At 49.8% G+C, this 143,226-nt stretch overlaps 2 protein-coding genes across 3 annotated transcripts in view; one reads left to right on the top strand and one right to left on the bottom strand.

The window, feature by feature from the left end:
• Positions 1 to 27,940: 27,940 nt before the first annotated feature.
• On the bottom strand, positions 27,941 to 131,442 carry Lmf1 (lipase maturation factor 1). 2 transcript variants are annotated; one of them, XM_004651971.2, is made up of 11 exons: positions 131,271 to 131,442; positions 116,767 to 117,076; positions 111,036 to 111,046; positions 79,526 to 79,674; positions 58,188 to 58,253; positions 40,719 to 40,886; positions 32,580 to 32,763; positions 32,029 to 32,182; positions 31,656 to 31,839; positions 31,123 to 31,235; positions 27,941 to 28,154 (listed from the first exon to the last, which is right to left on the bottom strand). In XM_004651971.2, exons 1-11 carry the CDS (start codon positions 131,440 to 131,442, stop codon positions 27,968 to 27,970), a joined length of 1,698 nt encoding a protein of 565 aa, XP_004652028.2. In that variant the 3' UTR covers positions 27,941 to 27,967. The 2 variants fall into 2 exon arrangements, with proteins under 2 accessions (XP_004652028.2, XP_044985998.1); XM_045130063.1 differs by lacking the exon at positions 131,271 to 131,442 and having other exon boundaries at positions 110,982 to 111,046; positions 116,767 to 116,820.
• A 10,917-nt stretch (positions 131,443 to 142,359) lies between these two features.
• Sox8 (SRY-box transcription factor 8) overlaps positions 142,360 to 143,226 on the top strand; it is a 4,491-nt gene continuing 3,624 nt past the window's right edge. Inside the window, exon 1 of the mRNA XM_004652137.2 lies at positions 142,360 to 142,906. Within this exon, the coding sequence (XP_004652194.1) occupies positions 142,494 to 142,906 (413 nt within the window). The 5' untranslated portion in view covers positions 142,360 to 142,493. The remainder of the gene's footprint in view (positions 142,907 to 143,226) is intronic.

The following is a 143,226-nucleotide window of genomic DNA, read 5'->3' as shown; positions in this document are numbered from 1 at the left end:
TGGGTGGGTTTGAGTCCTGTTGAAAGGCTCACTTATGATAGGAGATGTCAGGAGGTCAGCACTGAAGTGTTCCCAGGAAAAGCATCTTAAGTATGGTGCTTGTCACCAGAGCTCTGGTGGAGCCACCTTCTCTCTGACAAATGCCTGGGAGCCTGAATGTAAGGTGAGAGGGGAGGAGCATCTGTCCCCAGAGCCACTCCAGCATTTGCAATCTGGCTCTCAGCGTGTTCCCTCTGGCCAAGTTGGGACCATAAGGGTGTCCCAGGGGGAGGGATTTCTGAGCAGGGACTGGTGGGTTCTATTCTGCTCCCTCAGCTCCCAGCTTGGCCTCAGTGACATGGCACAGACTCTCACAGCTTCAGGATGGCAGACTCCATGGTGTGTTCACTGTAGTCTCAGGGCTGCGTTGAGGCTTCTGATCATGTGATGTCCAGGCTGTCCAGAGATCTCTAGGCCAGCGTCCCCACCGAGAAGGACAGCAGGGATGAACCAGAGAAAATTAACCTTGAAGTCATTTTGTGTGTGAGATAACACAGAGCATCTATTTGGTTCATCTTAGCAAGAAGTTAAGGACCTCAGCCGGGCGTGGTGGCGCACGCCTTTAATCCCAGAACTCAGGAGGCAGAGGTAGGAGGATCGCCGTGAGTTCAAGGCCACCCTGAGACTGCATAGAGAATTCCAGGTCAGCCTGAACTAAAGTGAGACCCTACCTCGTAAAAAACCAAAAATAAATAAATAAATAAATAAAAGAAAAGAAGTTAAGGACCTGAGTGACTGTTTCCTATGACTACAGACTGCAGAAATTAGCTCCCCACTTGTTGAGTCCAGAGTTGGGGGCGTAGGTAGTACCTGCTCCATGTGACAGATGCTCCAAACAGCTCTGGAGGGTCCCTTCTGCCTTGCCTCATGCGGTAGCCCTGTGTTACTGGTGACTGTGTTACTTGAGTCTCCGCCTGCTGTCACATGGCTTCTTTGTCGGTATCAGTATCTCTCTCCTCTTTCTCTTATATGGATACCTGGCCTTAATGGTTTTTTTTTTTGAGGTAGGTCTCACTCTGGTCTAGGCTAACCTGGAATTCACTATGTAGTCTTGGTGGCCTTGAACTCTCAGCAAGCCTCCTACCTCTGCCTCCTGAGTGCTGCGATTAAAGGCATGCATCACCACGCCCGGCAATTATTTTTTTTTTTTATGTGTGTATATGGATGTGGAGGCCAAAGGACAACCTCAGGTGCTGTTTTCAAGAACACCATCCACCTCTTTTGAGAGTCTTTTACTACTACTACTACTACTACTACTACTACTATTTATTTATTTATTTTGGTGTTTCAAGGTAGGGTTTTATTCTAGCCAGGTTGACCTGGAATTCACTATGTAGTCTCAGGCTGGCCTTGAACTCAGAAGAATCCTCCTACCTCTGCCTCCCAAGTGCTGGGATTAAAGATGTGTGCCATCATGCCCGCCCCTCCCCCACCCGCTTAGGGTCTTGCTGCAGCCCTTGTGGACCTGGAATTCACTATGGAGTCTCAGGGTGCCCTAGAACTCACGAGGATCCTCCTACCTCTGCCTCACAAGTGCTGGGATTAAAGGTGTGCGACACCATGCCCAGTGAATCTTTCATTGGTTTAGAGCTCATCAATTAGGCTAGACTAGCTGGCCAGTGAGCCCCAGGGGTCCTCCTATCTCTGCCTTCCCAGTGCTGGGAATCTAGGCATACTACTATGCCTGGCATTTTTACATGGATACTGGAGGTCGACCTCTGATCCTTGTGCTGCAAGGTGAACACTTTACTCATTCATATGTTATATTCTCAGCCCTTTAATTTTTATTTATTTAGTTTTGTTTCCTCACTGTGTAGCTCAGGCTGGTCTGGAACTCACAAAACCCTTCTGCCCCAGTCCTCTAAGTGCTTGGATTTGGGGTGTGCGGCCCCCGGTGTACAGAAGGGGACCTATCCTTGAACATACAGCCAACACTATCCTAGCGTACTTCCTCTTTACCTGATCAGCTCTGCGAGAACCCCACTTCTACATTCTGACTTTAGGGTGGGTGTGAATTTTGGGGGATGCTGTTCAACCTGCTCACTCACTGGCTGAAGCCCCAGTGACCTTTTGCCCTGGAGTGGGAGGCTCTTGATGTTTGTTACTGTGGACACTGAGCAGGAAGTGCTGGCCACTGTCCCCCTTTCTGCTTAGCTTCTGTGGCCTGGAGCTCTAGGACCCCAGGAGCCTCTGCCCGGCTGTGAGGGGCTGCTGACTCAGCGCCTCTGTGGCTGCACAGGAAGCTCCCAGAGGGAAACCTCCAGCTTTATTTTTATTCAATTCCAGCCATTCTGTGGTTTTTGGAGATGGCCTTTAAGATTTTTTTTTTTTTTTTTTTTGATTTTTATCTCAAAGAGGATGCTGAAAACCTTGGGAAGGGCTCCAGGAAAAGCAAGCATGAAGAAGAGAAGAAATTGAGGTTTATCATGCTGAGCAGCAAGTGGCTGGGCTGGATGGGCCTGGGGTTGCTGTGCTGTCCCAGGAGGAGCCCGAGGCCACCCCAAGGAGCTGGACCTTTGCCTTTTGCCCCCAAAGCCCTGACCCAGCATGGCTCACACCCAGCACAGGCGGTCTTCTTCATTCTGTTGCATGGCGTGATTAGCACAGGAAGGCCCAGCAGGCTGTTCCCCAAATCCCAGTAGAGCCACCTGCCTTGTCCCTTCAGAGCTAAGCCTCAGGCTGACGAGTGATGGAATGAGTCCTAGCTGGAGGTCAGGTCTGACCCACGAGGGGCTTGTACTTCTGGTCATCCCGTGAACGGCCTGAACAAGAGAGGCCCAAGTCACTGCTCCATTCGGCAGGGCACCACCTTGTGAAACTGAGTGTCTGGGAAGGGTGGGATGATTCTCCTTGGTCCAAGCTATAACCTCAGTCTAGACTGCGATCTTGCACATAGCCTTGGTGTCCCTTCCAGTTTATAATTTAAATTTTTTTTTGAGGTAGGGTTTCACTCTCAATAATTTTAAAATTTTTATTTACTTATTTGCGAGCAGAGAGTGAGAGAGATAGAGAGGAGAGACAGAGAGATAATGGGCGCATCAGGGCCTCCAGCCACTGCAAATGAATTCCAGACGCATGTGCCCCTTGTGCATCTGGCTTACGTAGGTCCTGGGGAATTGAACCTGGGTCCTTTGGCTTCATAGGCAAACACCTTAACTGCTAAGCCATCTCTCCAGCCCTCCTTCCCAGTTTAGATTATGATCTTGGTACCCCTCCCAGAGCATGGCCTTGTGGACGGCTTTAGTGCAACACCCACCTACCCCATTTTCTTGTCTTTGAAGGTATCTTCCCCATCAATAGATCAGTGCCACAGTGAAAGAAAACAGTACTGACTATGGTTATTGGCTAGATGCAGACTTTGGAGAGTGAGGCCATGCTAGCTTTCTGCTACTGGCTATGAGACCACTGTCTATGATGGGGTGGGGTGGACATCACTAATTATTTGAGAAAAGGCAAAGTAAGATCAACACAATTATATAAGCAACCTCCCTTCTTTGGCCCTGGGCAGCTGGGTAGTCCTCAGGCTAGGTGCTGTTTGTGATACAGGAATTAGGGCTCCCTGACAGCACACCAATATGATATGGTAATTGTGTGTTTGGGAGTGACAAAACCTTTATCAGCTTTTGGTTAAACTGTAACCAAGGAGTTAGGGTCCAAGGAGTTAGGGTTCTGGACTGTTGCTGACACAAAACTATTGAATCAGTGGCCTCCAGGTTCTTGTCCTATGAATTCAAAGAATTGAAATCCACAGACTAGAGGGTAAAGTTTAGATGTTCTACTTGATTGCAGATAAAACTTATGAGAAGGAAGGAAGACAGGGCTCGTGCCCAAGGGGAGCACAAGTGTGGCTCCCAGAAATGGAGAAGCCCCCCGCCCAAGAGCCCAAGAGCCAGCTTGGAACCTTTTCTATGTTCCGGATGGGGGCTGAATGGGGGGTCTTGATCTTTCAGGAAGGGTAAGGCCTTCTAGAAGCGGACAACTGTCTTTTCTAGAGAGGCACTTCTTTCCAGGGAGGGACTTGGGTTGTGCTCAAGGGCAAACAGATCTAGGGAGGAAGCTCCTTACTCTAAGGACAGGCTCAGGGACATTATATTCCTCATTTTTATTTTTGGGGCCCTATCACCCTAAACTGACTCACTTAGGCTCAAGGCTTCCAAACTGGTGAATGAACCTTGCTCTAGTCACTGGGCTTGGGGGTGGAATATTCATGAAAGGAGGAGGAAGGGGCAAGGCAGGGCTATCTCCCTGGACTGTGTGAACAGTGAGTTCACACAACACATTCTCAGCTCATGCCTCAGTTAACCCCTTTGGGAATTAGGGCAATAACATCACCGAGCTCCTTGGAACAAGATTGTGCATGTAAAACAGACAGACATTGGCTGCTATGAGGTGGGCATGGGAAACTAGAGTGACATGTGTATAGATGGGAATGTATACACATGTGGGCACATGTGTGCAGTGTAGTGTGGATACAGGTATTTATGGTGACATGTGGTGCCTTGTGGCCCCTTGGCATTTGCTCCTGCACCTTACAAAGGGAGGCAGGACCCTGACAGGGCTCTTCAGTGGGCATGTTAGGTGCTTCCTGGCTTGAGACAACCTACTGAGCACTTCTGCCCAGCTATTCTGTTTGTCCTAAGAGGTCCTTCTTAGCCATTTCAGGGTGACTGGACCCTGAAAAGAAAAGTGAAGAATGTAATGTCCTTAAACCTGTCCTTGCAGTTAGGAGTTCTCTTCCTAGATCTCTTTGTCCTTGAACTCATCCTGAGTCCCTCCCAGAAAGAAGTCCAGTCCTAGAAGAGTCAATTGCCCCCCTCTGAGCAGACCACACCCTTCTTGGAAGATTGGGATTCCTGAGTCACCACTTGGCACCCACCCAGAACATAGAAAAGGCTTCAATCTGGGTCTCTAGATGGGCTTTACCCAGCTCCTGCCTTCTCAGAGGTGAGAGTTTTCTGTAATCTCTGCTCTTCCTTTTCTTAAATCCAGGGCATCCCAACCCCTCTTCCCTCCTTGGGCCGGAGCTCTGCATTTCTTCCTTAAGTCCCCTTTCATAAAGCTCTCTCTCCTAAAGCTCTAAGGTCTAATAAAACCTGTAACTTCACTGTTAGGTGATTTTTTTTTTGGGGGGGGGAGCTGAGATGAAATGTGGTGTTATAAAAACTTTATTAATATGCCCAAATTGGAGTGGTGCTGAAGTAGGGTGCTAGGGGGTTCAAGAAAGTCTCTGAACCCAAACCCTAGGTTTGTGCTCTATTTTTAAAAATTTTTATTTATTCATTTGAGAGAGACAGAGAAAGAGAGAAAAAGGCAGAAGAGAGAATGGGCGCTCCAGGAACTCCAACCACTGCAAATGAACCCCAGACGCATGCGCCCCCTTGTGCATCTGCCTTACTTGGGTCTTGGGGAATCGAACCGGGGTCCTTTGCAAACATATTTATGACCTTATGGTGGTGGGCCCTACCTTCCAGCTCCCATGAGCCAGAGGGACAGCAATTGTTATGGGCTAGGGGCTGTCTCAGGAAGAGGCCAGCCATGACACCTAGTTCCGGAGTCCAGGCTTGACCAATTCCAATGTCAGGATTCTAGAAAAAGACCTCCCTCCCGGGGATGGGCTCAGGTATGGAAAAACAGGTCTAGGGAACAAGGCACAAGATAAGAAGTCAGATCGTCCTTCATCCTTTAGCAAGGGCAGACCTTCCTGTGTTTTCACTTTCAGGGGCCACCCTACCTAACAGCCTAAAAAAGCTCCCTGACACCCCCTCAGTGCCACAGCTTTAAGTGAAAGGAGTCGGGGGATGGAGAGATTGCCTGCTGCCAGCCTGCAGGTGCATTAAGCAAGAATGTTGGTTCTGGGGCTGGGGGACTGGCTTCGCAGTTAAGGTGTTTGTTTATAAAGCCAAAGGATGCAGGTTCGATTCCCCAGGACGCACGTAAGCCGGATACACAAGGTAGCACATGCGTCTAGAGTTCATTTGCAGTGGCTAGAGGTTCTGGAGTGCCTATTTTCTCTGTCTCTCTCTCTGTCTCACAAATAAATAAATAAATAAAAACTAAAAAATAATTAAAAAATGTTGGTTCTGGAAAGGGAGGTCTGCAAGCTGAGAAAGAATCATAGAAGAAAAGGAGAGAAAGATAGAGGGAAGGAGGAAATGACACAGAGAGAAAGAGTGTGCATGTTGCCAGGGAACAGGGGTAGAAAAGATGTGGACAGAAAGGCAGACAGAACAGAGAGAACGAAGGTGTTGGCAGAAGGGCTTCTATGCTCTTGTGGGCATGGGAGAGGGCTGGACAGTGAGAGGTGGCTGGTGGCTGGTGGAGGTGTGAACTCAGAGCCAGGCTGTCTGAGTGGGTCCCTGTGGGGCATGGGGGAAGGGACTTCTTCTTCTTTTTTGTTTTGTTTTTTCGAGGTAGAGTCTCACTCTAGCCCAGGCTGACCTGGAATTCATTCTGTAGTCTCAAGTGTGGCCTCGAACTCTCAGCGATCCTTCTATCTCTGCCTCCCGAGTGCTGGGATTAACGGCATGCACCACCACACCTGGCTTTGGGAAGGGACTTCTTGAAGCAATTATTTCAGTTTTGAGTTGGGAGGGGGAAGGAGCTCTGAGATGGACACTTATCCTCTGGTCTGCGAACTTCAGTTCTTTGGATTCAAAAGACAAGAATCTGTGGACACCCAAAATTACTGGTGCAAGGGCATATGCCAGCGCACTGGCAGCGAAGTCCCAAGTTCTGTATCAGTCCCGGGCACTGGTCAAGTGTAGCCCCACCAGGGTGCCATTGGTCACCTCAGTGCCTGCCAACACAGTGGCTGGGAGAGGCCTCTGTGACTGTCTCCTCTCCCTTGGCCAGTGGAGGGTCCCACATAGATGTACTGTGGTGGCCCCTGGTCCTTCTCTCTCCTCTGCTCTGAGTTTCCTCAGTGTGTATCTTCCACATCCTCTGGGCTCACTCTTTAGTGGCCCAATTCTTCCCTTTCCTTTCTGGAGGCCTCCTGCATATCCCGATTAACATTTGAAAGAGCTTGATTTGCATTTAAAAAGCAGAAGTGCTTTCCTGCCTCTTCCGTGAGCTGATGAGATAGAGGATCTGATCTCTGTCCCGCGGGCAAATGAAGATGTCCATCCGGGCCTCCAGCAGTGAGGATGCCCCCAAGGGCTCTCTGGCTCCTTCTGCGTGGCACCCCCGCCCCAAGAACTTAGGCTTCATGTTTTTAGAGTACATGTTACTTTCTTCGGGCAGCCCGAACTGTACCCAGAACTGGAGGCTTAAAACGACAGGCCTGGTGACATAGGCCTGCCATGTCAACTGCTTGGAGGCTGAGGCAGGTCAGCTTCTGCTTCTGCTGTGGAGTGAGATCAAAGCCAACTAGAGCAACTTACTGAGTCTCTGTCTCAAAATGAAAAAGTAAAAAGCGGGCTGGGGAGATTGCTCAGCAGTTAAGGCCACTTACTTTCAAAGCTTGCCTGCTCAGGTTCGATTCCCCCACTATCTGTTATGGAGAACTGGGGTACTGGAACAAACCTTGAACCAAAACCCCTAAATTCTTGTCTGTAATTTAACCAAAGACTTGGATAAACCAGGCTGAGAAGGGTGCTTTTTAAACCACCACATTCTATTCAAAAATATGAGGATAAGAAGGAGAGGGAGGGTAAGGGCAGTGGCTGGGGACACCACATAGTCCAGGAGCTCACCGTGGGAGAACAAACATGAGCCCTGGAAACAAAAGTGTGAAATGGGATTTGTCTAAAAAGGTATGCGTTTCCAAAGACATTAAAAGGCCATAAAAACAGTAACAAAGAAATATCCCTTCCCACCGTGGTAGGCTGGCTGCCAGTTGGGGAGACAGTCTTACCGGAATGGGGGACCTGGACGTGAAGTTGCGAGCAGCCCAAGAGCCCAGGGAGAAGACACCCCCTCCCACGAGCCTGAGTGAGATATTTGGAGTCAGTGCTGTGGAAGAGACAGGCACACCTGCCTCAGCTGTGTTGGCCCTTTGCCTCGGCTCAGAGGAGGGGGTTCACCCATACCTGGGCAGGGTGTACGAGAGAGAGAGAGAGAGAGAGAGAGAGAGAGATTTGATTGGTTGAGACAGCCAGAGCTTGAGTCCTGCAACTGAGGCAGGCAGAGCGAGTTAAGATAGGGGTGGCAGGCTGAGGTAGGCATGTGGAGGGTATGACATAAGGTTTCTCCCTTGAGAGCCTATTCCCTGTCTGCCTGGATGAAAAGCTATCTGCCTACCCTAGCTCCTCTCATACCTGTGTGAAGCCAGATGTACAAAGTGGTGCATGCATCCAGAGTTCATTTGTTGGGGCAAGAGGCCCTGGAGTGCCCATTCTTTTTCTCCTCACAAGTAAATAAGTGAAAATATTAAAAAAGTATTTTATTTATTTATGAGAGAGAGAGAGAGAAAGAGAGAGAGGGAGAATGAGCACTCCATGGCCTCCAGACACTGCAAATGAACTTCAGATGCATGCGCTCCCTTGTGCATCTGGCTTATGTGGGTCTTGGAGAATTGAACCGGGATCTTTTGGCTTTGCAGGCAAATGCCTTAACTGCAAAGCCATCTCTCCAGCCCATAAGTAAAAATATTTTTTAATGTAAAAGGAGGGTGGAGCTCACTGATAGGATGCTTGCTCAGCACACAGGAGGCCCTGGGTTGCAGCCTCAGCACCAAAACAAAATAAAACAAAGCAATAAATAAATAAATAAGTGTCCTTGGTTCTGAAGGCCAGAGTCTGCAATCCGGGCTGCAACTCCCTTGAGCCTTGTAGAGAGGACCCAGAGGGCCTATTCAGCTTCTGGGGTGATACTTGGGGTCCTTGGAGTTGTCATGTGTGTCTGCATCACTCTGTTTTCTGCCTCTGCTCTGTGGTGGCTCCTTCTCTGTGTGTCTTAGGAGGATGGCAGTCATACTTGATGATGGCCACTCTCCCAGAAAGGCTTTACTGTAACTGGTTACACCTGCATTCATAAATAAGGTTGGAAACTGGAATTTTGAGGTTCCTTGCCAATGCGCCAAGATGATATAGGAATTGAAGCTTCTCTGCCAATGTACCGGTATATACCAATGTACCAATATGATACAAGAATTTTGGGGTGTTCCTGGATTTGTCGTAAATTCTAAGAATTAAAATCCACAGATCAGAGGGTAAAGAGAGATTATTAGATTAATAGGAGGAAAGAAGAGAGATTATGAAGAGCAGGAGCCATAAGAAGGGAAGCGGGACAAAGCCCCCTAGAGACTGAAATTGGAATTTATAGGTTCTGCATAGGGGCTGAGATAACTGGTCTTGAAGCCCCACATTTTGGGGCTAAGCTTACCAATACAATGTCAGGTTCAGGTTTAACCCTTCCAGAAATTTTATTTCTAGGAAAATGGAACTCTTCCTCAGGAGGGACTCAGGTTGTTGATGGGAGAACAGATCTAGGGAACTCCTTCAGGTTAGTAATAAGAAGCCAGATCCTTCTCTGACCTCCAGCAAAGAGAAGAATGTAAGGGCAGGCTCAAGGACATTCCCTGCTTTTACTTTTGGGGGCCCAGTTACCCTTAACTGCCTCTATTCCCCCTCTGAAGAAGTAATCCTTGTAAGGAAAGTGTAAGAGAAAAGCAAAAGAGAACACGGGACTTGATCTCTACAGACAGACTGTTTATTGGGAGAAACAGCAAGGGGCAGCAGCCTTCTTGTGGGATGAAGGCTGAAGCACTGAGCCAGGCTGGGGTTCAAACTTACCAGGAGGGTCCTAAGAAAAACAGACTGAGCCAGCTGTAGGTCCAAGGGAAGCAGATAAGGCATCAAAATTATTTGCTCAGAATAGGCTCTTTGGCAGAATTGTCCAGGGAGGACTGGGAGTCTCCATTCTTTATGGCCTTTTAACCTTAAGGTTTGTTATTAACTCTTTAGTTTCCTATAGTTTTCAGGAAAGGCTATTAACCCTTCAACCCTAGCTGCCATTAGGGAATTGGGGTGATGACCAATCTAGCTTCTTTGAGCCCAGTGGGGTCACTGGTTGTGGCAGTTGGGAGCTTCACCAGTGGGTCTATCTGAGGGACCCTGAAAGTACATTGGTAGAGTGTAGGAAGCCGGTGCTGGCAGAAAATGTTGGAGAGAAAGAATAACAGCAAGGCTTGAGAGGGAAGTGGGTATTAAATAAATTGGGGTCCTTTAGGGTTCACATTCTTATAGATTTTCAGGCCTTGGAGGGTGACTGAAGGGACCCAGGTGGATGGAGATAGATTGTTTCAGGACCACCTGAGTGTGAGCTGACTATAAGCAAGAAGAGACTGCGGCAGTTTGAATAGATGGCCCACAATATACTCAGTGTTTTATTGAAGTTCGTAATTTAGATCTGCAGCCACCTGGGTAGAGGAGGTGACAGACACTGGGGCATTTTAGGGTCCAGCCCTAAGATCTAAGGTGTGCTGGTGGATTTAAAATTCCAATGTGAAGACATGACAAGTGCCTAAGTTCCTGAAGTGTGCTGTGTGGTGTGGCTTTTGGCTTATGACTTTTTCTCTCTCTGCTTGGACCTGTGAAGGCAGGCCAGCTTCTTCTGTCATTATGGAACTTCCCCTGGATCTATAAGCTTCCATAAATATTCTTTTCTCCATAACTGTGCCTGGTCTGGAAGTTCATCTCAGAGAACCTGCAACTGTCTACTACAGAGATAAAGTTAACATAGCAGTTGTGTACATACGGTCTGAAAATTATCAGAGTTGCTATTACCAGAACTGATAGGCATCCTTTTCCACCATAAAGATCTAGAAAGCCATTTCTGTTCAATGGATGGCTTCGTGGCGACTAGCTCAAGTACATTCCCTACTTTCTCTTTCTGAGGCCCAGTCACCCTAAACTGCTTCAAGGTCACTTTAGAATGTTCTGAAGTTTTTACAACATAGGACTTCAATCAGTGTTTTTTTTTTTTTTTTTTTTTTTTTTTTTTTTTTGCGGAGGAGGTTGAAGCAGGGTTTACTCTGGCCCAGGTTGACCTGAAACTCACTTTGTAGCCTAGGCTGGCCTCAAATTTACAGAGCTTCTCCTACCTCGGCCTCCTGAGTGCTGTGATTAAAGGCATGCACCACCATGTCTGCTTCAACCAATCTTTTTTTGGAGGTAGGATTTCACTGTAGCCCAGCCTGATCTGGAACTCACTCAGTCCCAGACTGGCCTTGGACTCATAGTGATCCTACCTTTGCCTCTCAAGTGCTGAGATTAAAGGCATGTGCCACCACTGGCTTCTCAACCAGTCTTTTGAAGACCCATGGCAGGGTCACTATCCATTCTGGTAAGTGACTGTCTGTGTGTGCACTTGCTAGGGCCACCCTGCTTCTCTTGAGTGTATATAACATGTGCAACTATGGGATCACTGGTGAAATTGGTGTTTTCTTTTTTTTCTGAGGTAGGGTCTTACTCTTTAGCCCAGGTTGACCTGGAATGCACTATGTAGTCTCAGGCTGGCCTCAAACTCACAACAATCCTCCTACCTGTGCCTCCCAAGTGCTGGGAGTAAAGGATTCAAGTGCTGGGTGTGCCACCATGCCTGGCAACATTGAGAGGCAGACAAAGAGAGAGAGAATGGGCATGCCAGGGCCTCCAGCCACTGCAAATAAACTCCAGACACATGTGCCCCCTTGACATTTGTCTTAAGTGGGCCCTAGGGAATCAAACCGGGATCCTCAGGCTTTGTAGGCAAATGCCTTAACTACTAAGCCATTTCCCCAGCTCAACATTGGTGTTTTATTATAGGATGTCTAGTACTGAAGGGGAACTTGGGCTGTGAGTTGTTGTAATCCACTGGGCTGGCTCCCATGATGTCCTCGGCCTCTGTCCACCCTGTGGCCTCTGTGTCTTTAGCTGGGACACCAGGCCCTGAGTGACCTCCCTGTCCACGCCCACACTATGGTGGAGGCTATTCTTGAGGATATAGGAGCAAAGCTTCCTCTAGCATTGTCCTTGAATCTGCCCCTGGGGGCATAGGCCCAGCTGTTGTGGGCTTGTAAGAAATTAATGGCAGCAAAGATGAAACTTGGCGGCAACTAATCTGCCAAGTGTCAGGTGCAGATGAGGCCACAAGCTGCCTTTTGTGAGGGGCTCTGGGCCCTCAGCTCCGTGTTGGCACCGTTTTTCCAAGTTGGCACTTTCTGTCACCTTCCCAGGAGCAATCTACAGTCTGGTCCTGTCCTAGCAATGGGCTCTGAATGCATATGGCCTGGGCCCCATGCAGACAGCTTGAGAATGGGGCCTGTGTGATTCAGAGATGAGACTAGGCTCAACATCACCCTGACCTTCAGACAGAGTGGTGGCCATGTGGGCTGGACTGTATGCTTGAGGACAGGGCCACTGTGGCCACAGGGAGAACTGGGAGGAGAGCAGGAGCGAAGCTGCGTCACAGCTTTTTCTTTTCTTTTAACATAAGGTCTCACTCTAGCCCAAGCTGACCTGCAATTAGTCTCGGGCTGGCCTCAAACTCGTAACAATCCTCCTATCTTAGTCTCCCAAGTTTCAGAATTAAAGGTGTGTCAGTCACCATGCCTGGCAGAGAGGGAGAGAGAGAGGAGAAAGAGAACGGGAACACCAGGGCCTGTAGCCACTGCAAACAAACTCCAGACACATGCACCACTGTGAATTTGACTTTACATGGGTCCTGGGGAATTCAACTCAGGTCGTTAGGCTTTACCGGCAAGTGTCTTAACTACTGAGCAATCTCTCCAGCCCCTTAAAAAAATTATTAGCCAGGCATGGTGGCACATTCCTTTAATCCCAGCACTTGGGAGGCAGAGGAAGGAGGATCACCATGAGTTCAAGGCCACCGTGAGACTACATAGTGAATTCCAGGTCAGCTTGGGTTAGAGTGAGACCCTACCTCGGGGAAAAAAAAAAATTATTTGAGAGAGTGAGGCAGGAGAGAGAGAGAGAGAGAATGGGTGCACCAGGACCTCCAGCTGCTGCAAATGAATTCCAGACACATGCACCACTTTGTGTATCTGGCTTACATGGGTTCTGGGGAATCAAAACGTGGGTCCTTTGGCTTTGCAGGCAAGTGCCTTAATCACTAAGCTATCTCTCCAGCCCCTTTTTTTTGAGGCAAGCCTGAAGACTGCACCCCCCCTTTTCATGAGAGGGAGGGAGGGAAGGAGGGAGGGAGGGAGAGAGAGAGAACTGGCACATCAGGGCCTCCAGCTTCTGCAAACAACCTCCAGATGCATGTGCTACCATGTGCATCTGGCTTATGTGGGTACTGGAGAGTTGAACCTGGGTCCATTGGTTTTGCAGGCAAGTACCTTAACTGCTAAGTCATCTCTTGAGGCTGGTGCCAGCCATTTTTTAAAAAAAAGGTTTTTATTTGTTTATTTGTAAGTAGAGAGCTGGGGGGGAATGAGCACACCAGGGCTCCAGCCACTGTAAATGGACTCCAGATGTGTGCACCACTTTGTGCATCTGGCTCTATACGGGTACCAAGGAATCAAACTTGGGGTGTTAGGCTTTGCAGGCAAGCACCTTAGCCTGTTGAGCTATCTCTCCAGCCCCTCACTGATTTTCTTATAAACTCCTTTGTCCTTCCAAAATGACTGGGCTGATGTGAGGTGTCTTGGGAGGTAGGGAGGACAAGTCCTTAGGTCCAGGGGCACCCTGTTGTGTACCAGGCCATTTAGGATGCCCAGTCAGGTCCTTAGGGAGGACAAGGCGTTTGGCTATAGTATGCAGTCTGTGTCTCTTCTCATGCTCTGGAGAGTGACAGAGGCAGTGCCATGTCCTGGGTGGCTTCCAGAGTTTCTGGTAACATCTTGGACAACTTGAGAGTCCCGTACTCTGGCTTTCACGTCCTCAGCCTACAGACTGGCCATGTGTGCATGCGTATTTTGCCAACTGTTGCAATGTGGGACATAGGGATGAATTCATTATGATTATGTTGGTGTCTCTGGAAGGCAGGGTTAGACCATCAGGGCCAAGTTAAAGGCCTGCTGCATAGAGCAGAGGACCTGCAATTGGGGCGGCAAGCCTAGGACAGCTAGGAGCCCGAGGTCCTCAGTGCTCTGGGGGCAGGAGGCCTGCATTGAGACAGTCTTCATTTGGCAGACAAAGGATGGGGTGGAGCCTATGAGGGGCAAGGAAGAACTGGGGTGTCACTAAGTTGTGGCCTGTCACCAACACATTTCCTTGTCACTGTCATGATGGAGGTTGCTACTTGGCTTGGCAGTGAGGTCTCCTCCGTGGCATGCAAAAGAGGAGTGTACGTGGATGGTGAGGCCTCACGCTGCTGGACGCATTCTGAGCCCTGCTGGGCCCCGGGCCCAGGGCTGTCCCTTCCTTGCTGGGCAGCTGGGTCTCAAGGGGCTTTGTGAGCTCCCTGGAGTCCAGGCTCACAGCCCAGGTAGACACTGTCTCTTCTGCCACCAGTAGGCAGCAGTGAGACACCAACTGAGATTGTAGGCACAGAGCAGGCACTGTGTTCCAAGTGGCTGGGTGAGTGTCTGGGCGTGCGCTGCAGCACAGCTGTGGTGAGCAGTCCTGACTTGTGCTGCCCGGCTGTCCCACCAGGCTGAGGTATCCCTGTCACCGCACATTCAACCTTTGCCTGGCCAGCACCTGTCCCTCCCCTGTCCCCCTGCCACCATATCTGTGCCCAGAGATGGAACTCCTCCAGGTCCTCCGTCTGGGGTCAGGAAGCAACCCAAGTCCCAGCAAAGCAGACTCTGCAGGAGCAAGGGGTCATAGCACCCTTCTTGGGTGGAGGTAGAGGTGGGTCTGCAAGGCTGACACCCTTGTTCCAGCTCTGTCCTTGTGGCCCTTAGTGAGTGGCCAGGCTGGGCCAGGGCAGAGACAAACCTAGGAAGAATACAGTCCCTCTGAGGCCCTGGTGCTGAGGCTTTGATCAGCTGCTGCCACCTGGAGACCCTCCAAACTTGGCTCGATCCATCTCCCCTAGCACTCACGCAAAATGGACTTGCAAGTAGCTTCCTGCCTGCTAGGAGCCATGACCCACACACCCTGGTATTGCTATGCCCGGCTCACTTAAGATTTGTCAGAGCAACAAATGGGCTGCCTGCCACAGCAGTTGTCTGGGGTCAGTACAGCTGACAGGGCTGTGGGTGCTGGTAGACCTTGTAGGTAGCTTGGGCCCCTGAGCATCTTATGGGTGGTCACAGCACTGCCGAAGGACTCGTTATGGCTGAGATACCCTTACAAGGCACCACATGCTCCTCAAATGACATGTCCCTGCCCCAGGGAGGCAGAGGGTCTCTTTCCAGGTGTCATATGGCTGTGGACACTGATATTTCTGCCTCAGAAGGCCCCTTGCTAAGGCATGGTGGCATCTACCATCCTGGACTCAGCTTTTTCCAGGGACTTGAAGGCAGAAAATGCCACCCATGGGGGTTGTTGCAGTCCGGTTCACATTGCTGGTAGAAATCACCCAACCAAAAGCAGCTTCTGGGAAAAAGAGATTTATTTTGGCTTATAGGCTCGAGGGGAGCTCCATGATGGCAGGGGTAAACGATGGCATGAGCAGAGGGTGGACATCACCCCCTGGCCAACATAAGGTGGACCACAGCAACAGGAGGGTATGCCAAACCCTGGCAAGGGGAAACTGGCTATAAAGCCCATAGGCCCGCCCCCAACAATACACTCCCTCCAGGAGGCGTTAATTCCAAAATCTCCATCAGCTGGGAACCTAGCATTCAGAACACCTAAGTTTATGGGGGACACCTGAATCAAACCACCACAGGGGTGTTAGGTGTAGGTGCTAGCTTGCAGCCACGACGACTGTGTGGCTGCCTCTGTGGGATCACAAATGGTCCCAGGGCAAAGGGTGCAGGGTGAAGAATCTCGCCTGTGTCTAGAATATTTGGCCAGTGATAAAGAGCTGCAACATCTGCGAGAGATAGTGTAAACACACCCATAGGCTTACTTGTGCTGTGTGTGGGCACGAGGGAGCTTAGGTATGAGTCCATAGGCTCTGGCTCCACTGGCAGCATGTGTGTGTGCATGAGAGAGATTATTATGTGGTCTTCCTGATGCTGTGCCTTCTCCCCCTGACCACTGTTCTGGTCCCCTGTGGAAAATCTGCCTGTAACAGGGTGTTTGGGGTCCGGGAAAGTCTCCTTGAACCCCAAACCCTAGGTTCATTTCTTTTTTTCTTTTTTTTAAAATTTTTATTAGCATTTTCCATGACTAAAAAAAATATCCCGGGCTGGAGAGAGGGCTTAGCGGTTAAGCGCTTGCCTGTGAAGCCTAAGGACCCCGGTTCGAGGCTCGGTTCCCCAGGTCCCACGTTAGCCAGATGCACAAAGGGGCGCACGCGTCTGGAGTTCGTTTGCAGAGGCTGGAAGCCCCGGCGCGCCCATTCTCTCTCTCTCCCTCTATCTGTCTTTCTCTCTGTGTCTGTCGCTCTCAAAAAAAAAAAAAAAAAAATCCCATGGTAATTACTTCCCTCCTCATTTCTAATTTTAGTCAAAGAATTGAATAAAAACAGACTGAGGATAATTATTAAATTTATTATTATTATTATTATTATTATTGTTTTTTGAGGTAAGGTTTCACTCTAGTCCAGGCTAACCTGGAATTCACTATGTAGTCTCAGGGTGGCCTTGAACTCATGGTGATCCTCCTACCTCTGCCTCCCAAGTGCTGGGATTAAAGGCATGTGCCACCATGCCTGGTTTAAATTATATTTATTGGGGGAAGTATGGAGCCAAGAAAAGGTGCCCAGGTAGGTGGCTAGAGATCCCATGTGGATGGCCTGGGAAAACCATGGAAAGAGAGAAAAGAAAGTTTAAAGAGCTCCTGCCCTGTGTAGAGCAAGAGGGAATAAACAGCCCTTGTGGAGAGTAAGGGCTAGGGGCCAGCAGAGGGGAAACTCACCAGCAGCTGGACATTCCCAAGTGGTCAGGCAGCTCAGAGAGTATATGTACAACCTTATGGTGGTGGACCCTGCCTTCCATCTCAGGTGAACCAGAGGGACAGCTGGTTGGTTAGGGCCAGGGGCTGTCTCAGGAAGAGGCTAGCCCTGATACCAAGTTCCAGGGGCTGAACTTGATCAACCACAATGTTTTCTAGAAAGCCCTCCCTCCTGGGAGGGGGCCAGGTTGTTTGTGGAAAACAGGTCTAAGGAACTAGTCAAGAGATAAGAAGTCAGATCATCTTTGATTTCTAGCAAGTGTAGACTTTCCTGTCTTTTTTTGCTTTCAGGGGCCCAGTCACCCTGACTGCTTTTTCCCTCTTGTGCCTATCACTTCTCTGGGTATCTGACTGCACTGTGACAGTAAAAGGTGGTGGTCCCATGGCTGCCTGCTCCCCACACTGTCTGGGAAGCTGTCCCTAAGGCCACTCTAGGCTACATCCAGGCTCCCCTTACAGCTGGCTACACCTGGAGCTCCACAGTGGCTTATTCTCCCACAGTGTGAAGGCCTGTGGTCCAGCACCCAGGTGTGGTCATGCTCCATTCAGGGCCTCAGGGGACTTGGCATAGGTCTTCTAGCTTCGGGGACTGTAGCTACACTGAGCTTCCCACTGCCTTCCCTGCAATCTGGGGGTGGAACCTGTGGAAGTTTGAATGTGTGTCCCCCATAGACTCAGATGTTTTATTAAAATTGAGTTTGCAGCTTTAGTCCCTAGCAGGCAGACTCCTGCTATGGGGGGCATGTCTCTGGGGGGTGGCTCTGAATGAATTCCCACCTAAAGGTAAGTGAGAGATTTTGAGCTTTGCCTGTGCCTGTCATGCTAGCTGCTTGGTGGTCTCTCTGCTTGGATTTACGAATGGGAGCTTCTTCACCACTGGATGGAACTTCCCCTCTGTAAGCTTGAAATAATTCCTTCCTCCCCTAAAACTGCTTGGTTTGGATGTTCATCCCAGCAATGTGGAACTGATTACAACAGAATTAGTACCAGAAGTGGGGTCCTGAGATGAATCTGACCATGTGGATTCTGGTCTTTTGGAACTTGTGTGATGGAGGAAGAATATGTATGGACTTGGAACTTGTGACTTCAGAAGCCAGAATTTATGGGTTATTTTGGTGAGAGTATGAAAATGCTAAATGAAGACAGAATTGTATTTGGTGGCTTTGCTTATGAACTTTCAAAGGAGAAGGAAAGACCACAGAGAACTTTGCCTCTTAAGTACTAAGATTACAGGCATGCACTACTGTGCCTGACATCCGGTATTCTTCTAAGAGAAAGAAGACATTGGGATTCAATGGCTCACACATGTAATGTAATCTGAGCGTCTGAGAGGCAAAGTCAGAAAGATCACAGCAAGTTCAAGGCCAAGACAGAAACAAGGGGACTATGGAGATGGCTTAATAGACAAAGCTATTGCCATGCAAGCATGAGGTTCAGATCTCTAGCACCCACATGATATGGGAGGTGGTGGTGAGCGCCTGTACCCCCAGCGCTGGGGAGGCAGACAGGTGGATCCCAGGGACTTTCTGGCTAGGTTGTCTAACTGACTCAGTGAGCTTCAGGTACACTAGGAGATCCTGTCTCAAATAATAAGGTAGAGGGCTGGAGAGATGGCTCAGCTGTTAAAAGCACTTGCTTGCAAAGCCTGATAACTGGAATCAATTCCCCAGTACCCATGTAAAGCTAGATGCACAAGCTGGGCATGACAGTGCCCTGCACTTGGGAAGCAGAGGTAGGTGGATTCCTGGGAGTTTGAGGCCACCCTGAGATTACATAGTGAATTCCAAGTCAGCCTGGGCTAGAGTGAGACTCTACCTCGAAAAACAAACAAACAAACAAAAAGCTAGATGCACAAAGTGGTGCATGCATCTAGAGTTCACTTGCAGTGGCAGGAGGCCTTGGAGCACCTGTACTCACTGTATGATTTTTTCTCTCTTTCTCTCAAATAAATAAAACATAAAATAGTAGAAAGTGATTGAGGAAGATACCTGCACACATCCCTCATGCATATGAACATGCATATATATATACACATGCATACTACACATACGCTTGCAAAGAAAAAAGAACATTTGTCACTTGTTGACAGCCACTCATATACAGGATGTTTTTAAAAATATTTAATTAGGGCTAGAGAGATGGCTTAGTGGTTAAGGTGTTTGCCAGTAAAGCCAAAGGACCTAGATTCGACAACCCAGGACCCATGTAAGCCAGATGCACAAGCTGGCACATGCATGCAGAGTTTGTTTGTAGTGGCTGAAGGCCTTGGTGCACCCACCCTCTCTCTCTCCTTCTTTTTTTTTTTTTTTTTTTTGGTTTTTCAAGGTAGGGTTTCACTCTAGTCTAGGCTGACCTGGAATTCACTATGTAGTCTCAAGGTGGCCTCGAATTCACGGTGATCCTCCTACCTCTGCCTCCAGAGTGCTGGGATTAAAGGCATGCACCACCATGCCCAGTTTCTCTCTGTCTGCCTTTTTCTCAATCTTAATCTCTCAAACAAATAAGTTTTAAAAAGTTACTCTCATTTAAAAAATTGTTTATTTAATTTGAGAAAGAGAGAGGCAGATAGAGAGAATGGGTGTACTAGGGCCTCTAGTCACTGTGAACAAACTCCAGACACATGCCACCTTGTGCATCTGGCTTATGTGGGTCCTTCGGCTTTGCAAGCAAGCACATTAATTGTAAGCCATTTCTCCAGTCCCCAGGATGGTTTTGTTGCGTATTCATTACACATTCATTACATCTGCAAAGACTTTGTTTTCAGAGGTTACTTTCTGAGGTCCTGGATTGAGTTGACTTTTTGGGACACTATTCAACTCACTTAGGTGGCATTGTTCTGGGCACAAAGCTGACCAAATGACATCAGGGACAGCCACACCCAGATCTCAGAGGTTTGAGCTAGTAGGGTTAGGAAGCCTCTCTTAGGGAGTTGGTGACAGAATGGTGATTTCTTGAAGGTAGGGTAGAGGTGGCTGGCGCCCATCCTCACTGTGACCTCTGGCCCGAGTTATCCACCTCTGTTTAGAAGGGTGACACAAAGGACACCGTGGACAGACAGGGACGGAGCCAACCTTGCAGCTGTGCAGCCACTGTGTGGGGTAGGACATTGGCAGGGACATAGCCAGTCCCATCACTGCCTGCATCTTCCCATTCTGAGCCGTGTGAGTGGGAGCTGTGTGGGGAGATGTGGGCCACTTGATGGGCCTCCAGCCCACCCGGGAGGAAACAAGGACTCCCCACCCCCAACTAGACAGCTGGCTCCCTAAATATTAATCCTGGCCATTGACATGCAAATACTGCTTGTCACAGAAGGCCCAGCTGCGGGGCTGGCACCAGTGCCCCTAGAGGCCCAGGTGCAGGGTGTAGAGCCAAGAGTGATCTGTGACCTCCTCTGAGGACAGGGACCACCTTACTGAATCTTTAGTCCGGATGGTTTTGGTGGTACTTTTCCTGGCTTTTGTCCTGCACAGGTAGGTGCTGTGGCTGGCACTGCTCAAAGGTGCAAAGCTGGCAAAGCGGGTCTAGGTCCAGCCTGTGTAGCTGGCACGCTGGGCTCAGCAATGCCTTTAAGCAAAATACAACCGGGAAGTGCTGTGCCTTGGGGAAATGACTTGAGGTAGCTGGGACTCTGGCTCCCCAGGCTGAGTTAGACAGCAGCTCCAATGTCTCAAGGAACCCAGAAAAGGCCATTTCCAAAGAGCAGAAAGGGAGTGTAGGGGAGAGAAGTGAGCAAGGAGTCACTGAAGCCACAGGGGATTTCTCCATACTTCTCACCAAAAGGTAAATTCCCATCTTGATGCTCTAGGGTTTACGATGAACCTAGGTTTTATACTGAATGGCTAAGAACATTTCTAATTAACACTTTTTCTTTGCTTTAATTCTGCTTGAGTTTATGTTTCTAAATTTATTGACATTTGTGTGTGTATGTGTAAGCCGGAAGACAAGGTCTGTCGTCATTCTTCAGGAGCCGTCCACCTTTTCTTTTCTTTTTTTTTTAAATTATTTATTTATTTATTTGAGAGCGACAGACACAGAGAGAAAGACAGATAGAGGGAGAGAGAGAGAATGGGCGCGCCAGGGCTTCCAGCCTCTGCAAACGAACTCCAGACGCGTGCGCCCCCTTGTGCATCTGGCTAACGTGGGACCTGGGGAACCGAGCCTCGAACCGGGGTCCTTAGGCTTCACAGGCAAGCGCTTAACTGCTAAGCCATCTCTCCAGCCCTTAAAAAATATTTTTATCTACCTATTAGAGAGAGGGAGGTAGGAAGAGGCAGATAAAATGGGTGCACCAGGGCCTCCAGCCACTGCAAACAAACCCTAGATGCATGTGGCACCTTGTGCATCTGGATTATGTGGGTAGTATGGAATCGCACCTGGGTCCTCAGGCTTTGTAGGCAAGTGCCTTAACCACTGAGCAACCGCTCCAGCCCCATGAGCCCTCAGTTTTTTAATGTGAAACTTATATTAAAAAATGGAGGTTGGAGGCTGCAAAGCCTAAGGACCCAGATTCTATTCCCCAGTACCCACATAAGCCAGATGCACAAGGTGGAACATGCATCTAGAGTTTGTTTGCAGTGGCTGGAGGCCCTGAAGTCCTGGTACACCCTTTCTCTCTCTGCCTCTGCCTTTCAAATAAAAGAATTAAAAAAATATATATTTTAATGAGGACTCAGGTCCTTATGCTTGTAAGGCAAACACTTTACTGGCTGAACTCTCTCTTCAGCTTTTGAATTTTCATACATACATATATACACACACACACACACACACACACACACACACACATATATATATAAATTTCTTTATTTGCAGAGAGAGAGAGAATGGGTGTACCAGGGCTTCTAGCCACCGCAAATGAACTCCAGATGCACACACCAGTTTGTGCATCTGGTTTTACATAGGTACTAGGGAATCAAACCCCTATCATTGCAGGCAAGCACTTTAACCACTGAACTGTCTCTTCAATGGATGGATACACACACACACACACATATATATAATTTATTTATAAATATATGCTTATTGACAACTTCCATGATTGTAAATAATATCCCATGCTAATTCCCTTCCTCCCCTCACTTTCCACTTTGAAACTCCATTTTCCATCATATCCCTGACCCCTTTCAGTCAGTCTCTTTTTTATTTTGATGTCATGATCTTTTCCTCCTCTTATGATGGTCTTGTGTAGGTAGTGTCAGGCACTGTGAGGTCATGGATATCCAGACCCTTTTGTGTCTGGAGGAGCATGTTGTGAGGAGTCCTACCATTCCTTTGGCTCTTACATTCTTTCTGTCACCTCTTCTGCATTTTTTCTTTTCTTTTTGAGATAGGGCCTTACTCTGTAGTCAGTCTGCCCTGAAATTTATAATCCTCCTGTCTCAATCTCCTGAATAGCTGGGCTTACAGGTGTGTGCCACCACACCTGGTTGATGTCTGATTTTGATGTGGTAGTCTGTTTCTGTCTTTGCTAGATTGCTGTGGCCACTGACACCATGTTACTAGTAGTTTATAAGAATTGGCCTGAGTTTCACCAATCTGATCTCTGACATAGTACCATAAAAGGTCCTGGTGGTATACAATGGTCTGCCAGTCACCATGCCATCAGGATATTATCACCTCCTCATAGCAGCCTGGGGGCATCATTCTGGCTTTTAGCAACTCATCTTTTCTTGCAATAGCAGTCCTCCCCTAGGACCCCCCGCCCTGCCCCTGCCACACCTCCCCTCACCCCCCCCCCCCCCGTAGGGTCTCACTCTAGCCCAGACTGACCTGGAATTCAGTATGGAGTCTCAGGGTGGCCTTGAACTCATGGCGATCCTCCTACCTCTGCCTCCCAAGTGCTGGGATTAAAGGTGTGCGCCACCATGCCTGGCCCTGCCACACCTTTTGCTCAGATAAAGCGTTTGGCTTTTAGCCAACACTTTTACATGGTTGTACTGAGTGATTTGTAGTTGGCTAGCTTGCCATGAGGAGCCAAAGTTCTAAGTCAGATTGTCCAAGGGGACAAGTTCTAGGTCAGATGTAACACCATGGGGCGATGGGGGCTCAGCTCTGCCATAGCACAAGAGCAGGGAAGGGGCTCAGTGTCGGGGGAACAGGTGACACCAATCACACAGGAGGTGCCAATCAAACTTCAAGTTTGCTTTGTCTAATAGGCTGGGCTGTTGAGGCAGTTCTGAGACCTTTGGGCAGTAGGACTGAGATTAGAACTGTCACAATACGGTGGATCATACTCCTTGGGCGAGTATCCACATGGGGCCGGTGTAGACTAGAATGGTGAGCCTGGTCCACACAGTGCGTCAACCCAGACAGATTAGGTGGCCTGCAGAGAGGTGAGGCAACCTGCATGCCCCAGGCCCGTGACAGTGACCGATGGGACAAGGCTGGAGCAGAGGAACTGCACGCGGGAGCATGCTGGGCCGCATGCTGCCTCCCCCATGTTGCGGATAGGTGGGGCCCCTGCCTGGTGCTGTGTCCTTCTGTAGATCCCTTTCCCATCACATGGCGTCAGGACTGCTGCCAACTATCGCTGTTAAATGCTGGTGTCTGGCTGCTGGAAAACCTACGTGATTTGCACCATGTGAACATGGCTGGGGATGGGCTGTTGAGAACAAGCCTAGTCTCAAGTGCGAGGGACACGGGTGTGCCCCACATCTGTGGGCTCCATCGCCCCTCACCTGCTCGTGGGTCCTTGGTAACCAACATCGCGTACTTGCCACGAGGGAACTTTGTGTGCTCAGCTGTGGCCCTGCAGTTGATCACCAGCTCCTGCACTGGGCAGTGATGCTAAGTGGGTCCAACCGAGTGTTTAGCAAAGAAAGGACAAATTGCCTTGTTTGCCCAGTGCACAGGCCTGGTAGAGCTCCAGGGTCATGGGATATCTGGGGGGAGGGTCTTTGTTTTATTGAATTGTTAAAAAGAAAACCACACCTCTGGTCAAGGACTGGGGGAGATGGCTTAAAGGTGCTTGCATCACTAGCCCAGGTCCGATTCCCCCGCACTTCTGTGGGAACACAGATGCAAAGCTGCATATGTGTGATTCCTGTGCCTATGATAGTCAGAGACCTGTTAGTCTGAGGTTTGCTTGCATCTGGCAGTTCACATGCACATGTGCACGTTCATGTTTGTTTGTGCGTACATGTGGAGGCTGGTGGACAATGGGGGTCTTCCTCAGTCACTCTCTACCTTATTGAGACAGGGTCTCTCACTGAACCTGGAGCTCACCAGTTTGGCACTGACCAGTAAGCCCTGGGATCCTCCTGTCTCTACTGCCTCAGAACTGGGTGATAGGTGTAGGCACATTCGTGCCCAGCAAGCTGTTTACCCAATACGCCATCTCCTCAGTACCCAGAAAGACATGGACCCACTCCTCCTAGAGACAACAGTCCACTGTTATTTAATATATTCACAGTGTCTGTAACTATCCCTTCTGCCAAATTCTGTGTATTTAAGGAGCATCAGCGGCTCTTCTCTGAGTTGCCTCTTCCTGAATTTCTGGTTCTGTGGAATCACGGGATGAGCCTTTCTCATCTGGCTGCCACGAAGCATGTCTATAAGGCCCGTTGCTTTCTGTGGCTGAATGCTCTTCTATTGTCTGGACAGACCACACTCTATCATTCTGCTGATGGACATCTGGGTTTTTCTACCCTCTGGTTTTGGGGCAGAGTGCTACAGAAAGCATTCATGTGCAGATGTCTAAATCCTTTTTTTCTTTTTGGCTCTTCTGGGCTTAATGTGTACTCAGAGACAGAACTATTGAAGCACACAGTTATAGAGCCAAATTTCACTTCCTAGGGATCTGCAAGCCTTCTCCGTGGTAGCAGCACTGTCTCAGTCCTGCCAGCAGTGCAAGCATGTGGGAGGCACAAGTGGCATCTCAGGTGGCTTCAATTTGCATTTCCTTAGTAACTAAGCAAGTTGAGCTCCTTCCCACATGCTTACTGGCCACTTGTGTATCTTTGAAGAAGTATGTCCAGATCCTTGCAGGATGTTTCTTTCCTTTCTTTCTTTCTTTTTTCTTTTTTTTTTTTTTTTTTAGGTAGGGTCTTGCTCTAGCCCAGGCTGACCTGGAACTCAAGGCAATCCTCCTACCTCTGCCTCCCTAGTGCTGGGATTAAAGGCGTCCGACCTCATTCTTCTGCACGTGGATGAGACCGCGACTCAGCCCAGGGAAGGGCTGTTTCCAGGTTCGCAGTCGTAGCCTCCTTTGCGCAGTGCTGTGGCTTGGGCTGAGCCCTTCTCCTTGGGCTGAGTCTCGCCTCTCCTGCACTAGTGTAAACGGGACTGCTTCCTTGGTTACCTTTACTAACCCGAGTGGGTTAAAAACCCCTTGGCTCATTGGAGACCTTCCTACATGGCATGACATGGGCATGTGACGGGGCACCTGAGGCACTTCTGGCAGAGCTGCCAGCAGGTCACCCTGAATGGAGCCATAGCCTGGTGAACAGCGCATGGTGACCTGGGCTCTTGTGAGGAGGTGGCTGCACAGTCTTCCGAGCCACCGTCTGTCATCCCAGAGCTCTGCCTAGCTCCCCACTGACGGTTGTCTGAAGTTGAGCAGAGCGACTTCAACACACTGGTCATCAACAAGTGGGACACACTCAAATTCTCAGCTAGTTTCTGCACGTACTACTGATGGAGGAAGACTGCTCAGCTACAACCTCCACCCCTGTCCTCTCTCCCGGTAAGGCTGATCTGTGAGAGCACACACCTCAATTTACCAGGTAAGGTGGCAGCTGCCATGTGTGCCCTGAGGCTCTCCAAGCCTCCACACTGAAGCTTCTCTCTGGGGTTGAAAGGGACTCTCCTTCATGAAGGGGGCCTGTGGCGAGGGCAGGAGGACAAGAGTACCTGATAGACCTGTATGGCATGCTGTGCTGGGGGTTGAGGTTGGAGTCTTTGCCTACCTAGAGTGTGTACAAAGGCCTTGTGGCCCTGATGCTGCCAAGGTGTGGGTGACTGTGGGATCTGTGAGGAGTTTGGAGTGGTAGGTAGGACACAGGCCTGGGGACCATTTGCTAATGCAGCAGTGGGACTGAGGGGGGCCATTCTCCAAGGAGGGGGGCTTGGGAGGAGCATGTCTAATAAAGGCTGCATGTCAGACTACGGAGTGCCAGGTTCTGCTACGTCCCTGGTGAGTGGGCAACCAGGCCAAAAGACCCACTAGCATCAGGACCTGTCCACTCCTGGGGCGAGAAGTTTCCCTGAGTATGGCTGGGCCAGCCTCAGCCAGAGCTTCTGTGCATGCACAGTGGGTCCTCAAGGCCACCCACTGCTCCACTGACCAGGGACTGTGAGACACATCAACAGGCCCTGTTCCATACTTGCAGAGGGGGCTGGTCACCAGTGGTCACATCAGTTGGCCCACTGCGGCTCCTGCTGGATCCCAGTTGGCCTGAGCTCTGCCTCAGAGTTCCCACATCACCAAGTGGCTTCTTCCTGTGTCACCCCAGGTGACACGCTCACAGATCCAGAAATTAAACTGACAGGTAGCTACTACACAGGCACAGGCACAGGCTGTGCAACCAGGAGACGGTGTGGTTTCAGAGGAGGTTCGAGTGAACCTCGCACACCATCATATAGCAACCCCATTACATGGGCAGATCAGATGCACGGCAGAGTGTGGGGCTCAGGATGGTGGCTGGCTGAAAAGGACGTTCTGTAGGCAGCAAGCGCACTATGCTCTTGTCCTGTGCTCTTGCCATTTTCTGGCTGTTAGATTCTGTCCCTCCACCCCTGGGAGAACAGGAGCCCTAATGGAACTTTGGTCGCCTCAAACAGGTGCCTTTAACTGCTGAGCCATCACCCAAGCCCAGCTCTGATAACTTTCCATAGCTATTGGGCATCCCATCCACAGGCCTTCGTCCTGCCCCCAGCTCTGACAGACTGGCTCTGACAAGGTCCCTGGGTCCTTAGACTATCCTAGTGACTCCTTTTAAGCGGCCCTCATGTCTGCCGCCAGAGGGCGGAGGACAGGACGCACCCCCAGGAAGGGCTGCCCAGGCCTCTGGTCACTAGTGGCTCCTGTGGTGGCCATGGCAGACTTGCTGGCTCCAGGCTTGTGGCTCTGAGGCTTGTCTGTCCCTGACAGACACAGGGTGCCCTGTTTCCCCGGGAGCTGGAACACGGGCTCTCTGTTTGCACCTGGGCTGGTTATCCCCCCAGGAGGGTGGTGGTGGGGGAAGCTCTGCACAGACCACACTGTGCCCCCTTCAGCCAGACTCCTTGGCTGAACCTTCTTCTTGTTCCCACTGGGCTCCTCCGCGGCGTGGCCCCGCAGCACGCAACATGAGCTCTAGGCACAGAGGATGGAGGGAGACGGCTGTTCCCCCTCCCAGTCCTGCGTCGCCAAGCAAAGTGTGTGTGTGTGTGTGTGTTGGGGGGGGGTTCCCAGAGTCTCTGCCATCCTCACAGCCAGTGATGGGAAGGAAGCCTTATCCGCTCCTAGCCACACTCCCCACCACCACCACTGGGCTCTGGGCCTCTGCAAGTCACCAGCAGGGGACTGGGGACACGGTCACAAGCTCAGGACAAGGTTTCTTTCCATGCCACACACAAATGCTATCGCTATGCTAGGGGGTGTGCTCCCAGGTGGGCTGTGTGGGACCCTGGGGTGGGGGTGGGGCTTGGTGGGAAGATTGTGCTCCGTGCCATGCTGGGCTCGGTGGGCATAGGGCCTGGGCAGCGCAGAACCGAGCCTCTAGGAGGGCCGGGACCACAAGAGCCTCTGGGGTTGGGGTTGCCTAGGTGCTGGTGACCATAAGGGCAGTGTGCTCTGGGGGCCAGGGTGAGGAGGGGTTGTTGATTTGGACAGATGGAAGGCCGGGCTGACCCCACTGTGGGGCCACAGGCAGCTGCCTCTCCTCAGAAGCCAGGGAGGTGATGGACACAGAGGCAGGTGGGCCGATGGCCATGAGGTGCACGCAGCCTCTCTCAGCCATGCGCTCCTCTGGGTTGCCTGTTGCAAAAGGACCTGCGACCACAGTGGGAACGCCAAGCAGAGCTGTGGCTGGCCTCCGGCCTGCTTTATTTCAGGCTGTGCCCGGATGGGGTTCTGGCAGCGGCCACTCCCGCGCACTAAAGTAGTCCTTCAGGCCGTCCAGGCAGAGCGGGGGGAAGTAGGGGCCGATGCGCTTGCGTATCCACCACTTGCCCTGGGCAGAGTGCTGGCCACCAGGGAGGCTGAACCGGTACCGGTAGTGCTCTCCTCGAACCCACCTGCGGGGATGACACGCCTGTTGGTCCCTGCCTGTGGGCCAGGCTCCTCAGAAGGGCCTCGAGGTCTTCATTCCTGTTGGACCAGGGCTCCTCGAGGGCCTCCAGCCCAGGAGTCAGGTCTCGGGCCTGTCACCCACGGATGGGGCCTCACCTTTTCCCAGACCTCCAGCAAGCCTACAACCCTCTATGAGTCTTAAATATAAAGTGGGTAAAGTGGGCTTCAGGGACAGTTGTCCTCAAGGAAGATGCTGGCCATTTCTTCCCAGGTCCAGCCAGCAGGGCGTGGGCTGGGCACTGCAAGCTCTCAGTGGGGCTGGAGAGGGAGGACGTGGCAGTGGGGGTGTGCTCCGCTTGTTCCGGCTGTGGGTCTTGAGGCGTCATTGAGTGCGAAGATCAATTCTCCCTCTCCGTAAGTATGAACCCTGGCTGTGTTGGGAGGTCCCTGAGGAAGGGCTCTGAGAAGGGCTGAGTAGAGCCACACCGGCTGCCACAGTTGGACCTGCAGTGACAGGGCAGGGCCCTCCCCTCCTGAAACTGGGGTCCTGGCCCTGAATTTAATGAGGCAGGGGATGCAGAGCTCCTGGAAGGTCCCTGTCATGACTGAACTGCCCCTCTTGCTTTCATCTGTTTGTCCAAGACAGAGTGAAGAAAGGCTGGGAGGCCAAAAAGGCACTCAGCTGTTATCAAGGGGAGATGGCAGGGAAGTACACAGGGAGGAGCCTCCTGCTATCCTGGTAGGCCAATGCGGGTAACCGGGAGACTCCAGAACCTAACTGAAGACTAAACTCTGGGTTGGAGAGATGGCCTGGGTTTGATTCCCCAGTGCCCATGTAAAGCCAGGTTCACAAAGGGGTGTATGCATCTGGAGTTTGTCTGCAGTGGCAGGAGGCCTTAGCATACCCATTCTCATTCTCTCTCAAATTTTGTAAAAAGGTACAGGTAGGCCGGGTGTGGTGGTGCACGCCTTTACACCCAGCACTTGGGAGGCAGAGGTAGGAGGATGGCTGTGAATTTGAGGCTACCCTGAGACTACACAGTAAATTCCAGGTCAACCTGGGAGTGACACCTTACCTCAAAAACAAACAAACAAATCCCCAAACATAAACAAAACAAAAAACCCCACAAGACTGTCCTCTAGATCCTGGCAGTATCTGAGCACTGTCCCATTAGGAACGCCTGTCCTCTTGCTAAGGTCTTCTTACCTCGCCCATCTGTAATCTTCAGGTCACCTTAAGAAGGTCATGTAGGTGGAATCCTACAGGGTGTGGCATGATAAAGTGGCTTCTCCACTTAGCGTGGCCCTCTGGAGACTCACTGTTCCTGTCACTACAGACCTGGTGCCAGGAGGACCCACAGCCCCTCCCGCTTCAAGCAGGTCGTTTCCATCCCTTTCCCCTGTGAGCTGAATCAATTGTTTTCCAAATTAAAATTTTTTAAATTTGTTATGCATATGGGCATGCATGCCATAGTGTGGGCGTATTAAGATCACAGCTGGATGTGCCACTTTGCATCCAACTTTATGTGGGTGCTGGGGAATTGAGCCCGGGCTTGCAGACTTTGCAAGCAAGTGCCTTTAACTGCTGGGCCAGCTTCCCAGCCTGAGTTACATAATTAAAAAGATTCCATGGTCTTCTCAATAATTTTATATAGCTTTGTATAGTTTTTCTTTTTCCGAGGTAGGGTCTCACTGTAGCCCAGGCTGGCCTGGAATTCATATGTAGTCTCAGGGTGGCCTCAAACTCATGGCGATCCTCCTACCTCTGCCTCCGAGTGCTGGGATTAAAGGCATGCGCTACCACGCCTGGCTATTTTTTGTTTTCTTTTCTTTCTTTCTTTCTTTGTTTTAAATTTATTTATTTGAGAGTGACAGACACAGAGAGAAAGACAGATAGAGGGAGAGAGAGAGAATGGGCGCGCCAGGGCTTCCAGCCTCTGCAAATGAACTCCAGATGCGTGCGCCCCCTTGTGCATCTGGCTAACGTGGGACCTGGGGAACCGAGCCTCAAACCGGGGTCCTTAGGCTTCACAGGCAAGCGCTTAACCGCTAAGCCATCTCTCCAGCCCTTTTTTTGTTTTCTTAATAGCAGTTGTTCTTGGCATGTTATAAGCACATCACAATCTGCTGGAACCCTTCATCAAACCCCATCTCCTCTTCATTTATGATGGAAGTATCTTGACTATCTCCTCACATGAACTTTGGACCCCTTAGAGTGTGCTGTAACCCTAGCTTAGCCCCCAGACATGACTGGTGACTCAGGAGGAGCTGAGTTGAATGAACCCGTTGACTGCCTTTTAGGAAGTGTCTTCTTTCTGGGTGAGGGTTCCACAGGGGGCTCAGGTCTGGAAGCTCCATCCCTGGGGTGGGGCAAACCCACGATAGGTAGTCTCTCATGTGCCCTCACCGGACACTGCAGGGCCGGGGAGATGGCCACAGAGTCTGCAAAACTGTAGCTCTAGTTCCAAGAGACCTGACCATGGCTAACCTGGAGATGTGTGTACGCCTCAGGTGTGTACCTGACCAGGGTTCCTGGTAGTTGTAGAGTGCTGGGCAGGAGTGGGCCACTCTAGAGGGGAGCAGAGCCAGGGCCTCTGAGATAGTCCCTAAGAAGACTGCCTGCTTCCCCGGCCCCATAGATGGCGGTGCTGGGAGAGGCTCTAGAAGTGATACTTGGTCCCCTGCCTGGGCTGCCAGACGTGCAGCTGCTCTGCTGCCTTGGGTGGACCCCTCCCACTGGCCTTGACAGCTGTGGGCAGCTCCAGGTTCAGCTGTCCCGAGGCCTCTCTAGGGACAAACGGGAATGTGTTTTCTGTCAGCTCAATGGCTGGCAGGATGCAGGGGGACTGGGACTGCTTGGCCCCAAGTCTCAGTTCCTACCCGGTACGATACCATGCACTGCCATGCCAGCCCAGACCCCCACCCATGAGGCCACGAACTGGCCATGGAATGAGACACATGAGGGGGCCTTACCTGGGGGGCGCCCTACCCTCGAAGGGGTTGAGCGCAAGCAAGGACAGGGCCTCGGCATCACCAGCCAGGAGCTTGCCCGCCAGATGGATGATCCACTCATTCTGCTCGTAGGTCTGCGGGGATGGTGTCAGTGAGGCCGGAGTGTGGGGACAGGGCTGCTCCAGAGAGCTGGCACCTGTGCAGCCCCTGCCACCCAACCTGGCTACTCTGAACATTGCCCGCTAGCCAGCGTGTGGCATGTCCAGGTGCACCAGGTCTCAGTCTCCTCTGTGGGCCCACAGGCACCTTGTCCCGAGGCTGCCTGCTTTCTGCTCTGTGGGCCTGACCTGGGGGTCACTCACCTGTGTGACCTCCTGCCCCTGGGTTTATGCTCGTTTGGGGGCTGTGGGGGTGACAGTCTGCAGGGTCAGAGTGCTGGACACACCCAAATGCCCACAGCACAAACCCGAGGCTCGGCTCTCCCACGGGACCCATCTCAAGTCGGGCCCAGACTCTCCTTAGCCGCCTGTCTGCCGCAAGCACGGCATCTTTACCTGAAAGGCCGCAAACCACATGAGCCAGTCCAGGCGGTAGTGGTAGGGGGAGATCAGGCACGGCCGCCTCCATGGATCGCCGGGCTTGCACTTGAACTCATAGTCTTCCCACACCACATCAGGTGCGCTGGCATTGGGGCTAGCTGTGCCCTGTAGGATTACCTCTGTCCGCTCTTTGGTAATGCTGGGAGAGACCAAGGTGGGCTGCTGTGGCCACAGCATGTCCACATCACATATGGGGTAGAGGCTCTACCGTCCTCTGGGCAGGGGAGGGAAAGTGGTAACAGGCGACATGTATCAGTAGCATATGTCTCTTCAAAGTGGGGATGGGAGGGCAGCCCTCAGTGTCCCGGCCAAGATACTCGGCCCCTACCTTCCAAAGGCCCCGTAGGTGTTAACGATCCTCAGTGGACTGAAGGAAGTATTCATGATCTGTCTGGAGCTCAGCAGGTTGAGGACCACGGGCACGCTGAGCCAGGCCACCAGCACGCCCAGGGCAAGGTTGACCAGCCGTCGTACCAGGCAGCCTGGCCCGAAGGAGAGAGGTACGTTGTCATGAACTGGGCTCCTGACCCAGGGCACAACTGCACTGTCTCTTCAGTCAGATACTGGCTGCTGTCCTGACCTGCCATGCTCAAGGAAGCCATAGAATGTACTGAGTTTGGGGTGCGGGCTACTGCCTCCCTCCTTCCCACAGCTGCTTGTCCTGGAGCCAAGAGCGCCTCCCAAAGCCAACATGGAAACTGCGGTGTAATGCTGTCCATATAGGGCTCTAAAAGTGGCCCTAAGGGTCAGCTGTCGCAGGTACTGGCCTGACAAATGGATTACACCACAGATACTCCTCCAAGTGCCCATGGTGGCCACCCTGTCCTTAGTTAATAGTCTCGGGACACAGGGACTGGAGTCGGGGCACGTTCCACCTACCATAGCTCAGCCTGGGCTGGATCCCTTGTGCTTCCTCATTCTGCAGCTTCAGGACTCGATCCTTCAGGCCCTGTGCCCCTGAGGGAAACAGGAACCCCAGGGCTGCATCATCAAAGCAGGCAAGGCTGGGCACGATGGTCAGCCAGTTCAGGAAGCTCAGGTTCCCGCTGATGATGAGGATCACCTGTAGGTGCAGGCCCGAGCTGTGGGAGCGCTCAGGAAGCAGGGCTGCCTCCCTCCACGAGTCCCTGCAAGGCACCATCTCTCACTCTAGAGGTACCCAAAGGGTGCCTTCTCTTTAGTTCTGGCCTGGGCCCATGATCCTAGCCCTAATTAAACCCACAGTTCCTACCCAGACCCCAGGAAAGGCTAGGCGGGTGGGCCCTGGCCTGTGTGGGTGGACTGAGCAGCCTGGGCTCCCTGGGAGCCATCTTGGTGGCAGCTTTGAGGCAGGCCTGGAGGTGTGAGATGAGAGGCTCAGAAGAAACCCCAGCTCATGGAGGAACACACAGTAGATGACAGAACCATGACCGATGGCTGAGGACAGTGAGATGACCACTGTGGATGTCCTCAAAAAGGATAGTGGCCTGGAGTCATGTGGAGTGGAAGTGTGTAGATGGAGATACAGGACCTCAGAAAACTTAAACCTTTCCAACTGACCTCACTGTCACACTGATACAAACAACAAAATGTGTCTGCAGTGTGAAGTACAGTGGCTTCTGGAAAGGTCTACACCTGAGAGGCAATGAATGGCTTCCAAGCACTCTGGCTCTGGGATACTTCTTGGATCCTGGCAGCCAGAAACCCCTCTCACACTCCAGTGATAACACTGGGTTGTTTTGACCTTCACAGGGAGTCACAGAGTGTCTTTCAGAAGATCATGGAGGGTTATCCGACAGGGATAGCATCTACCCCAGGGTGCTTGTCTGTTTTCCTATGGTGCGTGAAACTGAGTCCAGCTTGTACCACTGTGAGCAAGGTGTCCGTGGGTCCGTATGGGCTGTGCTGGGCTGCACGGGCCCTGAGGCAGGTGCGTGGTGACTGCGTGAGGCAGGTGGCAGAGGCCGCCCACACTGCCACAGTGGAGCTGAGGGCTGCAGCTCTGTGCCGTCCCCAACACAGAGCGGCCGTTCAGCTGGAATCTGGGGCAGCAGGTTGTGTTTTGTTTGGGCACCCCATGCTGAACAATGCGCTGAGTGTTGGCTCAGGGGTGCCCACACATCCTTATCTTTTCCTACTGCACAGCTGAGAGCCTCAGTGCTTCGACTAGCATTTTCTGTGAGGGTACAGAGCCATCACTCATACCCTGCCTGCCTTTTTAAAAATTTTTATTTATTTGAGGGACAGAAAGAGGCAGAGAGAGAGAATGGGCATGCCAGGGCTCCAGCCATTGCAAATAAATAACTCCAGATGCATGCGGCCCCTGGTGCATCTGGCTTACGTGGGACCTGGAGAATCAAACCTGGGTCCTTAGGTTTCGTAGGCATGTGCCTTGATCACTCGGCCATCTCTCCAGGCCCATGCCTGGCATTTTAAATGAACACATACACTCAGGTTCTCATGTCTGTGCAGCAAGTGCATTACTAACCAAGCTATCCCCCAGGCCCTATTTTTGGGTGTTTAAAAATTTCAATTTTCATAAATATCAATTTTTAAACTACCACTAGAGCTGTGTCCCATCTAAGAAGTCTGCTTACTCCACAATGGCAAACTTCTGTGAGCTTACAGGGCCAGCTGCTGACCCACATACCATTAGCACTGTGTGCCTTCTGCCCTTCCTTTTGGTATTGTTGTGGAAGGACATGGTGTGGCAGCTGGAGTGACATGATGGCCAGGCTCTGCTTAGGCCCAGGATGACCCAGTGGGAAGAGAGAGTCAGGGGGTCCTTGGATTGGAGGGTAGAGGGGAGGCATCTGGGATCTCCTGTTGTTGGGGGAAGATAAGCCGTGCTGGAGAGCCCAGGGGGAGGGAGAAGGAGCAGGCGGAAGAGGAAGAGGACTGACTGGAGCAACTGTCACAGGTCTGAGATGTGGACCTGGGCTTGCAGGACTTGGCTCCCACTGTCCCCTCCCTTCTGCCTGAGTGTCCAGGGACCTTGGCTCCTAGGGTACTGAGCTTGGGCTCTTGCCCAGCCGTTGCTGTCTTGTGACCCACTGGGCAGCTATGGCTGTGTCCATAGTGGGCTCTTTCTTGAAGAGGGAGATTTCTTGAAGAAGAGAATTACAAACCTACCAAGCAGCCTTGAGTTCAATCCTGGAGTCTGCAGCTCCAGTGCTTCCAACTGCCCAACTGATGCTCTAGAGACTTGCTAGTGCGGAGCCTGTGTACATGGTCCCCTTGCCGGGGTTATCTTGGTGGGTGGTGGTGTGCGCCTGCCTCCTCTGGCGAGGTGTGATCACTGCTGTCCTGAATCAGAGTGGCTCCGATCACCTGCACAGCGCACAGACCTTTGTGATGGGCCACTCCACTCACCAGGAATGCGTGAGAGGAGAACAGGCCGATGAGGCTCTTGGGTAGTGTGGCTGCTCAGCATTACCCGGGAGCTCTTCAGTGGCATAGCTTTTCAGGAGCCACCCTTCTGCAGGACTCTCTAGCTGCCTCTAGTCACGCAAACTCCTGTAAGTCACCCCCAGAATTCTCTGGTTCGTCAAACTTGCTTAGAATCCTTTTCTTTTTTTCCAAGGTAGGGTCTTACTCTAGACCTGGCTGATCTGGAACTCACTCTGTAGTCCTGGGCTGGCCTCGAATTCACAGTGATCCTCCTACCTCAGCTTCCTGAGTGCTGGATTAAAGGTGTGTGCCACCATGTCCAGCTAGAATCCTTTTTTTTTGGTCTGCAGGTGCCCTTTCTATCTGGAGGGAATGGGCATTTCTTTATGCCTATCCAGGAAAAACCACGTAACAGATGGCGCCTGAATCCATACCAGCTACTGTTTCTCTTCTGCCTGCTGACCCCGCCTCCTTTGTGCAGTCCCGGGGTCCTCTCCTTGGCTCTGGAGCGTATCAGAGGAAGGCAAGCAGCAGCTGACCACTCTGCGGAGACTCCACATCCACACGTCGCAGATGTACTGCCCTGGTGGGGTTGGATAAAGCCCCGTGGTCATGGAGCCATGCATGTGAGGGCTCCCTCTTGTTCCTGGCACAGATGGGGGCTCGGGAAGTTTGAGACCTGCTGTGGTCACTGCTCATGGTCCTCCTCAGGTCAGTGCGGGAAGCAGGCTGTGTTGCCATGACTGTGGTTCTCAGCATGCTTTATATACAGGCCCCCTCTGAGGTCTTGTTGATCTAGATCCTCCAGCTGAGTCCAGAGCCAGTGCAGGAGCTGTGCAGGGCTGGCCAAGGGAAAAAGTACTCTCCATGTAGTGCCTGAGCTGGGTGCTTGTGGCCAAAAGCAGGCCCCACCTCTTCCTTGGCATGAGCCACCTGGGCCATAGTAGCCTGAGGGGGCCAAGTGGCTGTGGAATAGAGGGTTAAGTCCACAACACCTGGGTCACATGCTTAGGATCTGGAACATTCTACACTGTGAAGGCTTGGCAGCTATCCTATGATGTCAAGGGCTAGCTGCAAAGTCACAGTGCAGTAACTCCTTATCCCTAGGGGATCAGAGAACCCCACTAGCTCCATGGAAGGAACTTCTAAGTGAAGAAGATGTTGGACACCTGCTTTGTGTCTAGACCTGTGTGTGGCCCCTGGCCAACTCCTTATTTGTTTCTCTCCCAGCACAAACCAGAGTCTTCAACCACATGGGTATTGTATGTTATTGTCTATGCATCTCTGTATTCATATCCCAAACCTTTCTTCCAACTGAGTCCTATCCAATGTCCCAGATGGGCAGACCTGGCCTTCCTAGTGGCCATTCAGCCCTGGACACATGTCATAATCACTTGGGGAATTCAGGGATGCAGCCCTGCTGTGGGGTTCCTGGTCTCATTGATGGGGTCCTCTTGAATGAGCTTATTTCCAAAGACCCCACCCTCAGGTGGGCAGACCAAAGAACTAGGCACCACATACATAGCTAGCAGGTGCCTATTAGCTGTTTTTCCTGTTGCTGTGACTGAATGCTTGATAGATACCAATTAAAGGAATGATGAGTTTATTTTGGCTCACAGTTTGAGGGCACAGTACATCATGGTCAGGAAGACACAGTGGCGGGCACTTGAGGTGGCTGGTCACTGCATTTGCAGTCAGGAAGCAGACATCAGGGAAAGCTGGCACTCTGTTAGTGTCTTCCTTTTTCTGTAGCCTATGGCATGGTGCCACCCACATGGGGGGGGGCGGATCTTTCCTCCTCAGTGAACTCTCTGGAAACACTCTGATAGAGACACACCCGGAGGTGTGGCTCCCAGGAGATTCCAGATGCAGACAAGATGACACTGAAGAATAGTCTTCCCGCTTGAAGCCCTGTTTCTAACGATACTGTGGAGCCTGTGACCGGATGCCCAGGTGCACAGCTTGTGGCTTTGCTTAGAGGTCAGGCCCACCTCGTCGCCACAGTTCATACCCTCCCTCCGTCCCTGGCTGTCTGCTCAGTAAGGAGCCTGGAATTCATCGTGCAGCACGTGGCCTGGTGCTCCAAGGGGATCTGATCATTCTTGTTTTCCTTTTAGCGTCACTGCAGTCCTCCCCTCAGAGGGAAATGAATCTCCTCACAGTCCATCTGTGTTTGGCCCTGGCCGGTGGGGCCCTCAAAGAGCTCTCTGTGCGCTCTGCAGATGACTGGCTGGAGCCTGGCCCTGTGCTGTAGTGGGTGAGGCCAGGGGACAGCAGAGGAAGGTGAACATGTGGCGGTGGAATCTGGCCCCAGGGACGCCTCAGCAGATGTTCCAGGCCAATGCAACATGACCCAAAAGGAAGAGGGTAGATTTCTAGATGTCCCTGGGGGCTCACAGTTACCAGAGGACACATGTGCTCATGAGGCAGCTTTCCACAAACTTGCAGGGACCTTCCACCGAGTACACGTGTGTGCTCACAGGGAAAGTACACTTGTGCACACGAGGACTTCCCTGTGGCTGTGAACCAGGTCTTTAATCAACGCCAGACTGAGGTTAGAAAAGGCAGAAGAAAAGCCTGTTTCTCCGAGAGCCTCTCCTGCCCCACGCTGCCACCTCAGTCTTCTTGTTCCTGCAGGCAGACTGATCCTACGGTGGGCCACGAATGTCCTGACCTGCTGTGGCAGCAGAAGCTAATGATGCCTGCCTCTCGTGGGGTCACCCTCTCCGAGTTCTCCTGGTCCTTCCCACGTGGATCCCATGGCCTTGTGGGGCCTTAAGAGCAGCTGTGTAAGCTGAGTGTGGGAGGAAGATGAGAACACTCACGCCCCACCCGGCCAAGGAAGGAACACAGCTCCCCCCCCCACCCAGGTCAGGACGTGGCTCCAGCCCAAGGACTGCTCAGAGATGGTTTCAGGCACAGCACCCACGTTCAGGAGCTCACAGTCATCCTAAACAGTATCTTTGGGAACTCCTCTGATGGTAGGTGCTGCACTGGCAGCCAGTTCAAGACCCCACTGCCTGGGGGGAAGAATGCAGCCCTAGCTGGATGGGGGGGTGGTGGTTGGACCAAGCCTGGGGGAGAGCCATGGCCCTGGGCATCTCTGTCTTGTCTTGGACATGGTGTGGGGCTGAAGGAGATGGCTTCTGGGCCTACCAGACCAGGAAAGGAAGCTGGGGCCTCCTGAGTTGGGCCTTCAGGAATCATAAGCACCTAGAGTCTCAGGGGAAGTGTGATCTAGCCAGATATGAAGAGCTTCAACATGTATGACAGAAAAGCCTCAGGGGCAACACACTGGGGTTCCAATTCCATGACACCCGGGAAAGGCAGAACTACGGAGGCCAAACATCAAGAGTCAGCATGGGTAGGCTGGAGAGATGGCTTAGTGGTTAAGGTGCTTTCCTGCAAAGCCAAGGACCCAGGTTTGATTCCCTAGTACCCATGTAAAGCCAGACGTACAAGGTGGCACATGTATCTGAAGTTTGTTTGCAGTAGCTAGAGGCCCTGGTGTGACCATTCTCTCACTCTCTCTCTCTCTACCTGCCTCCTCCTTCTCTCCCTCTCAAATAAAATAAATTATTTATATAAAAAGAGTCAGCATGGAATCCCAGCACTCGGGAGGCAGAGGTAGGAAGATTGCCATGAGTTCAAGGTCACCCTGAGATGACAGAGTTAATTCCAGGTCAGCCTGGACCAGAGTGAGACCCTATGTCAAAAAACCAAAAAAAAAAAAAGAGTCAGCATGGGAAATTAACAGGTGGAGCATGGAGGATCCTTGGCAGTGAACCCTCTGTGTGACAGTGATGGTGAATGAACATCTTGTCCAAAGCTACGGGACATCAAGGCAGCTGGGACACACAGTGGGACTCTGGTGAACAACACGTCCTTACTGTGCCATCACCCTGTCTGCCACCAGTGCAAGATGCTCAGAACAGGACTAGAGGAGTTGGGTGCAAGGGCACCCTCTATGACCTCTGTATAACTTATTTGTGAGCTCACTCACTCTAGGACAAGTGTGCCGATTAAAATATAAAACAGAGCTGAGCTGGACTTGTTCTGGAATGGAGAGCTGGTCAATAGGTAGCATCAGTCCGTTAAAGTCATCACTGTGGTAAAGATGTTGGTGAAAGTCAAACTTCCAGCTCACCACCAGCTCTCATTTAAAGCCATCCCTACTCTACCCTTCGAAGAGGCCTTGTAAGAAAAAGGGTGTGAGGAAGAAAGGGGTTCACAGAGCTAGGGGATGCCACAGGAGACAGAGCAAAACCCATCCCCACAATGCTGACTGTCCCAGCTGCCTTGAGGACGCCCTGTCCCTCAACCAGCTACGGGTGGGGCCACTGCTCCTCACGTCCAGCATTGCCCAGAACTTCCAGAGACAGACTGATTGCCTGGGTCTCTATGACCCTTCAGAGAAAGGTGTCCTCCAGGGCACAGTGACATGTCCACATAGGGAACTCATGCCAGGCTCACAGGATAGAAAACTACAGAAAGGGTTCTCTCACTGGGAACCATGCAAAATCCAAGAGAAAACACTGGCAAATTAGCCCCAGCAATGACCATGCTTCACTTACTCTTGGACCGTGAAACAGCAAAAAACACAATTTTCTAATGAACAGATCTAGTGGGGAAAACCAGTGACCCCACTCCTCATAGGGTAGACACTGGCCACATTCAACATTATTTGTGACTAAAAACAGAAAGGCTGATGATGCTGGACTGTAATCTCAGCTACTTGAGGGGCAGGGGAGGGTGGTCACAAATTCAAGTCCTGCCTGGGCAATTTAGTGAGACAAATTTAGTGTGTCAAAATAAACAGCAGAATGAGAGCTGGGTAGGCTGGTGCCTACCTGTAATCCCAGCACTTCGGCGGCAGAGGCAGGAAGAGCACTGAAAGTTCCTGGCCAGCCAGGGCTAAGCAGCGAGACCCTGTCTCAAACAAGCCAAGTACTGAGCGGGCCAGGGATATAGCACAGTGGCAGGACGCTGATCTGGTAAGCACAAGGCCCTGCATTCCACCCCTAGCACTGCAAATGATGAAACACACAAGACAATGGCTCCTACTAAGAGAACCCAATGCAGATGTTTACAAAAACACCTTGCAGTGTGACTGTGAGAGGTGGTGCTGCAGACATGGACAGGGATATGGGAGGAGAGTCAGCAGCTCGAGAACTCAGTGACACCAAGGGACTTCCAGATGGTAGTCACCAAGAAGAGGCAATACCATGCTTCAAACACATATGGCAAAGAGGAAGAAACTTTAGGCGAAAGATGCCTGTCAATAATAGCTCAGAAGACAGCCCATGTCTAGAAACTCATCTGTATGGACACAACAGGACCAGTCCTTCAGAACCTAGAATTATGTCTGTGTGTAAAAGGAAGCTTCTAGAACTTTTTTTTAGGGTTAGAGCTCACAACACAGGGAGTATCTGTACTGAGCCATGGTGAGCTGATCCACCTGCACAGAACCCAAGCTGCCCTGCTCTGCAGGTGCTCCCTGGAAGCAGCCAGATTCCACCACGGGTCTGAGGAAGTCAGGAAGGAGGCCCTGCATCCAGCCCAGGATGGTGTTCCCGCAGGGGTGAGGCAGGCTGGGGTCTTCTGTGGCCACGTAGAGACCCCAGGTGGCGAGGCCCTGGTGCAGCCTACCTGGAATAGGATCTGTAGCACCCCATGGAGGATGCACATTCGGCGCCCAAGAAACAGGAAGAAGGGCACGAGGAGCTCTATGAAGTGGTTGCTCAGAGTTTCAAAACGATGGAACCACCAGGGCGACCTGTGCAGGAAATAGGCCAGCGGATTGGGCACCGGCTGAGTCTGTGGAGACAAGAGGACCCTGTGAGTCACTGATCCAGGTAGGAGTCCCGCCCCAACTGTGCAGGGACCACCCACTCCCCAGTTCTGAGTAGCCAGCCTGGCCAGTCAGGAGGCTAGAGGACACTTCTGGGGTCTTTAAGGTCATTTTTTGTTTTATATTTTTTATTTATAAGAGAGAGAGAATGGGTGTACCAGGGCTTCTAGCCACTGTAAATGAACTCCAGACACATGCACCACCTTGTGCATCTGGCTTACATGGGAACTGTGGAATCAAACCTGGGTCCTTAGGCTTCATAGGCAAGTGCCTTAACTGCTAAGCCATCTCTCCAGCCAAAGGGTCACTTTTTTTGTTGTTGTTTTTAGAGGTTGGGTTTCACTTTAGCTCAGGCTGACCTGGAATTCACTATGTAGTCTCAGGGTGACCTCGAACTCATGGCTATTCTCCTACCTCTACCTCCCAAGTGATGGGATTAAAGGTGTGCACCACCATGCTCGGCAAAAGGCCATTTTTTTTAAAAAATATTTTTTCAAGATCATTCACCTTGACCAAGTAGGCTTTATCCCAGAGATGCAGGGATGGTTCAATATGCGCAAATATATAAATGTAATACATTATATAAACGGGTTGAAGGACAAAATTACATAGTCATCTCATTGGACGCAGAGAAAGCACTTGACAAAATCCAACATCCCTTCATGATAAAAGTCCTACAGAGACTGGGAATAGAAGGGACATATCTCAACATAATAAAAGCTATTTATGACAAGCCTACAGCCAACATATTACTAAGTGGGGAAAAACTGGAAGCTTTTCCACTAAAATCAGGAACAAGACAAGGGTGTCCACTGTCCCCACTTTTATTTAATATAGTTTTGGAAGTCTTAGCCATAGCAATAAGGCAAGAGACACGCCTAAAAGGGATACAAATTAGAAAGGAAGAGATCAAGTTATCATTATTTGCAGATGACATGATTCTATACATAAAGGACCCTAAAGACTCTACTGGCAAACTGTTAGAGCTGATCAAAACCTACAGCCATGTAGCAGGATATAAAATAAATACACAGAAATCAGTAGCCTTCATATATGCTAACAACAAACACACAGAGTATGAAATCAGAAAATCACTCCCATTCACAATTGCATCAAAAAAAAAAAATAAAGTACCCTTGGAATAAACCTAATGAAGGAAGTAAAGAATCTCTACAATGAGAACTTTAAAACACTCAAGCGAGAAATTGCAGAAGACTCTAGAAAGTGGAGAAACATCCCCTGTTCCTGGATTGGAAGAATCAATATTGTGAAAATGGCAATCTTACCTAAAGCAATCTACATATTTAATGCAATCCCTATCAAAATTCCAAGGACATTCTTCATGGAAATAGAAAAAACAATCCAAAAATTCATTTGGAATCACAAAAAACCTCGAATATCTAAAATAATACTGAGCAACAAAAATAAGGCTGGTGGTAGCACCATACCTGATTTTAACCTATACTACAAAGCCATAGTAACAAAAACAGCATGGTACTGGCACAAAAACAGACATGTAGATCAGTGGAACAGAATAGAGGACCCAGATGTAAGCCCAAGTAGCTATAGCCACCTGGTATTCAGTAAAAATGCCCAAAATACTCATTGGAGAAGAGACAGCCTCTTCAGCAAATGGTGTTGGGAAAACTGGATATATATCTGCAGAAGGATGAAAAAAGATTCTTCTCTCTCGCCATGCACAAGAATTAAGCCCAAATGGATTAAAGACCTTAACATCAGACCTGAAACTCTGAAACTGCTAGAGGAAAAAATAGGGGAAACCCTCCAACATATTGGTCTTGGCAAAGACTTTCTGAATATAACCCCAATTGCTCAGGCAATAAAACCACAGATTAATCACTGGGACCTCATGAAATTACAAAGATTTTGCACTGCAAAGGACACAGTGAAAAAAGCAAAGAGGCAACCTACAGAATGGGAAAAAAGCTTCTTCAGCTATATATCTGATAGAGGATTAATATCTAGGATATACAAAGAACTCAAAAAGCTAAATAATAAGGAATCAAACAAGCCAATCAAAAAATGGGCTATGGAGCTAAATAGAGCATTCTCAAAGGAAGAAATACGAATGGCATATAAGCATCTAAAAAAAATGTTCTATGTCACTAGCCATCAGGGAAATGCAGATTAAAACTACATTGAGATACCATCTCACTCCTGTCAGATTGGCCACCATCATGAAAACAAATGATCATAAATGTTGACGGGGATGTGGAAAAAGAGGAACCCTTCTACACTGCTGGTGGGAATGCAATCTGGTCCAGCCATTGTGGAAATCAGTGTGGAGGTTCCTAAAACAGCTAAAGATTGATCTACCATATGACCCAGCTATAGCACTCCTAGGCATATATCCAAAGGACTCATCTCATTTCCTTAGAAGTACATGCTGAACCGTGTTTATTGCTGCTCAATTTGTAATAGCTGGGAAATGGAACCAGCCTAGATGTCCCTCAACTGATGAGTGGATAAAGAAGATGTGGCACATTTATACAATGGAGTTCTACTCAGCAGTAAAGAAAAGTGAAGTTATGAAATTTGCAGAAAAATGGATGGACCTGGAAAGGATTATACTAAGTGAGGTAACCCAGGCCCAGAAAGCCAAGCGCCACATGTTCTCCCTCATATGTGGATCCTAGCTACAGATGATTGGGCTTCTGCGTGAGAAGGAAAATACTCAGTAGCAGAGGCCAGTAAGTTAAAAAGGAGATACAAATGGAAGAGAAAGGAAGGGAGGAGGGTACTTAATAGGTTGATATTGTATATATGTAAGTACAATGATTGAGATGAGGAGGTAATATGATGGAGAATGGAATTTCAAAGGGGAAAGTGTGTGTGGGGGGGAGGGAGGGAATTACCATGGGATATATTTTTATAATCATGGAAAATGTTAATAAAAATTAAAAAAAAGAAAAAAATATATTTTTTGTTTATTTAAAATCAAAAGACAGTGAGTGAGAAGGCATGAGAGAGAGAGAGAGAGAGAGAGAGAGAGAGAGAGAGAGAGAGAGAGGGAGAGAGGGAGGGAGAGAATGGGCGCACCAGGGCCTCCAGCCACTACAAGTGAACTCCAGATGTGTGTGCCCCCTTGTGCATCTGGCTAACTTGGGTCCTGGGGAATCGAGCCTCAAACTGGGGTCCTTAGGCTTCACAGGCAAGCACTTAACCACTAAGCCATCTCTCCAGCCCCCCCCTCCTTTTTTTAGTTTTTCGAGGTAGGGTCTCGTTGTATCCCAGGCTGCCCTCAAGCTCACAGTGATCCTCCTACCTCCGCCTTCTAAGTGCTGGTATTAAAGGTGTGCACCACCACTCCTGGCTTTTTCTTTGTTTTAAACCCTCACCACCTACAGGCAAAGTTGTGTATTACAGTGGGAGGAGAAATGAATTTACATCACTTGCAACAAGATCAAGACTGTAAGAGACCCTGAAAGGTTTGCTCTCTGCTGAGCACTGTTGGAACTGGGTGGCGGCTGCTCAGGGCACCCCTGCCAGGGCCAGTGTGGTGGGTTGATTCAGGTGTCCCCTATAAACTTATGTGTTCTGAATGCTAGGTTCCCAGCTGATGGAGATTTGGAAATTAACGCTTCCTAGAGGCAGTGTATTGTTGGGGGCGGGCTTATGGGTGTTAAAGCCAGTTTCCCCTTGCCAGTGGTTGGCATACTCTCCTGTTGCTATTGTCCACCTGATGTTGGCCAGGGGGTGATGTCCACCCTCTGCTCATGCCATCATTTTCCCCTGATATCATGGAGCTTCCCCCTTGAGCCTGTAAGCCAAAATAAACCTCTTTTGTCCCATAAACTGCTCTGGGTTGGGTGATTTCTACCAACAATGTGAACCTGACTGCAACAGTAAAGTGGTACCAAGGAGTGGGATTGCTGCTAGACAGCTGACTCTGTGGCTTTGGCTTTTTGGAGCTGGTCTTCAAGAGGAACATGGAAGGATTTGAAATCTTGGCCTAAGAGATGCCTTGCAGTGCTGTAAGTACAGCTTGATGGACTATTCTGGTCAGAGTAGAAACACCTGAATGCAGTAAGAACTATGGGCTGTGAGGTTTGGCTTATGAGGGGGAGAAAGAGCTTTGCTTGGACTGGGCTAGCAGTTTGTATGAGAAGCTTGCTGTTATGCCTGTGTCCTGAGAAGTTGTGCAGGGTTGCTTTGCATAGAAATAAACTGGTGTGAGCAGGGGGATATGTCATAGAAAGAACTGTTTAGGCCAAAACTGCTGCCTGTTCAGCTGCAATTGAGAGATTACAACCTTTGAGATTGGACCAGCTGACCTGCACTGGGGCAACAAGAAGAATGTAGACTCTTTTGAAGGGGCCTGAGTGCTCAAGAAGTGTCCTGTTCTTCAAAATCTGTTTTACTCCCCCCTGGATTAACAAATTGGCACCCTACATGGTACTGTGGAGTATAAAAAATGCAGGAAAGAGAGGATCATTGAGTTTGCTCCACGGACTTGTGTTTTGGAAATGGCCATGGGCAGTGTGAAGCAGGTTTGCTGGATGTCTGCATGGAGACCTGATGGAGCCGAGAGGATGAACCGTGGATTGCAGTGGAGACCCAAGGGAGATGCCGGGACCACAAAATCGTTGCCAAAGAGAGCTGCTGGCCCTTGTGAAGTTTTTCAAGACTGTGAGTAGCCTAGCTAGAGGGGTGGAATTGGAACTCCAGAGGCTTGTTGCTGGTTAGAATAACCAGACTTGGAGACTTTTCACTGACTAGAGTTGTTGGACTTGGAGCTACAGGGTTTGATGTTTGCCCTGGTTGTTTTAAATCTTGTATTGGTTGAATATTTCTTTGCTATGCCCAATGCCATCTTTTGCAGTGTGAAGGTTTATTCTGTGCCATTATGCTTTTTTTTTTTTTTTTGGTATTATGGCTCAGTTAAAAGACTTTGGATTATGGGGATGTTTGAACATCATTGGGATTGATTTAAAAACTATGAGGAGCCGGGCATGGGAGTAAGTAAGGAATCCATGTGGATACACAAAGGATGAAGATGCCTGTGTGGGGTCTGGATGGCAGTTATCTCAGGGGGACAGGTCATTACTGCACTCCCACCAGTCTGTGCAAAGAAAAGTCAGAAGAAGAGAAGAGACCAGCCCTCTATTTTGTCATTCCAAGGATTACATGTTTGGGATTCAGCAGGAAGGGAATGCCCATTCCCATCTAGAGATCTCCTTTCCCTTTTTCCTTTCTTCTTTCCCTCCTCTTCTTCCTCTTCCTTCCCCAACCCGCTCTTTCTGAAGCAGGGTCTTACTCTAGTGAGGCTGACCTGGAACTCACTCTGCAGCCCAGGCTGTCCTCAAACTCACGGAGATCCTCCTGCCCCAGCATACTGACTGCTGGGATTAAAGGTGTGGACCACCATATTCAGCTGAAGAATGAAGTTATTAAAAAAAAAAAAACAAACAAACGGGGGTTGGAGAGATGGCTTAGCAGTTAAGGCACTTGCCTGCAAAGCCAAAGGATGCTGGTTCAATTCCCCAGGACCCACGTAAGCTAGATGCACAAGATGGTGCATGTGTCTGGAGTTTGTTTGCAGTGGCTGGAGGCCCTGGCATGCCCATTCCTCTCTCTCTCTCTTTCTCTTTCTCTTTCTCTATCACTCGCAAATAAATAAAAATAAACAAAACCAAAATAGAAAAAAAAACTTGGGCTGGGAAGATGGCTCAATGGTTAAAGGCACTTGCTTGCAAAGCTTGCGGCCTGGTTTCAATTCCCAAGCCACTCACATAAGTCAGAAGCAAAAAGTGGCACAAGCTTCTGGTATTTTTTCGAAGTAGTAACACACACACACATGTGCACACGTTTAAAAGCAACAACCACCCCAAGCTCTGCAGGCTGATTTGATAACTGAAGACAGAGCCCACTGCTGGCTGGACACAAGCCACCCACATGCAGGTGCTACCCAGAGCTCCTGGGCAGCACATGCATGTTCAAGGCAGGTCCACGCTCTGAATTTCCAAGTTCTTGGTCTGATTTTGGGGTGACTAACCTCTTCCTTCATACCTGAGTGCTGCTTAGTGCTGAGGGGTGGGGGGAGACAACTTGTGCTGACAGCGAGACCTCAGCACAAACAGGCCCACTGTGCTCCAGGACAGACCAGGGGCCTATGTCCCATGACAACTGGCCCTTGGTGAGTAAGGTCCGAGATGGTAGATGCCTCTGGGCAGGGCAGGAGGTCAGGAAACTGCGCTGTGGGTGCCTCCACAGAGAATGAAGTATAATAAAGACGGTGACTGGGGTGACCCAAACACTTGAAATGGACAATGTCACATGGCTCCTCTGTGGTGCTGGCCACCCTGGATGGTGGCTACCAGCAGGCGCTTCTATGTGTGTACCCACTGGAGCACCCAAGAGGAGAGACTATGGACCTGCTCTGCAAGTCCCAGCTCACCACTGGACTCTTTCATCAGGTTTCATAAGGAAGGTTGCTCAGAGACAGGAAGGTCCCCCGCTTGGAGGAAAATAAGCCCACTATGAAGAAAGTCACTACCACGTAAGGAAGGTCACTCCACTGTAGCGGACCACCTTGCTGTGAAGATGGCCACCCTACCATGGAAACAGTCACCCTACTGTGAAAAAGGTCACCCCAGTATGAGGAAGGCCACCCCACTGAAAGGAAGGTCATTGTGCTGTGAGAAGACCACCTCCCTGTGAGGAAAGTTACCCCACAGACAGAGGGAGAGGGAAAGAGAGCCCTACTGCGAGGAAAGCCCCTTCCCTGTAAGGAAGCTCACCCCGTTATGAGGAAGGTCAGCGCCTGGCAGGGAAGGCCACATGGAGCAGTACCAACGCTCTTGATGGGTGTGGGGCTCTGGGGGCACCTGGCTGACCTGACTTGATGAGTGGTGGCTTCCCTCCCTGACATGGCAGCAGAGATGTGGCATGGTGGCACAAGGGTTCAGTGGCCGGAGGCCCTGGTGTACCAATTCTCTCTCTTCCTCTTGCTTGCTCTTGCTCCCTCTCATTAAAAAAAGGGGGGCTGGAGAGATGGCTTAGTGGTTAAGGCATTTGCCTATGAAGCCAAAGGACCCAGATGCACAAGATGGCACATGTGTCTGGAGTTTGTTTGTGGTGGCTGTGGTGGTTTGATGCAGGTGTCCCCCATAAACTTAGGTGTTCTGAATGCTAGGTTCCCAGCTGATGGAGATTTGGGAATTAATGCCTCCTGGAGGGAGTGTATCGTTGGGGGCGGGCTTATGGGTATTAAAGCCAGTTTCCCCTTGCCAGTGTTTGGCACACCCTCCTGTTGCTGTGGTCCATCTTCTGTTGGCCAGGGGGTGATGTCCACCCTCTGCTCATGCCATCGTTTTCCCCTGCCATCGTGGAGCTTCCCCTCGAGCCTGTAAGCCAAATAAACCTCTTTTTCCCAGAAGCTACTCTTGGTTGGGTGATTTCTACCAGCAATGCGAACCGGACTGCAACAGTGGCTAAAGGCCCTGGCATGCCCATTCTCTCTCTCTCCTATCTCTCTCTGCTTGCAAATAAATAAATAAAATTTTTAAAAAGGCTAGTCTGTTGGGCTTGCCTCACAAAGCCAAACAAAAAAGATGTGAACCTCAAACAAAAATAATAAAATGTAGCATATGGTTCATAGGATGTATAAAGATAAAAAGTGTGACAATAATAGCCAGGAGGAGAGAGTGGAAGAATATTGCTATAAAAATCTCTCAGCATGTTTGAAATTAGTTTCACTTGACAGTAAACTGGGATGGTCATCCATCTACTATGTACCTTATATCCGCATATCAATATATCAATAGCTCTCTGTTACCTGACTATCTACAGTATAAATTCTAAAACAGGGCTGGAGAGATGGCTTAGCACTTAAGGCACTTGCCTGCAAAGCCTAAAACCCCAGGTTTGATTCTCCAGGACCCATGTAAAGCCATAGGTACAAAGTGGCCTGTGAGTGTGGAGTTAATTTGCAGCAGCTGTAGGACCTGGTGTACCCATTCATATTCTCTCTCTCCTTCCAAATAAGCAAAAATAAATTCTAAATGATCCCAGAAACAAGTACTATGCAAAATCATTCAAATCAAGCAACAAGTTAAGTGAACAAAGAGTTATATTGAGTTACAGCAAATAAACTAAGGAGGAAGAGTCATGAAAATAGCTGATTAAGCCAAAAGAAGGCAGATAAAGATAAAAATCAACGAATGAAAGATGCATAAAGACCAGATGGTAAGAACAGAAAACAAACAGTAAGATGATGACAGACTGAAATATGTCTATCTCAGAGATTTCAGTTGAGGGGTGGAGAGATGGCTAAGCAGTGAAGGTGCTTGCCTGCACAGCCTAATGACTTGGGTTTGATTCCCCAGCACCCACATAAAGCCAGATGCACAAAGTGGCACATGCATCTGGAGTTTGTTTGCAGTGGCTGGAGGCCCTGGTGTGCCCATATTCATATTCTCTCTCTCCCCTTCTCCTAGAAAATAAATTTTAAAAAATTAAAAATAGTTCATAATGAAAAGCAGAATTTGTCAGGCTGGATACATAAGTCAGAAAGCAGCTCACAGGAGATGACTTTGGATGTGAGGGTAAGTGTGAGCTAAGAGCCACCACACATCTGTCACAAGGAGTGTGGAATGCAGGGCAGGACAAAGCAGGGACCAGAGTGAGGAGTAACATCAAGGACAACGGGTCCATTTCACAGTGGCATTCAGTGCACAAGCATTTACACCCCTAACAACAGGGCCCCAAAGCGCACAAAGCAGAAGTGAGCAGAACCACAAGGGGACGTAGACAAACACAGCGCTGGTCAGAGATGTCAATCACCCTCCCCTAGTCATTGCAAAGCCCAGCAGAAAGGAAACAGGAAGTGCACAGAGGAGCTGGGAAACCACCACCACCACCTTGTGACATTGTAGCACACAGGGCGCTTTCATGCTCGAGTGCAATGTCCAATAAGAAGGACCATATTCTGAGCCACAAAACCAAGTTTTAAAAGATGTCAGGCATGTAAAGCATTCTCTCCGACAGTTAAAGGAATTAAAATGAGAATCCAATAACAGAAAGATATCTGGAGAATTCCCGCATATTTGGAAACTCAATTACACACTTCTAGATTGACCTGCATTCCAGCGTATCCTACATCACTTAATTCTCACAGTCATTGGGGGGTCATCCATTACCAAGCTAAGACCAGGATCACAGACCCAGAAAGATACCCCGGGTGCTTCTGTCCCTGGCAGCAATGGCCTTGTGACCTTGCACCAGCCTGTGGCTTGTCCCTGAGCTGACCAGAGGATGGAAATCACTATAAGAGGCTACCCAGAGCTTCTGGGCTACCACTCCTGAGCCCTAGTCTGATAGTTTGTCTTTCCTGGTAACAAAGGGCATAGGCCTAACTCTGCAGCCAGTCCCCAAAATTACCTTGATGTTGCACCCTGGCCAAGCTGTGCTTGGGGCCCTGATACTTGTAGGCCTAGAACAGACATAAAACATTCCTGGGTTGGAAAGATGGGTCAATACTGCCTGAATTTGAGCATCTAGTACCCATGTTAAATAGCTGGGTGTGGCCATGCATGCCTGTAACCCCAGTTCTATAAGGAAGCAGAGTCCTAGAATTGCCAGAACTCATGAAAAAAACAGCAAGCTCTGGGCCCCATAAGAGACTGAAGTAAAAATGGGCAGAAGAGGGGCTGAAGAGATGGCTTAGAGGTTAAGGTGCTTAACTGCAAAGCCTAAGGAGTCAGGTTTGACTCTACAGAACCCACATCAGCCAGACGCACAAGGTGATGCGTGCTCACAAGGGTATGCACGTGCACAAGGTGGCGCACACGTCTGGAGTTCGACTGCAGTAGCTAGAGGCCCTGGTGCACCAATTCTCCTTCTCTTACTCTCCTTAAAAAATAAAATAAAGATGGGCAGAAAAGCGATGGAGCAGGACACCACATGTTCTGCTGTGGCCACGGCAGGCAAGCACATGGTGCTGTAGGCGAGTGTGTGGGGCACTGGAAGGGCACATATACATGCACACACAGCCCCCCCCCCACGCATGTGTGCAAAACAAAAACTTTTTTCTTCCTATGTCATCAATGAAAAGTCTGTTGGACAAGCACAAAATCAAAAGGCGCAGCTCTCGGGCCCCTGGACCCACTTCAGGCCTAGCTTCCATAAAGTTAACTTTTACAGCTTTCGTGGGTAACATCAACCTTTGTACAAATTATTCCCAGATCAGCAAACCCTTCAATCACAGGGCGTTCAGTGACCCTCATCCAATTACAGCCAAGACAGCTGGGAGCACGTGTCTCCCAGTCACAATTAGAAGCAGGATCTGGGGGCCAGAGGCCCCGTGTGGGATAGGTTCTGGATGCAAGAGGAAGAAAGGTGGTGTTGGACTTCATGGCGTGGAGTTTGGTGGGAGCAGCCCCGGCGATGAGCGGGAAAGGGGAGCATGAGGACCTCTTGCTGGGCCAGGCCATGCGTTCTAACACGAGGCCCTGCAGCTCCTGCTGGTGGAGCTGGGACACAAACAGCTTTGGTGCCCAGGGAGAACTCAGACACATGGAGTGGGATGTTCAGCCAGAGGCGTTAGCTCAAAAGGGTCCATCTCTGGGAGGCAGTCAGCAGCTCTGAGCCCCTGCAGTCCCTTGCAGAGCCCTGAAAGCCAGTACAGGACCTCCCTGGGGCGGGGGGGTGGTACAGAGAGTAGCAATGCCAGCTGTTGAGGCTGAGTGGTAGACGTTCTGGCAGTGCCTGGTGTCCAGGGCTGAGCCGGGATGGTGCTAAGGGGTTCTTGTGCATTTGCTCATAGCCCTCCACATGTGGCAGCTCCAGAACTAACCCTGAGTATAGCTACAGATGGAGGCTCTTGCATTTGGGGTGCCACGCGGCATGGATCAAATGCAGGGGGCGTCCTGACTCTGCCAAGGATGTCCCCCTGTGGGTCTATGGCACGAAGCCTGGTCCACGAGGTTAGTGGCCTCTCTCAGTCTCCAGGTGGGCATGGGCACTGGCCTTGGCGGCTGTTGGAGAGGAAGGGTTCTGAAGTTGGGCGGCAGTAGCAAACATACTGGATGTGGGGTGATCAGACAAGCTGAGGGTCCAGAGCCCTAACTCCCAGCAGAGCAGAAGCCCCTGTCCAGCAGACTCACACTGCAGAGAACTGGACACTTGAGTTCATGGGAGCTTTGTCTTGTGTCAGGAGGTTGAACTCCTTAGACAGGAGTTAAGAGAGGGTACTTTGGGCTTGGAGACCTGGGGCGCACACTCTCACCAACCTTGAGGCCTTGGAGGGTAGGCTTCCATGCCCTGGAAGGTGACAGGAGGAGATGGAGTGACAGTATGAAATTCTCCCCTAATCTCCCGAATTACACTTGTTCCCCAAAGAACATGAGAGTGACCTATGTCTTTTAAATTAAAAAAAAAAAAATTAGAAAGAATATTGGCATGTCAGGGCCTCAGCCACTGCAATTGAACTCCAGACTCTTGCGCCCACCTAGTGGGCACATGTGACCTTGTGCTTGCCTCATCTTTGTGTGTCTGGCTTACGTGGGATCTGGGGAGTTGAACATAGGTCCTTAGGCTTTGCAGGCAAGCACCTTAACTGCTAAGCCATCTCCCTAGCCTGATCTATGTCATTTTAAAAATATATTTTATTTATTTATTTGAGAGAGAAAGAGGCAGAGAGTGAGATATAAGAGGGAGAGGGAGAGAATAGGCACGCCAGGGCCTTCAGCCACTGTAAATGAACTCCAGATGCACACACTCCCTTGTGCATCTGGCTTATGTGGGTCCTGGGGAATCGAACTGGGGTCCTTTGGCTTTGCAGGCAAGCACCTTAACTGCTAAGCCACTCCTCTAGCCTCCCCCGCCACCTGTGTCTCTTGATGACAGAGCCCCACCTTTATGTCTTTCACAGCAGTGGCAGCAATGCTTAAGGGTAATGCACTACCACACAAAGCACTCACACATGTCACTTTTTTAACACAAGCTTCTAAGTGCCCTGAAGTGTAAAAACTTCATGATGTCACATTTTGAACTCTGGGCAGCCACAGCTTCTTTGAAAGAATATTAGGACAGAACTTGGGGCTTCACTCACCCATGGCCTTTGCCAGGTATAGAAAGCCCTAGAAATTAGATTTGCAACTGATGTCCTGAAGGTTTCAAGAGTGTGTGCCCTTTATTGATTGGTCTAAGTCCCATGAGGAGGTAGCAGTGGGGTTCAGAGACATACATATCCCTAAAAAGATTGCTCAGGTTAAGAGAAAATGGATCCAACATAGGAAGAGTAAGCCTGGCTGAACATGTGTACTGAAATGATCTGAACAGAGATCCTGGCTCCCCAGTAATACCCAAATGGTCGGTGTTGACTTGTAGGCATTCTGGATGCATGGGCTGTACAGGGAAGTATCTGAACAGCAAAAATATTCCATGAGGGCTGGAGAGATGGCTTAGCAGTTAAGACCTGCGAAGCCTAAGGACTCATGTTCAATTCTCCAGGTCCCCACATAGGTCAGGTGCACAAGGTGACACAAGTACACAAGGTTGCATATGCACACAGGTGGCACACGTGTCTGGAGTTCAACTGTAGTGGCTGGAGGCCCTGGCATGCCAATTCTCTCTCTGCTTCTTTCTCTCTCTGTCACTCTCAAATAAATAAATAAAAATAATTTTTTTTAAAAGGCCAGTTTGTTGGGATTGCCTCAAAAAAAAAAAATTCCATGTGAGGGGGTGCTCTCATTTCTGCCTCCTTTATACTGCAGCCCCTGACCCCAGCTCTGGCTGAGGACTGGCAGGCAGCACCCTCAGGCTAGTCTTCCCTGGCTGGTCAGGGAGAAGGTGTCTGCGACACACAGTGGCTCATGCCCACACCCAAATACCAGGTGCTCTCAGGAGGCAGCACTGTATTTGTGACCCGGGGCCACTGCTCCCCCCTTGGTGTTTTGAGATGGGGCACCTCTGCAGGAAATGAAGTCTCCCAATTCCAAGAGACAGAGGAGAAACTGGCAGCAATGCTAAGCAAAGCTACCTGAGGGCACAGGCCACATTCCTGGTTAGAGTAAGGGAAGAGCAGGGAAGGGCGCTTCGGTGCTCAGGCCACATGGCAGGCCATCCTCCGCAGGGAGACGTGTACAGCAAGAAGGCACATGCAGTGAGCGCTTGAGTGCATGTGTTCCAGTGTACACATGTACACACACACACACACACGGATAATACACACATGCACATGTGCGGGGCAAGAACATGCTACGCCGAGTCCTCTAGTTCTCAGACACAATCGTAGCACCCATGCTATGCTGTCAGGAGCTCTAAGCTGACCACAGTGGAGGTGACATCAGCTGCTCTCACCACGGGCTTGAAACTCTAAGGACAATGACTTCTTTTATGTGTGCCGAGGCTGTGGGGCTTCACCAATAATAGATGCTGGACGTGATTTATTTCTCTGGATTAAAGGTCAGCTCAGCAAGGCAGCAGTGCAGACTTCTATTACCCTGCTCACGCTACCCTGAAGTGGGACAAGGCAGGGGGGCAGGGGAACAGAGCGAGAGGGAGCGAGTGAACAAGCGAGTGAGCAAGTGAGCTGAGTGTGGTGGCGCACACCTTTAATTTTAGCACTTGGGTGACAGAGGTAGGAGGATCGATGTGACTTTGAGACCGTCCTGAGACTACATAGTGAATTCCAAGTCAGCCTGGGCTACAGCAAGCCCATCCTGAACAAAAAGAGAGCAGAGAGCACACATGAGGAGTTACACAGGTGCCACACTCACTAAAAGCCCACCCTAGCACAGACCTTCACGGGTGGCTATAGCTCTCGTCAGCCCACAGAACATTTCTGACAGCTCAGTGAGTCAAAAGACACCCATCCTGGGCTGGAGAGATGGCTTAGCGGTTAAGGCGTTTGCTTGCAAAGCCAAAGGACTTTGGTTTGATTCTTCAGGACCCACGTAAGCCAGATACACAAGGGGGCGCATGCATCTGGAATTCGTTTACAGTGGCTGAAGGCTCTAGCGCACCCATTCTCTCCTCTCTCTCTGATAAATAAGTAAATAATTTTTAAAAAGACACCCATCCTTATTAAGAGTTGTAGGAAAGTTGTAGGATGAAGGCTTTTTATGCAAGTAACATGCTCAACACTGGGAGACTCTAAAGCATGAATGTCACGAATGAAAATATTCCACAGTTGAAGAGTTTTGACCTGTCCACACCAGTCAAAGGTGACCGTGGAAGTGTGAGACTGCTACTCTGCACTCAATACTGCTCCGACAGAAACGAGGCTCTGGGGCACCTCAGTGAGGCATAGAGCTTCTGCGGTGACTTCATTTAGGTCTTCCTCTTCACTGTCTGTCACAGGCCATGGCATCTCATGCAGCATCACATCTGGGCAGGGCCCTGAGCTCCCTAAGGAGAGCCCTCGCACATGGTGCATCAGCAGTGGATAGAGTCAGTATGCTGGGCAAGGTTGGGACCCCTGAGACTGCATGAAGTCAGCAAAGCATGAGGGCCCTGCACATGGTGATCAGCAAACACGCAGGCACCTTGTGTGCATACATGTGCACACTACTTGAAGACAGAAATACACCATCCTCTCCCAAACCATGAAACACAAGGCCTTCAAAGTTACATAAAATACACCCCAGCCTCCTATAGACAGGCACCTGTGCCATCAAGCAGGAGATCACGTGGGCAGGTCTGTGGGCCTGGGCTTGGCCTCAAGATACCAAGATGCCTCGAGATGACAAACAGGCTCCTGACTTTAGAATTCCTTCAACTTTATGATGGCGTGAACACCATGGGCATTAAGTAGAAACCACACATTTCCCGGGCTGATATGCAGTAGGGTCCTCTCTCATGCTGAGCAGTGAGCCACAGCAAGGGACTGGCCTGCTATTCCCCCAGGAACCCTGTGCAGATTGTGGGGTACAGTTTTACATGCCACCAACAGGATGCAGCCCCATTATTGCTGAGCAGTGTCTGAACTTGGCCTTTGTCTAGATCTCTGGCTCAGAGACACCCCCCCCCCCCCACTGCCCAGAACACTGGCAGGGTGTGCGTGATGGACCACAATTAACCACACCAGAATTCATGCCAATGAGGCCACTCCCAGGACAGAGCGAGTCACAGAGATACCTGCCGTGTGGTGAGGAGCTTTCTGCCCCAACTCAGGGACAGTGCTGGAGCTGGACACGAGCACCAAAGCCAGTGAGCTGCTTAGCTGCCCGCACAGTGAAGCTGCTACAAACCCAGACTAGGAGGCTTGAACTTTGGGACCAATGATGTGCTGGAAATCAGGGGACGGTCCCGCGTGTTTTTTCTCTGGCCTTTCCCAAATGTGTCCTTCACAGTAAACAGAATTGTAAGCCAACTGTCCCTTGAGTTCTGAGCTGTTCCAAATCCAACCAGATGTGGCCCCAGAGGCTATGGGTCGCCTGGAACATGTTGCCTATGACAGGTGTGGGGCTGTCGCTGTGGGCCTAGAAAGGTTGTGAGACTCCCTCCCAATGCTCCAGGACAACAGCCCAACCAGCTCTTGAGTGTTAATCCCAGTCGCCTGGCCTGGCCCCCAGGGCACAGCTGTCCTGAAACCTGTCCCACATCCCTATAGGGCTATGGGACAGGAGGATCTGCCCTCCTGGCTTTGCCCTGAGGCCAACCTGGGCCTTCCCTTCCCAGTGTGCACTGTTGTCCAGGAGCCATGCATTACTAATAACACAAGTCCAGCTGGCACAAACAACTTAAATTCTAACTGGAGAGTTGACCTTATGCTAGGCCAAACACCAACCACAGAGCCCAAAAAAATGCAAGCTGCGCAGTGAGCCAAGGCCTACTGGGGGTGCCTGTCCCATCCTGCCTCAAGAGCTTTCCCACCTAACTCTAGCTGGGTCTGTTCCAGGGTCAGTCACGACTAGCTCTGGCCTTAGGTGCCAGCAGTCCCTTCCTTAATGCCGAGCCAGGATGGATGCCCTCTGTCCGTCCTCAGGGAACCCTGTGCTGTGCTGGGCCAACCCTGACTCTGTGCCCTCTGTAGTCAGTTGGCAGTCCTCACCGAGTTAGACTTGAACTTGTAACATCTCCCAGTGTCTCTGGGCTGTCTGCTGCTGTAGATCGTCTGGGTTGGAACCCAAGAGCAGTACTTTTCCCCACCAGGCCTTCCACCCAAAGCAGCTGGTAAGCCTAACAGCCTGCACGACCTGCCTGCGTGGAGTTTCCATGGACATGAGGGAGCGTGGACCAGGAAGAGAGGCTGAGGAAGGGGCGGAAAGGTCATGAGATGTTTCAGGACTTTTACGCAGGCCCAGGTTTACGGTGGGATGTGTACTCCGGGACATGTGGATGACAGCCAAATGTAATGTGGTCTTTCTACAGAGTAGACTCCATGTTGCTTTGTTTATTTGTTTTTCAAGGTAGGGTCTTGCTTTAGCCCAGGCTGACCTGGAGTTCACTATGTAGTTTCAGGGTGGCCTCGAACTCACTGTGATCCTTCTACCTCTGCCTCCCAAGTGCTAGGATTAAAGGTGTGTGCCATCACACCCAGCAGGGGCAGGGTTTCTGGGGGAGATCTGAGAGGATGATGGTGGGGCATTGGGTGTGAGGCTCTGAAGACCTTAAAATGTAAAGTCAAGATGTCCTGGTTAGTCACCAGAATAGATGGCAGGTCCCATCAGCTGACTGACAGGGTGACCTCACCTTGGAGCACACGAGAGGCATAACTACATGAGGCAGTATCCTTGGTGGCTAGGGACATACTGTGCCCAGACTCAAGACTAAGAAATGACAGAGACAGCAAGACTGGCACCCAAGCCTGCATAGCAGATACACAACTCCCGTCTCTAGGCCACAGCCAGTGGGCAGTAGGAAGGGTGAGGAGGAGTGTGAAACATTGACTAGGGATTCCAGAACTCGTGGCCCAGGGTGCTGGACAGATGGACATCACAACAATGTCACTAACCATTGGATTTATTTGCAGGATAAAGCCATTATTGTCCCTACCTCTAACATAAACACCTGGCAGGGGCACATAACTTGGGCCAAGGGCCCATGTCTGAGGTCCTAGCTAAGTCTTACAATGACACCTTTGGAAACCCAAGTTAGCAGTACGGAGCATCTGCAGGCAAGGCCTGGGCAGGACAGGGAAAATGAGTGCCCATTAGAAGTTGAGGCTAAATATCCATCTGTTCATTGGCAGGTGGGAGATTCTGCGAGCTGCCTGGTAACCTGGCCCTGCCCCACAAGAGGGAGGGAGCATCAGCTACCTAACTGACATGAGGTTGCAGGACGGCCAGCACTATGCTTACTTCATAGTGGAAATCCATGCAGGTGAGGTCTAACCAGCACTTGTCCCCACGGATCTTGATCAGGCCCTGCAGAAGTGAGACAGAGGACAGTGTTAGTCATGGGCTGGAGGTCGAAGGGTGTTACAGTCAGGTTCGTATTGCTGGTAGAAATCACCCAGCCCAGAGAAGCTTGTGGGAAAAAAAAAGTGGTTTATTTTGCCTTACAGGCTTGAGGGGGAAGCTCCATGATGGCAGGGGAAAACGATGGCATGAGCAGAGGGTGGACATCACTCCCTGGCCAACAGCAGGTGGATAACAGCAACAGGAGAGTGTGCCAAACACTGGCATGGGGAAACTGGTTATAACATCCATTAGCCTGCCCCCAACAATATACCACCTCCAGGAGGCTTCAATTTCCAATTGCCATCAGCTGGGAACCTAGCATTCAGAACACCTAAGTTTATGGGGGACACCTGAATCAAACCACCACATTCTGCCCCTGGACCCCCATAAACTATTAACCATCCATGAGGTAAAATGCAATGCATTCATCTAACTTTAAAAGTCCCCATAGTTTTTATCAATCCTAATGATGTTCAAACATCCCCTAGTCCAAGATCTTTTCACTGAGCCATAATAACCAAGAAAATCCACCCCCCAAACCTCTAATGGCACAGAATAGACATTTATGCTGCAAAAGTTGGCATTGGGCATAGCAAAGAAATATTCAGCCAATACAACATTTAAAACAATTAAGGCAAATACCAAACTCTCTGGCATTCTAATTCCACCCCTCAAGCTAGGCTACTCATAGTCCTGGAAAACTTCATCTGGGCCAGCAGCTCTTCTTGACAGCCATCTGACGGTCCCGGCATCTCCACTGGGTCTCCACTGTAATCCACATCCTCAAGGCCCCGTGGAGTCTCCATGCAGGCAACCAGCAAACCTGCTTCCCACTGCCCATGGCCATTTCCAAAACACAAGACTGTGTTGCAAACTCAATGACCCTCTCTTTCCTGCATTTCCTATACTCCACAATACCAAGTAGGGTGCCAATTTGTTAATCCAGGGGGGAATAAAGCAGACTTTGAAGAACAGGACACTCCTTGAGTACTCAGGCCCCTTCAAAAGAGTTTACATTCTTCCTGTTGCCCCAGGGCAGGTCAGCTGGCCCAGTCTCAAAGGTTATAATCTCTCAGTTGCAGCTGAATGGGCAGCAATTCACCCAAAGTTTATTTATTTATTTACTTGTTTTTTCTGTGCCATATCCCTCTGCTCACACCAGTTCATTTCTATGCAAAGCAACCCTGCACAACTGCTCAGGACACAGGCATAACAGCAAGGTTTTCATATAAACTGCCTCTAGCCCAGTGCAGGCAAAGCTCTTTCTCACCCTCATAAGCCAAACCTCATAGTCCATAGTTCTTACTTCACTCAGGCCTTTCAACTCTGACCAGAACAGTCCATCAAGCTGTACTTATAGCACTGCAAGGTGTCTCTAAGACCAAGATTTCAAATCCTTCCACATTCCTCTTGAAAATCAGCTCCAAAAGGCCAAAGCCACAGAGTCAGCTATCTAGCAGCAATCCCACTCCTCGGTACCACTTTACTGTTGCAGTCAGGTTCACATTGTTGGTAGAAATCACCCAATGCAGAGCAGTTTGTGGGAAAAAAGAGGTTTTATTTTGGCTTACAGGCTAAAGGGGGAAGCTCCATGATATCAGGGAAAAATGATGGCATGAGCAGAGGGTGGGCATCATCGCCTGGCCAACATCAGGTGGACAATAGCAACAGGAGAGTGTGCCAAACAATGGCATGGGAAAACTTGTTACAACACCTACAAGCCTGCCCCCAACAATACACTGCCTCCAGAAGGCTTTATTTTCCAACTGCCATCAACTGGGGAACCTAGCATCCAGAACACCTAAGTTTATGGGGGTCACCTAACTCAAACCACCACACAGTGCAAAGACCTGAACAAGAACTTCTAAAGATGAAGAGATCAGTCCCCGAAGGCCAGGTTTGCTGCTGCAAGGAACTGGGGGAAGGGTCTACTTCCTGCATGAGCTATCCTGAGAGGTAAAATCCGAACACAGCATCATAAAAGGAACACAGGCCTCTCCTGATGACTAGGAGTCAACAGACTCAGACTCACATTATGGCACGAACAGCTTAAGTGCTTTTGGGTGTGTGTTGGGGATCAAACCCAGGGCCTTCCTGGGTGTGGGGGTGCACGCCTTTAATCCCAGTACTCAGGAGGCAGAGGTGGGAGGATCATTGTGAGCTTGAGGCTAGTTAGAGACTACACAGTGAATTCCAGGTCAACTTGGGCTAAAGTGAGACTCTACCTCGAAAAACAAAACAAAAACCCACCCAGGGTATAAGTACGCCTGTGTATAAACACCGAGATGCCTCCCTGGCCTATTTTCTTCCTGTTTATTTATTTATTAGAGATAGAGGAAGAGAGGAGGAGGAGGCGGGAAAGAGAGAGGGAGAGAGAGAGAGAATGGGCTCGCCAGGGCCTTCAGCTGCTGCAAATGAACTCCAGACACATGCGCACCTTTGTGCATCTGGCTTACATGGGTTCTGGGGAGTTGAACCTGGGTCCTTTGGCTTTGAAGGCAAACACCTTAACCACTAAGTCATCTCTCCAGCCCCTTGGTGCTTGCCTGCAAAGCCTAAAGACCCATGTTTTACTCTCCAGATCCCATGTTAGCCAGATGCACAAAGGTGAGGCAAGCGTAAGGTTGAATATGCCCACTAGATGGCACCAGCATCTGGAGTTCAATTGCAATGGCTGAGGCCCCAGCATGCCAATTCCCTCTCCTATGCATGTGTGCTCTAAAATAATAATTTTTTAAAAAAAGAGCTGGAGAAATGGCTTAGTGGTTAAGGCATTTGCCTACAAAGCCAAAAGCCCCAGGTTCGACTCCCCAGTACCCACATAAGCCAGATGCACAAGGGGGCACATGCATCTGGAGTTTGTTAGTAGTGGCTAGAGGCCCTGGCACACTCATTCTCTCTTTCTCTCCCTCCCCTTGCCTACTTCTCACTCTCTCAAATAAACAAAGAAAAATAAAATATTTTTAAAAAGTATTTTAGGGCTAGAGAAATGGCTTACTGGTTAAGGCATTTGCCTGCAAAGTCAAAGGACAGAGGGTTCAATTCCCCAGGATCCACATAAGCTAGATGTACAAGGTGGCCCCCATGTGTCTGGAGTTCCTTTGCAGTGGCTAGAGGCCCTGGCATGACCATTCTCCCTTAAATAAATAAATGAAGGCCAGGCGTGGTGGTGAATGCCTTTAATCCCAGCATTTGGGAGGCAGAGATAGGAGGATCACCGTGTGTTTGAGGCCACCCTGAGACTACATAGTGAATTCCAGGTCAGCCTCAGTAAGTGTGAGACCCTACCTTGAAAAATCAAAAAAAAAAAAAAAAAAATCTAGGAATCTAGAAAAATTCCTCACAGATATTCCCAGAGATTTGTTTCCATGGTGATTGTAAATCTTATTCAACTGACAAGCAGAGATGAACCATCATAGCTAGAGACAACCAGTGGGATTTATTATGGCCCAGCAGGAAGGTCAGAAGGCACATGCCCTGCGGGGAGGCTGTGAGGAACCTCTGGGCAAGGCTGAGATTGCTGCTACTGTGTCAGCTCAGGCCTCCTGGACAACTGTCTTGACAAAAGCTGGGTGATGACACACCAAAACTGTGCAGAGCACTTTCCAGCCACACTGAGCTCAGGGGGAGACAAGCAGAGGGTCTGGCCAAAGCCTCCAGGTATACAGGTGGCCTGACGAGTTCTGTGCAGTGTGGTCAGCAATGGTTCTGCAGCTAATCTAAGCAAGACAACCTGGCTAGCGTGGAGCTGTGGGGGAGGCAGGCACAGTCAGTTCCAGATGTGCTCAGAGCAGGATGGGCCGGGTGATGGGACAGGCGTGAGAGCCACAGGGGTTGTGAGCAGACCTAGCCTCTGGAGGACGGCACTCAGATTGCAGCCACTGATGCCAAGGATGCAGAGACAAGATCACAAGGGAGCTGGGGGGCACAGGAGCGCTGCACCTGGAGGAACACTTGGGCTCTACCACCTAACGTTCGAGCAGCTGCCTACGAAGGCAGGTTCAGAAGGAGCACTGCTCAACCCCAACTGGCTCCCAGCAATCCTGCTGCCACAGGGAGTGTGTGCAGTGCAGAGAGGTGAGATACGCTCTGCATCCTGGACTGCTATTTAAAGATCAGCTAGATGAATTACTCTGACAACCAAGTCACCTCTTGGGAAACAAAAATCACTTAGCCCGGGCTGGAGAGATGGCTTAGCGGTTAAGCGCTTGCCTGTGAAGCCTAAGGACCCCGGTTTGAGGCTCGATTCCCCAGGACCCACGTTAGCCAGATGCACAAGGGGGCGCACGCGTCTGGAGTTCATTTGTAGTGGCTGGAGGCCATGGCGCGCCCATTCTCTCTCTCTCTCTGTCTGTCACTCTCAAATAAATAAATAAAGATAAACAAAAAAAAAAATTGTTTTAAATCACTTAGCTCACAAAGCTCCAGAGAATTCCTATCCTGCACATCCATGGTCATGTGCACATGGTGGTGTGAGCTGGGAGTACCTGGCTGCCTAGGACTTGAGTGTGCCTGACACCTAAGGCCTGTGTGCACCCACAGAGCAAAACCACTGGCTTCTGAGGAAATGTGCCTGCTGAGCAGGGTTGCAAGTGCCACCCTTGATGCCCATGAGCTATACAGTGCCTGGCATCCTTCAGAACCAATGGGAGGGACTCTTTGGAAATTCACACTGGGAAAAGAAAAAAAAAACAAAATAATTAAAATGCCAGTCAAATTCTAAGCTGATAGGAGACACTTAGAAACCTAAGCGTTCTTCAGGAGCGGAGGGCGTCGCGCTCCTCCCCATCCACTTGCTTCCTCACTGCAGATGTCAGACTTCCCACGGGTCTTTCTTCCAGAGTAAGAGTCAGGGGAACAAAGCCTTCTTTGAGCCTTTTTCAGCCCAAAATTAATTTAGAAAAAAAATGGCACAGACAAGCCTTAGCATGCCAGACCCAAGGGCAGCCGAGTGACCTTCAGCTGTCCCGCGACCCTCCTGCTCCCAGTTGGGAAGGAAAGTGCCAAGATGCTGGAATGTTCTGGGCCAATGGGGGACACAACTGCTCCTGTCCAGAGGTCCTAGTACTCCAGATCCTCTTCTCAAAAACCTTCATTTGTAAACAACGCCAACCTCAGGCACCAGGAGGAAAAGCTGGGACTTGAATATGTTTTGGATGTCTGTCTGAGGGACCTGAGACCCCTCAGAATCCCTGCAAAGTCTTTGTGTGTGTCTTTCTGGAATGCATGCTGGCATCTTGCAGGTGAGGTGCTGGGGCATCCAGTGGGGCCACTTCCCTCCTGTGGGAGCCAAGCTTCCAATGGGATATTTTCTCTGTGTGCTAAGTGTAAGCATCACTTGTCATGGCTGGAATAACTGCTGCCTGTCTGATGCCAAGGCCCAGCGTCCCATGTGACATTAAGCACAGGATTCTCAAAACTCACATGTTCCAAGATGCAGAGGGCCCAGGGCCTGCAGCCCTCTTCTTGTGGAATGACTCGTCCCTTTGTGTGTTGAGCCAGCAGCGATCATAAATGAGGGCCGTGCCTGACAGTGGAGGTGCACAGAATGAGCTCTGGGATTGAACAACTACAGGTCTTCCTTGGTTCAGGTACACCGGCAGGTGAGGTGTGGCTTTGAGTAGACAAAAACCTATTTCAAAATGCCCCAATGCAGATCCTGTCCACCTGACTGAAGCCCCTTCCCACCTTGGACTGGGTAGTTCAGACGCACCACAGCCAAGGACTGCATTAAGCTTAGGCAGCCCTGGATGTACAGGCTGTGGTGTCCAAGCACCACTACCACATACCCCAAGCGACCCCTGACCTAACCGATTAATGGTGGTGGGGATGAAAACGATGACAATTTCCATCACAGCTACCTTCAAAGTGTAGACTCGCCATAAATGTTTACAGCAGCCTGCCTCCATACAACCATGTTTCCTTCTAGAAGCTACTGCCCTATTCTCAGCAAGCAATCCCAGCAGAGTCGCTTGCTTTCCTATGCTGGCTTTCTTTCTTTCAGGTACATCTGTGTGCATGAGTGCACTTCCTTCTTGTTGTAGGTGTGCTGGAACTATAGATGCCCACCACAGGATCTGGCTTTTGTGTGGGTTCTAGGGAACTGAATTTAGCTACTCATGCTTGCGTGGTAAGCGCTTCATCCACTGAGCCATTGCTTTAGCTCTCTATGATGATCTTCTTCACTGAGAAACCCAGTGTGTCATTGTCCCTTTCACTGTGGTCAAGCAACACATGATGGAACAGTTCACGACTCCCTTCAACTATGTGGTCTGCTGAACAGTTCACGACTCCCTTCATCCACGTGGTCTGCTGAAGCCACACAGCCTGCCCAGGTGTGCCCAGTGAGGGTGCAGGCTGTAACAGGGAACACACGCTTGAGTCAGAACCTGGACATGGAAAAAGAAATTACCAGAGCTGCATAGTGTGGGGATTTTGGAACCACTCCCAAGTCCAGGAGACCCTCTGAAAATGACCGAGACATCCACATGGGAAAACCTTTGATAGGCTGAGAGGATTCTCAAAAGCCAATGGCTGCATTAGGGGTTTTTAAGACTCCCAGGGTCATGGGCTATGTGAGACAAATGACCAGGGGTTGGAAGCTCAAAGAGGCTTGTGTGTGTGGGGGAGAGCCTGCAATAGCCACGCAGGAGGCCTGCAAGCTAGGGTCAGAGGTCAGAATACAGCAGACATGGGGTCCAAAGATTCCCGTGACGCCTCCAAGCGGAGTCAGAGGTCGGCCCTCTGAGGCTCCTCGGGCTGACAGGCGGGCGGGAAGAAAGCCCCTTTTCTCTAGCTCTGCCCTCGCTAATGCAATAAAGCCAATTAGAATGCTTGCTCTCATTTCGGGCTCAGGGTGCCTAGGACAAGGGAAATGGCTGGGACATCCGCCTGACTCTGGTCTTCACAGGCATATGCCGCATTCCAGCATTTATTTCATTATATTTAATACGATTTTACTAGCGGCGCTCTGACTCCAAGACAAGAGTCCTGTGACTTCAAAGCCTGTTTTTGTCCCAGTTCCTTAGCAAGCTCCTGCTTATCTTAGAGAATGGAGTCTCCACCCTATTCAAGAACTGTTCTGTGTGCCGCCCACAAGCCCACACTTACCATGGCCCGAGCGCCATCATCTCCTGGAGTGCTCTGGGGGCGGCACACGTTAACATGGAAACAGCTTTCAAAATTATCCTGGTTCATCCTGCTAGGAACAGTCACTGGGCCCCATCAGCAGAGGCATAGTGAGATTCCTGGCTCACCAGGCCTTGTGACCATAGCAGTTTCAGAGGCCCTACCCTTTACCCTTGTCCACGGCACATCACATCAAGCCCCAAATCCCAGCACACAAATGTGTAGATCCAAGAGACACTCTGCTAACCCAGCCACAGGCCCCGTGCCTTCTGTATAGGAGGAGAGAAGTCTCCAGTCTGGGGGATGGGTAGCATGCAGGGCTGGCCTCCCCATCCCCCTCCCTGCAGCTGCTCTGTGCACAGAGAGCTCCCAGATCCGGCTGGGTGGACACACAGGAGGTGTTCTAGGGGCTGTGCTGGAGGGCAATGAGATGCTACTGTGGGTGGGACTCAGAGGACAGACATTATATTACTTTAGCAATTATTTTTTAGATCCTACTGCGTTTTCTTTTTTAGGAGTGAGGGGATTTGAGACATGGTCTCATGTAGTGCAGCCTGGCCGCTGGCCCTGAATTCACTATGAAGTTGAGGATGAACTTGAACTGATGCTCTTACTTCTACCCCCAGAGTGCCCGGGTTACAGGCACGTGCCACCATACCAGCTTTCACTGGGTTTTCTATGCAACTGTGTCTGTGTATAATATTTTCATTTCCTATTTTTATGCCTTGTATTTCTTCTTCTTGTTTTATTACATACTTATTACATATTTTATTACACATTTATTATACCTGCAGCAATGCAGAAGAGTGGTTATAAGAGCAAACACCCAATCTTTCCTTTCCTTTTTTATTATTTTAGTTTGCTAAGAGTGTTTACCATGAATGACTGTGATTTTTTAAAATTTCAAGACAGCTTTGCTATGTAGCCCAGGCCAGCCTCAAACGTGCAACCCTCCTGCCTTAGCTTCCTAGATATTGAAATTGCAGTTGTGCTGCAATTTTTGGTGTGTATGGGATTTTATTATAGGCTTTTGCTTTGGCATCTGTTGTAATATGGTTCTTCATTTTTTATTTTATACTATGCTGAATGTTAACTGATTTTCAAAGGTTAAAAACCAACCTTACATTTTCAACGACCTCTGCCTTTTGTGTTATTATTTATTTATTTTTGAGGTAGGGTTTCACTGTAGCTTAGGCTGACCTGGAATTCACTATGTAGTCTCAGGGTGGCCTCAAATTCATGGCAATCCTTCTACCTCTGTCTCCCAAGTGCTGGAATTAAAGGCATGTACCACCATGCCTGGAGACCTATGCTGTTTTATTTATTTATTCATTTTTTTTAAAATTTTTATTAACATTTTCCATGATTATAAAATATATCCCATGGTAATTCCCTCCCTCCCTACCCCCACACTTTCCCATTTGAAATTTCATTCTCCATCATATTACCTCCCCATCTCAATCATTGTACTTACATATATACAATATCAACCTATTAAGTACCCTCCTCCCTTCCTTTCTCCACCCTTTATGTCTCCTTTTCAACTTACTGGCCTCTGCTACTAAGTATTTTCATTCTCACACAGAAGCCCAGTCATCTGTAGCTAGGATCCACATATGAGAGAGAACATGTGGCGTTTGGCTTTCTGGGCCTGGGTTACCTGACTTAGTATAATACTTTCCAGGTCCATCCATTTTTCTGCAAATTTCATAACTTCATTTTTCTTTACCGCTGAGTAGAACTCCATTGTATAAATGTACCACATCTTCATTATCCACTCATCTGTTGAGGGACATCTAGGCTGGTTCCATTTCCCAGCTATTATAAATTGAGCAGCAATAAACATGGTTGAGCATGTACTTCTAAGGAAATGAGATGAGTCCTTTGGATATATGCCTAGGAGTGCTATAGCTGGGTCATATGGTAGATCAATCTCTAGCTGTTTTAGGAACCTACATATTTATTCATTTTTTGAGGTAGGGTATCACTCTAGCTTAGGCTGACCTGGAATTCGCTACGTAGTCTCAGGGTAGCCTCCAACTCACAGTGATCCTCCTACCTCTGCTTCCCAAGTGCTGGGATTAAAGGCGTGTACCACCATGCCTGGCTTAGGCTGGCCTTTTTTTAATGTGAAGAGTGGGGAGGAAGGGAGAGAGAGAATTGGTATGCCAGGGCCTCCAGCTACTATAATCGAACTCCAGATGAATGCACAACCTTGTGTGCATGTGCAACCTTGCCTGCTTGTGTCATTTTGTGCATCTGGTTTACATGGGACCTGGAGAATCCAACATGGTTCCTCAGGCTTTGCAGGTAAGCACCTTAACTGCTAAGCCATCTTTCCAGCCCCTATGTCCCCCTTCTCTCTCTCTGTCTCTCTGTCTCTCTGTCTCTCTGTCTCTCTCTCTCTCTCTCTCTCTCTCTCTCTCTCTCTCTCTTTAAATCCTTTAAATTTTATTTATTTATTTGCAAGGGGAGAGAGAGAGAAGAAAGACAGAGAGAGAATGGGCACACCAGAGCCTCTAGCTACTGCAAATGAACTCCAGATGCATGTGCCCCTTGTGCATTTGGCTCACATGGGAACTGGGGAATTGAACTTGGGTATTTTGGCTTCATAGGTAAATTCCTTAACTGTGAAGCTAGTTCTCCAGCCCCTATAATAATTGTTGTTGTCATTATTATTATTATTATCATTATTTTTGGTTTTTCAAAGTTTTTGCTCTAGTCCAGGCTGACCTGGAATTCACTATGTAGGGTAGCCTCAAACTCACAGCAATCCTCCTACCTCTGCCTCCTAAGTACTGGGATTAAAGGTATACGCCACCACACCTGGCTCCTATACCTTTTAAAACAAAATTTTTTTAAATTTATTTATAAGCAAAGAGAGATAGAAGAGAAACAGACAGAGAATGGGCACACCAGGGCCTCCAGCTGCTAAAACGAACTCCAGATGCATGTGCCACTTTGTATGTCTGGCTTTATGTGGGTATTGGGGAATCCAAACCTGGGTTGTTAGGCTTTGCAGACAAGTACCTTAACCACTAACTCATTTCTCCAGCTTTGACCTATGCCTTTTTGCTATCCTTAATTAGCCAATTTTGTAAGGGATTCATTGTCTTTGCTCATGAGGGGTACCAGGCTCTGATTTTCCTTTCTTCAGTACCCTCACCAGGTTTTGGTGTTCCTGTCTGGCTGGTCACATGAACACTTGGGGAAATGCTCCCTCCTCCACTGCTCTCCAGAAGTGTCTGTGTAGAGCTGCCGTCATTTCCTTGAATGTTTGACAGAATTCACCGATGAAGCCATCTGGGCTGTGCATTCTCTGTGGAATGTTTATGATTTCAAGTTTAATTTCTTTAACAGATACAGTGCTATCCAGGTTTGCTTCCTGCTTCCTTTTGTCTCAGTTTTGGTGGCTGTGTTTCTCAAGGAGTCTGCCAGGATCATCTCTGGGCTGTCAAATCTGTAGGCCTACGGCTTTTGACATCCCAGGTGATTTGAAGGCGGCATCTCAGACACAACTACCGACCCGTGGGGATGTTTTCTCAGTCACATGCTGGCTGCTGCTTCTCTCTGACCTGGATGCGTTTGTTCCTATGAGTTTATAGCTTCATTCCAGATGCTGCCTTCTCAATATTAACACGGGGAGCATTAGTGGGTCCCACCTGGTGACACGGCAGCCAGGGTGAACACCACAGAGCTGAGGGATACTAAGGTGACTGGTAGTAAGTAGGAACTTGAAGCTACACTGGCAATGCAGGGATTCGTCACTATTTTATATAGCCCGAGGGTTAGGTGGGGGGGGGGTCATCTCAGCATGTAGCACAGTGTTAATCCTCACATCTCTGCTGATTTTGGGTCTCACTCATCTCTCCTCCAAGGCTGCATCCCCTCCAGGATGTAACTTCCTGGTCCAGCCATGGCAACCATGCACATTTCACAGAGAACTGACTACTTAGCTCACATCTTACTTCATAAACATTTAGAACCTGAAATTCTGTTTTCTTCGAGGGAGGGTCTCGTTTTAGCCCAGGCTGACCTGGAACTCACTCTGTAGTTCCAGGCTGGCCTCGAACTCAGAGTGATCCTTTTATCTCTGTCTCCCAAGTGCTGCGATTAAAGGTGTGCGCCACCACACCTGGCGATGCAAAATTCTTAACTCTGATGTGAAGCCATGATAAAATAAGTGATATCAGAAGTGTATATTATATGCATACGTGACAATGTCACAATGAGATCCGTTATTTTATAAAACTAATACATGGGAATTAAAAACTTAAATATCAGGCCGGGCATGGCGGCACACGCCTTTAATCCCAGCACTCGGGAGGCAGAGGTAGGAGGATCGCCGGGAGTTCAAGGCCACCCTGAGACTACATAGCTAATTCCAGGCCAGCCTGGACCAGAGTGAGACCTACCTCGAAAACAAACAAACAAACAAACAAAAAACAACTTAAATATCAGGAGGTTGGAGAGATGGCTCAGTGGTTAAGGCACTTGCCTGCAAAGCCTAGCCACCTGGGCTTAATTCCCCAACACTCACATAAAACCAGATGCACAAAGTGGTGCATGCATCTGCAGTTCATTTGCAGAGGCCAGAGGGCCTGACATACCTATGCTCTCTCTGCTTGCAAATAAATAAAAATATTTTTAAAAGTTTAAGAATCAGGGTTATTTACTGTTAACACACAAGACAATAAAGAACAGTGGAGTTAGCACACAGCAACAGGAGCCACAGAGACACAGGTCACAACACAGGCCACACCTAGAGCCCAGAAGTGAGGCCAGTGGTGCTCACAGATCAACCTCCCTGCCCCTGCCCCTGCCACCCCTGGAGAACACGTGCATGTTGTAGTTCTCACTGTTACCAAAGCCACACATTCTCTGTCTTCTCTTCACTCTGGTGGGCCTGTGATGCCCCTTCACACAAGCTCACAGCAGAGCAGGATCTCTGGAAGGAATAGAGCACACAGAGGGACTGTGAAGACCACTGCCCATTCATGCTTCTCCAAGGTGAAAGTGGGGTAGGTGCGGGGGTGACGAGGGCGGCTCAGGAGGAGGTGGGTTCTCAGCTTTTCCACTCTCCAGGGCTCAAAGGGAAAGAGCAAGTTGTCTCCACGCGGCGTATGTGCAGTCCTGAGAATTCCCAGCAACGAAGACCGACAAAGAGGTTGGCTTGATTCCCAGAACTTCAGCGATGGCGAGCGCTAAGTCACCATACAGCATAGCTCATGAGGACGACATAATCAAGGACAGCTCTGGCTCTGCAGCGTACATGTAAAATCCATCCTCTGCCCAAGGCTGGGGCTGGGCCCAGCGGCCCCAGACAAGGAGTTTGGGTTCCACTGACAGATGCGCAAAGTGCTGCTGGATGAAAAACATACAAGCCCTGCTGCAAACGTACGCACACTCCGTCCAGCCGAAATCAAGATTGGGAAGAAAGTGTCAGAGATTTCTTTAAAGCAGCACTAACAGCAATCTACTGCCTTATATACTGGCTCGACACCCACATCGTTTATTGTTTCCTGAAGCAGCAGAGCCTCGCTTCAGTGCAGCTCAGTTTGATGGACCAACAGCAGAAACTTAAGCAGAAGTGTGGTAGGCGCCCCAGCTCTCTCAGGGAAGTGGCTCAATCTCGGGGGCATGCAGGCGACCGGTTGTCTGGGAATGAGATGTGAGGAAAGTAGGAGCCATGTCTTACAGAAATCCCATGCTGTCCTCAGCCCTGCAGAGCTGGGATGCACATAAGCACATGAAAATCCAGAGCAAGTCACCAATGTCTCTGTCTGTCTGTCGACACTCTAGCTTCCCATAGGTCCCAGTCTTTGCAGAGGCCCTGTGGCAGGGTACCTGCTAACCTGCCCTGTCTTGTGTGGGGCATGGTGTCAGAAGTGGTGAGGGGAGCCACCGTTTGCTACTCAGTGGCAGCATGGTTCACTCAGGTTGGGGTGAGCAGCTACTGCCTGTGGCAGTGGCCGGTGTGAGGGACAGACCTGGGCACCGGGCACTGCCCTAGTCCTCCAACAGGCATATGTGTGTTCTCTCTGATGTATCTAGTCCCTCTGACTACCCTATCAACAGCTAATGTCAATGGCACCAAGAACCAGAGGAGGAAGGAGACCCACCCCCCCCGGGCCGCTGCAGGGAACAGGGGTAGTGGAGAGGGCTGTGATGGTGGAAGCCCTGCCTGAGCAAAGTCTTCCCAGAGCCCGAGACACATGGTTTCTGTCAGGTGTTCAACTGAGGATGCATGGACAAGCAGGGTGGGGGCTTCCTGCCTTCACTCTATCTTCTCTGGGGATCCTCAGCCATTAGCTGACCTCATTAGGTCTCAAATAACTCATAGGCACAGGTGGACTGCATGCTTGCATAGCATCTCTCCCTGCTGAGACACTCGATGTTTCCATCACCCAAGAAGGATGCCATGCATCTCTTCCCATCCCCCAAGGTCAGCTATGGGCTATCTGCTCTGGCCTCACTCATGAAAGGAAGCGGCGGGATGTTCCTTTGTAGTGGGTTTCCCTAATGCACAGTTATTCCGAGGCTATGCGCGGTGGCTCCTCACACAAGTGTGGATCACACTGCATCCAGCAGTGTTACCTTTAGAATGTGTACATGTGTGTGCAAATGGAGGTCAGAGGTCAACACTGAGTATCTTCCTCAACTGCTCAACACTTAAAAAATTATCTTTATTTCATATGGACATATTTCGTATGTAAACAACACATGTTGGCACCATCCTTTCCCTCCTCTCTGCCCCTTTTCTAAAGAGGCCTTCCTCACTGGGGACGCAGGCCAACCCCATGGGGATTGTGGGTCATACATTATAGGGGCAGCAGTCAGTTATGGGGAAGCGGCAATGTCTCTGTGCAAAATGTCCCAACTTGTGGATCTAACCATCTTTCTGCCCCTCTTTCGCAAAATTCCCTGAGCCATGCTGGGAGCATTTTAAGTCTACTTCAGTGATGGGCGCTTAGGAGCCTCTGGATCAGTGGTTTAGTAGGTGTTGAGTGTCCTCAGTGTCTGTCTCCTTCACCCTTGCACTGATATCAGGTTCACTGAAAAAGCAGCACCTTGTGCCTTTAACCACTAAGCCATCTCTCCAGTTGTTATTTTTAAAGTTACATACTTAAAAATTTTTTTTTTGTTTATTTTATTTATTTGAAAGTGACAGACAGAGAGAGAGAAAGAGGCAGATAGAGAATGGGCACGCCAGGGCCTCCAGCCGCTGCAAACGAACTCCAGATGTGTGCGCCCCTTTGTGCATCTGGCTAACATGAGTCCTGGGGAATCAAGCCTCGAACTGGGGTCCTTAGGCTTCACAGGCAAGCGCTTAATTGCTAAGCCATTTCTCCAGCCCCAAAGTTATATACTTCTAATTTGCTTTAGACATAAGCAGAAAAAAGAAAAAAAAAAACAACATAGTGACATTAAGAAAGCATCATAATAGCTCAAGAATGAGTCAGGTTTTTCCTGTTAGGTGCCAGCCATGTGAGGCAACAAGCACAGATGCCCAGGCTCCTGTTTTTGTTGTTTTGGACAACTCTCTCACAAAGATAGTGAACATACCTAAAATCTGATGGGCTTTCTGTAAGAAGTGTAGCCAGCATCTGCCCCACAAAGTACCCCAGCACAAGAAGAGCATGGATTCCCTGGATGCCCAAGGAGAGTGGTGCTCTGATTGGAAGCAGAATGGCTATGGGGCAGACCAACCCCATTTTCTGAAAGAAAGCCAAAACCACCAAGAAGACTGTGCTAAGGATTGAATGCGTTGAGGCCAAATGCAGATCCCAGAGGATTCTGGCCATTAAAAGATGCAAGCATTCTGAATTGGGAGGAGACAAGAGGAGAAAGGGCCAAGTATCTGGCTCTAAAAGTTTGTATTTCTATTTGAGGAGAAAATATTGAAGTTGTAGAAAAGTTACCCATTTGAAAATAAAATTATTGTTAGTTAATCTTCCCTCCACTCAAAAAGAATGAATCAGATGAAATGTCTGGAATTAGAACTCTCTAAAATGAAAAGTCAGAGATTCTAAAAGTATTGGGGAAATTTAAACAACTCTATAGAGAAGAAAGAAAAATTACAATATCATTCTATCTTAAGTGAACCTAAGTAAAAACAGAGTAACAGAAATAATTAAACGTGCTGGACATGGTGGTGTACCCAGCACTCAGGAGGCAGAGGCAGGAGGATTGCCATGAGCTTGAGGCCAGCCTGGGACTACAGAGGGCGCTCCAGGTCAGCCTGGGCTACACTGAGATACTACTTAAAAAAAAAAAAAAAAGAATTAAGCTCATTAATTTGTCTCTAAAGTACAATTTTTAGTAAAAGCAGGTTTGTTTAATTAGTAGAATATGAAATCTAATTACACAACATGAATTTGAAAAGCAATGTTAGGAAATACAATACACTTAAAATATTAGTGCATGAGAGTTTGTATTTCTTCCCATGTTTTAAAATTTTTATTTATTTATTTATTTGAGAGCGACAGACACAGAGAGAAAGACAGACAGAGGGAGAGAGAGAGAATGGGCGCGCCAGGGCTTCTAGCCTCTGCAAACAAACTCCAGACGCGTGTGCCCCCTTGTGCATCTGGCTAACGTGGGACCTGGGGAACCGAGCCTCAAACCGGGGCAAGCGCTTAACCGCTAAGCCATCTCTCCAGCCCTTTCTTCCTATTTTTAATTTGGGTTCTATATGACAGACACCCATTTATGTTCTCATATACCTAGCCTGATCTAATACTCTTTTTGAGTAAGTATTCTGAAGCTTCTTATTAACAGTTCTATGATTATAAAATGGCTTATCTGCATTCCCTTTCTTAGAAGCATTAACAGATTAGAGCTTAAACCCAAATAAACAAGCAGTAGTCACACTACTCAGAGACTACATCTTTTATCCAAATATTTTTATTTATTTGCAGCCAGAGAGACAGAGAAAGAGAGAGAGAAAGATGAGCCAGAGACAGAGAATATGGACATACCAGGGTCTCCTGCCATGGCAAACAAACTCCAGATACATAGCTGAATCCTGGGTTGGCGGGCTTTATAAGCAAATGCCTTTAAGTGCTGAGCTATCTCCCCAGTCTAGATGCTGCTTTGTTTTTTCTCAAGGTAGGGTCTCCCTACAGCTGGTCTTGAACTCACATCGGTCCTCCTACCTCGGTCTTCCGAGTGCTGGAATTAAAGGTATGTGCTACCACACCCAGCTAGATGCTACATTTTAAAATCCCATTTTCTGATAGTTTGCCAGCACACAGAACTTATTAACTTATATGATAATCTTGAATTTGGCACTGTGGCAAATGTGTTAATTGGTTCTTATGAACTTCCATATACAAAGGTATCTATGAATATGGTATTTTATTCCTGTGCTATAGTCTTTATGGGTTATTTCTTTTTCTTGCTTTATTGTTGCGAACTAAGATCTTCAGTGCTCTGTTAGTAGTCGTCATGAGGTAGAAACCCCAAGCCAGTTTCTTGGGAAGCACTCAAGTTTTGACCAGTAAGTAGGGAATGAGCTAGGTGTGGTCTGCATGCCTATACTTCCAGCTCTCAAGAGGCTGAAGTAGGAGAATCAGGAATTCAAGGCCAGCCTGGGACACAAAGTGAGACCCTGTTTCTGAAACAAAGGATGGGAAGGGAGGGAGGGAGGAAGGAAGGAAAATAGAAAAAAGAAAAACAAATAGAAAAACAGGTACTGGGGCTGAAGAGATGGCTTAGCAGTTAAGGCACTTGTCTGCAAAGCCAAAGGACCTAAGTTCGATTCCCCAGTACCCACATAAGCCAGATGCACAAGGTGGCACATGTGTCTGGAGTTTATTTGCAGTGGCTGAAGGCCCTGGTGCTCCCCTCTGTTATCTGCTTCTCTTGCTCTCTAATAAATAAATAAAAATACAATATATATTTTTTTAAATAGAAAAAAAAGAAAAACAGGTGCTAGCTAAAGTTTGTAGTCATCTTATCAGGTGGAGAAAATTTTAATCTATTTCTGTCTTGCGAGAAGTTTCTGTTAGGAGTGAATGAGTATTTAATTATTTTTCTATGCTACTGAGTCATCATATTATTTTATATCTCTCTGCTAATCTGAGATGAAACCTCTTCAAAATTGTAAGCCTGAAATAAATCCTTTCCTCATCATCAGACATATGGTCAAAAACAGTTCTCTCTTGGTCTTTCAGGAAGGGTAATGCCTTCTCAGAAGGGGACAATTGTCCCTTCTAGGAAGGGACTCCTTTCTAGGGAGGGTCTCAGGTTGAGTTCAAGGATCTAGGGAGGAAACTCCTTACTGCAAGGACAGGCTCAAGGACATTTTATTTCTCACTTACTTTTGGGGCCCTGTCATCCCTAAATTGTCTCAAAGATAACTGGACTAGTGACCTGAAGGAGCTGAAGACAAAAATTTACAGAGAAAAAGATGGGGGATGGGGGAACTTCCTTGACATGGGTCTGGGCAATGAGTTCTTGGATTTGGCACCAAATACACAGGCAATGATGCTGTATCAGACAAGGGGGCTGTAATGCATCACGTAGCTTGTGCAGAGCCTAGGAAATAACTAGCAGTGTATAGAGGCAGCCTACAGACCAGGAGACATGGGATTGGTACACAATGTGCTCCTATGACTCAGTAGCAAAAAGCAAGTAACCCAGTTTAAAAATGGGCAAGGCAGCCTGGCGTGGTGGCACATGCCTTTAATCCCAGCACTCAGCAGGCAGAAGTAGGAGGATCACCATGAGTTCAAGGCCACCCTGAGACTGCACCGTGAATTCCGGGTCAGCCCACAGTCATGCAAATGCCATCAGTGTATGAGGTAATGCTCAGTCTTCCCCCGCTACAAGAAAGACTTAAACCAAAATTACACTGAGGTGTCAGGCCTCAAGCAGAGCTCGAGAATCAAAACCCCTCTTTAGGTTTCTCAGTCTTCCCATGAACATCTTTTATAGTCCAGGGTCTATTCTCAAAGTCATGCTATAGCTAAGTGTCATGAGACCCCGAGTCTGATCTTGTATTAGTTACTTTTATCAACACACTGACAAAATACCTGAGAGCAGCAATTTATAGGAGGATTTATCCTGGCTCATGGTTTGAGAAGTCCGTCACTGTGGGAAAGGCGCGGTGGGGGAGGGTGGTAGTAGCATGTGTCTGGGAACCCTCACATATGAATGGACCAGGAAGCCGGGCGTGGTGGCGCACGCCTTTAATCCCAGCACTTGGGAGGCAGAGGTAGGAGGATTGCTGTGAGTTCAAGGCCACCCTGAGACTAGAGTGAATTTCAGGTCAGCCTGGACTACAGTGAGACCCTACCTTTGAAACCCCCCCAAAAAAAGAAAGAAGAAGAAGGAGGAGGGACCTCAGGAAGCAGAGGCCAGCAGCAGGAAGCAGGAAGCAGGAAGCAGGAAGCAGGGCCTAAATATGCTACAAGCCTTAAGTGCCTGTCCCAAAGTGCCGACTAATGCTTCTACCACCTCCCAGAACACGGCCACCAGTTAGGGACCTAAGTTTACACACATGAGTCTACAGGGGGTATTTCCCATTGAAACCCCAAAAAGACCTCTTTGGTCTCTACCACCTCTTGTGACTTGCTTGTAAGGATGCTGGCAAGTGAGTTCTAGTACTTCCCCACAAAGAGGGCTTGCTGATATTCCTCATCATTAATTCCAGGCTCTGCCTTCTTTCTAAGACTCCAACAAGTGAGGCTGGTCCACTTGGAGCTCCTCCGAGCACAAGTCCTGTTAGAGGGACACAGAGGTCAGGGCCAGCTGTGCCCCTTACTGACCTCCTCAGCCCCTGACCCTGCTCTGTATGGTCTCTTCACTTGCACTGGCTTGCCTGTGTGTGTCACCACAGGGGCCAAGACTTGCTGTGGCTCCCTGAAGACCATGGATCCACCCCATCCACAGAGTGATGTGGCAGCAGCTGCTTCTGACATGGAGCAAAACAGGGCCATGCCAGCCACACGGCCCTGCACAGGGAGCTTAGGGGTCAGAAGACAGTCTGTGAGCCTCGAGAGCAAGGCATCCCTAAAACCTGATCCCAGCATCATGACCGCTGCAGACCAACCAATTCTGAGACACATCAAATGCCGCCAGATGCAACCCCGAGGGCTGGTGCTGAGCAAGGCTCTAGTGAGCCTGTGGTCTCAGGTCAGAGCCAGGTGGCACAGCACGAGAGGGACCACTGGCTCATCTGCCCAACTCACAGATGGACTCATGGCTGCTGTCACTCTTTTCATATCACCTCTCTCTGTGCCTTGCACTGAAGCAAGATTAATAATATCCAACCTAAGACTGTGTTGAGTAATTACACCTTTTAGTGCACCTGGTAATTTTTATCCAGCTGGTTCTAACAGTCAATCAAAATGCCATAAAAGGGCTTCAGAATGTGCTAATGACTCGCTCGTTTTGTCAGGCATTGTGGGAGTGCATTCAACTCCTGGCACCAAAACTATGTGTGGAACAGCCTGACAGCTTCTCCACAGTGCTAGGCTTCTCCGAAGTGCTGGCTTTTTCACAGTGCTGGGCTTCTCCACTGGGCTGGTTTGTCCACAGGGTCAGGCTTCATGCTGCCTCACGTAACATAGCTACCTTCCCCAGAAAGTCTTCTGAAACATTTTAAACACTTGCAAGCTCACCAGTGCCAGCTCAGAGAAGAAACCACGTTGACAGTACCCTCAGCCTGCCAGGAACATCTGACTCTCTATGGAGATAGCATAGAACTATAGTGCTGGGTCACCAGGAGCCATGTAAGTGCCTTTTGTCAGGTGGCACACTGGGTTTGAAAACTACATCACACTTGACAGTGGGACCGGGACACAGAGTCACGGCTGAGGCCCGGCAAACAGGTAACTACCACTGCCCCACAGACTCCAACGAGCACAGAAAATGCCATCAAAGAGTGAGAAATGAGAGACAGGCGAGTGAACACAGCTAAATTCTCCGTCTAGTTCACCATGTCAAAGCAGCCTCCTCACTCCTGCTTCTCAGGTTCAAATGCTTATGAAAACCTCAATGCTGCATGTCAGTGGAACTAAGGCAGCGCGGAACGCAGTGGGATCAGGGGGGCTGGACGCAGATGGGGTGGAGCAGTGCCGAACCATGTGAGGTCTACTGATTACACAAACTGTAAACAAACTCACACCGGACTAAGGGGAACTGTGGCTATACCTGGCTTTATGAAAGACACCCTTCAAATCAAGCAAGCTGGTGCCTCTCAAAAAAGTCAGACACAGAGGGCTCAGCAGCAGCTGTTGCTAGTATGAAAACTGCGGGCCGGGCTGCAACGCAGCTGTGTTCACCAATGTGCCTCCATGGCACATGACATACATCACTTAGAAAGGACCTTGGAGATATCTGAGACATCTTTGGAGGGGACAGTGGCCTCCTAATGTTTCTTTAAGAAAAAGACCTAGGCTGGAGAGATGGCTTAGCAGTTAAGGCACTTGCCTGTGAAGACTAAGGATTCATGTTCAACTCTCCAGGTCCCACATAAGCCAGATGCATAAAATGACACAAGTGTGCACACTCACACATGTGCACAAGGGGGCTCATGAGTCTGGAGTTTGATTGCAGTGGCTAGAGGCCCTGTGATACCAATTCTCTCTTCTCGCTCTCACTGTCTCACATTAAAAAAAAAAAAAGACTCAGGCACTGGAACGATGACTCAGCAGTTAAAGGCACATGCTTGCAAAGCCTGATGGCCTGGGTTTGAGTCTCATGTAAAGCCAGATGAACAATGTGGCGCCATGGGTCTGCAGTTCATTTGCAGTAGCAAGAGGCCCTGGCATTCCCACTCATTCTCTCTCTCTATTTGCAAATACATAAGTAAAAAAAAAAAATTTTTTTTTTTAAAGAAAAACACAAAGAAAAGGACCCAAAGCTCTGACTGTTTTTCACAGAAAATGATGGTCAGTGTGGACAGCTGCTGTGTTCAGTGTTCAGAGTGGGCCACTAGGGGAGGCAGAGGACTAGGCGGGCAGAATAAGACCAGGCTGGGAGCAGAACAGCTGCAGGTCAGCGAGGAGGCGCCCGGTCCGACAAGAGCCAGCCCAGCAGAGCCGCCAGGTACAAGTTGGAGACGCCCGCCCAAATACGGCACATGAAGCTTCACCTACCGCTCCAAGCATGATCCTGAAAATCAGCCACCGGAAGCCCCACAGGATGACTTGGGATGTAGGGGTGTGCTTTGGGAGTTGGGACAGCGTCCAGAGAGGGCACAGAAAGATCCCCAGGAACCCTGTTTCCAGCAGCTGTGACTCCCATCCTGCAGTGGGGACAGGAGACAAAAAGAGGAAGGTCACGGGGGCCAATGTTTAGAAAGGGATCATCCCAACTTAGCCTGACCAAGCAGTTCTTAAAACGGGACTGAGATACAAAAACATCATCTTGGGGGAGACTATGAGATTCATGATGGAATGCACCTGGAGCTTTATTACCAGTAGAGCAGAATTCTTCCTCCTGTCCTGCTCCCCACCCCCAGTCACACTAGTATGGATGATTTTAACAGTGCACATGAATAAAAACTTAGATGCTGTTTAAAAAAAAAAAGACATCATCTTGGGCTGGGGAAAGGGCTTAGCAGTTAAGGCGTTTGCCTGCTAAGCCTAAGGACCCCAGTTCAATTCTCCAGGACCTATGTAAGCCAGATGCATGAGAGGGAGCATCTTACATCTCCCTGGGAAACAAGATGCAGAGCTCTAAGTGGGGGACTCAGAGCCCATGGCTGAGGTGCCTGGCAACCTTGGGTGCCCCGATTCTGTAGATGGAGGGCCCTGTGCTGCCCAGTGCAAACGCCACCACCACCCTGGGTGGCATACAGCATAGGCATCCCACACCTGAGCTGCATATCTGACTGTGCACTGCCAATGGGTGCCGGTTAGGTATGTGAGAGAGAAGCATAGCTCTGAACGTCCTTCCTGAGGGAGGTTCACAGCAAGAGATGCAGGCACCATGGGCATGACAACTGTTGTAGTCAGGTTCACATTGCTGGCAGAAATCACCGAACCAAGAGCAGCTTGTGGGAGGCTCGAGGGGAAATTCCATGACAGCAGGGAAAAACGATGGCATGAGCAGAGAGTGGACATCACCTCCTGGCCAACATAAGGTGGACAACAGGAACAGGAGAGTGTACCAAACACTGGCAAGGGGACACTGCCTATAACACCCATAAGCCCCCCTCCAAGAATATACTGCCTCTAGGAGGCGTTAATTCCAAAATCTCCATCAGCTGGGAACCTAGCATTCAGAACACCTAAGGTGATGGGGGACACCTGAATTAAAGCACCATGACAACCTCCCTGGGAAGGGAGAGTCCAGATCAGGACAGAACTGAACAGTATTCAGAGTTAGGAGAGGATATGCCCAAGACGCATATCTGACGGACACAGGCTGTCCTGCTGTTGTGTGCAGACACTGGCTATTCTTATGGGCGCTTCGTATAGGAAACGTCATGCACACAGCCTTCCCAGGCTCCATTTCACCTTGGGGTGGGTCACAGGTTCCCAAAGGACGAGGAGATCCCCATGGCAGAGCAGGTGTAGACAGCTCCTTATGGCTGGCATCACCCTTGTCACCTGAGGAGTAAGGGACACAGGGTGCTGAGGACCCTTTCCTCCCACCAGGTGCTCTGGAGGGCAGACAGGGCCATGTCTCCCCATGTGCCAACAATTACCCATCACACTGAGGCAGCTTCTATTTAGGTGTGCGCCTAAGAGGGGACGCTGACAGCGAGGAGGGCCTCAAGAAGGTACAGGGAGTTCCTTCCATAGCTCTTACAACTTTTCAATACAGGTTATTAAAATTAAAAGCTCATAGGGTTGGGGAGATTTCTCAGTGGTTAAGGCACTTGCCTGCAAAGCCAAACAACCTGGGTTTGATTCCCTGGCACCCATGTAAAGCCAGAGGCACGAAATAGCACGTGTCTGGAGTTCATTTACAGCAGCTGGAGGCCCTGGCATTCTCTCTCTCTGCCTGAAAATAAATGATTTTCAAAAAATTAAAAACCTTATAGAACAGAGCTAGTTAGCCAAGTGTGATGGTACACGCCTTTAATCCCAGCACTTGGGAGGCAGAGGTAGGAGGATCCACTGTGAGTTCGAGGCCACCCTGAGACTACATAGTGAATTCCTGGTCAGCCTGGGCTAGAGTGAGACCCTACCTCAAAAAACCAAACAACAACAAACCAGACTAAAGGTAGTTAATATTAGGTTATAACACAGAGTATGAGACGGGTGCCACTGACAGAATCAATGACTGAAGAAACAGACAAATAGGACCAGGCACAAATCCGCAGCAGGATTCCTCACAATGTGTAGGTCAGAGTCTTTGGGGAGCGGCAATGCCCTATTCTGCTGCACGGCGCTACCTTTCTATTATGGGACAGGGAGAGAAAAAAATCACCTCACAGACACCCGGATGGAGGCCTCCCTAGTTGGTCAAGATCAACTCTGCTGCATAGGCTTTGCGTGCACTGAAGGGAAGTGCAGGGCCACCCACGTGGAAGAGCAAAGCCCAGTGCCATGGAGGGGCCTCTACAGACTCTGAGCAGCACCCCAAGCCCGTCAGGGACTGAAAACAAAAGGGAGGCTGAGAAATAGCTCAGAGCAGCCTGAGATGTGATGACTAAATGGCACCTGGCATCTCAGATCAGTTAAGAGGAAACTGAGGAAATGTGAATCCAATGTGGGTGGCAGTTCATGAGAATTGTGATAAAGGGATCCCACCAGTGTAGGGAGCTTGCTAGATTTTGGGGTTCAGTGGGCACTGGAGCTGGGCTAGGTTGGCTGGAACTCTCTGGGCTGGAGGGCTTTGGAGGGCAGGTGTGGCTGGGCTTCCCAGGGCTGTGTTGTCCAGGGCTGAGCATTTGCAGATGTCATCAAAGGGCTGAGGGACGGCTGCAACCCCTACAGGCAAAGCCCTGGCTTACTGGCAACACCCGAGCCCCAGAGCTCTGGCCTATCATTGATACCAGAACCTGGGGTGGTCTGAGGGTGTGCACACTCCGCTGGCTTTCTCCCTGCCACCATGGGCTGCCAAGGAGCCTGTGCCTCGTCCTGACAGAGCTCAAAAATGTGCTGAGCAAGCTGTGCTTCACATGGGGTGCCTCCCCACATAACAATGCCTCAAGTTTCACCTTGGGATAATTTGCATCAGATTAGGGTGCAATTCATGTGGGTGTGTCTGATGACCACAGGTGTCCTTGGTTAAATGTGGTAATAGTAATCCTGAGGAAGTACCTTAAAGACTGCATGCTCCCATCCCCGCCTCTATCCCATAGGTGAAAGAACTCAAGACTCTGGAGACCAGAGGAGCAAGCCTAGGACCCCTTCACTAGCCCCGGGGAAGGCTGGAGCTAGTTCTGTGTCTGTCATGCAGCCCAACAGCTTTTAGGGGGCAATGTTCCCCAGAGCCTGGAGCCTGCCTAATTGCCACCTCACTCTGCAGACACAGGAATGGAATTTTAATATGCAGTGCAGTGAGTGACACCAATCAAAGTGATTGATACACAATGGCAGAACCCAGAGACACACCCGAGAGGCAGGGTGACAGGGCTGGGGGGAGGGGGAGCTGACAGGGCAGGGTAGGGTGACGGGAGACAAGCTGTCTCCACTAGGAAGGAGGGTGTGTGTGAGGCTACTGAGTTCTGCAGGCTTTAGAGGGGACAGGACATTCCTGTCCTACTTAGCCTGAGCCAAGGGCTGCAGGCTTCCCACAGTGGGACTCTGCTGCCCTTGCCCCCAGCTCAGGTAATGGCAGTGGCTCACAAGGGTCTTCCTAAGCGAAACTGAGACGCCTCTGATGGCTGTGGTCTGCCTGGGACACCCAGGAAGGGAAGGGCTGCAGCAGTCCCACCTGCTCATCTGCTCTGCTTGGATTGGTGGTGTCTCAGCAGCTGTGCCATGTGCACAAGGGCATCCATTGTTCTTTCAGCGTGGCGCGGGATGCACCCCCAGAAAAAATAAATAACCAGCATGCTGCCAAGGGCAGCTTCCAGGGGCCGAGTGGCCCAGTGTGGGCAGGTGGTCAGCTGTCCTTGCTTAGCGTACTAGGGCCTCGTGAAGTGGACAGAGGAGATGGCACCTTCTGCAGAGAAGATTGGCAGCTGTAATCATGGACAAATGCCCCACGCAACTGCATTCTGTGTGTCTTTCACCAGCTACAAGACCCCCTCCCCAGCCTGTGCCTTCTACCCCAGGCCTCAGCAGGGGCCGGCTCGGCAGGATCTGGCCTGCTGCCCATGCCTCTAGGGAGAGTGCTGTTCTTGCCCAGATCATGCTGTGGGCAGTGAGGACACTGTCCTGCCAGTGGCATATCAGGTGACTGTCAGCAGAGGTCCATGAGGGGCCCTGAGAGCTCTGAACAGACTGTTCTTGTGGGGTTATTGCATACAGCTGGTTCTGGAAACTTCGCTTCATGAAAGTCTGCCACTTTCATTCATAGAGCATAGCCTAGCACGGAACTTGTGCCCAAGAAGTTACACATGTGGAAGCTAGGCACCACCTAGCCTCCGAGAAACCTCCAGAAGCTCTGTTCAGAGCAAGAGGAGGGGACCTGTGTCTGCAGCTGCTCCTGGGAAGGAGTGACCCTCTCACAGCTGAGAGAGGCTGGTTCAGTGTGATTCCTCCCAGCATCCGGTGCAGACAGCTCCAGTGTCAAGCGGAGGAAGGACAGATGGGATGTCCCCCAGGGGCAGTGACAGAGCAGGTGGGTCGACCCAGGCCCGTCTCTGTGCTGTGTCTGGGGAAGGACGTAGGGTGTTCCAATTTTGCTTTCATTGCCGCCCACAGTGACCACTGCAGCTTCCCACGCTCAAAGCCATCCTCTCCTCCCCTCTACCACAGGGAGCACTTGCTGCTGTGGACTCACGAGGAAGACGTGGTTTCTGTCAGCCAAGTATGATCACTAATGGCACGTGGAAACAAGGGGCGGCTGCAGCTCTCAGCCCACTGTCACCAGACCTGAGAGCTCCATTTAGGAGCCTCCCCTGTGTTGGTGGGGAGGGCCCTACTTTCAACTCACACAGGTGGAGGATGAAGTCCTTTTGCCATTTCACTTGTACTATTTAAAACCAACCAACATAAAACTTCTTCTTGGACCCAAGCCACAGAGGCCGAAGTGAGCCTGGCAAGAGGCTACCCTGGGCTGGTTGGAGGGCATGCATGCCAGGGAGGCTCAGATGTCTGAGGGAGTTGGAGCTAGATGCAGGGTAGAGCCAGGAGGCCCAGGGACTGTAGGCAGGTGGAGAGCCTGAGGCAGAGAGATCTGCCTGTGCCCTAGAGCCTTCCTTATCTTCAAGGTGCCTGGATTCCACTCCTGGGCTAATAAACTGGACAGCTACCTTGGACAGGGAAGGTGTAGGGCCAAGAACGGTGTGTGTGTGTGGGGGGGGGTAGGGGGTACATTCTCAGCTCAACAGTGTTGGCCTAGAAGATAAGCTGGAGTTTGATGCTGAAAGCAACCAGGAACAAAGACAGCTTGTGGTGAGAGGTGAGGAGGAATCTTAAGCCCATCAACCTAATGAGTAAACACAGTGGGTAACCTGACCAGACAGATGCAGGGCTGGGGGCAAGCTGAGGGCAGAGATAAACTGAAGGCCCAGCAATGCTGGTGGGTAAGAAGCAGAGAGAAGCTTCCAGAAGTCTCTGTGGATGGGTATACCACTTTATCAGGTAGGGAAGCTCAGCCCAAGAGTTGTCTCTTGCTCCAGATCACCAGAGGCAGGACAGAAGCCCCCCACCCGCCCCCGTGGAACCATGTCACACAGTGTCACAAGGCTGGAGAGTGCCAGGATGCAGATGTGCTCAGCTACAGTGAGGAGCGAAGGCTTAGGGTTGAGCTGCTACCGGGCTGTTGCTGGACAGAGGCAGCAGGTGTCACACACAGGTGAGAAGCAGGCTATTGTCATCCAGAATGGGTCCCAAGAAACATGACTGGAAGCATCTAAGAGGCACACATCCCACCACGGCCACTCTAGTGAGCAGATAGCAACTTGGTCTTATGAGCTCGTCGGAATGATTTCAGCTACTCAGAGAGAGTAATTAAATACAGCGCAGATGGATCCTTCAAAAGTGACAGCGGCATCGGCATGAGGAACAGGAAATCCATTAGCTCCTCTGTTAAAAACAGGGAGAAGGAGGCAAAGCGCTCCCTCCTGACTGGCTGTCACTCCAGCTCTGAGCCGCCCGCCCTCTGCTGCCCCAGGGGCTTCTAATGACGGCCCTGGAGGGAGCCCACAGCTTTTAAAAGTTTCCTTAATTTCTGTAGGTTATATTTTAAGAGGAGAAGTTGTAAGATGGCATACCAAAATCTTGCTTTGCGCTGTTGCTAGCACAGGAAAGGGCTTTTGGCAACAGAAACTCCATGGGCCCTGTGGTGCCCAGCAGTGAGCAAAGGGGCCTGGGCCTGCACAGGCCAGGCTTTAACATCATTCAAAAAGCTGGCCCACAGCACCCAATGGAGCCACGAGCCCCATTTCTCTGAGTCTCTGTCTGGAGGGTCAGTCAGCATCCTCCATGGCCCATGGCTACAGCACAGACTCCGCTGGCTCCAGGGACTGTAAGGTCCCTGAACTCTTTGAGTCACAAGTCACATGGAGGAAACAGCCTTCTCCTGGGAGCTGGAGATTCCAGGGATCCAGGGACATCATCTGTGCTTTCGTGACTGTACACTGTTCTGCAGAGCCATCCCTCAGCATTTGCACTCATGTCTTACATCATCTGTGACAGGAATTTAATCCCAGGTTTAATTTTTTTCTTTTTTGAGACAGGGTGTTGCTCTGTGGGCCTGGCTGACTTGGACCTTATTACACAACCCAGGCTGTCCTCAAACTCATGGGGATCCTTCTGCCTCAGCTTCCTGAGTGCTGGGATTGCAGACATGAGCCACCATGTTTGGCTTAACCCGAAGTTTGGAATGTTAGCAAAACAAGTCGTTTTGGGCCCTGGCAGCCACCAGCTCACTGGACAGTCCAGAGCCACTGGAGCCCTATTCACACAGCTGCCCTGCACGTGTGAGGGTGCGCATTACCATCTTACAGCTCCCAGAGTTGACAACCAGTCGTAAGGCAAGCTCCCCCAATAGATGATGATGCTGTGTGCCCTGAGAGGAGGTGCCACACAGAAGCACCTATCTGACGTACTGCTGAGGGACTTTGTCTAGGTCACTGTCCCCCACGGCTCTCAGGGGCTGACCACACATAGTACATCCTTCACAATACTCAGTGACCTTTCTCGTCATTCCTGAGGCCACCCTTAGTGGTGCTGGGAGCTACTTTCACCAGAATCATCTTCACGAGGAGCACCGCTCAACCACTCCCCATCTAGAGACAGCCGCAGTGCCTGCCGGGGAAACTTAGGCCAGAATGGAAACTGCTAGACACCCATGAGCCCTGTTAACCTTGCTGTCCTCTATGGCCTGTGATGTTGCGGGAATGTGTCCTATAAGATTGAACTGTGTTTGGTGTTGGGTAGCCTACAAGTGAGGAGGAGCAAGCTTTGTGGTGACCAAGCCTTGGAGAACAGGATTGAAGGCAGAGGCCAGATGGTAAGTGGTTGCTCATTTTCTAGTAAGTGGACGTTTGCTCGAAGAACTGGCTAAGGGCTTTATGCTTTAAATGGATTCAACAGCAAGGCATCGTGACTCTCGTTTAGAATCCCAACACTCAAGGGCCGAGACAGGAGGATTGCTACAAGTTCAAGGCCAGCCTGGACTTAAGTGAGACTGACTCAAAAACAAAAACAAAAACAAAAGAAAAAAACAAGAAAAAGAAATAGAATGGTGATAACTGTGTGCTCCCACTGTGAAGCATTTAGCAAACTGTTAATACATTTGAAGGATATCCTTGGGCACTGCAGAGAAACAGGAAGTGACCTCTGTAACCCACATGCCCCGGCGGTGACCCTCACGGCAACCCCAGTCCATGTGCCTGTCACAGTGCTTGTTAATGCCAGGTTGCCAGGACAACCAGACTTCCGTGCCACCGGGTGTCCCTGCTGCTTAGATCTCTGCAGGTGTCGCCAGCTTGCCTGGGAACGGGGTCCACAGTGGTGACCTCGGCAGCTTTATTGCCTCTGGATAAATACAAATATGCTTCCCCTCAACGGAAATTAGACTTAGCAAGGGAGATTTTTCCAGATTAATATATTCCAAATATTTAACGTATAGCATGCTGAAGGGCACACACGCTTTCCCGTTCTTTCTCTTGTTTCCTGTGTGTGGAAATGAGCTGCAGGCAACCCAGCCTCAAAGCCTCCAACCAGGACCTTCAGGAAGTGCTGGATGGCATGGTCCATGGCACCGTCTGCAAAGGACACTCTGTGTTGGCACTGGGTGGTTAAGAAGCTGCTGGCCATATGGATCTCTGAGTGCTAAAAAATGTGGCTCACGTGACTAAGGGAGAAATTTAATTTTTTTTTTCATTTTTTGGCTCATTTATTTATTTATTTTGGCTTTTCAAGGTAGGTTTCATTCTAGGTCCCTCTGACCTAGAATTCACTATGTAGACTCAGGATGCCCTTGAACTCACAGTGATCCTCCTACTTCTGCCTCCCAAGTGCTGGGATTAAAGGTGTGCACCAGCACGCCTGGCTGGCTCATTTCTTGACTCACCCTGGATTATACAGAGCTACCATAGGATGAAATAGTTACCAAATTTATAAGCCCCTTTAAGTCCTTGTGTTTGGGACAAAGCAGTAAATGCTGGGAATACAAATATGAGATGTATCTCCAAACAACTCTAAGCAAAGACTGGTGTCAAGATTATATTATAAATGTACAAGGCAATTTGGAATACAGAGGTATAAAGGCTTATATCTGAGGCAACAAAGAAGGCTTTATGGAAATTTAAAATTTTTAGCTTTAGCTCAACTGAACACAAGCTTAAGTGGTTGTGTGGGGACCAGTCCCCACGATGGACGGCACAGCCCTGGGCCCTAGCTTCCAGGCAGTGCCTGCTCAGGCGCATGTGGAGTGGGTTTCTGCTAGGCGGTTAGGTGATGCTCAGAAGCCTGTTCACTCTCCTGGGAGTCCAAGAAGCCTCCAGCTGCCTCAGTGCTGTCCTTGCTTCTTCCAGGGGCTCTAGGGACTGCACAGAATTGACATCTTGGATAGGGCTTCTGAACAAGTCCTTAGCACAAAAGCCCCATGCCTAAGTGGAGTATCACCACGCTGCACATTCCACACACAGATCTTTCTGCTATATATATATATATATATTTAACTTTTGTTGATTTATATGCAAGGGGAGAGGGAGAGGAAAAGAGAATGAGAATATGAATGGGTACTCCAGGGCTTCCCACCATTGCAAACAAATTCTAGATGCGTGAGCCATGTTGTGCATGTGGCTTTATATGGGTATCAGGGAACCAAACCCAGGCAGGCTTTGCAAGCAAGCACCCTTAAACACTGAGTCATCTCCCCAGCCCCTTTCTAGTCTTTCTTTCTTTTACTTTTGTGTGTGTGTGTGTGTGGGTGTGTGTGAGAGAGAGAGAGAGAGAGAGAGAGAGAGAGAGAGAGAACGAGAGAGAGTGAGCGCTCAAGAAAGCAAAAGAATTGGTAAGCCAGGGCCTCAAGCCACTGCAATTGGACCCCAGCCAGACACATGTGTCACCTTGTGCATATGGCTTACTCGGGATCTAGAGAGTTGAACATGTGTCCTTAGGCTTTGCTGGCAAGCCCCTTAACTGCTAAGCCATCTCTCTAGCCCCTCTCTGGTATATCTGATGTAGCTGATGAGCCTGGGGTGTGGTATATCCATTATCATGTGAGCTTGCATATTTGTGAGGAATCAACCAGAGGTCAGCATGCCTGGGACAGAAATCACCCATACCACTGTGAAGTGTCCATGTCAGAGGCCAGCACAGCCCTGTGGTTCCTTGCTGGAAGTCCAAGGTGAATACTTCTCCTCTCCCTTATCTCAAAGGTGCCTTCAACCCTGTGGAAGCAGGGCACCTCTACCTTCCCAAAAGGTTCAGTGATAGTGTGGCATAGGCACCAGGGTAGGCAATCTGCCAAGAGTGGCCCAGCCCACAGCCCACAGCCCACCTCTGCATGCCTAGCAGCTAGCCAGGCCAGTGTCCTCCCAGGAGCAATGACTGGGCAGGGAGAGGAGAGTCAAGGTCACACGCCTGGGCTAAGCAGCATTGCCTCACTCCGCAGTTGACAGCCTCAGGCATCTCTCATCTTTAATGCCATCAGAAGAAATTTCGAGAAATGCTTTTCTTTGTTGGTACAGCCAAAGATCACATCCTAGCTAAGTCAGACGAAATAAGTCTCAAAGGAAAATGCCACATACAGACTAGACAGGCTCATGATTGGCCGGCCCTTCCCTATGCCTGTAGTGAGTCTCCCCCTTTCCCTGGAACATCTCCGCCCCCCCTCTGCCAGGCTTCTGCTCCCAGACCTACCCACTAGGACCTTCTCAGGAGGCTTTCTTGACTGTTGACTTGATTGTTACCTACAGACACCTAGACTAGCTAAACAGTGATAAAAAATCATTAACAGGGCTGGAGAGATGGCTTAGCGGTTAAGCGCTTGCCTGTGAAGCCTAAGGACCCCGGTTCGAGGCTCGGTTCCCCAGGTCCCACGTTAGCCAGATGCACAAGGGGGCGCATGCATCTGGAGTTTGTTTGCAGAGGCTGGAAGCCCTGGCGCGCCCATTCTCTCTCTCTCTCTCCCTCTATCTGTCTTTCTCTCTGTGTCTGTCACTCTCAAATAAATAAATAAATAAATAAATTTAAAGAAAAAAAAATCATTAATAGAAAATCAGCACCAAGATAAACAGCCCTGCATTGATGTCACCTGGCCACATGACTCACAAGCCTTTGGATGTGCTCTGTGGAAAGAATTTGGAAATGTTTGAAAGTGTGTGCAAGGAGCTTAATGAGCTATTCTGGTGAGTGTGGAAGACCAGAATGCCGGGTAGGTCACAGACAGTAAAGGCTGTATTCACGAGGCTTTGGAGGGGAACAAGGACTGTGTTTGGGAACTGTTACATCATAGCAAACATACTGTCACATTTGGTCCGCGCCCTGAGACTCTGTGGGAGGCTGAGTTTAAATCTGACAGATGCAATGGTTACCGCTAGCTGCTTTTAGCTAGGTTTACAGTGTGAGCAGGATCAAAAGGCAGTCCAGAAAGATCTGAAATACTTGCAATTTGGCCAGCAAAGGAAAGTAGTAGGCAAGGCAGGTGTGGCTATTAAACAGATTACTACCATTAAGAAGAAGCCACGTGCTAGAGAGATGTCTGGAGTTTGTCTGCAGTGACAGAAGGCCCTGGCATGCCAATACTCTCATTCTTAAATCGCTCGATAGATAGATGCACTGGGGCAACAGGAAAGATGCCTTAAGGGCACCCCAGGAATCAGCAAGGCTCTACTTGTAGACTTAAGGATATAAGATATCACCTCATTTGGAAGGTTTTCCCTTGAAACAAGACCACTGCTAGGCCCCAGCTTGCACAGGGCCGTTGAGGAAGTTGTTTGGCCAGGATTCACTTTGCTGTGTCCAGCTGCCCGGCGCTCAGGGGCTGCTGCCGTATTGCTCCCATTGGCAGTGAACCTTCGCTTGGCTCACGAGATGCTGGGTTTGCAGGCAGGCAGAATACAAGAGTCGCAGGACCATGAAATGAAGACTACCTCCCAGATTTCAAAGGAAAGCCTGGAAGCCAGGGAATGTGGGTCAGGGTCAGGATTCCCACAGGCAGCCCTGGGAGCTCAAGGTGTGAAACTGTAAGAGTGACGATGAAGCTGAAATGAAATGATCAGGAAGTCTGAGATTCAGGAGCCAAGAGGTCTGCTGAGGAGGGCCGCGGGCCACAGAGAGAACCAGCCCACGGGAGGGTTGATGTGGCTGCAGCCAGTAAGGCAGTGGGGTGAAAAGGGCCACGGCTCTTTGGAGCTCCCATCACACTGCCACACACTCAGAGGCCAGAATGGACACAGAGCTACAGGACTTGAGGTTTGCTTGGCTGGGTCTTCTTGTCTTACACAGTGTCGTTTTTCTCTTTTGGAATGTGAATGTTTATGCCACTGTGCGTTGAAATATGTGATTCTTTTTTTATTTATTTACATGTGTACGCATATGGATACATCAGATTCTCTTGCGAATGGCATGCTAGAAACTTGCACAACTTAAAAAAAATTTATTTATTTGAGAGAGAGGAAGGGAAGAGGGGGGGGAGAAAGAATGGGTGCACCAGAGCCTCCAGCCACTGCAAACAACAGACACATGTACCACCTTGTGTATCTGGCTTACATGGGTACTGGGGAATCGAACCTAGGTCCCCAGCCTTCCCAGGCAAGTGCCTTAATCACTAAGCCATCACTCAAGCCCCATTACACTCACTGCTTTTTGCATCAGGCTCTACATGGGTGATTAGGGAACTGAATCCTGGCCTGCAAGCTTTACAAGCCGGCACCTTTAACCGCTGAGCCATCTCCCCAGCCCCTTAATTTTGATTATTATAGGGGTTAACAGCTAAGAATCAGCATCAAGTTACAGAGGAGACTTTGGACTTGAACTTGTAAAAAACGCTGGCCATGTTGAGACCTTGGGGATTCTTGCAGATGGACTAAATGCATTTCCTGTTATGAAATGGGCATATGCCTTTCAGGACCAGGCACAGAATATATGGTTTGGATAGAAACATCTCTCCCAGCTGTTCAGCCAATCACTGGGAGGTAACTGGACTATGAGGGGTGTGTTGCAGTCAGGTTCACACTGCTGGCAGAAATCACCCGGCCAAGAGCAGCTTTTGGGAAAGAAAAAAAAAAAAAGGTTTATTTTGGCTTACAGGCCCGAGGGGAAGCTCCATCATGGCAGGAGAAAACGATGGCATGAGCAGAGGGTGGACATCAACCCTTGGCCAACATCAGGTGGACAACGGCAATAGCAGAGTGTGCCAAACACTGGCAAAGAGAAACTGGCTATAACACCCACAAGCCCGCCCCCATACACTGCCTCCAGGAGGCGTTAATTCCCACATCTCCATCAGCTGGGAACCAAGCATTCAGAACACCTGAGTTTATGAGGGATCTCTGAATCAAACCGCCCCGGGCTGTGACCTGATTGATGGACTTATGATGTGATGGTACTGTTGGGAGGTAGGACCTATCTAGAAGTAGTCACTGGGAGTGTCCTGGAAAGATGTGCTTTCTCTCCAGCCCTTACTTCGCCTCTCTCTGCTTCTGGGCTGCCATGACGTAAGTGGCTCGCTCCACAATGCCCTTCCACCATGGTGCTCTGCCTTACATGGCCCAGTGCTGACACAGACCTCTGACCTGTTAGCTTAGATCTCCTCCTAGACACTGTCCCTGGGTTCAGTCACAGTGGCAGAAAGTCTGACTTACACCAGCCTCAGTCTGACCTGGCACTACCCGCTCCCTCATATGACACCATGCTGCACACTTCACTCAGTCCCTCTGCTCTCTCACTCTGAACCAAGCGAAAAATAATAAAAAGGGATTTTACTAGGTGAACTTAACAGCAAATTGGAAAACAGAGGGTAAGCAGGCAGTGAACCTGAAGATGTTAGTCATTCATACTGACGATGACTGAAATTTTCTGTTAAAGAACAGAGACTCAGGAACGTGCAGAACATCAAAAAGCCTAAAGTATACATACCTGGAAATAGAGAAGAGATAAAACTGAAAACTACCATAAAAGTTAAGCAAATTTGGTAAAAGACATAAATTACAGACTCTAAAATCCTGGTGAAATGTAGCAAAATACAGATACAAGTTTGCACGTTAGTTAAACCACTAGAAAGCACACTACCGACAGAGGCGGTACTGGCGGGCAGCTGACCTCCTGTCAGACACAGGACAGTGGGGACATGCTGACCCAGCGCACCCTCCTCTCTGAGGACCACCTGAGGTCAGCAGGGAGAGCACCACCCACCACCCACCATCCACACCCAGAGGAGGACATTGTGCAGGTGTGGAAGCGTCTTCAGAAAGGGGATGGGAGGTGAGTGGGTGGGAGAAGGGATCCTCATACCCAGGATGCATCTTCCACCTGCCTTGGCCAGTCAAAGGGACAGTGTCCTTCCCTGTCACAGATGTCCCTGAAAAGCACTTGATTAAAACAAGCTGTTTTCTTTTGGGCATAACTCAGAAAGGTGTGGTTGTAACTTAAGAGCCTTGAAGATGATTAGCAAGGGGACTGGGGAGATGGTTCAATAGGTAAAATGCCTGCTGTGTAAGCATGGGGACTGAAGCTCAGATTCCTGGCACCCATGTAAATGCTGGGCAGGCCTCACAGCCCACCTGTCAGTCAGCGCTTGGGAGGTTGAGCCAGGGGAAGCTAGATAGCTTGTCTAGCCAAACCGGCCAGCTCTGGGTTCAAGTGAGAGGTTCTTGTCTCAAGAAAGAAAGTGGTGCTGGGCGTTGTGGTACACACCTTCAATGCTAGCACTCAGGAGGCCACAGTAGGAGGATCACTGTGAACTGGAGGTCAGCTGAGACTACATAGTGAATTCCAGGTCAGACTGGGCTAGAAAACCCAAAAATTAAATAAACAGAAAAAAAAAAGAAAGAAAGTGCAGAGCAATAATTGAGGAAGACACTAGACACTGACCTCTGGCCTCTACACACAATCATGGAAGTTGTTAATATTATATACATTAATATATATATATATATATATATATATATATATATATATATATATATATATATAAAGATATGCATGTAAAGCCAAATGCACCAAGCAGCCCATGCATCTGGAGTTGCATACAGTGGCATGAGGCCCTGGAGTGCCCATATTCTCTGTCTCTCCTTATAAAAATATTTTTTAAGCTGGACATGGTGGCACAAGCCTTTAATCCCAGCACTTGAGAGGCAGAGGTAGGAGGATCGTCATAGTTCGAGACCACTCTGAGACTCCATAGTGAATTCTAGGTCAGCCTGGGCTAGAGTGAGACCCTACCTTGAAAATATATACATATATATATATATATATATATATATATATATATATATATATTTTAAGAAAGTAATGTTTTTCCAAAACATGGAAGACCCATTTGATGAGTGATCAGTTCCTCAAAAAGGCTGAACTGAGCCTGAAAATGGGGAACTTGGTTCTGTTCTTTTTATTTGAGGAAGAGAGAGGAGATAGAGAATGAAAGAGGCAGATAGACATAGAGACAGAATGGGTGTGCCAGGGCCTCCAGCCACTGCAAACAAACTCCAGCTGCATCTGGATTTACCTGGATACTGGGAAATTGAACCGGTGTGCTTTGGCTTTGCAGACAAGTGCCTTTAACCATTAAGCAATCTCTCTAACCTTGTTCTTTATTTAAAAAAAAACTTTTTATAATGTATTTTGACCATTCCACCCTTCATGGTATTGTTTCCTCCAAAAATTACAGCCTTTCTCCTTACCACCAAAAAATATGACAGCTGGGCTGGAGGGATGGCTTAATGGTTAAGGTGCTTGCCTGCAAAGCCAAAGGACCAAGGTTTGATTTCCCAGGACTCAGGTTAGCCAGATGCACAAGGGGGCACAGGCATCTGGAGTTCGTTTGCAGTAGCTGGAGGCCCTGATGGGCCTATTCTCTCTCTCTCCTTCTTTGTCAAATAAATAGATATGAAATATTTAAAATACTTTTTAAAAAAAATATGACAGCCAAGAACACAGTCCACACAGGGTTATCAGTGACTGGGACAGGCATCTAGCCTGGCTCTCCAGTGTCCAGGGGCCCACCCCAGGGTTGGGTGAACAGTTCCAGCTTCTGCCTCCCCAGAGTACTGAAGTAAGTAAGGAGAGGGTGAGGAGCCCACCAGCCATATGTTTACCCAGCTACTGCCTGCATGAGCAGCTCAGAGACTCTCTACTGGTTTATCAGTCCCAGATTCCACGTCACAGGTGGCTGCCCACTTTACCTTCCCCTCGGAATTGCTCATCACTTTCACACCTGCTTTGTAGGGGCTATAGCAGTCAAGGAAGCCTCTGGCTGAGCTGACAGGGCATCAGGTCTGGTCTGGATGCCCCCTTCAGCCCTTTTCAATCACCTTAGGCAAACCTCCTATCCCTACTCCTGGTACTGCTGGCAGCTACAGCCCTACAGAGAAGGCGGACCCGGGTCTGCCCTGAACCCACCACCTCCCAGAGCTTGACCCGGGGCTGTCAAGCAAGTGCTGGGACAGATGGACCTTCATACCTACCCAAAGCAGGAGACTGCCCTCTTGGGTGGGGTCTCTGCCTATGTGGCTGTGATAACAGCCCTATGGTCAATGCCAGGCAGTCACCAGAAAAAGGTCAATGTTTAGTCAACTCCAGTGTGAACCTTCAGAGTCCCCATGTTCTGCTCTTCTCCTACTTGTAAGCTCAGGAGAAGAGCCCATGCATCCACCCCCATCAACACCTATCGCCCAGCTTCAGGAGACCTAATGTGAGGCTTGTGCCATGGGAGCTTGTGCCATGCTGGTCATGCCATCCTCCCACTAGGACCATAGCTTCTGTTGCTCCTGACTGTGCCAGCCACCCCAGGCCACTGGTGAACAATCCTGAAGCTGCCAAGTCTCCTTGAGCTTGTTGGCCACCTAAACTACTTCAGCAAAGTACTGGTTGTGCATGTGGCTTTCGTAGTCTTGGGTCAGGTAGGGCGAAGAACCCCTGAAGTCAAGCTGGATGCTGAGTCCAGTGCAGCCACGTCAACTGTGTTACAGGTGTTTATCAAATGGGGTCGGTATGTATCCAGTTCCTGTCACTTCTTATGTTGGGTTTGACACACACATACACACACAGAGAGAGATGCCAAAGCAGCTCACTGGTACACGGTCTCCAGCAGACCTTGTAAGCAGGGGAAGTTCAGGTTCACAGTACTGATTGGGAAAGCACATGGCTCCCCGGAGGCCCTGCCCTGGATCTGAGTGTTGACAACATATAAATCGCCCCTGCCACAGTCAAGTGGGCTGCAGATCGGTGTCCCCTCAGCCCTCATCTGGTGACACAGCCTGGCCTCCTTCACTGTAGCTCTGTCCCAGTACACAGGAAGGGGGTGCGTGGCAGGACAGTCACTCAGCTGACACCCTGGTGATTATCCCAGCCATATCCCTAGCTCAGCCTCTCGCTTGTTAACCTTCTTGCTCTCCCTCCCTCTGCTCACTGAGAGGCTGGGAACTATGGGCAGGCCCAGCACTGCATCCTGGTTCTTAACACCTTCCTCCACACTTGAAGCCAGGGCTCCAAGAACAGCTTTGATTCAGGGGTGGGGATGGGCACACTGTTGGCATCTGGCTTGGCTGCCTGCGTACCTGTGACACACCTGGCCACCATTAAGCACATCTGGGAAGACAGCGCTTATGTGCTGGTCTTGCTATGAACTCGGGAGCAGGCTGCACTGTGACACAGAAGCCTGCTGGCCTTTGTGCCAGGAAGAGCCTGCTACACAGGCAGAAGAGGCTCCACCAGTCCACCGTGGGCACTGCTTGTGAGAAGGGCAGTGTGTGCCAAGTCCCTGTTGTAGTCTGGAACAGACTGGGGGTTTCTCTGCAGGCATGAATAGTTTCAGATTAACCCTACAGCTGGAATGGGCAGAGAAAGCAGTATAGTTGTGCCTTCCAGAGTCAGCACAGGAGGGGAGACCATGGCCACACACAGTCTGCCACTGGCAGAGGTACCTGTGGCCACAGACAGTGGTTCGGGCTCAGCCTTCCTGGCCCTACCATCACTACCAAGCCCCTGATTGTGGCCGGGGAGGTGTGGCAGGCTTGTCTCCACTGCCATCTGGCCAGCACATGCATGTCCCCTTGGGGTAAAGGTCCAGTAAGTGACAGGGTCATCAGCAAGGTCCTGTCCAGCATGGAGACTAGGGCAGAACAGCATCTGTGAGGTACTGAAGGGAAGTGATCCCGAGAGTCATAGAATCCTGTGGTATGCACACGGCCCACAGTCCATGAATAGACCAGGTGCCTACGGCCCACAGTCCATCTGTAGCCCGTGAACGCCTGCCACTGCCAGGGAGTAGGCTCACATCTACCAGAGGGCATCTTCTCTTCACTGTGGCTTCTGCCCAGCATCCTGCATTTGACCATCAGCTAGACTGAACCACTGACTGTGCATAGCCACTCAGTTGGCCAGTGGAACTTAGAAGAAGCTGGGTCTCCAAGCCTGCAGAACGTCTGAGAAGGTAGTGGCATGCTGACTAGTGGTACACACTTTCTCACAAGCCATCTCTCAGGAGTCCTAGGTCTATACTGCCAATCAGTGGCTCTGCCTTGGGAGCATTTTGTTGAAAATGAAACAGCTGATGAGGTGTCTTGACGTGCCACACTGCTCCTGCCAAGCAGCCTCCTGGGCTGCAGTTGCCGGGAGGAGAACACCTGCCAAGGTGGTGGTGGTGGAAGGTACCTGCCCGTGACTGCTGCTCACAGCCAGAGCCCTTGGCTGCATGCAGAGGCAAAATGTGGCTCAGCGGGCAAGAGCCTTGAATTCATCTTGTCTGAGGTGCTACAGGGGCAGTGGGGGACCAGGTAGAGCCCAGCCTTGAGGGGCTGGCAGTGGCAGGAAGAGCAGCAGGTTCAGAGAGACACACTGGAGATGGGCCCCATCAGCGGTGCATGGAAGAGAACTGAGGCAGGTGGTGGGGTGGGAGGAAGCTGTTGGGCAGGCCCAGTGCAGAGGGAGAGGCAGCCAGCACTGCAAAGCGAAGTGTTCGTAGACAGTGCATCAAAGCTCCCTCTGCCTTAGCCTCAGTCCGTCTGCAGATGCCCCAGAGGCACAGATCATGCCGGAAGAACGAGCCATGCTCTGCCTGCCATAGAGACACATGCTGAAAACCCAGTGGCACCAGAAACAAACGGAGGGATCCTGCCTTGAAAGAGACTCAGTGGATCGGAGGACATAAACCCTCCGGAGGAATCTGTCACACACACAAGAACCATTAGCAGCACCAAACCATAGCAGTGCCCGTCCCCTCCCACAACCCCACACAAAAGCTGTCATTGTGGATGTGGAGCACAGTTTCCGCCTTACGAGCTTCTGTTGTAGAACATCAGAGTGCGCAGCAGACCCCGGCACGGCATGAGAGCCCAGCCAGGGCAGCCGGCACAGCCTCTTCTTGTTCCCCATGCTGGAAGAGGTCAGGCCTGCTGGCAGTGCAGTCTTCCTCAGCCAGCAAGGAGCCGGGGAGCCAGGAAACACAGAAGACATCCTCCAGGCGCTCGAGCTGCCGTGGCTGCTGAAGACCAAAGCCCTTCTCTAGCCTCTTGGCTGGTCACCACCACCAGTTCACAGCACTTTCCTTAAGGAAACTGTCAGGGGCACTGTGCATACAATGATGGCTTGCCTCACTCAGACAGGCAGCTTCAAGCTGGGCAATCAGATGAGGATCCCACTGGCCGGCTGAGTGCAGGCCTCTCCCTATAAACAGGTCATGTGCAGGGCTGACAGAAGATTCTCCACAGAGTACTGAGCTAGCATCTAGGTCATGGGAGGAAAGGTTGTGGCAGTGGGAATAGTGGATTTTGACTTGCCCTCAGTGTGATGTCGCCTATCTCTGCAGATCACAAGGACCCCTAGAATGTGGGGAAGGAGAAATCAAACCATGGAACCATATCTGGCAAAGATGGCTAACTGACCCTACAAGCTCCAGATCAAGATGCCTAAAATGTAGGTATGCACACTTGTATATATTTTATATACATTATATATATATAAATGTATGTGTATACACACATATACATGTGCTACTCCACGTGGTGCCAGAGAAGTTGTAAGCAGAAATCTCCACAATGTAGAAAGAAAGAGCCCGTTCTTTTAGATTGTGTAGTATGTTTGATTGTACAAACCATAAACAGCACGAGGGGCTGTGCAGTTGCACTGAGATCTTGTAATAACTTGGTGAGGTAAGACCAGCGATGAAAAGCTAAGCAAGCCACAGAAGAAGGGGCAGCTGTCGATTCCAGGAAAACCAGTGGACAAGACAATTTGATAGCTCACTGTTTGGCAGAATAGCCAATAATACTCATGTAGTCACAATGGTACAAGAAATGGCAACTAAATTCATAAAAGTTTACGTCTGAACTGGGCATGGTGACTCACGCCTTTAACCCCAGCACTAAGGAGCTGAGGTAGGAGGGCTGCTATGAGTTTGAGGCCAGCCTGAGCTACAGAGTGAGTTCTAGGTCATCCTGTGCTAAAGTGTGACTCTGCTTCAAAAACAAAACAAAACTAAACTAAACTAAACCAGGGCTAAAGAGATGACTCAGTGGTTACAGGTACTAGCTTGCAAAGCCTGCTGCCCCGGTTCAATTCCCCAATATAGACATAAAGCCAGATGTACAAAGTAGCACAGTTCATTTGTAGAGACAAGAGGCCCTGTGGCACCCATATATTCTCTCTCTCCCTCTCTCAAATAAATAAATGAAAATTTTTTTAAAATAATGAATAAAGACTGGAGAGATGACTTAGTGGTTAAGGCACTTGGCTACAAAGCCAAAAGACCTAGGTCCGATTCTCCAGGACCCACTTAAGCCAGATGCACAAGGTAACACAGGCATCTAGAGTTTGCAGTGGCTGGGGGCCCTAATGTGCCCATTTTCTCTCTCTCTCAAATAAATAAAAGTAAAAACAAGGCTGGGTATGGCAGTGCACACCTATAAACCCAGCTTCTGGGATGCAGAGGTAGGAGCATCACTATGAATTCAAGGCCAGCCTGAGACTACATAGTGAATTCCAGGTCAGCCAGGGCTAGATCAAGCCCCTACCTTGAAAAACCAAAATAAATAAATAAATAAAAGTAAAAACAAATAAAATTAGGGACTGGGAAAATGGCTTGGTGGTTAAAGCGCTTGCCTGCAAAGCCAAAGGACCTAGGTTTGATTCCCCAGGACCCATATAAGCCAGATGCACAAGGTGGCACATGCATCTGGAATTCGTTTGCAGTGGCTAGAGGCCCTGGCGTGCCCATTCTCTCTCTTTCTATCAAATAAATAACTATTAAAAAAACCCCAAAATTACAGCTGTATTACTTCCTGGACTTTAGGCTAAGATCAAGTGTAAGAATTATATATGTATTAGTGTGTGCGAACAATGCATAGACAATGTCTAAAAGTGGCACACCAAGAACAATGCAGATAGTTAATACTGTAAAAACAGTTATATTACTAGGACTAATCTGTAGATTCAATGCAATTCCTACCAAAGTAGGACAGTCTTCTCAAACCTAGAAAAAAAAAAAAATCCAACAACTCATAAGGAAACACAAAAATCCACATATAGCCAAAGCTAAATAGAAAGAACACTACTGGATCTTCCTGATCTAAAATTATACTACAGAGCCACAGTGACAAAGACAGCATGGTATTGGCAAAAACAAACACATGGACCAATGGGAAGGAACAGGAATGGGAATGGAATAGAGGATGTTGCAGTCAGTTTCACATTGCTGGCAGAAAACACCTGACTGGGAGCAGCTTGTGGGAAAAAAAAAAGGTTTATTTTGACTTACAGACTTGAGGGGAAGCTCCATGATGACAAGGGAAAACGATGGCATGAGCAGAAGGTGGACATCACTGCCTCATTAGGAGGATAACAGCAACAGGACACTGTGCTGAACACTGGCTATAACACCTATAAGCCTGCCCCCAACAATAAACTGCCCCCAGGAGGTGTTAATTCCCAAATCTCCATCAGCTGGGATCCTAGCAGTCAGAACACCTAAGTTTATGGGGTACACCCGAATCAAAGCACCAGATGACTCAGAGGCTGGGGAGATGGCTCAGTGGCTAAGAGAGTTTCCACTCAAGCATGAGGGCCGGAGACCATCAAGTTCAACTGCTTAGCACACAAGTAAAAAGCTAGACGTGGCCACACATGTCTGTAGCCCCAGTCAGTGGGGGAAGGGGCAGAGACCAGAGAACTGCTGGGGTCCACTGGCAGAGCAGCTCTGGGTTGAGAGCCCCGTTTCAAGGAAATACATAGTTAGGTAGTAAGACAAGGACACCAGCATTCTTCTCTGGCCTCTGCATGCATACGCATGGGCCATGTGCATTGTACATACCTGTGCAGATACCCCACATACCATACCACCCACATGCTCTACTCATACACACACATGTGCAAAGACAAAAAATAGGAACCAGAAATCCACACAGCTGTGGTCACCTAATTTTTGAAAAAGGCATCAAAAAATATGCACTAGAAAAACAGAGCCTAGTCAACAGATGGTGCTGGCAAGACTGGCTATCCAAATGTAGAAGAATGAAATTAGACCCACATCTCTGACCCTGCACAAAGATCAGTTCAAAGACCTATATAAACCCAGAAATGCTGAAATTACTAGAGGAAAACATAAGCAATGCACTCAGAGTTATAGGTATAGGTAAGAACTTTCTGAACAGGGCTCCAAATGCACAGAAAACAGTTCCAAGAATCCACAAGTGGGACTGCATGAAATTTAAAAGTTTCTTCACAGTAAAGAAAACTATCAGCAGAACAAAGACAAAACCTACAGAACAGGAGAAAAATCTTCACCAGCCATTCCTCTGATAGGGAGTTGATATCTAGAATATATACAGAACTATAAAAACTAAACACAAAACCCCCAAAACTGCCAATCAATAACAGACTAATGAAATAAACAGAGCTCTCAAAAGAAGAAACATAAATAGCCAACAGATTTTTTTAAGTGTTCAGTATCCTTAGTCATCAGAGATATGCAAATTAAAACCATGCATGCTTTTAACCTCTCAGCTGAGCCATCTCCTTAGCTCAGTTGGTAAATTTTGGTAGATTTTTGAACTTGTTTATTTAAAATATATAAAAATTAATTTAAAAATAAACCTGAGTCTATGGGATCATATATTCAAACCACCACATGGATCCTAATTTTTAATGTCTATCTATATGTAAATAAAGGGACATTAGACTGAATATAGACTATGATTTGAGATAGACCACAAGGGGAACAAGAAGTGATGGGAGCAGACAAAAGGAAGAAAACATGTACTATGAAAGCAGAAAAGAGGCTATTCCGGGGGGGGGTATGGGGGAGGCATACAAGGAGGCAGAAGAAAACAAAAAAATTGTGTGAAAATACCCTAATGAAACCTATGCTAATAAAACTATCTTTTTTAAAAACCCAAAGCAAAGAAAAATCCATATAAACATATTATTTAGGGGCTAGGACGATGGCTCAGTGGTTAAATGCACTCGCTTGCAAAGCCTGACTGCTGGTGAGGACTCACTTCCCAAGCCACCCACATAAACCAGATTCAAAACAAGTGGCCAAGGCTCAGGGAACATTGCAGAAGGGGGGTGGAAAGGTTGTGGGAACCTCAGGGTGTGTGAGACTAGCCTGAGGCACTGTATCTGCACCCCCCCCACCACAAGACTGACTGATGCCTCTTGGCCCCCATAGTGACTACCAATAACCCCACCACCGATCCACAGCAGAATTAGGTTGGGGGCAAGGGGGCCTAAGAGTACAATCATTTTTTTAAAAATTCAATAAATAATAATTTTTTAAAGTGGCATATTTGCAGTGCAAGAGGCCCTGGCACACCTACACACACACACACACACACACACACACACACACACATACTTTGTGTAAATTTTTTTTTTTTTTTGATGTAGGGTTCTACTCTAGCTCAGGCTGATCTGGCATTCACTATGTAGTCTCAGGCTGGCCTTGAACTCATGGCAATTCTCCTACCTCTGTCTCCGTAGTGCTGGGATTAAAGGTGTATACCACCACACCTGGCTGTTTGTTTTTAATAAGCCATGTAACACAACTTGGCTAATCCATGTACATGTCTAACTTTTCTAACAAAATTACAATCTTGAGGCTGGAGAGATAGCTCAGCAGTTAAGGTGCTTGTCTGCAAGGCCTTAATGACGGGTTCAATTCCACGTAAAACCAGACGCACAAAGTGGCATATGCATCTGGAGTTCATTTGCAACAGCTAGAAGCTCTGGTGCACCTATTCTCATTCTCTCTCTCCTTGCAAATAAATAAATGATGAAAACAATCTTCAGGCCACTTCCTGGCCAGAGTTTAAAGGACTCTGAAGTTGATAAACAAAAGATAATCACAACACCCTAAGCAAGTGGCATTGGCATGCATTTCTCTAGATAGCACCTGTTCAGAGAGGCGCCAGTGCTGAAGGCTAAAGGCCACACTGTCTGGCAGCAGGGACACGAGGGTCTCAGCTGCAGGAGTGGGACGGGCACACAGCCAGAGGTCAGTGTGCCTGACTTATGTGTGCTGCTAGTGCTGGAGAGGAGGAGGCAGAGAGTAACTGAGTTCAACTGTTAGTTCAAGATGCTAGATAAGTACCTTCCCTGCAGAAGGAGAAGGCAACCTATACAAGTAAAAATTTTTAAGATTTATTTTTATTTATTTGTTTATGAGATAGAGAGAAAGAGAGAGAGAGAGAGAGAGAGAATGGGCATGCTGGGGCCTCTAGCCATTGCAAACAAACTCCAGAAACATGTGCTATCATGTGCATTTGGCTTACATGGGACCTGGAGAATAGAACCTGGGTCCTTAGGCTTCACAGGCATGCGTCTTAACTGCTAAGCCATCTCTCCAGCCCGTAAGTAAAATTTAATGAGCCAGAAAGCACTGTTGACACCTATTGGAGTCCCTGGGTTCCTTCCCCAGAACCATAAAACAAATTTTAATTTAATTTTTTTTAAAGTCTGATAAATAAAATCAGTGTTCTGAAGATCCATAAAGGAGACAGTTCATGACCACACTGCAAGAACAAACTCAAAATGAGACAAACCCTCATGGCAAGTCCCTCAGTAGCCTGCCAGGCTCAGCTTTGGTGGAGATGGAGAAGCATTCCAGAAGCTAGACCCGCACTTGGCTGGCCCAGCAGCTCTGTGATAAGTGCCTGCTACACTCTGGCTGGAAGTGCCAGCACCAGCTAGACACCCCACTTCTAAGCAATCTGGCATAGATTAAACTAAGGAGCAACTCAGAAGAACTCTGGGTAGCAACCCCCAGCAGACTCAGGACTGAAGCAAGGAAGCCCTTCTTCAGTGTCTTAGAAGTCTGCCCATTTTAGAGAGAACCACAGGTTAGGAATGACGCCTTAGAGCACTCAGCCGTCCTGACAGGCAGCACAGTTCAGAAATGGGAGTGACAGCCGCACGTGATGGGCAAGACCCCGCCTCTAGAACTCGTCTTCTGTGACAAGTCACATCCTGCAGCCCAAAGTCACAGCCATTCTTTTGCCTCGGCCTCCTGAGTGTTGGGATCACAGTCATGAGCCATTACTCCTGGCAAACCTTTTCTTTTTGGTGTAACTATGTGATTTTCACTAGACTTAATAATTGAGAATGAGAGAGAGAATGTGGGGAGATGTATACTATACAATCGTAGGTTCCTGTTTGAGTAAAGCAAACACTGACCCTAAGCCACTTTGGTAAAAGGCAAGAGATTTATATCATCTGAAGAGAAGACAGTCTAAGCTACTTTGGAATGGCTGGATGAGGCAGTCCATGGCCAGCATGCCACCCAGTGCCCTAATATGGTGGAGCCATGCTGTCCTGGGCTCCTACAAAGGATATGGCTGGATGGGATACCAGAATGGAGGGCCTGCTGTTGGCTAGAATTGACACTTTCCGGAACTGGAGGCCATTTCTCCCCCAGTGATATGCTGAGGGGTTAAGTCAACAGAAAAGGGCCCCAGGAAGGTGGCGTGGGGTTGGGCTGCTAGCAGCCTGCAAGCTAGAGCTAGCGGCTGGCCATTGAGAGTAACTTAATTAAGGAAACTGCCTTCTTGAGCTGGGGCAGGGAGGGGGATGATGGCTATAAACTGCAGCAGAGGGTATGTGAGCCGTGGGGCGCAGTATCAGGTCGTGGGTCTGGAAACGGTTTGGTGGAACCTGCTGGGCCGGCGGCTGGGCTAATCGCTTCCTGCAGGCAGGCTCTGCTCCAGCACTAATGGGTCTTAATAAAAACTTCCAATTGGGCCAGTAAACCCCTCATTAAGCTGTTTTTAAAGCATGAATTTAAGAGTGGCCGGGGTGAAGGGTCACATGGAGCATTTAATTCACAACAGCTGGCGGGAGGTGCTGCTGTGAAGGGAAACACCCAGGTTCAAATGTCCAGGCTATGTAAACGTCCCACGTGGACTGGGCCTGCCAAGGACAGCCCAAAACAGACTGCTCCCCCAAAAAAGACTGACAGGAGATGGAGCTTCTCACTCAGCGAGAACAGAGCACCTCAAACCATGAAGAGCCGTGTCTACTTGGAAATTCTCCAGATACAGCAATGAACCAAAAACCTGTGTGCGTAGTCTCCAAGCCCCGGTATGAAGCCCAAGGTCTCCAGCCCTGCCGTGTGCTGTGGGTGCCATGCCAATCAGCTCCCTGCTTACTTGGCCCCATCCTGAAGCTTCCTTGGGTTGTGAGTTTTAAGCCACTTCCTCTTCCACCACCACCACCATGTTTACAGCTAACTGGCTACATGCAATCCAAGGCAGATGCACCGACACCTCTGTGGGTCTCTATCTATGCCTGATGCTATACATACGTAATGGACCCAGCAGAGCTTCGGTCCCTGGCCCCATTGTCTGAGAATAAACTGATCACCAATGTAGCCTCTTACTAACATGAAGGAACCCAGACGCTAAAGTGTCTAATCTGGATGGTACTGTATTCAAATATGTTAGGATTGCTTTATGTCAGAGCACAGGGCCCTCTAGAATCCCTCAGACCTCAGTGGACTGCCCTGGGTGTTGGGGGAAAGGCTTCCAGCTCCCCTAAGTCCCAAATGTTCTCCTGGGATAAATGTATCATTTGTAACTCTTCACCCAAACAGTGGCCCTGCCTCCCCTCCCCACGTAGAATCACTAGCAATGGTCGTGTTCCTCTGAAAACCAAACCCAATGCCCCACGGGGCCCAGGCACAGAGAACAGGCATGGTGGCCTCCACTGTCTCCAGTGTCCATGTCACTTGGAGATCAAGGCCTATATACCCCAAATCCACTAAAACAGAAAACATGATCAGAGAACTAACAGAATGCTTTGTAGTCCTAAATCACTCCAATAGGACTGGAGAGATGGCTCAGCAGTTAAATGCACTTGCTTGCAAAGCCAGATGGCCTGGGTTTGATTCCCTAGCAGCCATATAAAGCTTGATGTACAAAGTGGTGTATGTGTCTGGAATTTGTTTGCAGTGGCAAGATGCCCTGGCATGCCCTTCTTTCTCTTTGCTTGCAAATAAGTAAAAACATTTTAAGGGATGGAAAGATGGCTTAACAGTTAAGGCAGTTGCCTGCAAAGCCAAAAGACCCAGGTTCAATTCCCCACAACCTATGTGAGGCAGACGCACAAGGAGAGAGAGAGGGAGAGAGAGAAGAGAATTGGTATGCCAGACCCTCCAGCTACTGCAATTGAACTCCAGATTCATGTGCCACCTTGTATACATGCACAACCTTGTGCACACATCACCTTGTGCATCTGGCTCACATGGGACCTGGGGACTCGAATCTGAGTCCTTAGGCTTTGCAGGCAACTACCTTAACTGCTAAGCCATCTCTCCAGCCCTAAAAAAATTTTAGCCACTCCAACCACCTTGGAAAAGTGCAGGTTCTCTCCTAGTCTGGGCCTGAAGACTCCCTAAGATGTCCTGAAAGTTGAGACAAAGGAAGCCAGTGCTGCCTGGCTGGAGTGGGTACTACTGTCCTCTCTCAGGTTGTTCCCAGTGCCCTTGGCAGGCTGGTCCTGGTGGCAGGACCCTCTCCATGAGTTCCTCCTTGACATCACCAGAGGGGTCACCTGCTGTCCCTACCCTCCATGGCCTAGGCCTGAACAGAGTCAGCCTAGAAGCAAGAGTACGGAAGCCTTTGGCCCAGGACGTAGGACTCAAACCCTAGAAACAAGACTGCAGCCTCTGCTCACACAAACCTCACCCTGCTGCACACAAAGCCCATAGAGCTGGGAGCCTGGCCTGGAGCCCAGAGGACAGAACAGCCATGCTGGGGACAGCAGCCAGGCGAGGGTCACTGGTCATGCTTGGGACAGCGGCCAGGCCAGGGACAGCAGTCACACTGGGTACTGCATGTATTAGGATGGTGCCTGCCAAGAGTAGCCCTGTCCTAGAAGAGACCAGAAGGCCCGCTGCTCAGCCTGGTGGGCTTCTGTGTTCTTTCTAACATATAAGGACAGCAGGAATTCTGAAAGGACACTGAGCAATGCACAGAAAGCAGTCTAGCAGTCAGTACCCACAGGACACTGAATGAATTCTTTTCCAACTCAGTCTTAAAAAAAATTATTTACAAGAGGCACACCAGGGCCTCTTGTGGCTGAAATGAACTTCAGACACATGTGCCACTTTGTGCATCTGGCTTTACATGGGTCCTGGGGAACTGAAGCCGGGCCAGTAGGCTTTGCAAACAAGTACCTTTAACCACTAAGCCATCACTCTAGCCCCTCCAACTCAGTTTTTGAAGTGCACGTCATCAAGAGTAGCAAGCAACATGGGAACCTGGCAAGCTGACGGCAGCAGGGATGGAAGAGTCTGGTGGCAGAACAGGTGACCAAAGGCACAGTCTTCCTGGGGACCGAAAATCACAGCCTCAAGGACACACCCTCAGCTCATTCAGTAGCCACATTTGTCTAGAAATGGGACTGTAAGACCCCAGGGCAAGAAGCTTGAGACAGTGGCAAGTCACAAAGCCAACCTCGAGGCTACCAAAATTGAAGAGGATCTCTTAAGACAGTCAAAAAATGCTAATATGAAATTTAAATATTCTGGGGAACTGTGATTGTGTGAGACAAAAGATGACATTGGAAACAGGATCTCATTATCTGTATTCTTCAGCCAGAATCCTGTTACCCAGAGCGGTGGTTAAGTGTAGGAAAGGCTGGTTCCAAGGTCCACAGCCAAAGTGGCATTGCTCAACCATGCCCTGTAAGGACATGGGGCACCTGGAGCCCCTTTGCCAGCAGGTTAATAGAGGGCATCCTCCATGCAGCCCTGTCCATAGATCCTTGCAGCCCTCAGGAAGAGCCACAATCTGTTGTGCAGGCACCCACAGACCCGCGGAGCTCCTGAGCCCTCCAAGGGTGACTGGAAGGACTAAAGAATGTTTTATTGCATTCAAATTTAACCCCGATATAAGCCAGGCATGGTGGCTCATGCCTTTAATGCTGACAACTGGGGGGCTGAGATAGGAAGATCAAGAATTTGAAACCAGCTACACAGTGAGACCCTATCTCAAAACAAACAGATAAATAATTCCGTAAGTAACTCACGGCACCTGACATGTGGCTCTGGAAGCTCAGTACATTGCACCCACCAGCCATCTGAGGGAAGTGAGCCTGTGCAGCACCATTCCCAGCCCAGGGTCTCAGCAAACAGCTCTACATTGTGGCTCTCAGTTTTCGGGAGCCTCCTTCAAAGCAGTGGCAATGGATACACAATGACAAGCACCAAAAACAGCACGGCAGGAGTGTGCTCGTGGGGAGAACTCCAGCTCTCACAGGCTGCACCACAAGGCTAGAGTAGAGAAGCTGTGGTAAGTCTCAACCCAGTGCACCTGACCCCCACCCTGCCCTGCCCCCCTACTGGGTCCTGTTCCTCACAGCAAGAGAAAAGGCAGGAGAGGGCTATGGGACACCGCAGGCTCCCAGGTCTGTGCACCACATGATGGAATGGAGCCAAATGAGTGAGCGCCAGCAGCAAGAGCACAGAGAAGAGACGGGGCAGTGGTCTGCTTTTAAGTCCTCGAAGTCACTGCCTGCCACAGAGAAACAGTGACCACATGTGATGGACATGGGACAATACCAGCAGCAACTTGAGCAGGGCACTAGGTCACAAGGCTTGGGGCTCAGGGGCAGCCCTGTGCCAGTGCGTGGTGGTTAAGTAGACAAGGCTCTTATGGTCTCACGACGAGGGCGCACAGAAGAGCCAGCACATGGCCTCACCAGGAGCATCAAAGGTCAGTGAGAGGGGGTTTCAGGCTGGAAACTGGGCATAAGACCTAGCCCTCCATGACTATGTGCCTGGAATCCTGGGGTCCTGTGCTTCTCAGATACCCATGACTATGTACCTGGAATGTTGGAATCCCCACAGCTGTGCACTGGACTCTTGAACCACTGCCTCAGCACACGTCTGAAGGTATGTGAAACATCAGCCGCTGCTCACCTCGTCTGCCCTGCGGGACAGCCACAGCTCTAAGTGGTAGCAGCCGTGTACATCCAGTGCGCCTTGTACCTGATTTTACTGAATCTGTAATATTCACTGAGCCAAGGATCAGGGATCCCAACCTAACAGGGCCTCAAGGTTTCAAGCCTCATAAGGAGAAAGAATAATCTTGTTGCAATTTCATATAACTAAAAGAAACAAGTAAAACTTACAAAGATAGAGGGTTCGTTGGCCCAAGTACTACAGAATGTAGCTCTCTGGGGGAATTTTGATACAAGACGTAAGGAGCTGGTGGGAACATCCTGGAGTTGCTGGGTCCTGGTCAACCCTGCTGAGCTCGGCTGCGTGGGAAAGGCATAGAGCAAACACTGACCAGGGCAGTCTGAACAGTTTTGCTTTACATAGGTATCTGCCTACTTAGGAACTGAAAACGAACAGAAATGTTTGCATCTCTGCCCACTTGAGCAGCTGGGTGGCTTCGCATCCACAGGGGAGGCCCTGTGCTGCACTGCCAGACGCACCCTTGTCAAGTGAGGCTGAGAGCCCGGGATGCCCCGACAGCCGTGCAGACAGGCTCCGGGGCCTGTGGGGCAGGCAGTGCATGCCCAGGATGGGAGAAGCTGAAGGGGTCAAGGTGCTGCCTGTGAGGCCCTTGAACCACAGAACCATAAGGTGGCCACTTCTGCTTTCCCCTAAAATCTAAGATCCAGGCCCCGTGCTAGAGAACCCTGGAGTGTGGTCAACTGAAAGACCTCAGTGGGCTGGAGAGATGACTCAGCAGTTAAATGCACTTGTTTGCAAACCCTGACGACCCAGGTTCGATTCCCCAGTACCCATGGAAAGCCAGATGCACAAAGTGGCACACGTGTCTAGAGTTTGTTTATAGTGGCAGGAAGACCTGAAATGCCCAAGCTCACCCTCTCTCTGTCCAAATAAATAAATAAGTAAGTAAATAAATAAATAAATATTTTCTAAAAAGATCTAAGAGTTCCTATGAAAGAATACAAGGTCCTCGGGCTGCACAGTCACTCATGGGCCACCCACCGTACCACTTGAGCAGCTCTCACCTGGTATGGGCTGGGGGAGGCCCTGAAGCACCCCTCCCCTAAACAACACATGAAACACACCAGTCCCACGAACCCTTCTCACTTATGTGAGGCTCAAGGAGCCATGGAACATGCACAGGGCACAGAGGAAGGGCTCCAAGAGCTTCCCGAAGTGCCTTCTCTGGTCCTCACCCCAACACTTCTATCACCACGCAGTACAGCTACAAAAGTACCCCAGTACCTGACCTGCCCCCAGTCCCAATGCGCCCAAGCCAGCCACCCTCGCCGGAGGAGTCCTGCCAGTGCTCACACGCCCACTAACAATCACCTAGAATCACTCTCCCACCCTGACAGCCAATGCCAGGCACTCAAGCAATGGGGGAAAACCCTCAGAATGCGCAGAGATACATACCCCAGCACACAGGGCAAACCCACGTAGAGCTTTTTCCAAGTGATTTTCACTTACCAAAAGAATACCTAAAAAAAAGGAAAAAGAAAAATGTATTACAATCTTAGCTTGCTCTGACTAAAAACTTACATGTTTAGGTCACCGTGTTTCCTCACTACGTGACATCCACTTATGAGACCAGGGTGGCGTAGGGATGTGGTGCTCTCAGGAGCACGTGCGACAAGAACTGAGCAGACGAAGCCAGGGCAAGGTCATGTCTATCGGCCAGCAAAAGACACTACCGGAGTGAACAGAGTTAATGCTCATTTTTCCTGCACAAAAAACTAAAAACTAGGACTGGAAGGTTGGCCTCGCAGTTAAGGCACTTGCCTGCAAAGCCAGAGGACCCAGAGTCAATTCTCCACAACCCACATTAGCTGGATGCACAAGAGGGCGCATGCATCTGGAGTTCATTTGCAGTGGCTGGAGGCCCTGGTGCACCCATTTTCACTGTCTCTTTCTCTCTCTCTGACTCTAATAACTAAATAACAAAATTTAAAAACTCTTTAAAACAAAGCTAAAAACTAGTTACAACCAAAAATATGCCATTATACCTAGGACATGAAGCTCAAGGGGCACCAGATACCCTGACCCGGATATTAAAATAGGACCTATATCAAACACCATAGGAGCTGGGGAGATGGCCCAGTGAGTAAAGTGCTTGCCTCACAAGCTTGAGGACCTGGGTTCAATCCCCAGCACTCCTGAAAATGCTGGGCATGGTGGCACAGACCTGTAATCCCAGTGACAGAGGCCAAGACCGATGGACCCCTGAGGCTCATTGGCCAGCAGTCTAGTCTAACGGGTGAGCTCTGAGTCAATGAGGGAACCTGCCTCAAAGAAGCTGGGTGGTGCCTGAAGAAGGACACCAAAGGTTGTCCTCCAGCCTCCACAATGTCATTTACTGTGGAGTCATGTGACAGCAGAGTGCCACAAGTGAGCATCTGTGATGTTGCCATTCACTGGACAGAGAAAGAAGACACAGAGTGACCAGCAGGATTCCAAACATGGGCAGTCATGTCCCTACAGTGTCCAAGAACAGGGCTGACCTTTGGCTTCTCTGAGCTACACATTGAACACACACTGTGGTGGGACCAGGAAGGCCCTTCCTATGGCCTCTCCAGACCGCTGACCCAACCCAGTGAACAAACCTTCACTCTTGGATTCAGGAATAACCATCCCCCGGGTGGTTTGTTACTTGTGGTGCTGGTGCTGCGGGTAGAACCAGGACCTCATGCATACTAGGCAAGTGCTCTACAGTCACTACCTGTTCAGCTCTAGCAAATGTGGACATCTGTTACAGCACACAGAGTGACACAGGCACACGCCACATGTGGATGAGCCCTGAAAACACACAGTGCTGGGGGAGAAGCCAGACAGACACAAAGCCACACACCACATGACTCTGTTCACATGTAATGCCCAGGGCAGGCGAATGCACAGGCAGAGAACAGTCAGACCCGCCTGAGAGAATCTCCAATAAACAATGTTGCTGAACAGAGAGCAGCGAAGCGCTGATGGTTAGAACCATCAAGAGTAGATTTGTGTTTCCCCCAGACCACAGTGGAAGGCTTGCAGCTGCCAAAGCACCTGATGTGTCCACAACAGTCCTGCCTTCACATCCACTGAGTGGACCTGTTTTGGATGTCGAATTTCAAGGCGGCCTGATAGAAGGTTTTTTTTTTTTTTTTTTTTTTTAAATATCAGATTGCTTTAGCTAATTACATGAAGCACTAAAATGCCTTCATGACTTTGGCAGCTTTTGTTGTAATTTTTGGCAGCTGAGATTTATCTGAGGAGACACTGATGGCCCTGAGACTATTCCAGGGCAATTCTATTTGTCCTTGAAGGAAACTCATGGCCAGATATGACCTGGCCCAGGCCTGTAGTACCAGGAGTTGTGAGGCAGGAGGAGTACAGGCTTGAGGCCCATCTTTGCTACAGAATGAATTCAAAGAACCTGGGTGACTTGGCAAGACCCTGTGCGAGGCCCTGGATCCCCCAGGCCTCTAAACAAAGGAAACGCATGGCCTCCCTTGCTCTGAGAGACTTTAAGTTGTCCCCAGTAGTCCACAGACCTGGGGGACAGCTGTTGTCTGCTGAGGGACCACTTGCCCCTGTAAGGCCGTGCACCTGACCCACAACAAGTGTCTCTGGGTCACGGCAGAAAGAAGCCAGTACTGGAAGAGCCCCACGAGCTGCCATGGTCCTGCGGGACACTCCAGCACCTGACACCTGCGGTTCTGTCCCTGTACCCAGCGACACACTCTCCCACATAGTTTCCATCTAACGACCCCATACTGGGCCTTTAGGCCACACTGCAAATCACCATGTGTGGAAGATTCAGCAGCTCCGAAGCTGTGTAGAAGTTGTGTTCCTAGTAAGGTCAGAAAGCACAGTGGGGCGCCAGTCAGAGGGGACGGAGTATTCAATAGCTGCTCCACATGTCACCACAAGTGAGAGGGCCAGATGTGTGCTTCTGATGTGCAGGTCTGACTATGGCCTTCATAATACAGATTCTAGGGCCCAGTGAGGTGTGGGCATTAGCAGCCATGCCAGTCTTCCTGCTGTGACACATGGCATGCTCCTGTGTCTCTGAGCTCCACTCTGTAGTCAGGAGAGCAGAGTGAGTGCACCAGTGGTATTCAAAGAGGTGCTGTGTACAAAGTGGTGAAAAGTAATTTCTTCATATACTGTGACCAAAGAATATTTGATAAAAATATTTTAAGAGGGCTAGAGAGATGGCTTAGCAGTTAAGGCGCTTGTTTGCAAAGCCAAAGGGATGCAGGTTCGATTCCCCAGGACCCACATCAGCCAGATGCCCAAGGTAGTGCATGTGTCTGGAGTTCATTTGCAGGGACTGAAGACCCGGGCATACCCATTCTATATCTGTCTCTCTCTCTCTCTCAAATATTTTTTTTTTTTTGAGGTAGGTTCTCACTCTGGCCCAGGCTGATCTGGAATTCACTAGTCTCAGGGTGGCCTCAAACTCACAGCAATCCTCCTACCGCTGCCTCCCAAGTGCTGGGATTAAAGGTGTGCACCACCATGCCTGGCTCTCAAATATATTTTTTTAATTTAAAAACACTTTAAGAATTAGGTAAAGTGTACAGTCAGCTGTGTGCTGATAAGAAGCCTGGATCTCATGAGCTGGGAAGTGCTCTGCAGAGCTGGGGCTCAGGCAGTACCTCAGGAAATAAGTGGCCTGGTGTGAAGGTGGTCATGTGGCCACCGTCAGCCTCTGGGGGCTCCCTGTGCCACCCTGAGATGTGACATTTCACAGGCAGGAAGGAGTACAACTGGGCACAGGGGCTCACACGAGGGGCTCAGAAGCAGGAGAGGGCCACAGACCACAGCGTGGAGCATGCTTCTGCCTGTACGCCCTTTGCAGAGGATCCACTGGCCCTCTTTCTGAGAAGGAAGCATCATGGTGGGAGGAGGTTTGACCTGAGTTTCAAGGGAGAATCTTTTCTTCCTTTGTAGCATGGCCAGGAGGTGAAGATGAAAAGTGAAGGGCAGCTCAAAACCCAGGAATGCACACAGCACGTTGGAAACCAGAGCATGCCGCAGACATGCTGATTTTCAAGGGCCCTTCTTATCAAAGTCAGGTTCTTTTAGACCACTTAGGTGCTGCAAAGGTGGCTCGGTAGTTAAATACACTTTCTTGCAAAGTCTGCCAGGCCAGGGTTCAATTCCCAAGCCACCCATGTAAACTAGATGCAAAAAAAAAAGGAGCCAGGTGTGGTGGTGCCTACCTTTAATCCCAGCACTTGGAAGGCAGAGATAGGAGGATTGCCATGAGTTCCAGGCTGCCCTGAGACTGACTACATAGTGAATTCCAGGTCAGGACTAAAGTGAGACCCTGCCTTGAAAAACCAAAAGGCACAAGCGTCTATCATTTAATTGCAAAATAATCTAAAATCATTTTAACGGAGCTGGGGAGATGGCTCAGTGGGCAAAGTGCCTGTCACATAACCATAAAAACATGTGTTCAGATCTCTACAAGCCACGTAAAATACCAGGCGTGGCAGCGTTTCTGTAACCCCAGTGCTGGGGAAGGAAGCAGAGAATCCCTAGCACTCAGTGCCTAACTGTGAGCGCCAGGTGCAGTGAGAGGCTGTGATTCAAAGAATATGGTGGAGAGCAGCCGAGGAAGACATTGGATGTAGACCCCGGGTCTCCTCATGTTTGAGCACAAAAATGTGCATGTGACCTGCACACACATAGGCCACACATGTGAACACACACTGAAAAATCTTTTAAATAACTTCAGTGAACTAATCAACTTTGTCATGAGGACTGAATCTAGGGCTTGTGCTTGCTAGAACTAGCAATATTCATAGCCCTTTTGTATTTGGGGGGTGGGTTTTGAGGTAGGGTTTCACTAGTCCAGGCTGACCTGGAATTCACTAAGTAATCTCAGGGTGGCCTCGAACTCACAGCAATCCTCCTACTTCTGCCTCCCAAGCGCTGGGATTAAAGGCATGCACCACCATGCCCGGTTTGCCCTTTTGTATTTTTAAAATGTTTATTTTTATCTGAGAGAGAGAAAGAGGTAAGTAAATAGAGAGAGAATGGATGCACCAGGGCTTCTAGCTACTGTAAACGAATTCCAGGTGCATGCACCACTTGTGCACCTGGCTTTATGTGGGTACTGGGTTGTTAGGCTTTGTAGGCAAGCACTGAGCCATCTCTCCATCTCATTTTTTAAGACCCTGAACTTGCAATCCTCCTGCCTCAGCCTTATGAGTAGCTGGAAATATAAGTCTATGCCACCAAGCCTGTCAAAAATCACTTAAATTTTGCTGGACGTGGGGTGGCACATGCTTTTAACCCCAGCACTTGGGAAGCAGAGGTAGGAGGATTGCTATGAGTTTGAGGCCACCCTGAGAAGACACAGTGAATTCCAGGTCAGCTTGAGTTAGAGTGACACCCTACCTTGGAAAACCAAAGAAAAAAAATCACTTAAATTTTATGTATTAGCAGATATTAAACTTTGGCTGTCTTTTAAATGTTGCCAATCCGAAGTGGACTGACTAGTCCATGGGCTGGGGTTCTGGACTGAATAAAAGGAGAAAGTGGGTGGAGTATCAGCATTCATCCCTCGCTGCTTCCTGATCGTACAAGTGGTGTGATCAGCTGCCTCCTGCTCTTACAGCCGTGACTTCCCCGCTGTGATGGACGGGTTCCTTCCAACCATGAGCCAAAATCAATCCTCCCTTCCCTTTACAAGACACCACAATGAGGAAAGTAACGAACACAGGTCCTGACCTACACATCTGCTTCTCACAGGTCCACAGTCTGTCCCAACATGCTCTTTTGTGGTCGCCATGAGCTCTGTCAGCACCTGAAGGATACCATCAGGGCTCCGGTCTGACCAGTGACCCCAGCACAGAGCCTGCCATGAGATGGCAGGGCTCCATTTGGGAAGGGGAGGAATGGAATGCCTCACGTTCAAGTCCCTCCCTCAGTGCTCCCAACAGCCAATGGGTGACTTCTGCCTCCATCTCCCTCAACCCCATGGCTCAAGCAGGCTGGCTGAATGTTCTCTAGGGGACACAGGTCTCCAAGTATAACTATGATTTGCTTCTGAAGGAGAAAAGCTATTTGGTTGAAAAGCAATGGCAACCTTGACCATAGCCAAGGTATTCTGTGACACTACCCTGAACCAGCCTGAGGCAAGCTCACTCAGCCACGAGAGAAGCCAAGAAGTATGTGTCCACAGGGTTGGGTGACAATCTCTACTTACCAAACCTGTCCCACGTTGACTAGGGACAGGTAGAGGGCCCAGAGGGCAGCCATGAGCACCATGTTGGCACAGCCAGTCACCAGGACGAAGGAGGAGAGGCCCAGGCCAAGAAGAGCCAGCAGGTCCAAGTTGAAGTTCATGTCTGACCAGTCTAGCAGCCACATGACAGTCGGAGCGTAGCTCCAGGCATCCCAGCCAATCCTGCCTTGGAAGTAGTTCTGGACGCTCCTCAGGTACAGCTTGCAGGGCAGCAGGCCCCGGTCACCAATGAGGGCTTTGTTCTGATGGAATGCCACCAGGAAGGCCACGACTGGAAGACAGACAAGTTCAGGGGGCGTGAGCAGGAACAAACTCCCTGCTGTACGAATAGGGGACATGAGTAGGAACTGAACCACCTGGCCCATAAGACCTAAGAAAGAATGGGGAGAGGGGAACAAATAAGGATAGACCCCCCCATGGAGCAGAGGATGCAATAAGATTTGACCCCCATGGGGACAGGGGACATGAATAGAGACCATCCTCCATGAGGACACAGGGCATAAGTAGGAACTGGGTCACTGTGGGGATGGGGGATACAAGCAGGAACAGACTTCATGGACACAGATTTGTTTTGCAGAGGCGTGGAGCTGGTTGTGGGAGAGGAGGTGCAAGTGATGGTTTGGTGCCTGAACTACACACTCCAAGAATGTGAGTCCTCTCAGGAGCCTTTGTACCTAGAGAGCCCAACCTGGAGAAGGCACATTATGTGCACATATGTGAGCTGTGTTTGCTCACATGTCATGTGAGCAGGCCATGTTGCTGACACAGACTGACTGGTCACCTGTTAGCACTCAGCACTTACCACCACAGCACATCATGGTGACCCAGCTCTATTGGCAGCATCACTCCATGGGCCTGTATATATATATTTTTAATTTTTCTTATTTTTATTTATTTGAGTGACAGAGAGAGAGAAAGAGAGAGACAGGCAGATAGAGAAACTGAGAATCGGCGCGCCAGGGCCTTCAGTCACTGGAGTTGCAAACAAACTCCAGACACATGCGCCACCTTGTGCATCTGGCTTATGTGGGTACTTGAACCTGGGTCCTTTGGCTTTGCAGGCAAGCACCTTAGCTTCTAAGCCATCTCTCCAGCCCTGGGCCTGTATCTTAAGCCACTCACATGGAAGTCGTGGCTGCCTGACTCATACCTGCCTTCTGTGTCCATCCCCAGAACCACCCTCAAGAGCACTTTCACTTCCTCTGGACACACTCCATGTTACGTGGTGTGGACTTCACAGAGCTGCACCCCCACCAGAACAGGGTGACGGGTCATCCACCCTGGGAGGGGACAAAGAAAGGAAGGCACTATTCAAGGACTCCATCAAGACACCTCTGGGTGGAAACACATGCTGCACGATGCCACGTTCCTGTGACGTATGGGCACTTTGTGAAAAGCACAGTAATACAAATTGCACTGCATCCCAGGCAATGTGGAGGCTGAGATGGAGGGACAGGAGCTGAGCCTCAGGCCCACGGCTTGCCTGAGCTTCATGATCAGACCCCCATGAATGAAGCAAATGGCCGTCGTCTACACTCAAAGGAGTGCTGATGGACTGTACTCATGGAGCATACACGATGATGTGTATAAAAAGACAGCATGACACAGTACGGACAGTCTGGAATGTGGGCTAAAATAACCTGATGTGCCGGGTGTGGTGGCACACGCCTTTAATCCCAGCACTCGGGAGGCAGAGGTAGGAGGATCGCCATGAGTTTGAGGCCACCCTGAGACTACATAGTGAATTCCAGGTCAGCCTGGGCCAGAGTGAGACCCTGCCTCAAAACATCAAAACAGGAAAACCACTACCACCTGATACACTGTTGCTCTATTATATGGAGACACGTCCAAATTAATTGAAGATATGTAATTATTAAGGGGTTGGGACAATGGCTCAGTGGGCAAAAACACTTGCTGCACAGGCATGAGGGACTGAGAGGGCCTGAGATCATGAGTTCAATTCCCAGCACCCACATAAGAGCTGGGTGTGGTCACACGTCTGTAACCCCAGTCCTGTGAGGAGCAGAGACAGAAGGTTCACTGGGACTTGCTGGTCAGCCAGTCTGACTGGAACAGGCCACTTCAGGTCAGTGGGCAACTCTCCAGGAAACTGGAGGAGCAGTAAAGGAGGAGATCTATGTTCATCTCAGCCTCCACATGTGCACATACAGGGAGTTGCACCTCACTCATGTGTCCTGATGCTATGCATACAAGCATACCCCATATAATACACACATATGCCTGAATAAATAAATAGTACCAATTAAGTCCCAAGGAAAGCTCAGGGCACTGAATTAAGTAGAAATCAGAGACATGATCATCTTGAAATATGCCCAAGTATTTAGACGTTAAGGCATGCCTTTCTAAAGAAACCAGAGGTTTAAAGGGGAAGGAGGTGTGAGAGACACTGCCAACATTTTTAATTTTTTTAATTTTATTTTTATTAGCATTTTCCATGATTATAAAAAAATATCCCATGGTAATTCCCTTCCTCCCGCCCCACACTTTCCCCTTTGAAATTCTATTCTCCATCATATTACCTCCCCATCTCAATCATTGTACTTACATATATACAATATCAACCTATTAAGTACCCTCCTCCCTTCCTTTCTCTTCCCTTTATGTCTCCTTTTTAACTTATTGGTCTCTGCTACTAAGTATTTTCATTCTCACACAGAAGCCCAATCATCTGAAGCTAGGATCCACATATGAGGGAGAACATGTGGTGCTTGGTTGGCTTTCTGGGCCTGGGTTACCTCACTTAGTATAATCCTTTCTAGGTCCATCCATTTTTCTGCAAATTTCATAACTTCAGTTTTCTTTACTGCTGAGTAGAACTCCATTATATAAATGTGCCACATCTTCATTATCCACTCATCAGTTGAGGGACATCTAGGCTGATTCCATTTCCTAGCTATTATAAATTGAGCAGCAATAAACATGGTTGAGCACGTACATCTAAGGAAATGAGATAAGTCCTTCGGATATATGCCTAGGAGTGCTATAGCTGGGTCATATGGTAGATCAATCTTTAGCTGTTTTAGGAACCTCCACACTGATTTCCACAATGGCTGGACCAGATTGCATTCCCACCAGCAGTGTAGAAGGGTTCCTCTTTTTCCACATCCCCGTCAACATTTATGATCATTTGTTTTCATGATGGTGGCCAATCTGACAGGAGTGAGATGGAATCTCAATGTAGTTTTAATCTGCATTTCCCTGATGGCTAGTGACGTAGCACATCTTTTTAGATGCTTATATACCATTCGTATTTCTTCCTTTGAGAATGCTCTATTTAGCTCCATAGCCCATTTTTTGATTGGCTTGTTTGATTCCTTATTATTTAACTTTTTGAGTTCTTTGTATATCCTAGATATTAATCCTCTATCAGATATATAGCTGGAGAAGATTTTTTTCCCATTCTGTAGGTTGCCTCTTTGCTTTTTTCACTGTGTCCTTTGCAATGCAAAATCTTTGTAATTTCATGAGGTCCCAGGGATTAATCTGTGGTTTTATTGCCTGAGCAATTGGGGTTGTATTCAGAAAGTCTTTGCCAAGACCAATATGTTGAAGGGTTTCCCCTACTTTTTCCTCTAGCAGTTTCAGAGTTTCAGGTCTGATGTTAAGGTCTTTAATCCATTTGGGCTTAATTCTTGTGCATGGCGAGAGAGAAGAATCTATTTTCATCCTTCTGCAGATATATATCCAGTTTCCCCAACACCATTTGCTGAAGAGGCTGTCTTTTCTCCAATGAGTATTTTGGGCATTTTTATCGAATATCAGGTGGCTATAGCTACTTGGGCTTACATCTGGGTCCTCTATTCTGTTCCACTGATCTACATGTCTGTTTTTGTGCCAGTACCACGCTGTTTTTGTTACTAACTGCCAACATTTTTGAAATTAAATTAGATGAGAGTAAAACAAATAAAAATGTGTGGGAAGCAGCCCTTGGTGGAAAGGTCTCACTAGGAAAGGTCTCGAACCTACACATCTACCTCAAATAAACTATACAGTCAAGGTACCCAGAAGCATAGGAGAAATGTTTGGAAGGTTAATGCAGAAGCTGATGAGAATGAGAGCAGGAAAAAAGCAGAGGGAAGGGCAAGGTGAACAAAAGGCCTCTGGAAAGGTCTGTACAAGGGAGGGGCTCAGGCCAACTGTGTGAGTGCAAGAGCAGGCAGACCCTTGCCAAGGGAAGGGCAGTGCTGCTACCCACAGCTACAGAGAAGAAAACTGCACATTCCCCTGAGACCATAAAATGTAACAGCTTTCATAAACTGGACCAATTACTTGATAAGAGAAGTAAAGGGAGCTGGTATACAGCTCGAGGACAGAGCACCAGCTGAGCATGCGTGAGTTCTGTCCCCGGCACAAGGAGAGCAGACAGAAAACATATCACAGTCAAGCGCCATTCAGAAACACAAGACTGGCTTAACATCTGTAGGAGACAGTTCCACGGTGCTGAGACAACTATACAACCAGTGTTTCAGGGAGGAAGGCATTTATTTCAAGCTTACAGATTTGGAGGAAAGTTCCATCAATGACAGAAGAAGATGCTTCCATGCTTTCAAGCAGAGAAAAACAACAAAACAGCAGCAAAAGCCAAAAGCAGCAAGTGCACAAATCCATCAGCTCAGACTTTTGGGCTGGAATCAGATCTGTCCCCAAACACACTTTTGGGCTGGATCCCAGGATCCGGCCCCCAGTGACACCTCCTCCGGCCAGGAGGCTGGAGACCCAAGTTAACCAACTTTAATAAAACACCTGAGGGGCTGGAGAGATGGCTTAGCGGTTAAGGCGCTTGTCTGCGAAGTCTAAGGACCCATGTTCCGGAGGCACGTGCAAGGTTGCACGTGCCCACTAGGTGGTGCAAGCATCTGGAGTTCTATTGCAATGGCTGAGGCCCTGGCATGCCAATTCTCTCTCTCTCTCTCTCTCTCTCTCTCTCTCAACTCTCTCTGATAAAAAATAATAATAACAGGGCTAGAGAGATGGCTTAGTGGTTAAGGCATTTGTCTGTGAAGCCAAAGGACCCAGGCTTGATTCCCAAGGATCCACGTAAGACAGATGCACAGGTGGTGCATGCATCTGGAGTTTGTTTACAGTGGCTGAAGGCCCTGGTGTATCCATTCTCCTTCTTTGTATCTCTCTCTTTCTTTTTCTTTCTATCTCTCTCTAAAATAAATCAAATAAAATAAACTTCAATAATAATAACAAAAAAAACCCACTTGAGGCTATGAAGACATACATTCACACTACCGCACTATTTGAACACCCAACAATGTAATTCATCACAATGGCAGCCAAAAAAAATTAACCCCCCCCAAAAAAAAACCCACAGAAAAAGTGTAAGATAACAGACCAAAAAAAGCATGCTGGCTTTTAAACATATATAGAAAGGTAAAGGAACTGATTTTGGTGGTGCACACCTTTAATCCCAGCACTCTGAAGCCAGAGGTAGGAGGATTCCTGTGGTTTTAAGGTCAACCTGGGACTACAGAGTGAGTTCCAGGTCAGCCCGGGTTAGAGTGAGACCCTACCTCAAAAAAAACCAAAAGATAAAGGAAGCCAAAATAACTAGGAGAGGAATAAAGTCACAGCAAGGACATCACCCACCACAGTGCTTACTACAAACCTACAGTAACCATGACCATGGGATAGGTACAAAGACAGCCAGCAGAACCAACGGAGCGGAACACAGTCCAGATGCAGACTCACACAAATCCACAAAGGTACCGAGACCAAGTACAACAATGAAGTCCATTCACCAACATTTACTGCACCAGCTGCCACAGTGTGGACGTGGCTTGTTCCCAGGAGTTCCTATGATGCAGGCATACACCTTGGTGTGGCAGTGTTGGGACCTTTCAGAAGCGGGGCCTAGTGGGAGGTCTCAAGACTAGCCTATTTTTTTAAAAAAAAGATTTTATTTATTAGAGACACAGAGAGGGAGGGAGGGGGAGAGAGAGAGAGAGAGAGAGAGAATGGGTACGCCAGGGTCTCTAGCCACTGCAAACGAACTCCAGATGCATGTGCCACCATGTGCGCCTGGCTTACGTGAAATCTGGAGAATTGAACCTGGGTCCTTAGTCTTCACAGGAATGTGCCTTAACCACAAAGCCATTCCTCCAGCCCTTATTAGAGCTTTTTGTTCCACCAAAAGGTACTCACCAGTACTACCATGGTACCTCCTGCTAAAAGGTTGATACAGCAAGAGCCCTCACCAGAGACAGCACCATGTTGTGTGGACTTTCAGTGTTCAACACTGTGAGATAAATAAACCTTCATCATATATACCAAGACCCTAGTTATCAGCAATGCCAAATATGCTAATACTACATCTATATACAAAAAGACAAGCTTAAGTTTGGATGTCACACATTACACAAAAATTAGTCCTAAAAGCTGGGTGTAGTGGCACATGCCTTTAATCCCAGCACTCGGGAAGCTGAGGTAGGAGAGTGGCTGTGAGTTTGAGGCCACCCTGAGACTACATAGTAAATTCCAGGTCAGCATGGGCTAGAGTGAGACCCTACCTCAAAAAACAACAACAAAAAAATTAGTTCCAAAAGCCCACAGAGGAAGTGTGGCACATAAAAGAACAAAATGTAAGCTTCCAGTTAAGATGGCAGAATAGGAGCTACACCAAAAACAAAAGGGGACATAGAGACAGGATTCTGCACAATAATCCCTTCTCCCAAGCCATGAAGATAGCAAAAGAAACTCAGGAGATCCAACATCCATCGATATGACAAGAAAAAGATAGCTGACCCTATCATAAGACATGCTACCTCTACCACATCTGCAGGGGCCCAGGAGAAATTTCAGAGGAAGTACTGCTCACCACTGCTGGCCTGACAGCCAGCTCCAGGGGAATGGCAACAGACACTGTGGTCAATCAAAATATAATAAGAGACCCAAAGGCTGCAGGGCATGGTGGTGCATGCCTTTAATCCCAGCACTCCAGAGGCAGAGGTAGGAGGGTTGCTGTGAGTTTGAGGCCACCTTGAAAATACAGAGTGAATTCCATGTCAGCCTGAGCTAGAATGAGACCCTACCTCGAGGGGGGGGGCGGGGGGGGGGAGGAACAAGAAACCCAAAAGCTGCAGAGAACTCAACACTAAACCAGTAAACCAGACTGCTAACACACCCACCAGGGTTCAGGAACCATTGCAGAGGAGGGAGCGGGAGGACTGTAAGAGCCATAGGCTGAGTAGAAATTTCCTGAGGCACAGCATCGCCCCTCCTCCCCAGAGAGACTGACTGAGACCTTAATTAACCAACATCAACAAATCAACAATCTCACAGAGGTGAGCCTTCAGGGAAAGCATGACCAGGGAAGAAGGGGTATAGCACTACAAATCTTAAAAAAATAATAATAATTAATAAATAAATAGTATGAAGAGAGAGAGAGAGAGAGAAACTTCTAGAAGCAAATATAAAAGAAGATCTAGGCTTGGTGTGGTGGCTCATGTCTATAATCCCAGCAATCAGGAGGCTAGGGCAGGAGAATTGAGAATTGAAGACTATCCTGGTCTACATAGTGAGACCAAAAAAGCAGAAAAGAAAAAGAAAAAGAGGGAAAGAGAGCCCAGTGTGGTAGAGTGCACTTGTAATCCGAGAATTTAACAGACAGAGAGAGAGAGGGGGGCACCAGGATCAGATCTTCAGCTGCATAGTGAGTTTGAATCCAGAATAAACAAAAGACCGAGGGGGAGAGAGGGAAAGGGAGATACGTTTTTAGATGTAACACCAAAAGCTTGGTCCATGAGCTTTATGAAAATGAAAACCTTTGGACCTGCAGAAGAAGCTTTCAAGAAAATACAAAAAATATGATGGAGAATGGAATTTCAAAGGGGAAAGTGTAGGGGGGGGAGGGTATTACCTTGGGATATTTTTTATAATCATGGAAAATGTTAATAAAAATTGTGAAAAGAAAAAAATAAAAAATAAAAAGACAAAAAAAAAAAAAAAGAACTATCCAAAAAACAGAAAATTCAAAAACTGAGCCACAGACCAGGAGGCAGTATTGGCAAACCACATACCTGGTGAAGGGCCAGAACTCGTGACAGTTAAACAACTCTTAAAACAGGAATAAGAAATCCCACTAAAAAAGTGGGAAGTTAAAAAGGGCAAAAGACGTGAACAGACTCTGAAATGATCTGTCTCACACAGGTGCAGACTGCAAGTAAACACAGGCAAAGATGTGTCGGGTTTCCTGCTACCAGGGAATGGCAACAAGATGCCGTAAGGCAAGATCTGGATAAAACAGATAATACCAAGTGCTCTGGAGGATCCCAAGCCAACATCCTAGTTTGATTTTTCTATCTGTTTTTATTTTGTTTTCCTGTGATGCAGCCCCATGGGTTTACATGTATATATGTGTAGGGCATGCATACAAGGGGCCCAGGAGAAATGGCAGAGGAAGTATTGCTCACTGTGTAGAGGTCAGACAACTTTGAGGTACTGGTCCTTCCACACAGGATCTCTACTGTTGTTTGGCCACTGGTCCACTGGCTTGAGATTCTCCTGATTCCACCTCCCAATGCCCTAGGTGTGCTGGGATTACAGATGCATGTGCCTCGTGCATGGTGCTTTACGTGGGTTCTGGGAATCCAGATGCAAGCAGTGCTTTTAACTACCAAGCCACCTCCCCAGCCCCTTCTATGGGTTTTGAAAATACTTAGAACTATCCATTACTCAGCACTGTACAATGAAATCCTGCCCCCCTGCAGGTAAACACCCCCCTCCCTGCACCCTAGACCACTGTGGGCCTCCCTGCCAACAGAGTGAGGAGGGTATGTGCTTAGGACCTGCATGAGGGCAGTGCGAGCCAGGGGGCTCCCTCAAAGCTCAGCAGCAGAAGCCAAGGGGCTAGAAAGGGACTACGAGGGAGGGAGGGAGGAGAGGAGAGGGATTTAGGGGAGGGCATAAAAGATCTATAAACAGAGGGGCAGAATACCAGGGGTGGTGGTCTAAGTAGGGTCAGGAGAGAGGACGGAGGGAGGAGAAATTTAAGTTGTTGTGAATAAGTCATATAGAAAACTACTTCTTTGCTAGCTAATAATATTTATACATACATACATACATATATATTTAAACATATACATATATTTTATGTATACGTGTGTGTGTGTGTATGTATCTCCTGTGTGGGTAGATAATGTTGTGCCCAGAAGCCATGATTATAAGAAAAACTTGAAATGCCAGGGATGGGTCACCTTCCAGTGAGTTGTTGGCCAGGAGATTCCTGATGCCCCCAAGACTCCACAGACAATTGCCAAGGCTCTTGATTTCCTACCAGGAATAGATGGTAAGACCCTACTGCTGAAGACTCCACATACTTGGGCTGCAAATGACTGAGATATCAAGCTGGAACTGAGCTGGAAGCCTCCTCCCTGTTGACTAGCTGTCAGCATGCTGGACAGAAGTATGCAGCACACAGCCTTTTGGGGGGCAAGAAGTCACCAATGGCCTTAACCAGCAGAGGACCCTGCAAACCTTCCAGCTGGCCAGATAGGCCAAGTGTGCCAACTGGTGCAATAGTACCATGTTTGTTTGGGGGGAAACCAATGACGCTGTGGTAGTTTGAACAGGTGGCCCCCCATATATTTAGTATTTTATTAGTTTGTACTTTGGATCTGCAGACACCTGGCTGGAGGAGGTGTCACAGGGCAGATCTTAAGCTGGGGTGGTGGGTTTGAAATTCCAATCTAAAGATAGGCAAAGTGCTTAGTTCAGCCTGGAGTTCCTGAAGTGTGCCGTGTGGTGTGGCTCTGGGGCTTGTGGCCTCTCTCCTCTCTCTGCTTGGACCTGTGAAGGCAGGCCAGCTTCTTTTGCTATCACAGAACTTCCCCTGGATCTGTAAGCTTCGATAAATCCCTTCCTCCATAACTGTGCCTGATCTGATTGAACTGGAGGCCCACTCCACAGAAAGAATTTATGCCTGGAACTAAAAACTTAGCCAAACGCCTATGGCTGTGAGAGGGGAGAGTGAGTCAAGCAGCACTGGCAAACTCGGAGCTAACAAACCTCTAAGGTCTAGAAGCCCACAAGAGTTGAAACCCTAAAGGCGTCCAGTTTGTTGTGCGCCCCCTTCCGCTAAACTCCTTGCTTTTATTCTGTCTCCCCAACATTTTCTTCCAGGACTGTCTTCCTGCAGTCAGTTACTCCATCGATATACTCTCAGGTTCCCTTAGATAGACACCCCTCTGGGAAGAGTAACGGCAATTACTCTAGCATCCCATTCAGCTAAAACAGTTGAGACTGATCAATCATCGTCCTCTTGCCTCTAACAACAGTTACAGTGTCTTCTCAAGACAGTGGGAAAGGAGAGGGAGTTGGGTAGCTTTGTTAGGCAGTTAAGGTGACTGGGCCCCTCAGAGTAAGGTAGGAATGTCTGCCCTCAAAATCTGCAGTTGCTAGAGATCTGACTTGGGCTGGAGAGATGGCTTAGCAGTTAAGCGCTTGCCTGTGAAGCCTAAGGACCCCGGTTCAAGGCTCGGCTCCCCAGGTCCCACGTTAGCCAGATGCACAAGGGGGCGCACGCGTCTGGAGTTCGTTTGCAGAGGCTGGAAGCCCTGGCGCGCCCATTCTCTCTCTCTCCCTCTATCTGTCTTTCTCTCTGTGTCTGTCGCTCTCAAATAAAAAAAAAAAAAAAATTAAAAAAAAAGGATGCATTTCCATAGTTAAAAAAAAAAAAAAAGATCTGACTTATCCCCAGATCTGTTTTTCCAAATACAACCCAAGCTCCTCCTAGGAGGGAAGTCCCCTTTCCTACAACTTAAGTCTAATCCCGACATTGTGGTTGGTCAAGTTCAGCCCCCAGAACTTGGCATCATGGCTGGTCTCTACCTGAGCCAGCCCCTACCCCAAACCAATCATCCCTCACTCTGGCTCACCTGAGCTGGAAGGGGAAACGCGTCACCACAGTAAGGTTATAAACAGATGCACATGAGGGGACAAGCCTCTCTCAGGACTGCCTGACCATCACTCCTGAACCTCCAGTTTTTGGTGAGTCTCCCCTCGTCTCGGCCTGGCTGGCCCTCTACCCTCTCTAACTCCCTCTGCACGTTTCTCCCAGGCCCACCACCTGGGCTCTCAGACCACGTGGGTGTACCCATTTTCCTTCCCTTGATTCTGTATTTACCACAATAAATGTGGTAACTTAATAATTAGCCTTCTCTGTCTTATTGTATCCAATTCTTTGGTTAAAAGCAGACAAAAACTCAAGAGTTCAGGGTTTGATGACTCTATTTCTGAATCCCTAACACCCCATTTCAGCTGGAGAGGTGATAAGCCCTGGAGGGAGGGACACTACTTTTCAGATGGCAGTGACCAAGGTGACTAAGATTCACTACAGTGCTGAGAAGTGACAGTGGAGTGTGTTTGTCACTGAGACATCTCCATCACACCCTCCGAGGCTCAGAGGCCCCTGAAGAAGCGGTGGAGGAAAGAATGAAAGAATGTAAGAGCCGAAAGAAGGGGAGGAGTATTTGCAATGCTACCTCCAGACACAAAGTGGCCTTGATATTCACGATCTCACAGTTGCTGAGGCTACCTACACAAGGCCTGCATAACAACGACATCAAAACAGAAGAGAGTTTAATTGGAAAGCAGGGGTTCAGTGCAGGGAGGATTTGGGAGGGGAAAATGGAGGTCATGGGAGGAAGTTGTGATCATGATACACTATTTATACTCATGAAAATTTTCAATGAAAAGATTAAAAAAAAATGAGGGAACCCGGGCGTGGTGGTACACGCCTTTAATCCCAGCACTCGGGAGGCAGAGGTGGGAGGATTGCTGAGTGTTTGTTTGAGGCCACCCTGAGACTACATAGTGAATTCCAGTTCAGCCTGAGGCTATAGTGAGACCCTGCCTCAGGAAAAAAAAAGGGAATTCCTGATGCTGCAGAGGACAGAGCACAGAAGGCCATCACTCAGCAAAGGCAGGCAAGATACAAGCGGCCCTTGCTACAGAGAGAAAAGTAAGCTCACACTAGGGAAAAAAAGCAGAGTGTTCTCAGGGTGACAGACATGTGGGAGACCACCACTCCTGAGGAGGCCACACCTCAATACCAGTGCAGCCCAGACCCCATGCCAAGCGGCCTCTCAGCATAGACACTGTCTCCCAAACATGCAGCCTTTGGCTACCTCCCCTGCATATCTACCGGGTCCATCTCCCACATGTCACAGGAAGATGTCAACCTCCAGAGGAAGACCCCCTGAGCCCTACTGCCAGAGCGCTGAGCACAAGCCCGTGGCTGCATGCCGCTCCCACCCGGCTTCTGCCAGCCCTGAGTATTCTGCTCTGTCTCTGACAATGCCAACTTCCCAAGACTGCTCAGTACTGTGGAGGATAAACCAATGAGAGTTCAGCTTTTTTTTTTTTTACTTTTTAAAGAAAAAAAAAAACATGCTTGTGAATCTGCAGGCATGTGTGGATGTAGATGATTTATGTATGTAGAGGCACGTGTGTGCCATGGCACACTTGGGGAGGTCTAAGGACAACCTCTGCGAGTTCGTCCTCTCCCTCCACTCTGCTTGAGACAGGGTTTCCCTTGTTGCTGTTTTGTTTTTGCTGCTTTGTGTCATGTGCACCAGTCTAGCTGTCCCATGAGCTTCTGCACTCTTCTGGCTTAGCCTCTCATTGTTATAGGTACACTTGGATCACAGAACCATGCCGAGTACATGGGCACTGGGAAACTAAACTTGGGCAGTCAGGCTTGCAAGCAAATGCCTTTAACCACCAAGCCATCATTTCTCCAGCTTTAGTCCAGTAGTTTTTTTTAACACTGATTTTAGAGAGTTGAGTGGAAGCCAAGGTTGTCACACCCACAAGGACCATTCAGTAAGGACCCCAGCTCTTCTCTGCACCAGGAACTGGCCAGGCTGACACATAAAATGTAAATGGAGCTGGGTGTGGTGGCACAAGCTTTTAATCCCAGCACTCAGGAGGCAGAGGTAGGAGGATCACCATGAGTTTGAGGCTACTCTGAGACTACAGAATTCCAAATTCCAAGTTAGGTCAGCCTAAGATAAAGATCCTACATCAAAAAAAAAAAAAAAAAAAAAAAGGAAATGGAGCTGATTCCTCTAGGAGAGTGACATAGCCCAAATCTTTAGCAGTAGGTCACTACCTCACGTGAGAGACATACATGAAGAGCAGACATGCTCCATGCCCACCATGCTCAGGCAGACCTGGACAGGGCCTCTGCAGTCCTCTAGAGCCCTCCAGGGGGCTGACTGGCCCTGCCTGGCAGAAACTTCCCAGCCTGGCCCAGGTTTGGCTTTTTATTTTTAATACAGAGGGGGGGGGGAGAGGGAGAGGGAGGGAGAGGGGAAGAAAAAGGAAGAGAGGGGGAGAGAGAATTGGCACGCCAGGGCCTCCAGACAATGCAATACAACTCCAGACGCTGCATCAACCTGTGCACATGCACAACCCTGTCCACACGTCACCTTGTGCATCTGACTTATATGGGATCTGGGGAGTAGAGCATGGGTCCTTAGTTTTTGCAGGCAAGTGTCCTGACTGCTAAGCCATCTCTCCAGCCCTGTTTGGCCTTTTTAAACAACAGGCTGAGCCAGGTCTACCAGTGTCCACATGGTCACAGACCCACTCTCCCCCAGACTAAATTTCTGGGGTTTAGGGACATGGTTAGGAGGGAGTTAGAGCCCATGGCTGCACCCATCACATTAGGTAAACAGAGGTTTTGAACGTGAACTCTGCACACTGGCAACAGGCAGGCCAAGCACAAGGGTGGGATGGGATCTCAGCTGGCAGAGAATCGCTAGTTGTGTGGGGGGGCGGGTGTCAGCCTTTACCACCTACAGTGTGTGATCACAGCTGGCCTCCCCCACCTCCTAACAAACTTCTGTGAGCAGAAACTTGAAGGGAGAGGCTAAGGTAAAGAAATCTCAGCGTGACCACCAGTCAGTTCCCTCAATTCTGCCTTCCTTCCTCCTGGAGGAGGCCCCCAAAGTGTCAAGAAGAGATGGGATGCTTCCGTGGATTGGAAAGGCCTAAACGGAACCTGTCTTGTTCCTCAGCTGAGCGTCACGGAGCAGGTGCACACACACGCACACCTCCACCTCCAATGAATCCAGGCGGGCCGTCTGCCTACAGTACACCCCAAATGGGCCAGGTGGAAACTGCTGGACCAGCTTTGGGTTGGGTAGGAGGTGTGAAGCCAAAGTCTCAGGATAAGAACCGTAGTCCTCCCTCTCCCTACATGGGGAAGGGAGCCCGATGCGGGGAGTGCCAGGGGGAAGCTTCGCCCCTTACCTGCGCTAGGTGGGGATGGGGAGGAGTCCAGGGATTCAAACAGGCATGGGGCGGGGGTCTCGGAGCACGCGAAGGGGCGGGATGGGTGCGCGCGCGGGGTGGAAGGAAGGCGCGGCAGCGGGTCCCTGCCAAGCGCGCCAGGCAAGGGGGTGAGACGGGGTCGCGGGGCGCCGGGCACTCACAGTAAACGAAAGCGAGCGCTTTCAGGAGCACGACCCTGGTCAGCCAGAAGGTGCCCGGGCGCAGGCGGGCTGCGTCGCCCGCAGGATCGCCAGCCAACTTTGGGGACGACCTGGGACTCCCGCTCGCATCCCGGACCTTCCGCCTCCGCAGCGACTCCCCGGGCGCAGCCATTGCCCTGCCTTCTCTGCGCAAGCGCGAGAGGCCCCGCCCACGCCCCGAGGCCCCGCCCCCTCCCGCCGGACCGCCCCTTGGCGTCCGCAGTGCTCCTTGGCGTCTGCAGTCTGAGCTGCCTGCAGAGCTGATCTCAAGATTCGTGGTCCAGGTGAGGAAAAGATGACAAAGAGCCGAGGACGTGCCCTGGTGCAGTTCCCCAGCCTGTGCAGAGGAAGGCCAGGCCTGGGGTGGCTATCGGCAGAGTAAGAACTTCACCCATGGCGCCCAGGCTGCCACTTGGGGGTGGCAAGTGCCTCACAGATGCCCCCTCAGCCACTCAGCACGGAGAATGCTGGGCAGTTGTCACAAACAGCAAGCACGGACAGCTTCCAATTCGACTGGACTCTTTAGCTTCCTCACTCACCTGACGACCCCCTCTCCCCGTGTGTGATCACCAAAGAGCCCACTTGACAGTTGAAATTCCTTCAATGTGGGACTGAGCTTCTCAAGCTATAAGGCCACCAAGGACTCACAAAGGAGAGTGGACTACTGACCAGTGTGGCCTGAACAGAATCCCAAAAAGACCACCAGCAACTCCTTTACTTGCTTTCTTTCAACTGGATTTTTTTTCAAATGTTTTATTTTACTTATTTACTTGAGAGAGGGAAAGATGCAGAGCAAGCAAGAGAGAGAATGGATGTGCCAGGGCTTCCAGCTACTGCCAATGAACTCCAGACACATGCGCCACGTTGTGTGTCTGGCTTACATGGGTCCTGGGGAATTGAACCGGGACCCTTTACCTTTGCCTTAACTGCTAAGACATCTCTCCAGCCTCCTACCCTTTGGTTTTTTGAGGGTCTTGCTCTGGCCCAGGCTTACCTGGAATTAACTACGTAGTCTCAGGCTGTCCTCGAACTCAAAGGCAGTCCTCCTACCTCTGCCTCCCAAGTGCTGGGATTAAAGGCAAGCTCCACGCCTGGCTCAGCTGGGTTTTTACAGGCCAGGCTGGCCTTAAATTCATGATCCTCCTGACTCTGCTTCCCCAGTTCTGGGGTTACAGGCCACCTCCCACCCCCCCCCAGGTTTCTGGTAGTAGCAGTCAGGCAGTCACGGCACAGAAGTGGTTCTGGAGAGGTGTGCTGCAGCATTCCTCAGGGAACAAATGTGCAGGGTACTAGCAGGCCAGGCCTGGAGGCGATGAGGAACTGTGGGACTCTCTGGAGGTACAAGGGCTTTTTCTTATTCATTTTTCAGACCTCATTCCTTTGTGTGTAACACAAATGTTTATCTTTTTTGTTCATTATTTATTTATTTATTTGAGAGCAATAGACACAGAGAGAAAGACAGATAGAGGGAGAGAATGGGCGCGCCAGGGCTTCCAGCCACTGCAAACGAACTCCAGATGTGTGCGCCCCCTTGTGCATCTGGCTAACGTGGGACCTGGGGAACCGAGCCTCGAACCGGGGTCCATAGGCTCCATAGGTGAGCGCTTAACCGCTAAGCCATCTCTCCAGCCCACAAATGTTTATCTTTTTACATCTTTACACTATTTTGTTTTCTAATGTATATGTTGCCTGTATGTGTATATGTTGTGTTCATGTATGTGGGCACATGTGTGTATGTGGGAAGTGTGTATACACACATGTGGAGCCGGGTATAGATGCTGAGTGTCTTAATCACTTTCCTTTTTGTTTGTTTATTTTTATTTATTTATTTGAGAGCGACAGACAGAGAGAAAGAGGCAGAGAGAGAATGGCATGCCAGGGCCTCCAGCCACGACAAACGAACTCCAGGTGCATGCGCCACCTTGTGCATCTGGCTTACGTCGGTCCTGGGGAATTGAGCTTTGAACTGGGGTCCTTAGGCTTCACAGGCAAATGCTTCACCAAGCAATCTCTCCAGCCCCCACATTATTTTTATGAGACAAGGTCTTTCGCTGAACTTGGAACTCACTGATTCGGTTAAGACTAGCTAGCCAGCAGGTCCCGGGGAGCCTCCTGTCTCCACCTCAGTGGTAGGGTTACAGGTGCATGCTGCCATGCCTGGCATTTTCTGTGGGTGTTGGGGATCCAGACACAGTTCCTCATGCCTGCATGGCAAGCACTTTACCTGCCAATCCATCTCCCCGGCCCAGCTCTTAAAAATAAAAACTTCCAATTCTTGCATGGTCAAACAACTCATTAGTATTAATACCTCCAAAAATGCAGTGAGCACATGAAGGCGAGGACTGTGTGGACATTGGACCCCTCACCCCTAATGTAGGCCGGATCAGCAACTTCAGGGACCCCTTTTCCAGCTACCTCCTATTGCTGGGGTACTGACATATAAATCCATCCTACACTTTGCTTTATTTATGTATTTTTGGTGTGTTTCCTTTTCTTTTCCATGGGAAGCCCTCCTTCATGAGCCCAGCTGTGAAGTGTGACCCATCACAGATGTTGGCAGTGAGCTGTAAAAAAAAAAAAAAAAAGAACCTTTTACCTTTTGTTGTCTTCCACAAGCCAGCATGTGCCCAAGGTCTCCCTATCTCTGGAACTGGAGGAAGTTACCTCAGTCAGTGTCCTGTATCCATGGCCTTCCAGAGGAGTCCTCACCCTGCACCTCCCCTCTTCGATGGTGGGTGTCAGGCGTGGGATGGGCAGGCAGGGACATTCAGGGAGGACAGCTCAAGGCTGCAGAGTATTACCAGGTCAGAAGCCAGAGCTGGGCAGGAAAAGGAGAGGAAGGACAGCTCTGCCATCAGGTGTGACCCTGGGTGCTATTGCTCAGGTGGGGACAGTCCTCACAAAGGGCTTTTTGTCCTCAGCTTCCCTTGTGGGGGATGCATTGTCCTCCCTGCAGAAGGGCACAATAGGGCATTGTGCAGAGTAGAAAATGGGCCCCTTGTTCCAGCATGGAACTCTGCTAAAGCTGGGGCTGAGCTCTGGGCTCGCTCTCTCTCTCTCTGGGTTTGTCCAGGGTGGGCAATTCCAGCTGAAGGGTCTACAGGGAGCTCCTGTCCTCTGTGGCTCAAGTTTCATGCTGGGCCTGACTTCCTGGGATGCTGTCTTAATTGGCTCAAGAGCAGGTCACAGGGGCCAGAGCTGGGCTAGAGAGCCCAGCCAATGGCTGAGTTCTTGCTCATTTCTATTACATTACATGTCTGTAATCCCAGAATTTGGGGCTGGGGGAAGAGGATCACATATTCAAGGCCAGCCTGGGTCACATAGTGGGGATCCTATTTCAAAAACTAAAAGTGGCTGAGCGTGGTGGCTCACGCCTTTAATCCCAGGGAGGCAGAGGTAGGAGGATCACTGTGAGTTCGAGGCCAGCCTACATAGTGAATTCCAGGTCAGCCTGGGCTAGAGTGAGACCTTACCACAAAAAATAAAATAAAACAAAACAAACAAAAAACCTAAAAGTGAAGCTGGGTGTAGCAGCACACACCTTTAATCCCAGCACTCAGGAAGCAGAAGTAGGAGGTGCTGTGAGTTCAAGGCCAGCATGGAACTACAGAATGAGTTCTAGGTCAGCCTGGGCCTAGAGTGAGACTCTACCTTGAAAAACCAAAAAAATTGGGGGCTGGAGGGATGCCTTAGCGTTTAAGGTGTTTGCCTGCAAAGCCAAAGGATCCCGGTTTGATTCTCCAGGACCCACGCAAGCCAGATGCACAGGGGGCACATGCATCTGGAGTTTGTTTGCAGTGGCTGGGGCCCTGGCATGCCCATTCTCTTTCTGCCTCTTTCACCCTCTCAAATAAAGAAATAAAATATATTAATTTTTTTCAAAAACCCTAAAAGTGCATTGGCATATTAACCACTCATAAACAGCAGTGAACTGGACTGGAGAGATGGCTCAGTGTGTCCAGTGGTTGTGATATAGTCATGAAGACTTAAGTGAGTTTGGATCTCCAGGACCCATGTAAGAGTCAGGGGTGGCAACGCACGTTTGTAATCATCCCAATGCTGGTGAGATAAGAAAATCCCTAGGATTTGCTGTCTAGCTAGTGAAGGTTATCGGTGAGCTATAAGTTTGGAGAGACCCATCTCAAAAAATAAGATGGAAGGCTGGAGAGATGGCTCAGTGGGTAAGGCCCTTGCCTGCAAAGCCTAGTGACCCATTTGATTGCCCAGTACCCACGTAGAGCCAGATACACAAAGTGACACATGCACCTGAAGTTGTTAACAATGGTGAAGGCCCTGTGTGCCCATTCTCTCTGTTTCTCTGCTTGCAAACAAAAATATTTTAAAAACTAAGATGGAATATTAAGAAAGAGACTCGACATTAACCCCTGACCTCTACATGCATGCACACACGAATATGCATGCACACAGGTATGCACACCACACACACACAAGGCACGATTTGCTCCATCATGGATAGATATCAAAACTATCAGCTAAGGAAAGCTGGGCTTGGGGGCTCAGGACAAAGGAGACAGAGGTAGTGAGTTCGAGGCCACCCTGAGATTACACAGTGAATTCCAGGTCAGTCTGGGTTAGAGACCATACCTAAAAACAAAAAAATTCAGCCAAGGGCTGACGAGATGGCTCCACAGTTAAAGGCACTTGCTTGCAAAGCCTACTGGCCTGGGTTTAATTTCTCAGTATCTACATCAAGGCAAACTGGTGCATGCATCTGGAGTTCATCTGCAGTGGAAGGAGGCCCTGGCACACCCATTCACTCTCTCTGCTTACAGTGATAAAAAAATTAAAATAATATCAGAGACTAGAGAGATGGCTTAGCGGTTAAGCACTTGCCTGTGAAGCCTAAGGACCCTGGTTCGAGGCTTGATTCTCCAGGACCCACATTAGCCAGATGCACAAGGGGGTGCACGTGTCTGGAGTTTGTTTGCAGTGGCTGGAAGCCCTGGCACGCCCATTCTCTCCCTCTCTCTCTCTTTCTATCTGCCTCTTTTCTCTGTCACTCTCAAATAAATATATAAAAATGAACAAAAAATTTTTTTTAAAAAGTGCTTGCTTGCAAAGATGGCCTGGGTTTGATTCTCCAGTACCCATGTAAAGCCAGAAGCACAAAGTGTTGCTTGTGTCTGGAGTTCATTTGTTGTGGCAGGAGGCTCTGGTGCACACATGCTCTGTCTGTCTGCCTCTATCTCACTCTCAAATTAAGATATACATATGTGTGTGTGTGTATAATTTTTAAAAATTTATCAGCTAAGTGAAACAAGTCAGACACACAGCGTATGGCACCCTTTGTAGGAAAACCAGAAGAGGCAAAGCCATGGGGAGAGGCAACAGGTTAGTGGTTCCTAGGGGCTGGAGTAACGGAAAGGCATCCCTTGGGGATAATTTGGAACTAGACAGAGGTGATGGGTATGTATTGAGCTAGACATTCTAAACACCACTGAAGCCTTCAGTTTATAATGTTTTTTTTTCTTTTTAAAAAATATTTTATTTTTATTTATTTATGAGAGAGGGGAAGGAGAGACAGAATGGACATGCCAGGGCCTCCAGCCACTGCAAATGAATCCCAGATGCATGTGCCACCATGTGCATCCAGCTTACATGGGCACTGGAAAATTGAACCTGGGTCCCCAGGCTTCACAGGCAAGCATCCCAACTGCTAAGCCATTTCCCCAGCTCTTTTTCTTTGAGACATGATCTTTCTCTGACCTAGGCTGACCTGGAATTCACTCTGTAGCTCCAGTCTGGCCTCCAACACCTGGCGATCCTCCTATCCCAGCCTCCTGAGGTCTGGGATTAAGAGTGTGCGCCCCTATGCTTGGCATTATGATAGTTTCGTTTTTGTGCTATGTGAATTTCTCTTCAACCTAAAAAAAATTGGGACAAGGTTTCACTCTACAGCCCTGGCTGGTCTGGAACTTGCTACATAGAGCAGGCTGGCCTCAAACTTGCATTGATCCTCCTGCCTCTACTCTCAAGTACTGGGATTGCAGGTGTACTCAGTATCTGGCTTTCCCCCAGTTTTCTTTTAAAGTGAAACAAAAACAAAACCACAAAACTCCCTTGAAGGGATCTGAAGTGGGATGTTTCACAATTTCCAGGAAGATACTGCTTTCACCGCTGGGATAAGTCACCACCACACCACTCCTACTTCGGAGCACCGGGCAGCTTGAGGTCTAGAATCTGCTGTGCCTTGTGCCCCAACATGCTCCACAGAGAAAGCACAGCCTCCGCAAACCCAGATGGAGCTGAGCAGCCTGAAGACTTATAGCTGTTAGCACAGATTGCCGACTGGGGGGAACCCAAGGTGTGCTCCTCTCCCGCTACAGTCCACCAGCCCAAAGCAGGAGGCTCCAGAGCTTCACTTCCAGTAATACCTGAAACGGGGACTGGAGAGATGGCTCAGAGGTTAAGGCACTTGTCTGCAATGCCTGATGAACCAGGTTCAATTCTTCCAGTACCCACGAAAGCCAGATGTGCAAAGTGGTGCATGTATCTGGAGTTCATCTGCAGTGGCTAGAGGCCCTGACACACACATTCTCTTTTTGCAAATATTTTTTTTAAAAACCCTGAAGTAGTCAAGTTGACAGGCCAGAGGGAACTTAGATGAGGTAGGAAAGTTCTGAGGCTACAGGAGAGCCTCAGGAAAGGACTGGGGGAGCAGAGAGGAATCCCAAGAGGGACTGCTTGCCCAGGCCCCAGCTGGTGTCTGTGGAGGTCAATGGCTTACCCTTCCTTAACTGGGCCCAGTGCCCCAGCCGCCCGCAGCCTCAAGCATAGTGCGGGGACAGGGCACATAGCCCGCAGGCTGGCAGTAATCCCAGCAGCTGCGGACCGGCTTCACGGAGGAATGAGCTCCCTGTCAGCACCTCGTCCAGCTGTCCCCAGGCACCCCAGCCTGGCAGCCTCCGCTGCTTCAGGGCCATTGTCCCTGACATGCAGTTGCAGCTGTCTCTGCCCCCCAAGATCCCAGTTTGGGCCCGAATCAAGTCGTACACCCTTCATTTACCCCAGTTTTTCATGTCCTGAAGTCTGCTGGAGGAAGAGGGATGAGACCCACATCTGTTGCCTTCTCCTGGAGGAGCAGTCAGTTTAGGTTAGTCCCACCCGGACCGTCCAGCAAAACCCACAGGGGAGACTGGCAGGTGCGGCACTGAGTGAGCAGGTGTCATGCCATTTGCTGCCTGAGCCGAGGTTGTGACTCACAGGCGGCTGTTCTGTTGGCTTGTGTACTCCCCAGTACCCTTAGCTCCCCCTGTACCTTAGGAAGGACCCCAGATGCCAGCAGCCAGAGCTGTAGTCAAGGTGGAGAGGAAGCTGAGTCTGTCATAGAGTAGCATTCCCTGGGTCTTGTGTGAGAGCACACATGTCCTTTGTTCCTGTCTGGGTTATATGCTAACTGAAGGATTCCTGGAAAGCACTCAGCCCAGAGGTCAGAACCCAAAGGCCTGTGGGCTGGACCTTGCCTACAGAGCTAACCCAGTCACTGCATCAGTCACCAACCCCACTAATGCTGTGTAACAAATAGCCCCAAACCACACACAGTAGCTGTAGGTATTTAACTGAGACTTCTGTCAGCATATTCTAGGCAATAAATGCTTGACAGTCAGCAGACATCACTTAGTGGGCATGTTTAATTTGCCTGGGGCATTGATGGGTGTTTGGAACCTTCCACCATGATCCTGGCAGCTACCATTTACCTTACTGGTTATGTGGAAACAATTCTGCTCCTGGACACTATAGATGGGAAAGAATTCTTGCCCACAGGAGCCAGGTACACAGTGCATGGTGGGCAGGGCTCTGGAGGATGAGCACCAGGGGTTCAGATGTCTGATACAATGAACCTTTTTGGCCCTAGATGGAGATCCCTCCACCTAACGCCAACAGAGTGGGATGTGTGGCCTGTGGGGTTCAGAAGCCCAGCTTGGACCCAAGTCTACACACCATTGATCACCACTCCAGTGAAAGATGCTGTTGGTGGCTGGCCGGAGGCTGTATGGTGCCAACTTCCACCAGGGAGACCTAGGCAGCTTTGGTGTCCCAAGAGCCAGGCTCCACCCTAGGGCCCTGACTGAGGGCAGAGTGGGTGGACCTCAGCTGGAAGCTAGAGGACCCATGGGCATTAGAGGCTGATGGACTCAGAGCAACAGAAACCACAGCTGTTCGCCACACACACACCTGTCACTGTAGATGAACACAGGTCTCCACTGGATTACACTGCCCCTCCCCCCCCCCCCCCCCCCCCCCCGCATCCTTTCCAACAGCCCAGCAAAGGCTCCCACCCTGTGGTTGGCAGTCATTTCCAGGCAGTGTGGCTTCGTGATCAAGAGACTTTCTGGGGCACAGACAGCTGAAGATGTCCATGGGCCAGAGGAAGTGTGTTCACCCTTACTTGGAGCGGGCATCATGCTGACAATGCCCGCTCACAGCATAGCATGGGGCATGACAGGTTATAGAGGACTGCAGGGAACCGATCCTGCGGGGCTGAGGGGTGGGACGCAGGCCGGCTTTCCTGGGTGGAAGGCCAAGTACGGACACCAGCAGCTACTATGTCAGCTCAACCAAGGGGACAACTTTGATCCTGACCAGAATTTCTGTCCCAGCCAGCTCTAATAGCATCCCTGAGGCTACTGAATTAAGGTTGTGGGGGAGGGGAGGGCAGCTTCCTGGGAGTGACAAGCAGACCTCTGAGATCCTCTCCTGCCTCTGGGGATTCTGCTTGAGGAGCCCTGCTCTAAGCTCGCCCTTATCTGCTCCCATGGTTTTGTTTCCGCCAGGCCAGCGTCGTCAGTAATTAAAAGCACCAATTAATCTCCAAAGCTGCTTGGAGATACACTGCCAACTGCCGCATGCACTGCTCCCAGTGCAGGGGCCCAAGCCAAGGGTTGGGGACACACACATGAGGACATTCCAACCTGGGGTTTACAGACTCCCTCATCCTCCTCCTTCCCCAGGCCCCAGGGCCAGTGGTCCAGAAATGGGCACCTAGGCCAAGTTCAACAAACCAGCCCATGTGATGATGGGAAGTCCTGAACTGGGGTGAGGTTATGCATTGTGGAGTCAGGCCAGCCCCAGTCAAGGAGGAGAGTAAGGGCAGAAAGGAAGAGCTAAGAGAAGAAGCAGTCCACACTTGGATAAGGACAGGTGGCCCAAGAAGTGGCTTGAATAGCAGCCACTCAAGTTTAAGACGTCCATGTTCTCAAATGCCCTCTGCCCCCTCGGGTCTTATAAGTTGCCACCCACAGGGAGAACTCTTCCCTCCTTTCCTTGAAGTAACTGGGAAGCTTCAGGTGTCAGTGGAACTGTCATTTCTCTAAGCCTTCTGGGGCCATCCTTCCTTAAGGCCCCCTCCTTTGCTGGTTGCAACCCCTAGAAAGGACTACCTGCCCCTGTCTCTACTCAACACCAGGACTATCTAGGGACTAGGGCCATGGCTTAGGAGGAGGCCCTCGCACGAGGCTGTGTTTGAACAGTAACAAGGAACATGTGAACCCACTCTGGGTATCTCCTTTCTGGAGAGTGTTCATTCAGGGTCTGTCTAGTAGCTGAGGATGAGAGTCACCTTCAACTTGCAAGAGGTCGAAGGGCCAGAGGGCACACTGACTTTTCCCTGTGGATTGACCCTTGGATTGAGCCAGCCAGGGCCAGGCAGGGGTGGGCCCTCAATTCCCAGATAAGACCATGGTGACCTATATGAGCATGGTGGGGGTTGGAAGCCAGTCCTCTCTATCTAGAGGGGGGGGGGTGCAAGCTGAGCATGGAGCCACAGTGAGCTCCTCCTTCCTTCCTCCAAGAGTCACAGCAGCCACTTCCTGGGGTACTGGGGACCTGCTTTGTGCCTTCCTGACAAAGTTGAGCTCTCCATTAAGGCCTATGGCCCAAGAGCACTGGAGCCAGGGACCAGTGGAACCCCATATTCCCGGGGACAGGGGCTGAGAGGCAGCAATTTCTCGGATGCTTCAGGCAGCTGCCCTTCCTAGGTCCTTCCCTCTTCATGTCACCAGCCACTACAGCAGGACAGGGAGCCATTCCAGAAGCAAGGCTGCAGGTCGGCAGTCTGGGCCTAGACTGAAGGAGGGCTTTCCAGACTTGGTGGTTGGGGGCAGCAGGGTCCACAGTCCTGCGCCACAAAACCCACAGGTTTGGGGGTCACCTGCATCTCGAGAACCTCAAGCTAGATGCTCCCACGGTGACCATTTAGAGGAGGAGGCGGCGCAGCTTGGCAGGTCCAGCGCCTCCCGCGAATTTGGCGAGAGAATTCGAGCCGCCCTTGGGGACTGCCGGGCCCGAGGCCAGCTCGCGGGGGCGACCTCGGGCGCGGCTTCGAGTAGCAGCTCGGAGCTGGCCTGGGGCGGGGAGGGCCCCTCTCCGACCCGGAGTTCTTCCCTCCTCCTCCTCCTCCTCCTCTCCAGGCACCGAGGCGTAGCGGCCCGGCGTGGCCTCCGCCTCCGCCGGACCACCCGCCAGGCCCTCGGAGTCTCGGCCTTGGGTCACGCCCGGAAGGTCCCGGGCCCCCGCGTCCGGTCCCGCCATCCGCCCTAAAGGGCCGGGTAGCCGCGGCCAGCACCCCCGCGCACTGTCCAGCCCGGGCGTCCCTGAGCTCGCGCCTCGGTCCCGAGTCACCTGGTGGCTCCGGCAGCAGGTTTGGACGCTGCAGCGGCTCCCGCGCGCCCGGGATGGACGGCGAGACTTGGGGTGGGGGCCCTTGAGCACCCGCACGCTCGCCGGGCGCTGGGTGCCCACGAGCGGAGTCGCGCGGCCGAGGCAGAAGCGCCGGGGTAGCCTGTGCCCGGGCCTCTGACCCCAGGCGCCGGCGGCGGCGGCGGGGTGCGCGGCCCACGTGGTGCGGCGGAGCGCGCGGGGAGGGGGCTTGCTGGGGTCGGGGGCGTGGCATCCAGGCCCCGCCCCGTGGAGTGCTCGGCCAATCCAGGCCTTGGGAGGCGGGGCCTGAGCTACCGCTTAAAGAAACTTGTTGCGGGTCCCAGACCCGCGACTGAGCAGCGGCGGCGGAGCTGGAGCCGGAGGCTGGCAGCGTGCGAGTTGGTGGGAACGAAGGTCCGGCCCGGCCCGGCCGTGCGCTGCGAGCGCGCATCCCAGGGCGGCTGCGGTGATCCCGGCAACTACCCCCCACTCCGCCCCCGCGTCCGTTCCCCGTGCGTGGTCCCGATGCTGGACATGAGCGAGGTCCGTGCCCAGCCGCCCTGCAGCCCGTCGGGCACCGCCAGCTCCATGTCGCACGTGGAGGACTCGGACTCGGATGCGCCGCCGTCGCCCGCGGGCTCCGAGGGACTGGGCCGCGCAGGGGGCGCCGGCAGGGGCGACAGCGCCGAGGCTTCGGACGAGCGCTTCCCAGCCTGCATCCGCGACGCCGTGTCGCAGGTGCTCAAGGGCTACGACTGGAGCCTGGTGCCCATGCCCGTGCGGGGGGGCGGCGGCGGCGCGCTCAAGGCCAAGCCGCACGTGAAGCGGCCCATGAACGCCTTCATGGTGTGGGCGCAGGCGGCGCGCCGAAAGCTGGCCGATCAGTACCCGCATCTTCACAACGCCGAGCTCAGCAAGACGCTGGGCAAGCTGTGGCGGTGAGTACGGAAACCCTGGCTTGCCAGCCAGAGGACCGCTCCGCGGGGAACGCAGGGGCTGGAGGAGGTGGCTCCGTGCCCGACCTTGGGCTGTGCTGCTGGGCTGGTTCCAGGGTGGGACCGGTGGAAAAAAACACCCTCTGGTCAGCTGGGACCAAGCACCAGGTGCTGGGGCTCTGGGGATGGACGGAGGCCAGTGCCTGGAGTGTGGCTCTCCAGCCAATTCTGGGACACCCTGCTGAGAAAATGCAGAATTGGGGAACCCCCAGCTGTGAGTGGCACAGGGGCAAACAGGCAGCTGCTCTCTGGAGATGTCCTGC

The sequence above is a fragment of the Jaculus jaculus genome, chromosome 11 (genome assembly GCF_020740685.1).
Source record: "Jaculus jaculus isolate mJacJac1 chromosome 11, mJacJac1.mat.Y.cur, whole genome shotgun sequence".
In the NCBI taxonomy this organism is placed as follows: domain Eukaryota; kingdom Metazoa; phylum Chordata; class Mammalia; order Rodentia; family Dipodidae; genus Jaculus; species Jaculus jaculus.
Note: the sequence above shows the minus strand (reverse complement) of the source record. Positions and strands in the feature narration are given on the sequence as shown.

What these genes read in the sequence shown, in the direction of transcription:
- Lmf1 (XM_004651971.2), bottom strand. Translation starts at nt 131,442, where the DNA reads ATGGCTGCGCCCGGGGAGTCGCTGCGGAGGCGGAAGGTCCGGGATGCG. An exon ending in AGCGCTCGCTTTCGTTTACT is followed by an intron (nt 117,077 to 131,270) that starts GTGAGTGCCCGG and finishes TCTGTCTTCCAG; the next exon opens with TCGTGGCCTTCCTGGTGGCA. An exon ending in GCATGGATTTCCACTATGAA is followed by an intron (nt 40,887 to 58,187) that starts GTAAGCATAGTG and finishes TTGTCTCCACAG; the next exon opens with ACTCAGCCGGTGCCCAATCC.